This window comes from Schistocerca piceifrons, chromosome 8 (genome assembly GCF_021461385.2).
Source record: "Schistocerca piceifrons isolate TAMUIC-IGC-003096 chromosome 8, iqSchPice1.1, whole genome shotgun sequence".
In the NCBI taxonomy this organism is placed as follows: Eukaryota; Metazoa; Arthropoda; class Insecta; order Orthoptera; family Acrididae; genus Schistocerca; species Schistocerca piceifrons.
In genome coordinates this window covers 89,318,054-89,462,232 of record NC_060145.1, presented here as the reverse complement: position 1 = coordinate 89,462,232, position 144,179 = coordinate 89,318,054, and the positions used below count along the sequence as shown (strand labels likewise).

At 42.3% G+C, this 144,179-nt stretch overlaps 1 protein-coding gene across 1 annotated transcript; it reads right to left on the bottom strand.

The window, feature by feature from the left end:
• Positions 1-47,681: 47,681 nt before the first annotated feature.
• Positions 47,682-109,869, bottom strand: LOC124711909 (U-reduvitoxin-Pr21-like). The gene is made up of 4 exons (XM_047242162.1): positions 109,712-109,869; positions 92,200-92,310; positions 81,431-81,589; positions 47,682-47,959 (listed from the first exon to the last, which is right to left on the bottom strand). Exons 1-4 carry the CDS (start codon positions 109,779-109,781, stop codon positions 47,844-47,846), a joined length of 456 nt encoding a protein of 151 aa, XP_047098118.1. The 5' UTR covers positions 109,782-109,869; the 3' UTR covers positions 47,682-47,843.
• Between the last annotated feature and the right edge of the window lie 34,310 nt (positions 109,870-144,179).

Genomic DNA, 144,179 nt, shown 5'->3' with positions numbered 1-144,179 from the left:
CACAAAGTTTAGGACGGCACATGGCAAACCTACTTTAACAGGCGAGAGTATATGGTAAATTGTAACAAGTAATATGCTGAAGGAGTACTGTATTTTACAATGAAAGCTTTCACGACCGGATGAGTCTTCCTGGATGTATGGCTGCAGTCGAAGAGGCTTTTCGCTTCCTGGCGTTTTGTCCAGAGCTGCGCTGGACATCTTCAGAGGTGCTCCTGATAAAATGAGTCTTGCTGACTTAACAAATAGTACTTTATTTCTCGTTAAAGTAGGACACTGGCGAAATTTAAGACCAATTAAATTTCGACTTCACTGAAAAGTTCGCATTTCGACTAAATTTGTACTAAATGGAACAATGTTTCTTACTGAATCAGTGGCGAATAGTAGCCACACATCCTCAACCATCACTCAAACGGTCAGTTTGTGGACGTGTGTTTATTGGAAAGTTTCTGGTTCTTTTATCATGTACTTTCACTTGGGTCTATTTCGTTAATAATTACGATACTTCCTATAAAAGCTTCAGTAATCATCGTCAGCTCCCTTTACCTCATTGCAGTCTTCCCTACGCGAGATGTACGACGGCGGCAAGAGAACTGTCGACATATACGATAGTCCTTTAATAGCAGTTCTCTGAATTTATCGAACAAGGGACAGAGAGAAATATGACTCCTTTTTTTTAAAAAAGATTGGTTCAAATGGTTCAAATGGCTCTAAGCACTATGGGACTAAACGTCTGAGGTCATCAGCCCCCTAGACTTAGAACTACCTAAATCTTACTAAGGACATCACACACATCCATGTCCGAGGCAGAATTCGAACCTGCGACCGTAGTAGCAGCGCGGTTCCTAACTGAAGCACCTAGAACCGCTCGGTCACACCAGCCGGCTTCCAAAGATTTCCATTTCCATTCGCTGAACATCTCTGTTACGCTTTCGTTCAACTATGTCCACCGTGTACATGGATTACAAGCACGAAAAGTGTACTTGGACTTGGTATCATGGATGTCTTGTTTGTCGCTAACTGAAGGATTCACTGTATTTCCCCAGTATTGCCCCAACAAATATAAATCTATCACTTTATCAACAAATGTAAGTCTCTCATGGCTTGTCCCCAGTGGCTTGACGTGTTCTTTTCATTTCACCCTTATATACTGAAACAGTGTAGCAATTTCCAAATGTTTCTCTCAACTACTGTAATCTGATATAATTTCGTTTATTTCACTTGCATATTGGTGTTGTTCTGCAGCTGTTAATATTATGGAGAGCTATCACTCAGTGGACCAAATGGATGTTAAGTCTAATAATTTCTTTATTTGATCATAATAATCATGGAAATATTCTCTCCTGCAGATTATATCGTCGTCAATAAACAGCCTGATGATACTCTGGACCATCTGATATTTCGTCGATACAAACTGAGAACAGTTAAGGTACTACTACGCTTCCTTGGTGCACGCCCTATATTACTTTTCTTTTGACTGAACTTTCTCTGTCCAATATAACGTACACAGTTCTACTTGTCAAACATTCACCTAATTAATCGAATATCTGAGAAGTTATTACTTATGACCGTATGTTGTTTACTTTCCGGAATCTAGGAAGTGTTGGAATCTGCCTTTTTACTTTCGTTTTTTTCTTTCAAAGATGTCATGTGGGAATAAAGCGACCTCCGTGTCACATGAGTGGATTTTCCTGTATCAGTGCTGATTCTTTGAGTGGGGCGTGGCTACCGCCAGATTACAGCATTGGCTTCTAATTAGTTGAGAAAGATGACGTGCGCGGTTCTGTTCCTGGATCAAAGCTCTTCTCGGAACGTATCAACTACCTGCTGGCTTTTCCTCACTGAGCCGGTTAACTGCGCCTAAGTCGGTGCCAGCATTTGCTGTTGAGTGGAAGCACTGTACCTCGCGTAATTCAAAACACTTGTCACCAAAAAAAAAAAAAAAAAAAAAAAAAAACAAAAAGGATCAAGACATTTATTTCACACTCATAATTTAAAAGGATTGACAATAAAGATTCCAGACTGTAAAGAAGATTTAAAAATTTTATTTTTACTTTACTCTGTACAAGAAACGGTGAGAACTCAAATTTTAGCAGCTTGAAATTACATGAGCATCCTTTTAATTGTTCAAGTGAACAATGGACGGCCTAAAATTCATAACAACTCTAGATTACGTAAAACAATAACTGCGCCTAATGTAAAGAAGCAGTAAAGTAAATTAACAGTTTTAAATAATAAAAATAATTAAGATATAGAGAAAAGTAGCTTTTAAGAGTCAAACAAGTGAAAAACCAAAGAAAAAGTCATAAAATTACAAGAGTTTTAAAATTACAATAGCACTTTACTCTTCTTTGCTCGTGACAACAGGGGAGCCAAAGATTTTCAATATTCTCGCAGCCCAAACTGCCTGAAATTGTGGCTGACGCTTATCACACATTTGGTTCCTGTGCCCAAAGGTCAAGGTGCTGGTCTAAAAGAGGTGGTAATTCTGAACGCTGATTTAAAAAGCAAAATACAGTGGCGAAATAGGTGTAAACACAGCAATAATATAACCTTTATCAAGCCTCTAAATAACAAATGTATGCCCAGGGGCACATATAGTACAGACAAAAAACTATTAGTTAAGGCGTAATAATTATTCGGTACCAGATTCGATACGAAATATAGAGTAGAACGGGTAGGTTTAAAGAAATTAAAGCTAGCTACAAATAATGGAAATAAAGGAACTTTAAGATTTACTCCCTAGCCTTGGCAAAATTTTATTAATAGCTTTTTTGGTTGAATAAAGAGAAAATGTATCGATTGGGGGTGGCGTAAGTAAGGGCTGCATCTTGACTCATCTACTAATGACACATTTATTTATGAGTCATCAGTCTTCTGACCAGTTTGATGCGGCCTGCCACGAACTCTTCTCCTGCACCAAGCTCTTCATCTCGGAGTACGTCTTGCAACCTAAGTCTTAAATTATTTGCTGAATGTATTCCAATCTCTGTCTTCCTCTACAACTCTTACCCTCTACAACTTCACCTATTACCATGGAAGGTATACTCTGATGTTTTAATTGACGTCCTTTCATCCTGTCTCTTCTTCTTGTCAGTGTTTTCCACATACTCCTTTCCTCATCGATTCTGTGCAGAACCTCGTCATTCCTTACCTTATCACTCCACCTAATTTTCAACATTTTTCTACAGCACCACGTCTCAAATGCTTCTTTTCTCTTGTGTTACGGCTTTCCTACAGTCCTTGTGCTCCTAACGTACATTCTCAGATATGTCTTCCCAAGAGCAAGTTCTATTTTGATACTGGTAGATCACTCTTGTCCATGAATGCCCTTCTTGTCAGTGCTAGACCTCTTTTGATATCCTTCTTGCTCCATCTGTCATGGGTTATTTTGTTGCCTAGATAGCAGAATTCCTTATCTGCACGTATTTGGTGACCATCAAACCTGATATTAAGTTTCTCGCTGTTCTAATCTCTGCTACTTCTCATTACTTTCGTCTTTCTTCGATTTACTCTCAAGCCATATTCTGCCGTCATTAGACAGTTTATTCCACTCAGCAGATGCTGAGGATAGCAGTGTTATGAGCGAATCTTAACGTTGCCATTCTTTCACCTTGAATTTTAATTCCACTCTTGACCCTTCCTTTTTCCCGTCATTGCCTCTTCGATGTATAGATTGAACCGTAGCGACGAAAGACTACATCCGTGTCCTACACCCTTCTTAATCGGAGCACTTCTTACTTGGTATTCCACGCTTATCATTCCCTCTTGGTTCTTGTACGTATTGCACATTACCAGTCTTTCCCTGTAGCTTACCCGTATTTTTCTCATAATGGTGGACATCTTGCACCATTTTACACTGCCGAACGCTTGTTCCAGGTAGACCAATCCTTTGAATGTGACTTGATTTTACCGTAGGCTTGCTTACATAGTCAGTGGCGACATCCGAACTGCTTCTCTGATAACTCTGCCGTTCGTAAAGCCAAGTTGATTGTCAAATAACACATCCCCAGTTCTTTTTTTTTGTGATATGTTACAATACAGCATCACCGGTCTATTGCGATCTATCTGTGTTGGTGAGGCAGTAAATTTATCCACAGGGCTGTGACAGTATCACTGCAATTCACTTTGGAGGTGTGGCGGTGGGACTTATAGTCCCGTACCACCCTCTGACGGTGACAGAACTACTTGAGTCAGGCAGAAAAATGTAGCCTAACGTGGGCAGGTATGGTTGGAAAGTATTGGACGTAGAATGGGGGCTAGTCCCGCCAAAGGATGCGTCCGTGGTGGGCGTGCCAAGCCTATCGTTAGCCATGGTCGGAATCCGATTCCTCGAGGAAGGTTGGGGGAACCGGATGTCGATGCCAGCGGCGTGGAAGTGTGGTCCCAACGTGGCGTAACCTATGGACAGTGTCCCGCAAGGCATCCACTTTCTCATAGAGCCGCCGCGCGTTGTTGCGTATGGTCGTCTTTAGGGGGACGATATCCGCTTCCTCGTGGAGAGTGACAATTCTCGTGAGTTGCGGGGCGTGCAGGCTCCACCTGAGCACCTTGATCTGTAGGCGCTGCAATGTCCGCATCCTGGTGACACTAATCACGGCCCATGCAGCAGATCCATATGTGAGGGCAGGTAGGATAACTGTTCGGTAAATGCGGATTCCTCTAGGAAGGTTGGGGGAACCGGATGTCGATGCCAGCGGCGTGGAAGTGTGGTCCCAACGTGGTGTAACCTATGGACAGTGTCCCGCAAGGCATCCACTTTCTCATAGAGCCGCCGCGCGTTGTTGCGTATGGTCGTCTTTAGGGGGACGATATCCGCTTCCTCGTGGAGAGTGACAACTCTCGTGAGTTGCGGGGCGTGCAGGCTCCACCTGAGCACCTTGATCTGTAGGCGCTGCAATGTCCGCATCCTGGTGACACTAATCGCGGCCCATGCAGCAGATCCATACGTGAGGGCAGATAGGATAACTGTTCGGTAAATGCATAGCTTTCTTTTGTCCGCCACTCGTGGTCTCGCGGTAGCGTTCTCGCTTTACGAGCACGGAGTCTCGGGTTCGATTCCCGGCGGGGTCAGGGATTTTTTCCTGCCTCGAGATGACTGGGTGTTGTTGTGTCGTCTTCATCATCATCATTCATCCCCATTACGGTCGGAGGTAGGCAACGGCAAACCACCTCCATTAGGACCTTGCCTAGTAAGGCAGTGTGGGTCTCCCGCATTGTTCCCCTACGCCCTGTAAAGAAGCATGGGACTTTATTTCCATTTTACTTTTTCAAATGCGTAGCTTGGTATGCAGGTTAAGTTCCCTACTGCATGTACCCTGTTTAAGTTTGGACCCTTGCTGGTGACACACATACAGGGTGTTTCAAAAATGACCGGTATATTTGAAACGGCAATAAAAACTAAACGAGCAGCGATAGAAATACACCGTTTGTTGCAATATGCTTGGGACAACAGTACATTTTCAGGCGGACAAACTTTCGAAATTACAGTAGTTACAATTTTCAACAACAGATGGCGCTGCAAGTGATGTGAAAGATATAGAAGACAACGCAGTCTGTGGGTGCGCCATTCTGTACGTCGTCTTTCTGCTGTAAGCGTGTGCTGTTCACAACGTGCAAGTGTGCTGTAGACAACATGGTTTATTCCTTAGAACAGAGGATTTTTCTGGTGTTGGAATTCCACCGCCTAGAACACAGTGTTCTTGCAACAAGACGAAGTTTTCAACGGAGGTTTAATGTAACCAAAGGACCGAAAAGCGATACAATAAAGGATCTGTTTGAAAAATTTCAACGGACTGGGAACGTGACGGATCAACGTGCTGGAAAGGTAGGGCGACCGCATACGGCAACCACAGAGGGCAACGCGCAGCTAGTGCAGCAGGTGATCCAACAGCGGCCTCGGGTTTCCGTTCGCCGTGTTGCAGCTGCGGTCCGAATGACGCCAACGTCCACGTATCGTCTCATGCGCCAGAGTTTACACCTCTATCCATACAAAATTCAAACGCGGCAACCCCTCAGCGCCGCTACCATTGCTGCACGAGAGACATTCGCTAACGATATAGTGCACAGGATTGATGACGGCGATATGTATGTGGGCAGCATTTGGTTTACTGACGAAGCTTATTTTTACCTGGACGGCTTCGTCAATAAACAGAATTGGCGCATATGGGGAACCGAAAAGCCCCATGTTGCAGTCCCATCGTCCCTGCATCCTCAAAACGTACTGGTCTGGGCCGCCATTTCTTCCAAAGGAATCATTGGCCCATTTTTCAGATCCGAAACGATTACTGCATCAAGCTATCTGAACATTCTTCGTGAATTTGTGGCGGTACAAACTGCCTTAGACGACACTGCGAACACCTCGTGGTTTATGCAAGATGGTGCCCGGCCACATCGCACGGCCGACGTCTTTAATTTCCTGAATGAATATTTCGATGATCGTGTGATTGCTTTGGGCTATCCGAAACATACAGGAGGCGGCGTGGATTGGCCTCCCTATTCGCCAGACATGAACCCCTGTGACTTCTTTCTGTGGGGACACTTGAAAGACCAGGTGTACCGCCAGAATCCAGAAACAATTGAACAGCTGAAGCAGCACATCTCATCTGCATGTGAAGCCATTCCGCCAGACACGTTGTCAAAGGTTTCGGGTAATTTAATTCAGAGACTACGCCATATTATTGCTAGACATGGTGGATATGTGGAAAATGTCGTACTATAGAGTTTCCCAGACCGCAGCGCCATCTGTTGTTGAAAATTGTAACTACTGTAATTTCGAAAGTTTGTCTGCCTGAAAATGTACTGTTGTCCCAAACATATTGCAACAAACGGTGTATTTCTATCGCTGCTCGTTTAGTTATTACTCCCATTTCAAATACACCGGTCATATTTAAAACACCCTGTATGTTCCCCATTATTATATATTTTATTTCTGGCTGCAATTTGACTGCGAGAGCTGTTAAGCCAAATTAATCGTCATCTAACTTATCGTCAATTCTCTTTCCCATTCATCTATATCTTATTGATGTCTGCAACTTGTCTGGAAGAGCTATTAAGCTGACTGTGCAATAATTCTGCCAGTTGTTGGCTCTTGTAATCTTCGCAATTGTGTGGATCATATCTTTTCGAAACTCAGATGGTGTATTGCCAGACACATACAGTCTACACATCAACGTGAATAATCGTTTTGTAGCCAATTCCCTCAATGATTTCAGAAATTATGATGGAATGTCATCTATCCCTTTTGCCTTATTTGATTTAAGTCTTCTAAACCTCTTTAAATTCTGATTCTAATACTGGTTCCACTATCTCTTCTTTCTCGACTCATGTATCTTCTTCTATCACGTCATGAGACAAGTCAGCCCTCTCGTAGAGGACTTAATGTGTTATATACACCTATCCGCTCTCTCTTCTGCATTTTGCAGTGGAATTCCCAGTTCACTCTTAATATTAACCACCCATGCTTTTAATTTTACCGAAGGTTGTTTTGACTCTCCTGTATGCTGAGTCAGTCGTTTCGACAATACTTTCGTTTTCGATTTCTTCTCATTTTTCATGCAGCCATTAGTTTACTTCGGTGTACTTTCTACTTATTTCATCCCGAAGTGACTTGCATTTCTTTAGTCCTGAATTTCCTTGAACATTTGCGCACTTCCTTCTTTCATCGATCAACTGAAGTATTTTTTTCTGTTACCCATGGTTTCTTCACAGTTACCTTCTTTATACCTACGTTTTTCTTTGCAACTTCTAAGATTGCCCCTTTTACAGTTACCAATTCCTCTTCAATTGAACTATCTACTGAGCTATTCCTTATCAAAGTATCTACAGCCTCAGAGAACTTCAACCGTATCTCTTCATTCCTTAGTACTTCCGAACATTGCTTTTTCGTTACTAGTTTCTTAAACCTCCGCCTACTCTACATCACTACTATAGTGTGATCTGGGTCTATATCTGCTCCTGGGCACGCTTTACAATCCAGCATCAGATTTCGGAATCTCTGCCTGACCATGATGTAATCTAACTGAAATCTTCTCGTATCTTCCGACGTTTTCCAAGCTGAAATTTATTGCAGAACACAGATAATCTTCCTGCTCTCTCATTCCTAGTGCCAAGCCCATATTCTCCCGTAACCCTTTCTTCTAGTCCTTCATTACAACCGCATTCCAGTCCGCCATAGGTATGGTATTTTTATCTCCCTTTGCGTACTGCATTACCCGTTCAGTATCCTCACATACTTTATCTCTTCATCTTCGGCTTTCGACGTCATTTATGCCTGACCTATCGTTGTTGGTCTTGGTGTGCTGTCGATTCTGATGAGAACAACCCTATCACTGAACTTTTCACAGTAACTCACTCCCTGCGCTACTTTCCTATTCATAATGAACCCTACTCCCGTTATACAATTTTCTGCTGCTGTTGATATTACCCAGTACTCATCTGAGCATAAATCCATGTCTTCTTTCCGTTTCACTTCACTGAATCCCACTATATCTAGACTCAGCCTTAGCATTTCCCTTTTCTGATTTTCTCAGCTTCCCTACCACGTTCAAGCTTCTCACATTTCACGCCGCAATTCGTAGAACTGTATCTTTCCGTTGGTTATTCAACCCCCTTGGCAGTCCCGCCCCGGAGATCCGAGAGGGGAAATATCGCGGAATCTTTTGGCAATGGAGAGATCATCATCACGCTTTTCAATTACAGACCACATGTCCTGTGGATACACATTATGAGCCTTTAATGCAGAAATAGCTCAGTACGCAGTACAGTGGAAGAGGAATGGACATTTCTAAAGAGGGCCATCACAGAAGTTGGAAAGAAAAACAAAAGTACAAAGAAGGTAACTGCGAAGAAACCATGGGTGACAAAAGAAATACTTCATTTTCTCGAGGAATGGAGGAAGTACCATACTTCTATGCGAAACTCAGAAATACAGAAATACAAGTTGCTGTGGAATGAAATAAATAGGGAGTACAGGGAAGCTAAGGCGAAATGGCTCCAGAAAAAATGTGAAGAAATCGAAAAATAAATGATTGTCTCAAGGACAAATGCAGAGCAGAAAGCGGATAGCTGGAAAGAATACATTGAAAGCCTCTATGATGGCGAAGATTTGTTTGATGTGATAGAAGAGGAAACAGGTGTCGATTTAGAAGAGATAGCGGATCAGACTTTAAAAAAGCTCTGGAGGACTTAAGGTCAAATTAGGCAGAAGGGATAGATAACATTCCCTCGGGATTTCTAGAATCATTGGAGGAAGTGGCAACAAAGAGACTATTAACGTTGGTGTGTAGAATATATGAGTCTGGCGAAATACCACCTGACTTTCGGAAAAACATCATCCATAGGTTTCCGAAGATAGCAACAGCCGACTAGCGCGAGAATTATCGCACTGTCAGATTAACAGCTCATGCATTCATGATGCTGACAACAATAATATAAACAACAGAATGGAATAGAAAATTGCGGATGTGTTACATGACGATTGATTTGGCTATATTAAAGGTAAAGGCATCAAAGAGGCAATTCTAACGTTGCGGTTGATAATGGAAGCAAGACTAAACAAAAATCAAGACACGTTCTGAGGATTAGTCGACCTGCAAAAAGTGTTCGAGAATGTAAAATGGTGCAAGAAGTTAGAAATTCTGATAAAAATGGGAGTATGCTGTGGGGAGAGATGGGTAATATACAATGTAATATACAATATGTACCAGATGCAAGAGGGAATTATAAGAGTGGACGACCAAGAGCGAAGTGCTCGGATTAAAAGGCGTGTAAAACAGGGGTACAGAACTTCTCGCCTACTGTTCAATCTGTACATCGAAGAAGCAATGATGGAAATAAAAGAAAGGTTCAAGAGTGGAATTAAAATTCAATTAGAAAGACCATCAATGATACGATTCGCTGATATTGCTATCCTGAGTGAAAGTGAAGAAGAATTAAATGATGTGCTGAACGGAATCAACAGTCTAATGAGTAAACAGTATGGTTTCAGAGTAAATAGGAGAAAGACGAAGGTAATGAGAAGTAGTAGAAATGAGATCAGCGAGAAACTTAACATCAGGATTGATGGCCACGAAGTAGATGAAGTTAAGCAATTCAGCTTCCTGGTTGTAAAATAACCAATGACGGACGGAGCAAGGACATCAAAAGCAGGTAGATTATCAATGACAAAAAGGGCACTCCTGGCCACGAGAAGTCTTCTAATATCAAACATAGGCCTTAATTTGAGAAAGAAATTTCTGAGAGCGTACGTCTGGAGTACAGCATTGTATGATAGTGAAACATGGGCTGTGGGAAAACCGGAACAGAAGAGAATCGCAGCATTTGAGATGTGGTGCTACAGACGAATGCTGAAAATTAGGGGAACTGATAAGGTGAGGAATGAGGAGGTTCTGCGCAGAATCGGGGGGAAAGGAATATGTGGAAAACACTGATAAGAAGGGACAGGATGATAGGACATCTCTTAAGACATGAGGGAATGTCTTCCATGGTACTAGAGGGAACTGTAGAGTGCAAAAACTGTAGAGGAAGACAGAGATTGGAATATATCCAGCAAATAATTGAGGACGTAGGTTGCAACTGCTACTCTGAGCTAAGAAGAAGAGGTTGGGACGGGAGAGGAATTCGTGGTGGGCCGTATCAAACCAGTCAAAAGACTGATGAGACATATATATACAGTGGTTTACATTGCCATCTGAATCCTCATGTCGATGATCATTACTGATTCTTCTGGAGTTGGGGGTAGTTTTCCGCCCCAAGGGCAAGAGAGTGTCCTGAACCTGTGTCCGCTCCTCCGCCTTCTTCGACAAGCTCACTGGTAGAAACGAGGGTGACATCTCATGGCGGAAGTCTTCGGACGCCAGTGCTGATGATTTTTATTCGAAATTTATGCCATGGCAGGGGTTCGAACCCGGGATGTTTCCATTAGGAATCAAAGACGCTACTTTAGACAGCTATCAGCACATAATGTACATAACAGCAGTGTGATTTGAAAATTTATTGTTTTAGCGACACAGTAAACCAGTGAGAAACGATTTCATGTAACAAATAATTATGCAGCCTGTGAGGGCTTGCTAACTAAAAGCTGAACAGTTCGAAAAAGAGTCCGCTAATATTATTAGTTCTACGAACTAATATTAGCCTTTAGAGGGTCTCAGACATTGAAATTGGAAAAACGGCATTTAAATAACCAAAGGCACATGAAACCGTGCTACTTTTAATACGAAAATTGGTTACAGTTTCCAGCGTGCTTTACTCAATACAAACAAACACATCAGACGCCGCCATTGGACCGTGCCCCAGCACCCAACGACTACTAGCAGCGCTCGAAGGAAAACAATGGAAAGTGGAAACATACATTTACTCTCAGTATCACGGAAAGAGCTCATCTCTTATGAAGAGCAAGTTCACGCCAGCCCATCAGGAAGCTTAAATAACCCTCACAAGGATATAATCTGCAATACAAGATACAATATATCGAGGCTTGCATCTCATCTAGCAGCTTGAAAGCCACTTTCTAAATCACAAAACAGCGCCACAGTTAAAAGAAGAAGCAATTGCAGGGTATGGATTGTGAGATTACCTACATAATTCGCCAACTTCCCAATACTAAACACTTGACATTCCAGACAGCCAAGAAGTCAATCATTGACCTCGGGGAATGCGGAACAAAAGCACCTTCCACAACATGGCAACGCTGAAGAAGGCGCTGCTGTCGACAGTAGAATCGATACGAGTCCCCACGGCTCACTCACAACTGACTACAAAACTTCCGCATCTTTCTTTACGTCGACTTTCCATCCCTTTATTAGCCTACCAGAGGCCTTTTTGTTGTAGTGTGGGCAACGAGTGCTTCTTCAGGAAATCGGGTCCCTGAGGTAGGCATTACGTGACCTACCCATTGTAGTCATCTGATTTTGATGTTCTAGAACCTTGCGCTGGTTCATGATCTCATAGGCTTCATTAATCTTTCTTATTGTGCAAATATTTCCGCGACTCAACGTGCCACAGATCCTTCTAATTGCTTTAGTTAAAATATTAGCAGCTTTTGCATCTCACTTATAGGTAATGTCCAGCTTTCTGAACTGCAGAGGACAGCCGGCTGGAGTGGCCGTGCGGTTCTAGGCGCTACAGTCTGGAAGCGCGAGACCGCTACGGTCGCAGGTTCGAATCCTGCCTCGGGCATGGATGTGTGTGATGTCCTTAGGTTAGTTAGGTTTAAATAGTTCTAAGTTCTAGGGGACTGATGACCTCAGCAGTTGAATCCCATAGTGCTCAGAGCCATTTGAACCATTTGCAGAGGACAATCAGGCGTATAAAGGTATTGTAGTATTTCTTTTTTTTTGACAGAATGAGATATGTCTTTAGACTTACACGTATCTTTGAGGGCATATAGACATCTGGAGCCATCAGAAATACATTCATTTACATCTGGATTACTGGATTATAGCAATTGTACCGGTTTCCCAGGTACCTGAAGTGATCAGAAGACAAACTGCTCTTCATTAACTGCGAAGTGCTCTTCTACATATTTAGTTCTGACCATTTGCATATGTCCTGTTTTTGTTGGTTGATGAGTAATCCTTCTTTACTGACTGCTATGGTGACCCTGTTGCTCATTTCCCTAAGATCTTGTTCGCTCTTGGTCACTAACGCTATGTCGTCTGCGTTAGCAGACACCTTAAACCTGCCACCTTCTATTCGTAGGCCGTAACACTCCGCAATTTCTTTCTCTTACGACTTTATCCAGGATAAAAGTGCACAAAACTACAAAACTTTTCTACTTGTACTTGAAAAAACGATCACTGTAAAAGACGAATTATGCAATATAGTTGATGTTGCTAATAGAGAGGAGTTTAACATAATTCCTGGGTAAAGATGTCGTTTAAAGGCAACCAGAAACGCATGTGTCCAATTTCGTTCACAGAAATATTTCAAAACAAAACTAATGAAGTTTTACACGCTACATTCCTATAACTCAGAACAGATGAGAAGCATTTCTTGACGTTTTTTGGAGGACCAGACCCACTGATTTCTCCACGAGTGTAGAACTGAATGACACAACAGAATCGTAAAACTTGTTTCCTCTGATTAATCATCTTATCAAATGTAATGTATTTCATTCTGACTTTTTCTTATTATACTTTGGCTAGAGAAAGTTGTTCAAGTAATGGCCACTTGCTGAGTCGGGGGCTTTTCAGCCAAATACAGATGAACCGGAGCCGGATGCCATGTAATCAGTTTCAAAATATTCAAAATTCATCGATATAAATTTAAATGATAATTAATTGAAACCCTCAGCTGCCGATAGGTGTTGCTGATATACCTCGATGGGGACAGCTGAAAATGTGTGCCCCGACCGGGACCCGAACCCGGGATCTCCTGCTTAAATGGCAGACGCTCCATCCATCTTTCTTTTTTTTTAAATTTTTATCAGTGCTGGGATTCGAATCTGGGTCTCCTGCTTACTTTTTTTTCCTTTTCTTTATTTTGTTCGGTGTTGTTCGTTGCGTTTGGTCTAGGTGCACGTTACATGACATCCGTTCAAGTTGATCGTTGAGTCCTTTACTCAGTTTTTTTATTACAGAGGGCCACCGCCTCTCTGACCGAACACGCAGAGCTACGTGCCAGCGTACCATCAGGTTGCAGAAACATTAATTATGTAGATCGTGACGCCATAACAGATGACTTACCGTGAACACAATGGCATCAAACAATTAGAGCGGCGACGACTGATAAAAAAAATTGTGAACTCGGTGATAAACTCACAGATCTCTACGACAAACAATCAGACATACGTACAATCCTTGTGAGAAAAACTCTTGCTTCTTGGCTGATAACTGACTTACGTCAAATGATGTCGAAAGGGGATTGAGAAGAAAACTCTTGCTTCTTGACTGACAACTGACAAATGATGAACAACGGGGATACTGCTCCCAAATGTTTCAAAGCAAATCCGAAACCAGAACCTGTGAAGAATACAGGAACCTACGACACAGCATACAGCAATGAATTTGCAATGAGACAATCAGTGACAGCCGTGTATTTGTGTGCAGCAGCTCTAAAATCGCGTTTCTGTGGAAGTATCTACATTGTATGGGCATCGGAAAAGTTAAATCGGAAACTGTTATTGAGGTCAAGAGCTCTCAACGAACTGAATGAATTTTTTTCAGGACCAATCGAGTCCCATGCTGCGACGAACTGTTATTTATTTATTTATACGTCAAGTTCCGTAGAAACAAATTGAGGAGCAAATCTACAAGGTCATGGAACGCGTCAGTACATGAAATTACAACATGCAAATAATATGAGATAAAAATAAAATGTTTATGAACCCAGAAAGTTTAAGTAACGGAATCACCAATATAACATAAGAATCAGCTTAATTCCTCAAGGAACTCCTCAAAAGAATAGAAGGAGTGACCCATGAGGAAAATCTTCAGTTTAGATTTTAAGGCGCGTGGATTACTGCTAAGATTTTTGAATTCTTGTGGTAGCATATTGAAAATGGATGCAACAGTATACTGCACACCTTTCTGTCCGAGCCAAGTGCAGGTTGGATTTCTTCTGAGTATTAACTGAGTGAAAGATGCTTATTCTTGGGAATAAAGTGATGTTAACAAGAAACGACAGTAAATAGTATATGCACGCTGAGAGGCCAATGTCAGAATACCCAGGCTAGTGAACGGGGGTCGACAAGCGGTTCGCGAACTTACACCAATTATTGCTCGAACTGCCCGTTTCTGATCCAAAAATATCCTTTTAGAATGGGAAGAGTTACCCCAGCATATAATACCATACGCCATAAGCGAATTAAAATAAGCAAAGCAGACTAATTTTAGTGTCGAACGATCACTTACTTTAGATACCGTTCTAATAGTAAAAATGGCAGCGTTAAGTCTTTGAACGAGAACCTGAACGTGGGCTTTCCACGACAGTTTATAATGTACCTGAACACCTACAAATCTGAACTGTTCAGTTTCATTTATCATATGTCCATTCTGTGAAATTAAAACGTCAGGTTTTGTTGAATTGTTTGTCAGAAACTGTAAAAACTGAGTCTTACTGCGATTTAGCTTTATTTTATTTTCTACAAGCCATGAACGTCTGTCATGAACTGCACTATTTGAAAGCGAGCAATGTTACACACAACATCCTTTTCTAGCAAGCTAGTGTCATCAGCAAACAACACTGATCCCTGGGGAACTACTCATTTGACCGTAAGCCACTCAGACACGAAAATTACTCTACTTTCCTTATTCTCATTCGCTTATGTACACTACTAGCCATTAAAATTGCTACACCACGAAGATGACGTGCTACAATCGCGAAATTTAACCGACAGGAAGAAAATGCTGTGATATGCAAATGATTAGCTTTTCAAAGCATTCACACAAGGTTGGCGCCGATGGCGACACCTACAACGTGCTGACATTAGGAAAGTTTCCAACCGATTTCTCATACACAAACAGCAGTTGACCGGAGTTGCCTGGTGAAACATTGTTGTGATGCCTCGTGTAAGGAGGAGAAATGCGTACCATCACGTTTCCGACTTTGATAAAGGTCAGATTGTAGCCTATCGCGATTGCGGTTTATCGTACCGTGACATTGCTGCTCGCGTTGGTCGAGATCCAATGACTGTTAGCAGAATATGGAATCGGTGGGTGCAGGATGGTAATACGGAACGCCGTGCTGGATCCCAACTGCCTCGTATCACGAACAGTCGAGATCTACAACTACATCTACATTTATACTCCGCAAGCCACCCAACGGTGTGTGGCGGAGGGCACTTTACGTCCCACTGTCATTACCTCCCTTTCCTGTTCCAGTCGCGTATGGTTCTCGGGAAGAACGACTGTCTGAAAGACTCCGTGCGCGCTCTAATCTCTCTAATTTTACATTCGTGATCTCCTCGGGAGGTATAAGTAGGGGGAAGCAATATATTCGGTACCTCATCCAGAAACGCACCCTCTCGAAACCTGGCGAGCAAGGTACACCGCGATGCAGAGAGCCTCTCTTGCAGAGTCTGCCACTTGAGTTTATTAAACATCTCCGTAACGCTATCACGGTTACCAAATAACTCTGTGACGAAACGCGCCGCTCTTCTTTGGATCTTCTCTATATCCTCCGTCAACCCGATCTGGTACGGATCCCACACTGATGAGCAATACTCAAGTATAGGTCGAACGAGTGTTTTGTAAGCCACCTCCTTTGTTAATGGACTACATTTTCTAAGCACTCTCCCAATGAATCTCAACCTGGTACCCGCCTTACCAACAATTAATTTTATATGATCATTCCACTTCAAATCGTTCCGCACGCATACTCCCAGATATTTTACAGAAGTAACTGCTACCAGTGTTTGTTCCACTATCATATTATCATACAATAAAGGATCCTTCTTTCTATGTATTCGCAATACATTACATTTGTCTATGTTAAGAGTCAGTTGCCACTCCCTGCACCAAGTGCCTATCCGCTGCAGATCTTCCTACATTTCGCTACAATTTTCTATTGCTGCAACTTCTCTGTATACTACAGCATCCTCCGCGAAAAGCCGCATGGAGCTTCCGACACTATCTACTAGGTCATTTATATATATTGTGAAAAGCAATGGTCCCATAACACTCCCCTGTGGCACGCCAGAGGTTACTTTAACGTCTGTAGACGTATCTCCATTGAGAACAACATGCCGTGTTCTGTTCGCTAAAAACTCTTCAATCCAGCCACACAGCTGGTCTGATATTCCGTAGGCTCTTACTTTGTTTATCAGTCGACAGTGCGGAACTGTATCGAACGCCTTCCGGAAGTCAAGGAAAACAGCATCTACCTGGGAACCTGTGTCTAATATTTTCTGGGTCTCATGAACAAATAAAGCGAGTTGGGTCTCACACGATCGCTGTTTCCGGAATCCATGTTGATTCCTACAGAGTAGATTCTGGGTTTCCAAAAACGACATGATACTCGAGCAAAAAACATGTTCTAAAATTCTACAACAGATCGACGTCAGAGATATAGGTCTATAGTTTTGCGCATCTGCTCGACGACCCGTCTTGAAGACTGGGACTACCTGTGCTCTTTTCCAATCATTTGGAACCTTTCGTTCCTCTAGAGACTTGCGGTACATGGCTGTCAGAAGGGGGGCAAGTTCTTTCGCGTACTCTGTGTTGAAACGAATTGATATCCCGTCAGGTCCAGTGGACTTTCCTCTGTTGAGTGATTCCAGTTGCTTTTCTATTCCTTGGACACTTATTTCGATGTCAGCCATTTTTTCGTTCTTGCGAGGATTTAGAGAAGGAACTGCAGTGCGGTCCTCCTCTGTGAAACAGCTTTGGAAAAAGGTGTTTAGTATTTCAGCTTTACGCGTGTCATCCTCTGTTTCAATGCCATCATCATCCCGGAGTGTCTGGATATGCTGTTCCGAATCACTTACTGATTTAACGTAAGACCAGAACTTCCTAGGATATTCTGTCAAGTCGGTACATAGAATTTTACTTTCGAATTCACTGAACGCTTCACGCATAGCCCTCCTTACGCTAACTTTGACATCGTTTAGCTTCTGTTTGTCTGAGAGGTTTTGGCTGCGTTTAAACTTGGAGTGAAGCTCTCTTTGCTTTCGCACTAGTTTCCTAACTTTGTTGATGTACAACGGTGGGTTTTTCCCGTCCCTCACAGTTTTACTCGTAACGTACCTGTCTAAAACGCATTTTACGATTGCCTTGAACTTTTTCCATAAACACTCAACATTGTCTGTGTCGGAACAGAAATTTTCGTTTTGATATGTTAGGTAGTCTGAAATCTGCCATTACTCTTGCTAAACAGATAAACCTTCCTCCCTTTTTTTATTTTCCTATAAACTTCCATATTCAGGGATGCTGCAACGCCCTTGTGATCACTGATTCCCTGTTCTGCACATACAGAGTCGAAAAGTTCGGGTCTGTTTGTTATCAGTAGGTCCAAGATGTTATCTCCACGAGTCGGTTCTCTGTTTAATTGCTCGAGGTAATTTTCGGATAGTGCACTCAGTATAATGTCACTCGATACGCTGTCCCTATCACCCATCCTAAACATCTGAGTGTCCCAGTCTATATCTGGTAAATTGAAATCTCCACCTAAGACTATAACATGCTGAGAAAATTTATGTGAAATGTATTCCAAATTTTCTCTCAGTTGTTCTGCCACTAATGCTGCCGAGTCGGGAGGTCGGTAAAAGGAGCCAATTATTAACCTAGCTCGGTTGTTGAGTGTAACCTCCACCCATAATAATTCACAGGAACTATCCACTTCTACTTCACTACAGGATAAACTACTACTAACAGCGACGAACGCTCCACCACCGGTTGCATGCAATCTATCCTTTCTAAACTCTGTCTGTACCTTTGTAAAAATTTCGGCAGAATTTATCTCTGGCTTCAGCCAGCTTTCTGTACCTGTAACGATTTCAGCTTCGGTGCTTTCTATCAGCGCTTGAAGTTCCGGTACTTTACCAGCGCAGCTTCGACAGTTGACAATTACAATACCGATTGCTGCTTGGTCCCCGCATGTCCTGACTTTGCCCCGCACCCGTTGAGGCTGTTGCCCTTTCTGTACTTGCCCAAGGCCATCTAACCTAAAAAACCGCCCAGCCCACGCCACACAACCCCTGCTACCCGTGTAGCCGCTTGTTGCGTGTAGTGGACTCCTGACCTATCCAGCGGAACCCGAAACCCCACCACCCTATGGAGCAAGTCGAGGAATCTGCAGCCCACACGGTCGCAGAATCGTCTCAGCCTCTGATTCAGACCCTCCACTCGGCTCTGTACCAAAGGTCTGCAGTCAGTCCTGTCGACGATGCTGCAGATGGTGAGCTCTGCTTTCATCCCGCTAGCGAGACTGGCAGTCTTCACCAAATCAGATAGCCGCCGGAAGCCAGAGAGGATTTCCTCCGATCCATAGCGACACATATCATTGGTGCCGACATGAGCGACCACCTGCAGATGGGTGCACCCTGTACCTTTCATGGCATCCGGAAGGACCCTTTCCATATCTGGAATGACTCCTCCCGGTATGCACACGGAGTGCACATTGGTTTTCTTCCCCTCTCTTGCTGCCATTTCCCTAAGGGGCCCCATTACGCGCCTGACGTTGGAACTCCCAACTACCAGGAAGCCCACCCTCTGCGACCGCCCGGATCTTGCAGACTGAGGGGCAACCTCTGGAACAGGACAAGCAGCCATGTCAGGCCGAAGATCAGTATCAGCCTGAGACAGAGCCTGAAACCGGTTCGTCAGACAAACTGGAGAGGCCTTCCGTTCAGCCCTCCGGAATGTCTTTCGCCCCCTGCCACACCTTGAGACGACCTCCCACTCTACCACAGGTGAGGGATCAGCCTCAATGCGGGCAGTATCCCGGGCAACCACAATCGTAGTCCGATCTGGGGATGTGTGGGACAAGCTGGCCGTCCCCGACAAACCCCAATCCTGACCCCCACAGTGATGCCCATTGGCAACAGCCTCAAGCTGTGTGACCGAAGCCAACACTGCCTGAAGCTGGGAGCGAAGGGATGCCAACTCAGCCTGCATCCGAACACAGCAGTTGCTGTCCCTATACATGCTAAAAACTGTTGTGCAAATAACGTCTGAACTAATCTACAGAGAGCGCAAACAAATTGACAAAATTTAAACGGTTATTAAAATACAAGATTGCCTAGTAAATGCAACAATGCTGCTACTTGCGCACTGCTGACACACTGCTCGGCGGCGGAAGGAGACTAGGCGATTTTACACAATTCAGGTACTAAAATGCGATGCTACAACTCTCAAATACTATAATACGCCCGAAATTTATGAATTAAACAATGCAAGTACCAAAAACACACAAAGAAATTAAGAATTAAACTATGTAACAAATGAGTGAGCTAGGAGTATACGACTTGCTGCTGCAGCTGCTTATCCAACGGCGGCAGGGAGCACACTGACGCATCTTATCTGCATGGCTGTAACGGATCGTTCAGCCACGTCTCGATCCCTGAGTCAACAGATGGGGACGTTTGCAAGACAACAACCATCTGCACGAACAGTTCGATGACGTTTGCAGCAGCATGGACTATCAGCTCGGAGACCATGGCTGCGGTTACCCTTGACGCTGCATCACAGACAGTAGCCCCTGGTTGGTGTACTCAACGACGAACCTGGCTACACGAATGGCAAAACGTAATTTATTTTGGATGAATCAAGGTTCTGTTTACAGCATCATGATGGTCGCATCTGTGTTTGGCGACATCGCAGTGAACGCACATTGGAAGCGTGATTCGTCATCTCAATACTGGCGTATCAGCCGGCTTTCTGGTTTGGGGTGCCATTGGTTACACGTCTCGGTCACCTCTTGTTCGCATTGACGGCACTTTGAACAATGGACGTTACATTTAAGATGTGTTACGACCCGTGGCTCTACCCTTCATTCGATTCCTGCGAAACCTTACATTTCAGCAGGATAATGCACGACCACATGTTGCAGGTCCTGTACGGGCCTTTCTGGATACAGAAAATGTTCGACTGCTGCCCTGGTCAGCACATTCTCCAGATCTCTCACCAACTGAAAACGTCTGGTCCATGGTGGCTGAGCAACTGGCTCATCACAATACGCCAGTCACTGCTCTTGATGAACTGTGGTATCGTGTTGAAGCTGCATGGACAGCTGTACCTGTACACGCCATCCAAGTTCTGTTTGACTCAATGCCCAGGCGTATCATGGCCGTTATTATGGCCAGAGGTGGTTGTCTTGGGTACTGATTTCTCTGGATCTAAGCAACCAAATTGCGTGAAAATGTAATCACATTTCAGTTCTAGTATAATATATTTGTCCAATGAATACCCGTTTATCATCTGCATTTCTTCTTGGTGAAGCAATTGTAATGGCCAGTAGTGTAGTTTGGGGTAACTCTTCCCATTCTAGAAGGATATTTTCTTCTCAGAAATGGACAATTCGGGCAATAAGTGGTGTACGTTCGCGAGCCACTTGTCGACCCCTGTTCACTATTGTGGGTATTTTGCATAACTGGCCGTAAAACATATAGGAAAGGCGTTTTCTGATTTCACGGTTTTATGTATTGTCTCTTTACGATAAGGTGTCTGCTGGGTCTCCGCAATAAACGGTCATATACCATATTTGGTTCCGGTCTTGCTGGTCGTCTTAAATTCTCCTCAGCATTACGACGTAGTTCAACCATATCGAGCAGAACGCTGATTGAGAGTGTACCTCTAATTAGGCAAGCAGGTAGGTCGACAGAAATGCAGACTGAAAAATGACGGCCGACGGCAGTACTGTTAAGGTGTGTCGATGCTTGCCATATTTGGGCAATATGTAGTGTGCAATTGACTCAGGCATAAGCGGAACTTCCTGATTTGCCACACTTGTCTAGGACTCTGTGTTTTCCTGAGGACATACGAAAGGGTACCCCCCGCCCACCCCCGGCAAAAAAATAATAAAAAAAAGCCGGAGTAACAGTACCGTTGACGGAGCTTACGTAGTACGCATTTCTGCCGCTAGGAGTGTATAGCGCTACTTTTTGCCAGGTCAGTCGCGCCTATGTTGTCGACCAGGCTTGTTCTATTCGGAAGTGATTTTTTTCTTGTTAGCGCTGCTTTGTTCCTGTTTCGTTTCTTATGAGACAAGTTTAAGTGAACGAGGTGTAGCTGGGAATTATTTTTTCTACTCGATAAAAATACTTCTGAAGCCATTATGTTGAAACAGCTTACAAAGATAATGCTATGTCAGAAACTCAAGTGTACAAATGGTTTGCACGATTTAAAAATGGCAACCTATCAATTGATTACAAACTTCGTTCTGGTCGTCTGGCTCGAATCGACGAAAATATTAAAAAATTCTAGAGCTTGTGCTCACAGACCGTCGACATATAATTGATCAACTGCCTGAGACTAGTGGGTTATCTTGGAGCTCGGTTCAGCGAAATTGTGACAGAGAGGAGTCTCGTTCTTCCACCACGACAACGTACCTCCACACACAGCCATCTCTGTTTGGCAGTTGTTTGGCTAAAAATGGCTTGGTTCCGTTACCCCACGCACCTTACTCGCCTGACCTGGCTCTGTGCAACTTTTTCTTATTTCCACGCATGAAATGGAGAATAAAAGGACACAGATTTGACGACAATGAAGAAGTCAAGCAAAAAACCAGGAAGGAGCTGTGAGCCTTTTCTAAAGATGACTACAAAAAAATGTTCCGAACAATGGAAACACCGGTAGGACAAATGTATTAGTCGGAGTGGAGAGTATTTTGAAGGGGATAAAGTTGTCTTCCAAACAATTTGAAAATAACTGTTAAGACTTCCGTGGCCGTCAACACGAGTGGCTGGCATTGTCCAACCTTCACCCTCCATTGACGGTGGTGGACTGGAGCCGAGCTCGCTGCCGCAGACTATATGTACCTGGCACGCCGATGTCCAAGGTCTTCTCCACAATCAGTTCCGGTGCCGTTCTCTCGCTACCTGAGACGGTCGTTCGCTACAGCATGGGAAGCCAGGGGCCGTTTACCCTGAGGTTCTCTTCTTTCTTATTGAAGCTGTTCTCGTGTTTCGTGCGGTTCTAGTCAATATAGCCTGGAACCGAGCGACCGCTACGGTCGCAGGTTCGAATCCTGCCTCGGGCATGGATGTGTGTGATGTCCTTAGATTAGTTAGGTTTAATTAGTTTTAAGTTCTAGGCGACTGATGACCTCAGAAGTTAAGTCACATAGTGCTCAGAGCCATTAGAACCATTTTTTTGTTCTCGTGTTTGTGAACAAGCGGGTGTCATAATTCTTCTCTGCAGCTAGAACTTCCGTGTCAGCGAATTTTACTACGTGGTCGGTCTCAAACAGCGCAGGTGCTCTGCCACGGCCGATTTCTCCACCTGCAATGTCTCTTATGTTCTGTGATCCTGGTGTTGATTGATCGTCCAGTCATTCCAACATGAACATTTCCGCATGTGCATGGTATGGAGTATTTTCTCGACATTCCATGTGGGTTCCTTTCCTCCTTTGGTCTTCTTTGTCGGTTTGTAAATAGTCTTTACGTCATGTTTGTGCAATGTACGGATGTTTCTGTCTGTCACTCTAGGATGTATGGCAGGAAGGCCGTACCCAAAATTTCCTTTTTCCATTCGTCACTTCTCCGAGTGTCTGGCTCCGTTACACTTTTAGTATAACTTCTGGAGTACCCATTGCTCCACAGAAGACTCTCCGGGTGTTACATTTTGCGTCTGTCCGCCACCGGTAGCTGAGTGGTCAGCGCGACACACTGTCAATCTTAAGGGCCCGGGTTTCATTCCCGGCTGGGTCGGAGATTTTCTCCGCTCAGGGACTGTGTGGTGTGTTGTCCTAATCATCATCATTTCATCCCCATCGACGCGCAAGTCGCCGTAGTGGCGTCAATTCGAAAGACTTGCATCCGGCGAATGGTCTACCCAAAGGGAGGCCCTAGTCACACGACATTTATTTATTTTACGTCTGAGTTGGTGCGGCTTACATATTCGTCTCACTCGCCTTACGAGAGTATTGGAAATGGAAATGAGCGTTTGGCATTTTTGGCTGGGAGGCCCCACCCGGGAACGTCCGGCCGCCGTGTGCAAGTCTTATTTCAGTCGACGCCACACTGGGCGACTTGCGTGCCGCTGATGAGGATGAAATGATGATGACAATACAACACCCAGTCCACGAGCGGAGAAAATACCCAACCCGGCCGGGAATCGAACCCGGGCCTACTGTGTGTAGTCAAGCGCGTATCACCCAGATAAGCTGGCGGACTACGAGCGTATTAATCATGCCTCTTTTCTGGCTCGGGTGGTGATTTGACAATCTGTGCCGGTATCGCTCAGTGTTTGTCTGTTTTCGATACACATTGTGTCCCAGGTTTTGACCATCCCTTGTGATCAGTACATCCATAAATGATAGTTTTTGTCCTTTTCTACTTCCATGGTAAATTTATGTTGGCATAGATGCTGTTCAAGTGTCTTAGGAAGTCACCGAGTTGTTCTTCACCATGGCTCCACAAGGCGGAGGTATCAAAGATGTATCTATATGTTAGATTTACAAGGTTTACTTCATATCTGAAGCTTTCTTCACAAAAAATAAAACAAAGTTAATGAAATAAACTGGAATTCAAACTGGTGCAGCTAAAGGAATTAGATTAGAAAACGAGACATTAAAAGTGCTAGATCGGTTTGCTATTTGGGCAGTAAAATACTTGATGAGAGCTGAAGTAGGGAGGATATAGAATGCAGACAGCGAGTAGCGCGAAAAACCTTTCAGAAGAAAAGAAACTTATTAACAATGAACATAATTTTAAATGTCAGAAGTACTTCCTTAAAGGTATATCTTCTAGGGACTAGCGACGTATTGAAGTGTAATGCGTCGATAAATAGTTCATGCAAGAAGTCGTTAGAAGCTTTTGAATAATGGTGCGAAAGTAGTTTGCTGGAATTATGTAGGTAAACTGGGCAAGTAATAAAGAAGTTGTTAATTCAAAGGGAGAGAAAATTTATTTATGGTTCGCCTTAAGTGAAAAGAGGCCAACGGCCTTGTTGCAGTGGTAACACCGATTCCCGTCAGAGCACCGAAGTAGAGCGGTGTCCGGCTGTGCTAGCACTTGGACAGGTGACCATCCAGTCTGCCGAGCGCCGTTGTCTAGCGGGGTGCACTCGGCCCTTGTGAGGCAAACTGAGGAGCTACTTGATTGAGATGTGGACCAAGGATGACACGGTGGCCGGTCGGTGCCGTTGTTCCTTCTGGGCCGGTTCGGGCAGAGATTAGTTTAGTTTTTAATTGAAAGGAGAAATCGGTTGACAGGACACACAATCAGCCACCAAGGAGCCGACAACTTGGTAATGAATGGAAGTATGCGGGGTAAAAGCTGTAGAGATAGACCAACGGATGAATACAGTAAGCAGGTTCTACATCTACATCTACATTTATACTCCAGAAGCCACCCAACGGTGTGTGGCTGAGGGCACTTTACGTCCCACTGTCATTACCTCCCTTTCCTGTTCCAGTCGGGTATGGTTCGCAGGAAGAACGACTGCCGGAAAGCCTCCGTGCGCGCTCGAATCTCTCTAATTTTACATTCGTGATCTCCTCGGGAAGTATAAGTAGGGGGAAGCAATATATTCGGTACCTCATCCAGAAACGCACCCTCTCGAAACCTGTACAGCAAGCTACAAAGCGATGCAGAGCGCCTCTCTTGTAGAGTCTGCCACTTGAGTTTGCTAAATATCTCCGTAACGCTGTCACTCTTACCAAGTAACGCTGTGACGAAAAGCGCCGCTCTTCTTTGGATCTTCTCTATCTCCTCCGTCAACCCGACCTGGTTCGGATCCCACACTGATGAGCAATACTCAAGTATAGGTCGAACGAGTGTTTTGTAAGTCAGCTTCTTTGTTGATGGACTACATTTTCTAAGGACTCTCCCAATGAATCTCAATCTGGCACCCGCCTTACCAACAATTAATTTTATATGATCATTCCATTTCAAATCGTTCCGTACGCATACTCCCAGATATTTTACAGAAGTAAGTGCTACCAGTGTTTGTTCCGCTATCATATAGTCATACAATAAAGGATCCTTCTCTCTATGTATTCGCAATACATTACATCTGTCTATGTTAAGGGTCAGTTGCCACTCCCTGCACCAAGTGCCTATCCGCTGCAGATCTTCCTGCATTTCGCTACAATTTTCCAATGCTGCAACTTCTCTGTATACTACAGCATCATCCGCGAAAATCTGCATGGAATTTCCGACACTATCTACTAGGTCATTTATATATATTGTGAAAAGCAATGGTCCCATAACACTCCACTGTGGCACGCCAGATGTTACTTTAATGTCTGTAGACGTCTCTCCATTGAGAACAACATGCTGTGATCTGTTTGCTTAAAACTCTTCAATCCAGCCACACAGCTGGTCTGATATTCCGTAGGCTCTTACTTTGTTTATCAGGCTACAGTGCGGAACTGTATCGAACGCCATCCGGAAATCAAGGAAAATGGCGTCGACGTGGAAGCCTGTATGTAATATTTTCTGGGTCTCATGAACAAATAAAGCGAGTTGGGTCTCACACGATCGCTGTTTCCGGAATCGATGTTGATTCCTACAGAGCAGATTCTGGGTTTCTAGAAATTACATGTTACGCGAGCAAAAAACATGTTCTAAAATTCTACAACAGATCGCTGTCAGAGATATAGGCCTATAGTTTTGCGCACCTGATCGACGACCCTTCTTGAAAACTGGAACTACTTGTGCTCTTTTTTAATCATTTGGAACATTCCGTTCCTCTAGAGACTTGCGGTACACGGCTGTCAGAAGGGGGGCAAGTTCTTTCGCGTACTCTGTGTTGAAACGAATTATCCCGTCAGATCCAGTGGTCTTTCCTCTGTTGAGTGATTTCAGTTGGTTTTCTATTTCTTGGACATTTATTTCGATGTCAGCCATTTTTTTCGTTCTGCGAGGATTTAGAGAAGGAACTGCAGTGCGGTCTTCCTGTGTGAAACAGCTTTAGAAAAAGATGTTTAGTATTACAGCTTTACGCGTGTCATCCTCTGTTTCAATGCCATTATCATCCCAGAGTGTCTGGATATGCTGTTTCGATCCACTTACTGATTTAACGTAAGACCAGAACTTCCTAGGATTTTCTGTCAAGTCGGTACTTAGAATTTTACTTTCAGAAGGATGTAGGCTGCCGCAGTTATGCAGGGATCAACAGCCTCGCATTTGATAGGCGAGAACGGAGAGCTGGATCAAACCGCTGTACAGACAGGAGAGCAGAACAATATATAATAAAAAGTGTCTTACAGCCGGTCGTTGAATATTCGAGGCGTAGATAGCTGTGTATTCTGCAGAGTTGCAGTAGCTGACCAAGAGTCACATCGAGCTAAGCCAGGAAACTCTTAGTGTACGAGAGGCAGGTAGGCGGTCGGACTGCACAGTGGTACAACGAAACGCCATTTCCCGACCCGACGGACGTGGGGGACCTTGGATGCCTCATCGCTTTCCTGTCGCGATGGCCAGCTCTAGTGAGCACTGCCGTGATGACTCTTCTAGATAAGACACTGAGCGCATGTGATGGGGCAATGAGTGTCAGCACACAACAGGAGGCACTAAAGCTCCTCAGTTACACAACGTAAGAATAGAAGTGTAGGTCTGAGCTGATTTTAAAACGGAGAATTCCAAACTGAAAGGTCTTTCTTGAGCCTTCGTCATTTAGAGTGCAAGTAACAGAAATAAAAAGAATTCATTTTGATCTGTTTCACAAATTCCTCTCTCACATCCCATCAGATCTGCAGCTTCCTACTTGTCACTTTTGCTTCCCTCCGATCTTGTGTCACCCAGCAGTTTCTTTCTTTATTTTCTACAGGAAACGCTTGGAATTGTGTACGGGAATGTACTTTTATATCTTGCCTTTCATTTTCCGTCATTGCATTCTTCATTACCAGGACCCGCTGATTACTCTATTCACCCTTGCAGATAGCAATGTAAGTGAAAGAGCCCTACTGAAAACGGAAACCAAATTTTGTTCCATTGGTTTTTTGTTTCTCGTTAATTCCATTTCGCTCTTAGATGTTCAAGAATTTTATTGAACTGTTGTGCTCCTCTGCGTAAACTATAGAGGAAGAAAATCTGCTTTTGGAAATAAAATTTGAGGGAAAATAAAGTGATGAATATTCCTTGGTAGAAGTTGGCCATGGATAACCCGGTCATAGATTGGCTGAAAAGTTTAGTGTCAAAGGTGTTACTATCGAACTGAAAATAAACGTAATAATTCACGTTATTACAGAAGTTGTAGTTTTTTAGATGAACCAACATTAATAAAGGAGTCTGATGGAATGACCTTGGGAGAACAGAGTTGAGTAAATGATTCAGATACATACATAGTGAATAGATAAATTTCGAAAATAAGGCTACATGATATATTTAAAGGCATTCAGGTATGTGATAGGTAAGGAACTAGTGGATAATGGGGGTTCAAGAGAAACGATTAATTCTGGATGTGAAATAACTTTGAAAAAAATTGCGTAACTACATTTCTTTCGAATATCTGTGGAGGAAGATAATGATGGTAAACTGGGAAAATATTACACTCTTTTACCGTCACGTGAGAAGAACGACATAAGCTATATTCCAAACAGATTTCTGCATGCAATATAATAGACGTTCACCTATCACTAACTGCAAACGCTTCTGATTTCGACCAAGTAAAGGAAGAAGCACGTTGGATTTACAAGTGGATATAATACAGCGCACAATTCACCTAGAAAGGATGTTGTCGAATGGGGAAATGATTACCAATTACCAAAGGATTCTGAGAAAAATTGGTGTTCGGTATAAAAATACCTCTACTATTAGTCCACGAGGATAGCATAGCCACTTCCTCCTACGAAATAATACATCAGCTACTGTAAACTGAACTTAAAATCGCTAAACCTCACAGACAACATACCGCAGCTGTGTTAAGCAATGTAAACAGCTAATCGTTGAGTAGTGTCAGTGAGCGCAATGAACGCTTCAGTATTATCTACAGATTTTATTTAACGTTCCATAATGCGTCAAGCTCTTGTTGTCACAAAACTGCCCTCTATTTTTCGATAGCGTGCCACGGTTTGTGGCTATTGGACTTCGTTAACCAGCATTGCTGAGCTCCTTTGTCCTAATACCTGCATGTCCTGAATAACAAATTTCACCGGCAGAACACGACGCGTTAAAGAACAGGCAGGCGGCTCGCTGTCCCCACCGCGTGTGTGAGCCGTGCAACCAGCCCTCAGCAACCAGCCGTCCTTTACGTTGGCCACTTCCCTTTGCTGTAGCCGACCCTCCATCTCACGGCTACAGACTCGATCGCAAAGTATCCCACGAGGTGAAAATTATTTTGTTAAAACCACTACTTCACAGTGGCATGAGCTTTGAACACAATTATGGGGCAAAAAGGCTGAAAGCTGCTTCATGGTAGAAGCCGACACATCAAATACAAGAACGAAAAACGTAAATAATAAAAGTTACTAGTAACGTTAGTGACGAACTGCGTGCTGCTAATAAACTTCGTATTTCATGGCTCCGGAATGAAGCTACAAGAGTGACGAGACTGATTAAGCGGATCTTGATTATCCAGTGATTACTAAAACATATGTGCGAAAGCAATTTTTGCATGGTGTCTCGCTGCCAAGTAAGATAGTTGGATGACACTTGGGAGATACAAAGGGCGATTCAGCTGCTCGTATCACCAGGTTTTGTGCAGACCGCAACGTCTTCAAAATACCACGCGGAAGATTTTCATATTCTCTCGCTCACTATGAGCGAACTATTAGTCCTTCAGAAAAATACACTACTGGCCATTAAATATGCTACACCACGAAAATGACGTGCTACAGACGCGAAATTTAACTGACAGGAAGAAGATGCTGTAATACGCAAATGATTAGCTTTCCAGAGCATTCACACAACGTTGGCGCCGGTGGCAACACCTACAACGTGCTGACATGAGGAAAGTTTCCAACCGATTTCTATTACACAAACAGCAGTTGACCGGCGTTGCCTGGTGAAACGATGTTGTGGTGCCTCGTGTAAGGAGGAGAAATGCGTACCATCAGGTTTCCGACTTTCATAAAGATCGGATTGTAGCCTATCTTGATTGCGGTTTATCGTATCGCGACATTGCTGCTCGCGTTGGTCGAGATCCAATGACGGTTAGCAGAATGTGGAATCGGTGGGTTCAGGAGGGTAATACGGTACGCCGTGCTGGATATCAACGGCCTCGTATCACTAGCAGTCGAGATGACAGGCATCTTATCCGCATGGCTGTAACGGATTTCTCATACACAAACAATGGTTGACCGGCGTTGCCTGGTGAAACGTTGTTGTGATGCCTACTGTAAGGGGGAGAAATGCGTAACATCGCGTTTCCGACATTGATAAAGGTCGGATTGTAGCCTATCGCGATTGCGGTTTATCGTATCCCAACATTGCTGCTCGCGTTGGTCGAGATCCAATGACTGTTAGCAGTATGTGGAATCGGTGGGTTCAGAAGGGAAATACGGAACGCCGTGCTGGATCCCAACGACCTCGTATCACTAGCAGTCGAGATGACAGGCATCGTATCCGCATGGCCGTGGCGGATCGTGCAGCCACGTCTCGATCCCTGAGTCAACAGATGGGGACGTTTGCAAGACAACAACCATCTGCACGAACAGTTCGACGACATTTGCAGCAGCATGGACTATCAGCTCTGAGATCATGGCTGACGCTGCATCATAGACAGGAGCTCCTGCGATGGTGTACTCAACGACGAACCTGGGTGCACGAATGGCAGAACGTCATTTTTTCGGATGAATCGAGATTCTGTTTACAGCATAATGATGGACGCATCCTTGTTTGGTGACATCTCGGTGACGCACATTGGAAGCGTGTATTCGTCATCATCATACTGGCGAATCAACCGGCGTGATGGTCTGAGGTGCCATTGGTTACACGTCTCGGTCACCTCTTGTTCGCACTGATGTCACTTTGAACAGTAGACGTTACATTTCAGATGTGTTACGACCCGTGGCTCTACCCTTCATTCGATCCCTGTGAAACCCAACATTTCAGCAGGATAATGCACGACCGCTTTTTGCAGGTCCTGTACGGGCCTTTCTGGATACAGAAAATGTTCGACTGCTGCCCTGGCCAGCACATTGTCCAGATCTCTCAACAACTGAAAACGTCTGGTCAATGGTGGCCGAGCTACTGGCTCGTCACAATACGCCAGTCACTACTCTTGATGAATTGTGGTATCGTGTTGAAGCTGTATGAGCAGATGTACCTGTACACGCCATCCAAGCTCTGTTTGACTCAATGCCCAGGCGGATCAAGATCGTTATTACGGCCAGAGGTGGTCGTTCTGGGTACTGATTTCTCGGGATCTGTGCACCCAAATTGCGTGAAAATGTAATCACTGTCAGTTCTAGTATAATATATTTGTCCAATAAATATCCGTTTATCCCTGCATTTCTTCTTGGTGTAGCAATTATAAATGGCCAGTAGTGTAAATTCAATGTAGCTAAATTTTGCACTGGGATGCGTGTCCGCTAGAAGCTGTAGTTTTCGAATGATACAAGAGGAATAACTGGAATAACTCGTATACTGTGGTCTCCAGCGAAAAACATACCCCTGATCAATCAGATTAACTAAGAAAAATTTTGTATATAAATGTCCTCTTCCATTTTTTGTAGGACTAAATAGGTTGCATGTAGTGAGCTAGAGAATATGAAAACCGCCGTGCATGGTTTTTGAAGGCGTTGCTGGTTTCTTAAATCCAAGTGGTAGGGGCAGGTGAATCACCACGTATACAAAAAATTGCTGCTGTATAGTATAGAAGGTAACGGAAAGAAATAGGCAATTACACAAACAGAAATGACACTTTCATTCAAAGGTAATGATTATACAGAAGCCGTGATTCGAGATGGTTTAATCGACATTACAAAAGGCGGAACATAATTTTTCGGTTTCTTAGGGACCACCAATTGCTACTACGAGATCAAGCAGTTGGCACGGGAGGGGAATTCTTGGGGACGCCGTATCAAACCAGTCAGAAGACTGATGGCCCAAAAGAAGTGGACCACCACAGACGACAATGAACGCTCTGGAATGTGTTCCCATACTGGCCACAAAGTTGGTAAGGAATTGTTGTGGCAGGGCGTTCCTTTTCTCGACCAGAGCGGTTATTTATTGTTGGATGGGCGTTACTGCATGTGGACTTGTTGCAATACTTCTTCCTAAAGCATCCCACAACAGCTCGACACCACTTAAGTCGAGGGAAAGGGTGGGACAATCTATTCGCCGAATATCCTTTCTCTCCAAAGAGATCCTCTACCAACGCGTTCAAAGTGCTGACGAATTGTCATCCATAAGAATTAAGTCACGGCCGAATGCATCCCTAAAGATATGCCATGCCTATGGGGGAGGAGTACAGGCTCACAATAGCGCTGACCGTGAGTGTACCGTATTCAAAGATTTGGAGGTCAGTACGCACATCCAACACTATTGTTCCCACTCAATAACACTTCGAGTAACAAAGCGATCATATTCGACAGCGCTTGACGTGCAGTCGTATCACGAGAAACGGGAACATGTAATGAACGGGAAACGTTGTAGAAAATGATCGTTTTGATGGTCCGGCTGTTATGGTCATTCAAGGCATATTGTTGCATGGGCAACAAACCATTGAACACGGTACAGTAGATTCTCGATAGTTCGAGTTTCCAACAATCCGAGCCCCCCCCCCCCCCTTTTTTTAAAAAGTAAGTTGCAACGAACTACTTTTTTTTACTGTCATGATAAATAATGAAAACATCATTGCAAAAGATAGATAGGGGGAGTACAGCTCAGTGACAAAGAAGACAACAATGCAATCAACACCGACGATTAGCTCGCTGCCCTGTTGCACGAACATCTGTTGTTAGTGCGGCAAGAAATACCCCGACTGCTGCCGGCTGCTACCGATCAAAACTGGGGAGTTCATACGCTGCTGTAGTTCCCAGTACCTGTACTGTACAGTGTTGTGTGTCGTTTTGTTTGTTGTCTGTGTGTTCCTTTGTACACCTTACAAAGATGAGTGCTGTAACAAAAAAGAGGAAATTTTTACCTTTGCATCTAAAATTAGAAGCACTAAGACGACTTGACAAAGGAGAAACAATAAAAAAACTTGCTCTGGAATATGGTGTCGGTGAAGTTACTATTGGTGACTGGAGAGGAAACCGACTCAAATTGGAACAGTTTTCTTCACAGAAATGCTCACACGAATCTCTCAGTCGAAGAAGTATAAAGAAATCAGACTTCGAAAAAACAAGTGAGGCACTGTTCATGTTGTTTACCCAACAGAAACAGAAATGTTCTCCGATTTCTGGCCGAATCTTGCAAGCAAAAGCTTTGTTTTGAGGAACCAGATGCAGGAAGTAGATGACAATTTAGCCGCTAGTGTGGGCTGGCTCGACAAGTGGAAGAAGAGGTATGGAGTGCGTCAACTAGACGTATGTGGTGAAAAACTCTCTGGTGACGATCAGGCCGTTTCAAAATTTATCGTCGAGTTTAAAAAAAATCTTAAGTGGCGAAAATTTGTGTAATGAACAAATATCTAATTGTGACGAAACTGGGCTAAATTTTAAAATGTTACCAGCGAGAACACTTGCTTCTTGTGAAGAAAAAAGTGCTCCTGGGCACGAAAAAAGTGAAGAGAGGCTCTCAATTATGGCTGCTTCAAATGCAACTGGAAACCACAAACGAAAATCAGTTGTGATTGGGTAGTCTGCCAAGCCAAGAGCATTCAAGAATGTATCCATCTCAGCTCTTCCGGTTGTCTATATATATCAGAATAATGCCTGGATGAATCAGGAAATCTTTAAGAACTGGTTTTTTAACTTACAGGGTTGTTATAAATGATTGAAGTGATTTCACAGCTCTACAATAACTTTATTATTTGAGATATTTTCACAATGCTTTGCACACACATACAAAAACTCAAAAAGTTTTTTTAGGCATTCACAAATGTTCGATATGTGCCCCTTTAGTGATTCGGCAGACATCAAGCTGATAATCAAGTTCCTCCCACACTCGGCGCAGCATGTCCCCATCAATGAGTATGAAACCATTGTTGATGCGAGCTCGCAGTTCTGGCACATTGTGTCTGTTCACTTCACCATTGAGAAAAAATGTTGCTTCATCACTGAAAACAAGTTTCGCACTGAACGCATCCTCTTCCATGAGCTGTTGCAACCGCAGCGAAAATTCAAAGCGTTTGACTTTGTCATCGGGTGTCAGGGCTAGTAGCAATTGTAAACGGTAAGGCTTCTGCTTTAGCCTTTTCTGTAAGATTTTCCAAACCGTTGGCTGTGGTACTTTTACCTCCCTGCTTGCTTTATTCATCGACTTCCGCGGGCTACGCGTGAAACTTGCCCGCCCGCATTCAACCGTTTCTTCGCTCACTGCAGGCCGACCCGTTGATTTCCCCTTACAGAGGCATCCAGAAGCTTTAAACTGCGCATACCATCGCCAAATGGAGTTAGCAGTTGGTGGATCTTTGTTGAACTTCGTCCAGAAGTGTCGTTGCACTGTTATGACTGACTGATGTGAGTGCATTTCAAGCACGACATACGCTTTCTCGGCTCCTGTCGCCATTTTGTCTCACTGCGCTCTCGAGCGCTCTGGCGGCAGAAACCTGAAGTGCGGCTTCAGCCGAACAAAACTTTATGAGTTTTTCGACGTATCAGTAGTGTGTCGTGACCATATGTCAATGAATGGAGCTACAGTGAATTTATGAAATCGCTTCAATCATTTGTAATAGCCCTGTATTTGTACCTGACTGCCAGAACTTTTTAGAAGAAAAGGGACTGCCATGCAAAGCAATTTTGCTCATGGATAATGCGTCCTCACATCGAAGTGCAGGAGAACTGCAGTGCGACGGTGTCCGCGCCTTGTTTTTCCCACCAAACGTTACCTGTCTCATTCAGCCCATGGATCAGGGCGTTCTGGAATGTCTAAAAAAAGTATCGACGGCGATTGCTACAGTCAATCCTACATTTCGAAGACAACGAAAGCATTGTAGGAGCTTTGAAGAAAGTGACTTTGAAGGACATCGTGTACTGGATTAGCGAATCTTGGAGCGAAATATAGTCAGACACAATTTCTAAGTCATGGAGGAAAGTTCTACAGGAAAGTATGCCAGACACAGAAACTGAAGATTTAGCAGATGAGGACGATCAACCATTGTGTAATTTAATCAGAAGATTGCCAGGGTGTGAAGAGGCAGAAGAGGTGGAAGTAGACGAGTGGTTAAATTTGGACGAACAGTTGGACGTGACAGACTCTTCTATAATTGACATGGTTAACATTACATCGCAGTGTGAGAGTGACGAGGATGACGAGGCAGAGGCTGCACCGATGATGAGTCACACCGATGGCTACGCTGCTCTCGAGGCCGCCATATGCTACGTGGAACAGCAGCCTGAGGCGACACCAACTGACCTACTGCCCCTGAGACGGTGGCGTGACATTGCCACGCGAGGAAACGTTGCAGCTTCGCCAAACAAAAGACACGTCACTGTTACTTGCGTAAATTAATTATTATTGTTATTCTGCCAATGCAAATGCATGTGTAAATACTTTTATTTTAATAAATTGTGGTGTGCGTACTGTAAGACCTTCGGTACACACCCCATCAGATTATTTGACTTGTCGCTCTAACGAAGTAGGCGAGTGTGAGCAATATGTCTCGTGGTCTTATCGTGGCGTGTTTATCTTCTGCCGTTAGGTCACATGATAGAAATGCTACTAGCACGCTTAGATTAGCAGATTGACGGTGACCAACTTTAAACAGAACTTGATTAATTTTCACACACATTTATTAAAATAATAACAAGCATAAAAATAACTTAACTTGGTTCTGGATGCTATTTACAAGTGACAATCTGAAGTTCCTTTGGTCTTGGTACATTAATCTTATTCTCACATATCTCTGATACTCGACAAAGTGTCTATTCATTTATCTTCATGGCTATGTATAGGAATATGGTAATCTTATTAGGCGCAGACTGAAACTTGACTATAGACTGGTACAGACTAATGCAGACTGATACAGAGTAATGCTGACTGACTAATCGGAGGTCTGTACACTCGTTATAATACCTCGCGCGTTCAGGTATCACGAGTGTGATCTGCGAGGAGAAAAGGTTCTAGTTAACAGCAATCTCATTGGCTGCATTACATATTAATAAGCGGATCAGCGGAAGCAGAATTTGGTCCGTCTCTAAGACAGCGCCATCTCGTAGTGCAGAGATGGACGAGCGCTGCGCCTGCGCTGTTGTGCTTAGCGGGGCGCGCTCTAGTGGGAAAGTTGTGTACGCGCTGACTAAGCAGAACTATGTACACAACATAAAGTTCATATTTTGACCTGTTTTACTTACAATATCATAATATTTCTTTTTCCCATTTAAGTTTCAGTAGTCCGAGTTTTCGATAGTTCGAGGTGGTTCCGGTCCCGTTCACCTCGAACTATCGAGACTCTAGTGTACCAACACTGGTCAACATTACTGTGATACTGTACTCCTTGCCCATGAGCGTTCGACCCTTAATTCTTCGAACAGGCCAAGTGGAGGAGATCTTGGAATCAGAGGATATTGGGCAAATGGACTGGCCTGCCTGTTACCCCGACTGAACTCCCGTCGGTCACGTGTGGAATGCGCTGTGGGGACGTCTCCCAGCACACCCACGTGCACCAGTGACAGCCCAGCCATTGCCAACCGCGCTGGTGGAGGATCGCAACATCCTACCACAAGGACTCCTTACCAATGTTGCGGCCAGAGTGGGAGCACGTTACAGAAACCATTGCTGTCCGCGTTGATCACACATCCTACAAAGAACCCTGTTCCGCACGAAGAACCATCACAATTAGCGGTGACTTCAGTGCAATTCTTGTCTTCGTAATAAAGTCTCATTTCTGTTCGTCTCCTTGTGTACTTCTTTCAGTTATCTTGTGTACTATTTTGCAGATATTTTTATAACGAGCAGAGTGAGTAGCTTTCAAGGCTTCAGCGGCTGACAAAGAAATGATTCAATAAGTTTCATTCGAGAGTCCTATACCCAGCTAATATACAAAATGAGTCCTGGACCATCGTTACACAGTTAATGGCGGTTGATAAATAGTTCTTCAGTCAAGTCACTAATTTCGCACTTGGCTTACACACACTGTTGAGCTTCCATCGCAGGCATCCCTTTGCACGCTTCTGCGTTGCTATTGTGCCCCTTCCACCACTCCTACCCCACCAAGAAACGTTCCCACGGGTTCGTTCTCTACACACGTCTTTGTTAAAATTTTGTAACCTTAGGTGGTTCAGAACCTTCTGGAAATTTAGCAGGCACGTTTCTTATTTAAAACAGGACATTAAACTTTTATTTTATCATAAACTTAGGTTAGCGAGATTGTAAAAAATGCTGGTGTGCAACATTTAACGTCGGAAGTGACTCACGCAAGATGTGTCACTACCAACTAACATAGGTCGATGAAACGTCGTTCCGACGTGGAAAGAACTGCTACAGTGTGGTAGAGTAAAGAAGGAAATAGAGAGAAATGTAAACTGACACGAACGGAAATGACACTTTTATTTAGACAATAATAAATGGTTGCCACCACAATTCACTTATAATATCCGAGGCACTCTGTCACCTATTTCGCGATAATACAAAACGAGCTGCCCTTCTTTGAACTTTTTCGATGTCGTCCGTCAATTCTATCTGTTGCGGATCCCGCACCGCACAGCAATACTCCAGGAGAGTGCAAACAAGCGTAGTGAAAGCAGTCTCTTTAGTACACCTGTTCCGTTTTTAAGTCTTCTGCCAGTACGTTTCAGTCTTTGGTTCGCTTTTCCCACAACATTACCTATGGGTTCGTTCCATTTCATGTTATTCGTAACTGTAATCCCTAAGTATTTGGCTGAATTGACAGCCTTTAAATTTTTGTATTTTATGCTGTAACCGAAAGTTTGCAGATTCCTCGTAGTAGTCATGTGGATGACGTCACAATTTCCATTCTTTAGGTTCAAATGGCTCTCAGCACTATGGGACTCAACATCTGAGGTCATCAGTCCCCTAGAACTTAGAACAAACCTGACTAACCTAAGGACATCACACACATCCATGTTAGAGGCAGGATTCGAACCTGCGACCGTAGCGGTCGCGCGGTTCCAGACTGAAGCGCCTAGAACCGCTCGGCCACACCGGCCGGCCATTCTTTAGGGAACTGCCACTTATCGCACAATACACGTATCTCGTCTAAATCATTTTGCAGTTGGTTTTGATCATGTGATGACTTTACGTCACGGAAACTGACAGCATCATCTGTAAACAGTCTAAATGGGCTGCTCATATTGTCTTCTAAGCAGGGTGACACTTTGTAACCTTCCCGTATATAAACATTTCCGGTACAGAATTGACTGAGAATTGAAACTGATAGATTTTGGACGTAAGCAGCGCTACGTCATGGCCCTGTCAAATCAACCTGAATGAACGGAAAAATTCATACCTCATCATGGTGTCGCCTGAGAACGCTGTATATATATCTGCTCCAAAATGGCCCAGCTTAGTGCAATGCGACCTATCTACTACTACTGAACAACATTTGTCTGAGATTTGCGTTATTAAAAAAAAACCTGACTTTGCTTGTTGACACAGCTGCATAGCTGGTCCTCGGATTATTAAAAACTACATGACTATGATCTGGAGAATTTTGTAAAATATTTAAATTCAAGTAAATGACTCGTAAAAAATTATATCCTGAAAAAACATATTATTGAAAACATTTCTGCAGACCATTACATAAAAAATTGGACATTACAAGTCTGACTTAATTAGTGCTGACAAATAACAAAAGATTGAAACAAATTCCTATTAACATCTCAGACAACAAATTTAAGTATGCGCATGGCGATGAAGAATAAAAAAGTTTACCATACACTACATGGCAATGAACTGAGCTACACCAGCGGCGACTGCTATTGCTCTTACATTGCTAGCAACTACTGTAGCAGTGAGCTATTGCTACTGCTCCATAACAACGAACTATTGCGACTTCTCTGTAGGAGCGAGCGATTATTATAGCTGCCGACACTACTCTGTCCTGCGATTCTACTGCAGCAGAGATGTTTTATATCGCAGGCAGCGCGGGAGCAATACATCGAAATTACATTTGCTCCAGTAGGGCAGTGAACAGTAAACCTCTTACATAATGAACCCCTTACAACTTCCTTGGGGAACTTCTGTTTGACTCGATAACTTTCCGTCAATTACTAAAAACTGTGACCTTTCTGAGAGGAAATCACGAATCCAGTCGCACAACTGAGACGATACTCCATAGGTCCGCCTTTTGATTAGAAATCGGTAATGAGTAGCAATGTCAAAAGCGTTCCGAAAATCTAAAAATATGGGATCAGTGTGACATCCCCTATCGGCATGAAAATAAAGAGCTAGTTGTGTTTCACAAGAACGACAATTTCTAAATCGGTTTTGGCTGTTTGTCAACAACTTGTTTTCTGCAAGATGGCTCATAATGTTTTAACACAGTATATGTTCCAAAATCCTACTGAAAAACGACTTTTGCAGCGGATTAGTGGTTGTGTATGACTGCTAAGTATGGAGCTATTGTACCAGCTTAGTCTGAAAACAACCCGAGTGGTAAACAACTGGACTGGGGGCCTTGCCTTTATTAAGTGATTTAAGCTGCTTCGCTACACCGAGGATATCTACTTCTATGTTACTCATGTTTGTTCTTGATTTGAATTCTCGAATATTTACTTTGTCTTCTTACGGAATAATCTAGCTGTAGCGTAAAATAGATTTACCAGAGGAAAACTGATGAAAATTGTATATCACAGTCGGACTAATTCCACTGTGATTAGACATTAGGCAACAAAATTTTATTTCTTGTGAGTTATTGAAATAGATGTTAACGCTTTACTGAAAGTCTTGAATGTCTGACTTAAGCATTTTAGAACAAAGGCAATGTAGATGAGACTACAACAATTACAGAAAATTATATTCAAAAGATTTTCTCATACAATTTTGTGTGCCCTTGAGCGAATCGAACCCTCATAATTCCAAAAATGTATTGTGTAACACCGAAAATGCAGCTAAAATACACTACTGGCTATTAAAATTGCTACACCGCGTAGATGATGTGCTACAGACGCGACATTTAACCTGAAGTGTTGGCAGAAGAGCCAACACTGTGTTGCTAGAGGAGGCCGAAATGCACGCTTTTAATTACACGCTGACTGGCGTGAGGTCTGGAACAGTTTAGGGAATTAATAGTAGCAAATAAAGTACGTAGTTGATATAATACTTAACTTTAATCCACAATTGTAGAACATCTCTCGTTACGGTACATGCCTCACAATATTAAATATCAAATGCTATGGCGCCTTGCTAGGTCGTAGCAAATGACGTAGCTGAAGGCTATGCTAACTATCGTCTCGGCAAGTGAGAGCGTATTTGTCAGTGATCCATCTCAGGCTAAGTCGGCTGTACAACTGGGCGAGTGCTAGTAAGTCTCTCTAGACCTGCCGTGTGGTGGCGCTCGGTCTGCAATCACTGACAGTGCCGACACGCGGGTCCGACGTATACTAATGGACCGCGGCCGATTTAAAGGCTACCACCTAGCAATTGTGGTGTTTGGCGGTGACACCACATAACCGACAGGAAGAAGATGCTGTGATATGCAAACGGTTAGCTTTTCAAAGCATTCACACAAGGTTGGCGCCGGTGGCGACACCTACAACGTGCTGATAAGAGGGAAGTTTACAACCGAATTCTCATACACAAACAGCAGTCGACCGGCGTTGCCTGGTGAAACGTTGTTGTGATGCCTCGTGTAAGGAGGAAAAATGCGTACCATCACTTTTCCGACTTTGATAATTGTCGGATTGTAGCCTATCGCGATTGCGGTTTATCGTATCGCAACATTGCTGCTGGCGTTGGTCGAGTTCCAATGACTGTTAGCAGAATATGGAATCGGTGGGTTCAGAGTGTAATACGGAACGCCGTGCTGGATCCCAACGGCGTCGTATCACTAACAGTCGAGATGACAGGCATCGTATCCGCACGTCTGTAACGGATCGTGCAGCCACGTCTCGAGCCCTGAGTCAACGGATGGGGACGTTTGCAAGACAACAACCATCTGCACTCACAGTTCGACGACGTTCGCAGCAGCATGGACTATCAGCTCTGAGATCATGGCTGCGGTTACCCTTGACGCTGCATCATAGACAGGAGCTCCTGCGATGGTGTACTCAACGACGAACCTGGGTGCACGAATGGCAGAACGTCATTTTTTCGGATGAATCGAGATTCTTTTTACAACATCATGATGGTCACATCCGTGTTTGGCGACATCGCGGCGAATGCACATTGGAAGTATGTATTCGTCATCGCCATACTGGAATATCACCCGGCGTGATTGTGTGGGGTGCCATTGGTTACACGTCTCGGTCACCTCTTGTTCGCAATGACGGCACTTTGAACAGTGGACGCTACAATTCAGATGTGTTACGATCCGTAACTCTACCCTTCATTCGATCCCTGCGAAACCCTACATTTCAGCAGGATAATGCACGACCGAATGTTGCAGGTCCTGTACGGGCCTTTCTGGATACAGAAAATGTTCGACTGCTGCCCTGGCCAGCACAATCTCAGGATCTCTCACCAATTGAAAACGTCTGGTCAATGGTGGGCGAGCAACTGGCTTGTCACAATACGCCAGTCACTACTCCAGATGAACTGTGGTATCGTGTTGAAGCTGCATGGGCAGCTGTACCTGTACACGCCGTCCAAGCTCTGTTTGACTCAATGCCCAGGCGTATCAAGGCCGTTATTACGGCCAAGAGGTGGTTTTCCTGGATACTGATTTCTCAGGATCTATGCACCCAAATTGCGTGAAAATGTAATCACATATCAGTTATAGTATAATATATTTGTCCAGTGAATAGCCGTTTATCCTCTGCATTTCTTCTTGGTGTAGCAATTTTAATGGCCAGTAATGTACTTCTGCACGATCCAAAAATATTCTGCGTTTAATATCCGTTGATAACGTGTACTATAAATCTTATTCTGAAGCTGTAAGCTGTAATACAGAAGCTATATTTAATAAGTGAGCGATGTAGTAGTGTATTTATTTCTGACTGTATGTGACTGATTGTAATTATAATGAAAATATTGTAAATTGCTGGGTAATAGCCAGGGGAACTTTTTTAATGCATCTATAGGAAAGATGAAAAGGCAGTAGCTGTGCCGTTGTTTGCCGTTGTTTATCTTTGCGTATGGAGACTCTCTGTCGCGTTGCGAGCAGAGAGGAGCCAGAGTAGCTTGAGTGATGAAAGATCGTGGAAGTATTTGTTGGGCGTTCTCGCTGACGCGGTGTGCAGCTATGCTCGCGCCAGTGTAGGTGCTCCTGATTCGTTAACCCGCGAGTGTTGAGAGCACGGTAGGAGTGGACTGGCGGAGGAAGCTGCAAATCTAACTGTTGCCTGTCCCATGATTATCCGTGGCTCTCCAGGCGATTCGGGCTTATCAAACTGCAGCAGCAACAACAACGGCAGCTCAGTTTTGTCGTCGGCTACATTCTTGGTCTTCTGCACCGCTAAAACATCGTAAGACTGTTAACTGACAGATGTAGGAATGTAAAGGATTTACCCAGTTACAATTTTATCGCAAAATATGACTAACTTGCTATAGTTAAGACTTGTGGAGCACCTGTGTTGTCATTGTCATCAGACGTTAACCCTTTTCCTTTCCGTGCAATCACCGAGTGTCGTAAGAATGTGAAAACTGATTAACTATTTACTGCCAGTTTTGTATGTTTCCTAATGACCAGTTTACACTCTAAATTTTCTGCCTCAGTAACTGTACATTCTTGTATTGCATAACAGAGGCAAAACTAATATGCAAATTTTAGTATTAACTTCATTTACTTAATGTAACGTAAAATTTCGCTGGAAAAAGTAATAACTAGAGATACAGCACATATTAAGAGCGCGCAATATCATTAATTCTGTATTTAGTTTAGCGAGTGACTTCTGATGGCTTGGTATGTATCTCATTGCTGTTATTTTAAAAGTAAAATCAGTTGCTCACTTGCTTAAAGTTCACTCACTCTTTCAAAAATTGAAAGTAAATTGCTTGCCTTTTTCTAAACTTTGCATTACGTTACACTGAGGTTACTGAAAGTCGATTTTTACACGACAAAGTTTGGGTTAAGCCAGTCATTTATTTAACCAGTAACTCCATTTAACTTTACTATCAAAATCTAGTACGAGGGCAATCCCAAACGTAAGGTCTCCCATTTTTTACAAGTACAGAATTCTGTTTGTGTGGCAGTTGGTCACACTGTTATGAAGAGTCCTTCACGCGCTGTGTGCAAACGTGCGCACGTCGTGCTGAGGCGCTCAGTCTTGGCTTGGCAGCCGTTGAGAATGGAGCTCCCGTAGGATGAAACCGCCAAGTGCGAATTGCGCGCAGTTATTCAGTTTTTGAACGCAAAGGGCACTGCGCCGATTGAAATCCATCACCAATTGACGGAAGTGTATGGTGAGTCGTGCATGGATGTCGAAAATGTTCGTGAGTGGTGTAGAGAGTTTGCAGCTGGTCGGACCGAAATTCACGACGAACAAAGGAGCGGGAGACCGTCAATTTCTGAGGAGATAGTGTTGAAGGTTGAGAAAAGCATGCGTGAAGATCGGCGGATCAACCTGTATGATCTCTGCACGTTGGTTCCTGAGGTTCCCCGAAGCGCCGCTCACAGAATTTTGAGGGAAACATTGAACTACCGGAAGGTGTGCGCAAGATGGGTGCCACGCATGCTGACTGAGGACCACATGCATCAACGAGTTGATGCTTCCCGCGCATGTCTTCACCGCTCTTATTATACTTATTTGGTATGAATATCTTGAGTGCTGTTGATACTATTTCTTTGAACTTAAACCACATATGGTCTTCGTTTACATAGTTTGGAAGGATTGGAGAGTATCTCTTAGAAAGACGTCACCCGAATTTTTAGCTGCTTTTATAAATAGATATATTTCGCGTTTAGTTTTGGTGAATTTCTTTGTTACGGAAGTAAGCCTCGCTACGACTGCATGTTCACTAATCCCTGTGTCCATCGTGATGCTCAGAATTATTTGTGGCTAAGAGGTCAAGTCTGTTTTCGTAACCATTTACAATTTGAATGGCCTCGTCAACTAATTATTAAAAATAATTTAAAAAAAGCATTTAGAACAATTACAGAAGTTGTTTTCTATTTACAACAGGATATGAAAATGTATTTTTGTCAACATGCGGAAGGTAGATTGAATTAACTGCCAACTAGAATTGTATGAATAGGGTACCTATTTATGATGAGACTCGAGTTTTCTTTTCTTTGAACTGTTCAGCAACTGTTTCATCTGAGACAGGAAAAAGGAGCCAGTTATTAATTTATTCCGGTTGTCAAATATAGCCTCTGCCCATACTAAGTCACAGGAACTATCTGCTTCAAAGTCGATTATGAGCTTACATTATTTTTCCTTAAGTTGCCCTTCTTGTTTCTGTTGTAGTGCAGATGATTACAATTACGGCTTTTTCCTCCAGAACCTCAGATGCTTTCTCTGTGATTCTGTAAATACCAGAGCTAAACAATGTAGAACAACAATGTACGTTACAAGCATAGCATTCTGTATTACTTCATTTCCTTATTTCTAACATTTTAAAATAGTAAGTCGACTTTAGATGACATATCAATCATAGATGCTCTTATCTCTATTTAGTGAACGTATTTTCAGTTACGTATTGAACATTGTCCCACTACACTTTATTAAATAATGGTTTTAGAGAGTAAATAAATATGAAGTATGTCGTTCTTCTTTTCAAACATTCACACACCCATTTATTCTTTCCCTATTGTGTTTTGGGTATGCAGTTGTAGTAATTAAAGTAGGCACAAATGCAGTGATCAAAAAGAAATGATGAGCGTACATTCACATTCTCGTTTCATCGTTCCTTTCTTGTTGCTCCCATGCCGATGGATTGTTTCTATCGCAATCTTTAAGCGTTAAAGGAAGCTACCGTACAGACATAGGAATTTATGTTTATACTTGGGAACTAATTACATACTGACATAATCGTCGGTATTGCTTTCGTTTCCCAAAAGTTATAAATATATCGATTTCGGAAAAGAAGCTCTGTATTTGGCCAAGATGTCGAGGAAGAAGGTCCCTTACGTACTGGTTGTATCGAGTAAGATGTGGAGACGGGGGTTTGAAAGCGGACAGAGGTACTGCGGGGACGGGCGTCCCTTACCTGATTGATCGCTACCTGGCGAAGGGGCAAGTGTGGCAAATGTCCGGCGTGGCAAATGTCCGGCGTGGCAAATGTCCGGCATTCGAACTGGAGCCGAGCTCGCGGCCGCAGACTGTAAGTACCTGGCGCGCCAACGTCCGAGTGCTTCTCCTCGGTCACTTCCGGTGCGGTTCTCCTCTTGCCACCGGCGACGGTCGTTCGCTGCAGTACGGGAAGCCAGGATCCGTTTACCTTAAGGCTTTTCTCTTTCTTGTTGAAACTGTTCGCGCGTTTTTGTATTTCTACAGCATCTCAGTGACGCTCTGGAGCACATCGCTTGCATTTTCCCGCAAGACATCACAAAGGTCTTCCGTGCATGTCTCACCACGAGCTATTTCACGTGGAATGGCGATTTCTACGAACAGCTGGATGGCGTCGCCATGGGTAGTCCTCTTAGTCCAGTGGTGGCCAATTTCTTCATGGAACAATTCGAAGCACAGGCACTGGACTTGGCGACTTACAAACCTAGGGTGTGGTACAGGTATGTCGATGATACTTGCATTGTGTGGAGCCATGGTGAAGAACAGCTCGGTGACTTCTTAAGACACTTGAACAGCCTCCATGCCAACATAAAATTTACCATGAAAGTAGTAAAGGACAAAAACTGCCATTTCTAGAAGTGCTGGTCACAAGGAATGGTGAAAATCTGTGACAAAGCGTGTATCGAAATCCGATACACGCGGACCGATACCTGCACAAACTATCAAACCACCACCCGAGCCAGAAAAGGGGCATAATTAATACGCTCGTAACGCGAGCAGGAAGAATATGTGAGCCGCAGCACCTCGGACGTGAAATGCAACACCTGGAAAGTGTTCTGAGGAGCAGTGGGTACTCCACTAGTTATATTAGAAGTGTATCAGAGCCATACACTCGGCGAAGTAAGGAATCAGAAAAAGAAATGTCGGGTACGGCCTTTCTGCCATACATTCCCAGAATGACGGACAGAATCGGCCGTATATTGCACAAACACGGCGTAAAGACGATTTTCAAATCGACAAGGAAGATCAAAGAGTGCCTTAGATCGGTAAAGGAGAAAACGGACCCACTTGCAATGTCGGGTCTGCAGCTCATACAAAACAAAGTACCCAAAATCATAAGCAATGCTCCACGATACACACGCATCGCGGACCTTCACCGGGAATACCGACTTGAGACTCTCAAGGAGGTAATCCACAAACTCACCACAAGACTGTACAGAAACTCCAGACATTCGCAGAACTCGTTTATTCTGAATCTGGGGAACTACGACCACAACCATAGATGGAAACATAAAAGACCAAAAGACATACTTGTAAGGACCTAACATCTATGGCCTAGGGCACGCAAACACAACGGTACAGGTGAGCCCCTGTTAATCAGACGCCATTACTGGATATCCAGCTGGAATACACTGCCGAAAAACTGGCACCACGCAGGGAAGCCGTACCGGACACTGCATGCAGACAAGCTCCACACATCAAGGAGGCTGCAGCAACTGGGATACATCGTCATCGCTTGCCACGGTAATGATGCATGATACTCATACTAACAAATCTAACCTTGCATGAACTATCGCAGCTAGTAAGCCACTACTGCTCTTACTACCCATCCCACTGTCGCAGATGTTTTTTTCCCACGGCACGAGCCTTGGCACTTTTTTCCCTCTGCTCTTCAAATTGCTACCCTCACTCGCGTTTCGTCCACGATCTATCACCTGATGGACCGTGTTAGTGCGTAGTCTTACCCAGACGCACGCATAACAGCACAGCCCAGCATCCTGTGATCCATTTACTAGGTAAGTAACATGTTGACGGAGGTGACAGTAGAACTTTTGGTTTGGTCACCACGTTGGTACGGTCGTGGAGGGGCCCCATCTCTATTTTCTTTTAAAAAAAGCTCGGCTCCAGTTCACCATCGGCAATGGAGGGTGAAGCTTTGACAATGCCAGCCTCTCGTGCTTGGGAAACGCCAGTAAAATCATTAGATAAACGGCGGCCGAAGAACCCGAGACAGAAGTCAATAGGCAATTTGTCCATGTGGAATTATCTGAAAGGGAATATGATGAGTTCTCGTTTTTGGCTGAAGGTTGTCCTGCTGAGCTTGATGAAACTGACTGGTAAATAATAATACAGTTAATATGTCTTGCCAGTTTGGTGAAGAAGACGTTCGCGTACAGTGATTTCTTCTGATAGCGAAGTTGTAGATGATGAAGAATTTGTTAATAAAAAGCCATGAATAGCTCTGCTGCAGTCAGTTTCAGAAGTTTGGTTTACAAAGCTGACCGCAAAACAAAATTTGATGGAGAAAGAAATGCCTCAAAGTGAACGAAATATGGCTGCAATTCCAAGATGAGAGACATGTACGTCAAACGTGGAATGTAGTTATACAGTGTTTTCACACTGCATAAATACGGTCCACATTTGTCGCATAACTGTCTCTAAGTTTATCATAAACCAGTAAAGATTTATGTATCGGCAGTGGCAAATTACTACTTGCCAAAATTGTTGTATAATTATTATTTTCTTGTATATATGAATCTGCTTTAGAACTTGAACAGAAACTTGTGTTGGAAATCACATAGTTAAAAATGTTAACATTAAGAATCCTATTTTCTGTGTGCATTAACAAATACAGTTTACTGCTTCAAATAAAATATGTATAATGCTGAATAAAATGTTCTTGTTAAATAAAGGTGAAAGAAAATACAAAGCAAAGTCTAGTACGTTTTCACGGTAAGTAAGACCGGAGGTCACACACGTGGACCTCCATTTATGCCTTAGTGAATCATCATAAAATTATTTCATTTACATTTGTGTCACACTTATTTATTGGTTTGCTGGAAAATATGAAAAGAAACATTTGGTGCAACTTTTTTTTTATCTCAGGAGTGAAGAGGCTATAAATGAAATGTTATACATGTTTCTTGAAACTGTTATTACAAAATGTTGAATGTTGAGGGGTGTCCTCAGTTGGAGTCCACTTGGCAGGTCTTTCTTGTGCAGGCTCCGGACTTTCCATCTGACCGGCAGCGACAGATGTTACACCCCTCCTTGTACGTAGCACCGGGGGTGCAGGACACTTCTGGAAGACAAAACAGTTGCCATTACTGCTGTGTCCTTTGTTTAGCTCGTTCACAACTTGTTCAGTCAGTGATAATGCCACAGAACCTATTATACAATGTGTTTCAAATATACTATATTTCCAGAGGTGGTAGTATGGACCAAAACAACTAACAAATGCGTGTTCTAAAATGCGTACATTCAGAGCTGCGAGAACATGTTAATCGTCATTAGTGTGAAAAACGTCTCTTATACTTTAAGCTATTTTGTGTTACGAGCGAGCGACCAGTAGAATGCAGCAAGAAAATCAGTAAACAAATGTAAACATATCATTCTGTTAGTCTGAAACACCGCAGCTTGCTAGCATATGCCCAGGACTTAAGCAGAATCGTGAATACGGTTTACAATAACAATACTAACAGATGCTTACTACATTCTGTATCAACGGAAAATAAGAGAGGAATGAGTCCTGTCTGTTTACTGCATTCTGTAGGTCGTTTATAACAGCAAAGAACTTGTGGTAGAAGAGTAGTGTTTCACAGTAGCGGAATGAACAACTGCTCATATCCCGTAAGACCAGGTTCACAATCAAATGGGCAAAAAAAAGCAAAGATAGGAAATTTTTTTGAGAAAATGAAATTTTTATATTTTCAATAAAAAGAAGACCTGCGCCCTTGATTATGGTGTGACCGAGGGCCTGCGAGTCTGAAGTACGCAAACTGTGTGCAGTTTAGCCTCTCAGGAGTTATTTGAAATCAAAAATGGATAACATCGGTCAGTACTACATTAAATTTATGGGAGCTTATACCTAAGCACAATGAAACATCCTTAAATTTAATGATGTGGTGCTAACTCGAACTTTCAGTTCGGTTTTTTTTTCGCTCTTTATGGCTTTACAAAAAGAAATTAATACGAGGGTTAGAATTTTAATGGTGGCAACTATTTATTTACAGCTCGTACAAAATAGATACGTGTTTCAAAGTTTTACTGATCTTCAAAGAGATACTTTTAGCAGTGCCAGTTGTGTTGACAGTTCGAGCGGCGCGGTGTATTGCCCGTCGGATTTGTATCAGTTCTGAAGCGAATGCCGTGAAATGTTTCCTTCAGTATAGAAATCGAGTTGAACTCACGAGGGCTTAAGTCAGGGAAGTGCAGTAGGTGGTATAGCACGTACCAGCCCCATAAGTCAAACAAATCAGTAACAGCTTACACTGTACGTGCTTGAGCACTGTCCTGCAAAATGCTGGTCAGGTCCTGCAGAAAGTGTCGTCTCTTCTGTCTCTAAGTTGGTCGTAAGTTGTGTTCCAAAAATGAATAGCATAGAGACAGAATTGATGACACTTTCTGCAGGACAATACTCAAGCATGTACAGTGCAAGATGCTACTGATTTGTTTGACTGATGGGGCTGCTAAGTGCTATACCACCTACTGCACTCCCCTGACTTAAGCCCTCGTGAGTTCAACTCGATTTCTAAACAGAAGGAAATACTTCAAGACATTCGCTTCAGAACTGCTACAGATTCGACGGGCAATAGACCGCGCCGCTCGAACTGTCAACACAACTGGTAGTGCTAAGAGCATCCTACGACTTCCACATCGCTGGCAACGGGTTATACACAATACTGATGACCACTTTGAAGGTCAGTAAAAGTTTGAAACACGTGTCTATTTTGTACGAGCTGTAAATAAATAGTTGCCACTATTAAAGTTCCAACCCTCGTATTAACAAGTTTTATATATTATAGGTATAAATTCCCAAGAAAAGTTAACATGCTGCGGGCAGTTTCGTTAAATGGCTTCTCGAGAAAAAACGCATATGAAGTTTAGGGAAAACTTTCATACGTATTATTAGTTCAATTTGCATAAAAACTAAACGTTACTATGTATTTCTGATGTCGCTGAACACAGATCTGAAGTTAGAATTTGAAAATTCAAAACGGTTAGTCCAAAACTTACTTCTTGACGAGTTTTGCCCAAAATTTGACCCACGCTAGTTATGTTTAGTCTGTAATCCCAGGATCATATATCAACCCCTCATCTAACTCGAATTGTTGCTGTAGTGCTATTTTGTCGTTCTTTTTGGCGGAAAAAGCCGATCCGGCTGAGCTACATAAATTATTTTGTGAATGTGCGTCATGGCACGACAAGTTTTCTACCTGAGACGGACGACGTCTCAGGCTGAGAACGTTCCCCGGCCGGCCATTACACAGCTTCGAACAATTGGCTGTAGAAACATTTGTAAGACACGGATTATAAAACCGCCGCGTACTAACATTCTAGACACATATATCTTTCAAAAATACAATGAAATATCGAATTTTCGACCATTTTGAATGAGGACGTGGCCTTAAGGTATGCATTTTTTTTGAGTCATCAGTCTTCTGACTGGTTTGATGCGACCCGACACGAATTATTCTTCTGTGCCAACCTCTTCATCACAGAGTAGCACTTGCAACCTACGTCCTCAGTTACTTTCTGGATGTATTCCAATCTCTGTCTCCCTCTACTGTTTTTGCCCTCTACAGCTCCCTTTAGCACCATGGAAATTATTCCCTGATGTCTTAATAGGTGTCCTATTAACCTGTCCCTTCTCCTTGTCAGTGTTTTCTACGTATTCTTTTCCTCTCCGTATCTGCAGAGAACCTCCTCGTTCTTTACCTTATTAGTCCTCATAAATTCCAACATTCGTCTGTAGCATCACATCTCAAATGCTTCGATTCTCTTCTGTTCTGGTTTTCCAACAGTCCATGTTTCTCATTCATACAATTGTTAGAAATTTCTTCTTCATGTCAACGCCTATGTTTGATACTAGTAGACTTGTCTTAGCCAGGAATGTGCTTTTTGCCGGGGCTAGTCTGCTTCTGATGTTCTCCTTGCCCCGTCCGTCATTGGATATTTTACTTCCTAGGTAGAAGAATTCCATAACTTCATCTACTTCGGTGACCACCAATACTGATGTTAAGTTTCTCGCTGTGCTGATTTCTACTACTTCTCATTGTTTACGTCTTTCTTCGATTTACTCCCAATCCATATTCTGTACTCATTAGACTGTTCATTTCATTCAGCAGATCATGTAACTCTTCTTCACTTTCACTCAGGATAGCAATGTCATCAGCGAATCGTATCATTCGTATTGAGAGTTGGCAATAGTCTCTTAGGATTTAAAGGTTGGCTACAGCGCGCATACACAAGCTCTGGAATCTAAGATATTGTTGTCGCGCTTCGCAGCGCACGGATTAACTAGTGGCAGTAATGAGGCCAGTGTAGGGGCCCGCCTGCTATGGTGCGCACGTGTGTTGGGCGAGGGGTCGTCGCCGAGCTGCTGTACTGCCGTGTCCGCCAGCAGCGACACAGGATTTGGTATTTAGTTGATATTTTTTATAATTTGCAACACGCTTATTAATTTAAAGAAAAGGGTTTGCGTATGTGCGTAGCAGCAGACGGTAATTTTGATAATGATACGACTTGAATTCTTAAGGGAAACCATTGATAGGCAAATAGATTAAGTATTGATTTTTTTCATTGATTTCTTTTTTAATTGTCGGGAATTGTTTCACTATGTATTTAATTGAGAAGTATTTCAGTCTGTCTCAAGAGTTTGATTAATTTGTAATCTTGCTTTAATGCCACTGGAGCCAGATTTACATACAAAGCGATTGTTCAAAGAGCTTCTAGCGTTTTGTTAATTGAATGAGAAAGAATCGCTTTCAAAATAGAGTTTTTTTTTTAAAGGAATTACGTGTTTGGGTTATCATTTATCGAGTTTAGATTTGACCAAGCCCTTTCTCTTGAATTATATGTAGTTGTAGTAAGCAGCATCAGCCGCAGCAACAGCAGGAGCCGCCATAGAGAACATGCATTGCACTCAGCATGAATAACAGGTTTTTTTATATTTTTGTTAAATAATGGAATGCAGCAGATCAAGCAGTGTCAGCAGGAAGACCAAGTAAGTTATTTGTTGTGCACAGGAAAAAAAAGGAAAAAATAGTTAGACGATCTCTGTAATAGCAAAGTTAACAAGAGTACAAGCACGAGATTTTCCGTAGAAAACACGAGACAAGAAGATAGAGCTCGCGACTTTCACCTGTTGACATGCCTGCCAGGATACTTTTTTTTTTGGACGAGTCGTAGTTAGATATGCTTCGTCTTTCTACTGCCAACTGCAAGCTTACGCAACAGTAATCATTAGTGGAGGCACAGCATTTTGATCGCTTGCGCACTGGTTTGTACTAACAAAAAATTTTATTTCAGCAGTTTTGGCTTTGAATTTGTTGGTGCATTGTGTAATAGTTAATTGAACAGTGGAATTTTTAGGATAGCGGTGTATTTTAGTGACATATTTTCATTCGCATTGCGACCATGAGGGCGCGAGAGCACAAAAGAAAATGGAAAATAATGCAGATGCTACTGCAAACGCGAACGTAGATACGGCTGCGAACATGAATGTAGGAGCGGTTTCAAACGCAGTTTACGAAAATTCGGAACAGAGAGTAGAAAATTCTTTTGAGAATACTGAGATCCAGAATTTTCGAACAATACTGCGGAGAATCGGAATGTAGGCGAACATTGCCAACAATGCGTGATGAACAACTGTGTGCTACACGTAACTTTAGGACATGACAATACAGTGACGCAAACCGATCTCATTATGAGAAATTCCAGCGTTTCTTCCGCCTCAAAAGTGCAGAGTAATTTTGTTTTCCCCACTTTCGGTGGAAATTCAGGTCTGGTTGCCACTCCGATAGAGCGGAGTAATTTTGCCTTTCCTTCTGTTAGTGGAAATGCAGCTACTGCTTCTGCTTTAACAGAGAAGAGTAACGTTGCACTCCCTGCCCCCAGTATTGATGTTTTACAATTATTACTGAGTAAACTCACTGAATTTAATGACTGACAGGAGAGTAAACTCACTGAATTTAATGACAGACAGGAGAGTAAACTCATTGAATTTAATGACAGACAGGAAAGTAAATTCACTGAATTTAACAACAATAACGCAAAGAATTTCAAATCGCTTCAGAACGAAATTAACGAGAATCTCAAATTGTTTCGGGGTGAGGTGAATGACAATTTAAATAGTAAATTTGAAGAAATGACCAGTCAGTTGAAAAGTCAAGTACGTGAAGAATTCAAATCAGATATTAATAATCTTGTATCCCGACTTGATCACGTACAAAATGTTGATATTGCTGAAGTGAAACGACAGACGTCACAACAAGAATTGCAAGTAGAGGAATTAGCGAAAAATGTTGAGTACTGCAGTTACAGACCACCAATGAAGTTTCAAAGACAGAAACTCAATTAATGACAGTAACTAAACAGGTAGATGAATTATCCATGAAAGTGACAGAACTGAGCAGCGGGTTAGATACGAGGTCAGATGACACTCAGCCGGTACCGATAGCGGATACCGAAGAATTTCAGACTCTGCAACGCTTTAAACAAGGGCAGATGACAATCAGCAAAACAAACGTGACGTAAAAAATATACAGAAACACCTTGCCAGCTTCGAAGAAAAGATCGATCGCAGCAATGACACGGGTAGATCCGATAATTACCAAATTGGTAACGACAATGAGCGCGTTAATTATGGAAATGCCGACCACTTTTCTCGTAAATATGACACGTTTGCGGACGTAATGAAGGAAACGTGAATCATGCTGTAAAAGAAAACTCATGCGCTAAGAAAAATGACGAGTTTCACTATAAGCATTTTCTCACAGTTAGAAAATTTAAAATTTTTCGGAATGCTAGTCACGAAATCCACCATCGAGAGTGGTTGCAACAATTTGACTATTCTTTACCACCAACATGGCCAAATGGCCACAAACTGGAATTCATTTGCAGTTATCTTGAAGGACAGCCTGCAACAAGAATGCGCTCAATAGTACGTGAATGTCACACATATGGTGATTTTTATCACGCATTCTTATCTGCTTACTGGTCAGAGACTACACAAGATCGTGTAAAATATTACATCATTATGATGCAAAGTTATGAGCAGTCGAAATTTTCAACTCCAGTGCAATATTTTGAAAACATGATGTGCATGAACAGATATTTGACGAATCCGTACAGTCAGTCGGAATTAATTCGTATCTGTCTGACAAAACTGCCGATCAGATTACGCCACATAATTTTGGCAGATAGGTGCAAAGATGACTAGGAGGCATTCCAAGCTCTTTTGCAAGAATTAGAATTTGAGAACTATGAAAACACACAAAGAGATAATAGTAATCAGTATTGGAAAAATAATAATCCGCGTATGGAACCCGGACGAACCTCACGAGTACAGGGCGGAAGAAGATAGGCGCGATATGGGACATCAACCGTATAACACAGATCATAGACGCCAGAGAAATGATTTTTATGGTCATAGGAACTCTCAGTACAGTAATAGAGACCGCGGACCGCGAGAGCAAAGGCGTTGTGGAAATGAAAATTATTTTAGAAGGAATGGTCGCGGTAGAGACAACCGAAATTGGCGTGGACACGCAAATTACAATTCGGAACGCGGTGCTCATGCAGAATACAGAGCATCGAGCTCACGTGACAATTACGGTCATAACGATAATGAGAACCAAGACAGTTATGATGAGGGGACAAATCAAAATTGGCAGGATCACAGAAATTCCAATTTAGAGCGTGACGACAATGTAGAAATCAGACCACCCAAACAAAGCAATAATTCGCGGCAACACGAGCTGGCACAACAGTTACTAGCAACAAGGACTACAAAGGAACCGTTTGTTGCGGCGGAAAGCCGACACGCAAATTATGTTAACTTTGTTGGAGTGGAGGACATATTATTACAACAAAATGACAACAGCGAAATTATGTATAATCATCGAATTATAAAAATCTCGGTAGGAAATATTCTACTTTCAGCTGTACTTGATTCTGGCAACCCTGTGAATGTAATTAGCGAGACAATGTTTAAGAAGTGTGAACAGGCATCTGTTTGTCCAACCTTGCCATTATTAAAGACCAAATTAAAGGGAGTCATTCAAGGAAAGAGTGTAGACGTACGCAATCAGACTTCTTTAGTTTTCAGGTGTCAAGGACACGAGTTTTCTGCAAATTTTTTAGTAGTCCCTCTTTTATCAACAGAAATGATTTTGGGTGTGGAATTCCTACGTGAATATATGTTAAACTTTTGTAATGCTGAAGTCATGTTACGCGTTAATCAAATGCTAGTCACGCTTAAATTTCAAGGATGGCTAACAAAGGAGGATGAGGAAGTGAGTTATTTGCGTTTTCTCTTTCCGCTTGAGGCACAACAACCACTGAATTTGTCTAATAGTTGCACGGATAACATCACTACGTTGTACTGTGAAACAGAACAACCCATTAGTACAGAACAATTAATGGAAAGGAAAGTTTACCGAGACGAAGTAGATCCTAATGCAGACACTGATGAGTTATTTGAAATATTGCAAACAAATTGTGAAGTTTTTCTCACAAAACAGGAACAATATGTAACTTTCTTTATGAATTCAAGGTCAAAGAACATAATAAATTTTTTATACCACCATATGTCATCGCATTGACACACAGAGACAAAGTCAAACAGGAAATACAATCCATGTTAGAGCAGGGAATCATCGAACCTGCTGTGAGTTCATATAACAGCCCATTACACGTGGTAAAGAAAAGGGATAATCCCATTAGACTGGTTCTTGATTTCAGACAAATTAACAAAGTAATCCAACCTGAAACCGATAGACCACAGACTCTAAATGAACTATTGCAAAAACACCATGAAGTGGGAAGTATAGCATTACAGCACATCAAGAAAGCTGCAGACAGAAGAAAGAAACTGCATAATCCACGAGTCAACGTCAAGAATTTACAGGTAGGTCAAAAGGTATTGCTTAGATCACATCGACTATCTCATAAGGGAAAATATTTGAGTAGGAAGCTTTTCTTGGTGTATGAAGGACCCTTCCGTATACGACACATTGCACACTCAACCGCTGTGGAACTTTAGACAATACGATCACATAAATCGCGAGATCTTCATCACTTATCACACATTAAAATTTTCAAGGAATAAGGCCCTATGGGGTTTACTGATCTTTAGTAAATATATGTTTGGCGAGCATAGGTGCCCCAGCCGTTACAATATATTCTTCCGATTTTAGTTTTCAGTACTGTTTCATAATCTTTGACTAACCTGTTTATCTATTAATCTTTTACTATCAATCTATCCTGTATGAAAGACCAAGAATGAATGATTATGAATGATTTGTATTGTTTGAGAAAATGAGAACTTTGCAAAGGGACATTTCTGACGAGATGATTATACCAGCTGTTGACATCTTGCGACTGTTCACTGAAACAATGAAATTTTCGTGACTTATTTGAAGGAAAATGCAAGAAATAACTATGTACGTTTTTTAGGGAGAAATAACATGAAATAACAGAAACTGTTGACATTATCTTCAGCTAAAATATAGTGTATAAGTGGCTCTGAATTGAGAAGGTATATTTGATGGGCAATAGTGTAATTAGGAAACCTTCGAACTGACACTTGTTCTGATTTAGGAGGTAGTTTGAAGAGTGATGATTTATGTGGATTTTTCATGTTTATTAGTTTGCTAGGTAAGGCGTATGAGGATTTATGGACCACTCATGAATAGTGTGACACAATGAGGAAGCACTTTGCAGATATTTATAGAACAAGAGAAGGTAAGAAAGATACACATCTAAACGAAGAAACCCACAACGGTATTCTATGAAGGAAGATATAGCTTACACAAATTTGTGTAAAATTTAAGTCACAGTAATGTTAAGGTCGAGTACACACTTACTTAAAATCTAAGTCACAGTAAATTTAAGACATAATTATGAGTCACAAAAGGAGTTCTGATACAAATACACAGCAAAGTGTTATATTATGTGATGAATGAGTGCCAAGAATATTTTTTGCTCTGTGAAATTGTGTAATGGTAAGAATGATAGTTTCGCTTCTCTCCTTATTGTTGTTAAGGTTGAGTTTATTGCATTTCTTACAGGAAACATGACCGCAACAGAAGTTTTCTCCATTGCAGAAACGAAAGCACTTAACGTGACGTAATTTTGTGTAGTAGACGATATTTTCAGTTCGGAGCGTAGCATACTTACCGTTAAGGGTCGCGAGAAGAACGTTCCAGAAACAGTCGACCGTGACAAAAAAAAAAAAAAAAAAAAAGACACTGAGTTATGACCTAGATAATTATGTCATGCATTAAACGATTTATTTTCTCTTTCCAGAGTGAAATGACTCTTACGCCAAGAGGCGAGAGTATCTGCCATATTTTAGGAATGTGTAAATAGTAGTGTAAAATAAGTCAATTTAATATTTATCTAGTATTTTTCTATTTCATGATTGCCATTTATTGATGCAGTGCCGATTCCAGCACGAGGTTAATTGGAAAGTGATGATTTTTCTCTTGTCATGTCATAAATTTATTTATTGTCACCTTGATGAATAAACCATTTCTTTCAGTTTCTACTGGACAGATGGAGGAGTTTTGTGTGTTGTATTTTGTGAACAATCTATTTTTTTATTATTAGGTTTGTAGATTGTTTCTTTTTCTTGTTTTTTTGTGACCATCCAAGGTATGGCCACACAGATTCATACAAAAACTAGGGAGGCCTCCAAACAGAGACAATGAGGACTCCATATAAAAACGATTGAGACGCTATGCCACAGACATTGACGTTTGACATCAGAAATATTGACAGTCATTACAGACTGATAATTATAAATTTGGTATAACTTAGTAATGAGAGTGTAAAAATTCTGCCGCAAAGTCACGTTATTATTCACTAAATTTTGTACATATTCATGAATTGATTTGGCAAGCTGTTGGCTAGACTTTTTCTAAATGATTCTGTAACTTTTATTATACACTCCTGGAAATGGAAAAAAGAACACATTGACACCGGTGTGTCAGACCCACCATACTTGCTCCGGACACTGCGAGAGGGCTGTACAAGCAATGATCACACACACGGCACAGCGGACACACCAGGAACCGCGGTGTTGGTCGTCGAATGGCGCTAGCTGCGCAGCATTTGTGCACCGCCGCCGTCAGTGTCAGCCAGTTTGCCGTGGCATACGGAGCTCCATCGCAGTCTTTAACACTGGTAGCATGCCGCGACAGCGTGGACGTGAACCGTATGTGCAGTTGACGGACTTTGAGCGAGGGTGTATAGTGGGCATGCGGGAGGCCGGGTGGACGTACCGCCGAATTGCTCAACACGTGGGGCGTGAGGTCTCCACAGTACATCGATGTTGTCGCCAGTGGTCGGCGGAAGGTGCACGTGCCCGTCGAGCTGGGACCGGACCGCAGCGACGCACGGATGCACGCCAAGACCGTAGAATCGTACGCAGTACCGTAGGGGACCGCACCGCCACTTCCCAGCAAATTAGGGACACTGTTGCTCCTGGGGTATCGGCGAGGACCATTCGCAACCGTCTCCATGAAGCTGGGCTACGGTCCCGCACACCGTTAGGCCGTCTTCCGCTCACGCCCCAACATCGTGCAGCCCGCCTCCAGTGGTGTCGCGACAGGCGTGAATGGAGGGACGAATGGAGACGAGTCGTCTTCAGCGATGAGAGTCGCTTCTGCCTTGTTGCCAAAGATGGTCGTATGCGTGTTTGGCGCCGTGCAGGTGAGCGCCACAATTAGGACTGCATACGACCGAGGCACACAGGGCCAACACCAGGCATCATGGTGTGGGGAGCGATCTCCTACACTGGCCGTACACCACTGGTGATCGTCGAGGGGACACTGAATAGTGCACGGTACATCCAAACCGTCATCGAACCCATCGTTCTACCATTCCTAGACCGGCAAGGGAACTTGCTGTTCCAACAGGACAATGCACGTCCGCATGTATCCCGTGCCACCCAACGTGCTCTAGAAGGTGTAAGTCAACTACCCTGGCCAGCAAGATCTCCGGATCTGTCCCCCATTGAGCGTGTTTGGGACTGGATGAAGCGTCGCCTCACGCGGTCTGCACGTCCAGCACGAACGCTGGTCCAACTGAGGCGCCAGGTGGAAATGGCATGGCAAGCCGTTCCACAGGACTACATCCAGCATCTCTACGATCGTCTCCATGGGAGAACAGCAGCCTGCATTGCTGCGAAAGGTGGATATACACTGTACTAGTGCCGACATTGTGCATGCTCTGTTGCCTGTGTCTATGTGCCTGTGGTTCTGTCAGTGTGATCATGTGATGTATCTGACCCCAGGAATGTGTCAATAAAGTTTCCCCTTCCTGGGACAATGAATTCACGGTGTTCTTATTTCAATTTCGAGGAGTGTATATAATAGCATCACTATGGAATTACTTTTCTATTGTAGGATTATTTAAATATTTTATAACCAAAATGTGTATAACAATTATTGTAACGAATATTGTAACATTATTTTTCATCATCACTGGTAATGTAAAAATAGTAGTTAATTGGAGTTTGACGGCACAGGATTTATGCCTTGAAATTAAAATAATATTTTTTGTGTGGTGCCACATCTGTAATGATTCGTGGTCACAATCAAAACTTTGCCACTGTTATTGGGCAAACTAATCGTAAGAAAATTAGCTTGTCACCGTGTGGTGAGCCTTTTATTATGGCTGAATTGAAAAATACATGCCACAAATCTGTGATTGCTGTGGTGAGAAATTTAAAGAATATTGACTTTGCCACCGTGTGGTGAGCCTCACATTATTCATGACTTGAGATATATGCCAAAAATCTGTAATTGCTGTGGCAATAAAGAAAACATTTCACGTGCCTGTTTATATGATATAATATTATTCCTTGCTTAATTTCTGTAATTAGGTCAGAGATATCGTATTTTAAAGGGAGAATCTATTTTCTATAAAATATGACGTTTCCAGTATAGAGAAATACTCGACCGAGACTTGTACTACATAAGTTTGAGGAAGTACTTATGCAATAATGCATTGACGTGTGGTTGTCAGTGGACACGAGGTCCCTGAGTCTGCCAACACTGTCAAACTGTGTCATCCTGGGAGAATGGACGTTACGTATGGTTGTCACTGTACACAAGGTCCCTGAGTCTGCTTACGTTCTCAAACTATATCACCAGAGGAAAATTTGACTTCAGGTGTGTTTGTCAGTGGATATGAAGTCCCTGAGTCTGCCTACACCTGAAATTAACTGATCATGGAAAACAGGTGTGGTTGTCAGTGGATATGAAGTCCCTGAGTCTGCTGCACTTAAAACATGTAGACCTGGTTTCTTTTGACCAGAGGGAACTGCGAGCATAAAAACATAAAATATCGTGTAGTCAGGCCATTACTGACTAACGCCAAGGAAATGTAAGTGCCCACATGCACAAAATAAAATATTATTTTTACTGGTTATTAGGTTATGGTAGCTTATTGAAGACTATTCAATGCTTAAGTAGTTATTGTTACACATCTGTTAAAACTTATATGATCTTTTTTATCTACTTATGTAAGAAACTTGTTATATTTCCTTTGATGTTTTCTTATTACATACATACTAGGCTAGCAACATTTTCATATTTTTTTGTAAATGGAGCCATGTTTTCTCCTTTCCAATCAATTAGGCAAGCAACATTTCTACCATTTTGTATAAAATTTTAGCATTTTTCTCTTGCCTATATGCCATGCAAGAAAATTTTCGTCGTTTAAACAAAAATTTTTACTTAGATGCTAAGCAAGAAATACTTTTAGTCATTGGATAAATTGTAACATTTTTTCTCTTTGCCTAGTTTTTTCGTCGTTTTGTAAAAAAATTTACTGTTTGTTCCTTGCCAATATGTCAGGAAGAATAACCCCGCAAAATTTTCAAAAATGAGGTTGGGGTTTATGAGAGTTGGCAGTACTCTCTTAGGATTTAAAGGTTGGCTACAGCGCGCATACACAAGCTCTGAAATCTAAGATATTGTTGTCGCACTTCGCAGAGCACGGATCAACTAGTGGCAGTAATGAGGCCAGTGTAGGGGCCCGCCTGCTGTGGTGCGCACGTGCGTTGGGCGAGGGGTCGTCGCCGAGCTGTTGTGCTGCCGTGTCCGCCAGCAGCGACACAGGATTTGGTATTGAGCCGAAATTTTTTATAATTTGCAGCGCGCTTATCAACTTAAAGAAAAGGGTTTGTGTATGTGCGTAGCAGCAGACGGTAATTTAATAATGATACGAGTTGAATTCTTAAGGGAAACCATTGTCAGGCGAAAAGATTAAGTATTGATTTTTGTCATTGATTTCTTTTTTAATTGTCAGGAATAGTTTCACTATGTATTTAACTGAGAAGTATTTCAGTCTGTCTCAAGAGTTTGATTAATTTGTAACATTGCTTTAATGCCACTGGAGGCAGATTTACATACCATGCGATTGTTCAAAGAGCTTCTAGCGTTTTGTTAATTGAATGAGAAAGAATCGCTTTCAGAATATAGTTGTTTTTTTAAAAAAAGAATTACGTGTTTGGGTTATCATTTATCGAGTTTAGATTTGACCAAACCCTTTCTCTTGAATTATATGTAGTTGTAGTAAGCAGCAGCAACCGCCGCTTAACAGCAGGAGTCGCCATACAGAACATGCATTGCACTCAGCATGAATAATAGGTTTTTTATGTTTTTGTTAAATAATGGAATGCAGCAGATCAAGCAGTGGCAGCAGAAAGACCAAGTAAGTTATTTGTTGTGCACAGGACCAATAAAAAAATAAAAGTTAGACGATCTCCGTAATAGTAAAGTTAACAAGAGTATAAGCACGAGATTATCCGTAGAAAACACGAGATAAGAAGATAGTGCTCGCGACTACCAGTAACTTTTTACCTTGGGTTTTGATTCCACGCCTGAACCTTTCTTTTATTTTCACCATCGCTTCTTCGAAGTACAGATTAAACAGTAGGGGCGAAAGACTACATACCTGTCTTACACACTTTTTCATCCGATCACGTCGTTCTTGGTCGTCCGCTCTTGGCCATCTTGGCTCTTGTGCAGATTGTATAAAAACGCTCTCCTTATAGCTTATCAACTGCCTTGCCGCAGTGGGTACACCGGTTCCCGTCAGATCACCGAAGTGAAGCGTTGTCGGGTGTGGTCGGCACTTAGATGGGTGACCATCCGGGCCGACGTGCACTGTTGCCATTTTTCGGGGTGCACTCAGCCTCGTGATGTCGTTTGCGGAGACATTCCACCGAATGGTAGCGGCTCCGGTCAAAGAAAACCAACATAACGACTGGGAGAGCGGTGTGTTGACCACACGCCCCTCTTATCCGCATCGTCAGCTGAGGATGACAAGGCAGTCGGATGGTCCCTAAGGGCCACTTGCAGGCTGAAGACGGAGTGCCTATAGCCTACCACTATTTTTCTCAGAATTTCGAACATCTTGCACAATTTTAGATTGTCAGACGCTTTTTCCACGTCGACAGACTCTATGAACGTGTCTTCATTTTTCTTTAGTGGTGTTTCCATTATCAACCGCAATGTCAGACTTGCTAGCCGGCCGGGGTGGCCGAGCAGTTCTAAGCGCTACAGTTTGGAACCGGGCGACCGCTAAGGTCACAGGTTCGAATCCTGCCTCCGGCATTGATTGGTGTGATGTCCTTAGGTTAGTTAGGTTTAAGTAGTTCTAAGTTCTAGGGGACTGATGACCTCAGAAGTTAAGTCCCATAGTGCTCAGAGCCATTTGAACCATTTGAACCATTCAAAATTGCTCCTCTTGTGCCTTTACCTTTCCTGAAGCCTAACTGATTGTCATTTAACACACTCTGAATTTTCTTTTTCATTCATCTGTATGTTATTATTGTAAACAACTTGGATGCATGACCTGTTAAGATGAATGTGCGATAATTTTCGAATTTATCAGCTGTTGCAGTCTTCGGGATTATGTAGACTATTTTTTCCGAAAGTCCGATGGTATGTCGCCACATTCATACATTCTACATAACAACGTGAATGGTCATTTTAAAGCCACTTCCGCCAATGATTTTAGGGATTCTGATACAATGTTATCAATCGCTTCAACCTTATTTCATCTTAAATCTTCCAAAGCTCTTCTAAATTCTTATTCTATTGCTTGATCCATATCTTTTCTATATCGACTGCTGTTTCTTCTTCTGTCACGTCGTCAGACAAACCCTCCACCTCACAGAGGTCCTCACTGTACTCTCTCCTCCTATCCGCTATCTGCATATAACAATGGAATTCCAATTTATCTCCATTTCTTCACATTTTTCATGCAGCTATTTCACCTTAGCTTCCCTGCACTTCCTATTAATTCGTTCGTATGTGATTTGTATTTCGGTATTCCAGAATTTCCTTGAAAATTTTTTTACTTCTTTCTTTCGTCTATCAACTGAGTACACTGAAGTGTTAAAGAAACTGGTAAAGGCATGCGTATTCAAATACAGTAAACCGGCAGTATACGGCGCTGCGGTCTGCAACGCGTATGTAAGACAACAAGTGTCTGGCGCAGTCGTTAGATCGGTTACCGCTGCAACAACGGCAGGTTATCAAGCTTTAACTGAGTTTCAGCGTGGTGTTACAGTCGGCGCACGAACGAGAGAACAGAGCATCTCCGAGGTCGCGATGAAGTAGGGATTATCCCGTACGAATGTTTCCACGAGTGTACCGTGAATATTAGAAATCCGCTAAAACATCAAATCTCCGACATCGCTGCGGCTGAAAATATATCCTGCAAGAACGAGACCAACGACGACTGAAGAGAATCGTTCAACGTGATCGAAATGCAGCCCTTCCTCAAATTGCTGCAGATTTCAGTGCTGGGCCATCAACAGGAGTCAGGGTGCGAACAATTCAACGAAACATCATCGATATTGGCTTTCGGATCCGAAGGCCCACTCGTGTACCCTTGGTTCAAATGGCTCTGAGCACTATGGGACTTAACAGCTGTGGTCATCAGTCTCCTAGAACTTACAACTAATTAACTCTAACCAACCTAAGGACATCACACACACCCGTGCCCGAGGCAGGATTCGAACCTGCGACCGTAGCAGTCGCACGGTTCCGGACTGCGCGCCTAGAACCGCGAGACCACCGCGGCCGGCGTGTACCCTTGATGACTGCACGACACAAAGCTTTACCCCTCACCTGGGCCCGTCAACACCGACCTTGGACTGTTAATGACTGGAGACATGCTGCACGGTCGGACGAGTCTCTTTTCAAATTGTATAGATCGGATGGAGATATACAGGTATAGAGACAATTTCATGAATCAAAAGACCCCGCATGTCTGCAGGGGACTGTTCAAGCTGGTGGAGGCTCTGTAATGGAGTGGAGCGTGTGAAGTTGGGGTGATATGGAACCCCTGATACGTCTAGATACGATTCTGACAGGTAACACGTACGTAATCACCTGTCTGATTATCTGCACCCATTCATGTCCGCTGTGCATTCCGACGGACTTGTTCAATTCCAGCAGGACAATGCGACACCGTACACGTCCGGAATTGCTGCAGAGTGGCTCCAGGAACACACTTATGAGTTTAAACATTCCCGCTGGCCATTAAACTCCTCAAATATGAATGAGCATATCTGTGAAGCCTTGCTGAGTGCTGTTAAGAAGAGACCTCCACCCTCTTCGTACTTTTACGGATTTATTGACAGTCCTGGAGGATTCAGGTGTGAATTCTCTCCAGCACAACTTTAGACATTAGTCGAATCCATGCCACATCACGTTGCGGCACTTCTGTGTGCTCACGGGGGCCCTACACGATATTAGGCAACTGTACCAGTTTCTTTGGCTCTCTAGTGTATTTCTTCCGTTACCCATGGTTTCTTCGCGGTTACCTTCTTTGTACCTATGTTTTCCTTTCCAACTTCTGTGAGTGTCCTTTTTAGAGATGTCCATTCCTACTCAAGTGTACTGCATGAACCATTCCTCATTGCCATGTCTATTGCTTTAGAGAACTTCAAACGTATCTCGTCAATTCTTAGTACTTCTGTATCCCACTTCATTGCCCATTGAGTCTTGCTGACTGGTCCCTTAAACTTCAGCCTACTCTTCATCACTACTACATTGTTATCTGATGCTATATCCGCTCCTTGGTACGCCTTACAATCCAGTATCTGATTTCGGAATCTCTGCCTGACCATGATGTAATCTGAAATCTTCGGGTATGACACGACCTTTTCCAAGTATACCTCCTCCTCTTGTGCTGCTCGAACAGAATATTCACGATAACTAGCTGTAACTTACTACAGAACTCAATTAGCCTTTCTCCTCTTTCATTGATTGTTCCAAGTTTATATTATCCTGTAATCTGTTCCTTCCCCTACAACTGCGTTCCGGTACCCCATGACTATTAGATTTTCATCTCCCTTTACATACTGTATTATCCTTTCAATATCTTGCCTGCCGATGTGGCCGTACGGTTCTAGGCGCTTCATTCCGGAACCGCGCTGCTGCTACGGTCGCAGGTTCGAATCGTGCCTCGGGCATGGATGTGTGTGATGTCCTTAGGTTAGTTAGGTTTAAGTAGTTCTAAGTTCTAGGGGAGTGATGACCTCAGATGACAAGTCTCATAGTGCTCACAGCCATTTGAGCCATTTTTTTTTCAATATCTTCATATACTTTCTCTGTCTCCTCATCTTCAGCTTGCGACATCGGGATGTATAGCTAAACTACCGTTATCGTTGTTGGTTTGCTGTCGATTCTGATAAGAACAACGCTGTCTCTGAACTGTTTACTGTAACATACTTTCTGGCCTACCTCCCTACTCATAGCGAATCCCACTTCCGTTATACCACTTTCTGCTGCTGTTGATATTACACTCTACTCATCTCACTAGAAATTCTTGTCTTCTCTCCACCAGGTTTTCTAGCTTCCATACCACATTTACACTTCTGTCATTGCATGCCCCGACTCATAGAACGTTATCGTTGGGTCGGTTATTCAGTCTTTTTCTCAATGTCACGTCCTCCTTGGCGGTCCCCTCCGGGAGACCCGAATGGTTAACTACTCTGAAATCTTTTGCCAACGGAGAGATCATCATGACAGTTTGTAAGGTGTCAGGAAAACCCAACACCTTCCCTGAAAACCCTGACATGATAGCAAATCCGGCAATATGTCACATAGCTCTGAATAAATCCTGGCATTAAATTAACCAAAGTAATATGATCAACGAGTCAGCAAATGGAATACCACAGACTAACACATGAACCATGGACCTTGCCGTTGGTGGGGAGGCTTGCGTGCCTCAGCGATACAGATAGCCGTACCGTAGGTGCAACCACAACGGAGGGGTATCTGTTGAGAGGCCAGACAAACATGTGGTTCCTGAAGAGGGGCAGCAGCCTTTTCAGTAGTTGCAAGGGCAACAGTCTGGATGATTGACTGATCTGGCCTTGTAACAATAAACAAAACGGCCTTGCTGTGCTGGTACTGCGAACGGCTGAAAGCAAGGGGAAACTACAGCCGTAATTTTTCCCGAGGACATGCAGCTTTACTGTATGATTACATGATGATGGCGTCCTCTTGGGTAAAATATTCCGGAGGTAAAATAGTCCCCCATTCGAATCTCCGGGCGGGGACTACTCAAGAGGATGTCGTTATCAGGAGAAAGAAAACTGGCGTTCTACGGATCGGAGCGTGGAATGTCAGATCCCTTAATCGGGCAGGTAGGTTCGAAAATTTAAAAAGGGAAATGGATAGGTTGAAGTAAGATATAGTGGGAATTAGTGAAGTTCGGTGGGAGGAGGAACAAGACTTCTGGTCAGGTGACTACAGGGTTATAAACACAAAATCAAATAGGGGTAATGCAGGAGTCGGTTTAATAATGAATAGGAAAATAGGAATGCGGGTAAGCTACTACAAACAGCATAGTGAACGCATTATTGTGGCCAAGATAGATACGAAGCCCACACCTACTACAGTAGTACAAGTTTATATGCCAACTAGCTCTGCAGATGACGAAGAAATTGAAGAAATGTATGATGAAATAAAAGAAATTATTCAGATAGTGAAGGGAGACGAAAATTTAATAGTCATGGGTGACTGGAATTCGAGTGTAGGAAAAGGGAGAGAAGGAAACATAGTAGGTGAATATGGATTGGGGGACAGAAATGAAAGAGGAAGCCGCCCGGTAGAATTTTGCGCAGAGCACAACATAATCATAACTAACACTTGGTTTAAGAATCATGAAAGAAGGTTGTATACATGGAAGAACCCTGGAGATACTAAAAGGTATCAGATAGATTATATAATGGTAAGACAGAGATTTAGGAACCAGGTTTTAAATTGTAAGACATTTCCAGGGGCAGATGTGGACTCTGACCACAATCTATTGGTTATGACCTGTAGATTAAAACTGAAGAAACTGCAAAAAGGTGCGAATTTAAGGAGATGGGACCTGGATAAACTGAAAGAATCAGAGATTGTACAGAGATTCAGGGAGAGCATAAGGGAGCAATTAACAGGAATGGGGGAAATAAATACAGTAGAAGAAGAATGGGTAGCTTTGAGGGATGAAGTAGTGAAGGCAGCAGAGGATCAAGTAGGTAAAAAGACGAGGGCTAGTAGAAATCCTTGGGTAACAGATGAAATACTGAATTTAATTGATGAAAGGAGAAAATATAAAAATGCATTAAGTGAAACAGGCAAAAAGGAATACAAACGTCTCAAAAATGAGATCGACAGGAAGTGCAAAATGGCTAAGCAGGGATGGCTAGAGGACAAATGTAAGGATGTAGAGGCCTATCTCACTAGGGGTAAGATAGATACCGCCTACAGGAAAATTAAAGAGACCTATGGAGATAAGAGAACAACTTGTATGAATATCAAGAGCTCAGATGGAAACCCAGTTCTAAGCAAAGAAGGGAAAGCAGAAAGGTGGAAGGAGTATATAGAGGGTCTATACAAGGGCGATGTACTTGAGGACAATATTATGGAAATGGAAGAGGATGTAGATGAAGATGAAATGGGAGATTTGATACGGCGTGAAGAGTTTGACAGAGCACTGAAAGATTTGAGTCGAAACAAGGCCCCTGGAGTAGACAATATTCCATTGGAACTACTGACGGCCGTGGGAGAGCCAGTCCTGACAAAACTCTACCATCTGGTGAGCAAGATGTATGAAACAGGCGAAATACCCTCAGACTTCAAGAAGAATATAATAATTCCAATCCCAAAGAAAGCAGGTGTTGACAGATGGGAAAATTACCGAACTATCAGCTTAATAAGCCACAGCTGGAAAATACTAACACGAATTCTTTACAGACGAATGGAAAAACTGGTAGAAGCCAACCTCGGGGAAGATCAGTTTGGATTCCGTAGAAACACTGGAACACGTGAGGCAATACTGACCTTACGACTTATCTTAGAAGAAAGATTAAGGAAAGGCAAACCTACGTTTCTAGCATTTGTAGACTTAGAGAAAGCTTTTGACAATGTTGACTGGAATACTCTCTTTCAAATTCTAAAGGTGGCAGGGGTAAAATACAGGGAGCGAAAGGCTATTTACAATTTGTACAGAAACCAGATGGCAGTTATAAGAGTCGAGGGACATGAAAGGGAAGCAGTGGTTGGGAAGGGAGTAAGACAGGGTTGTAGCCTCTCCCCGATGTTGTTCAATCTGTATATTGAGCAAGCAGTAAAGGAAACAAAAGAAAAATTCGGAGTAGGTATTAAAATTCATGGAGAAGAAATAAAAACTTTGAGGTTCGCCGATGACATTGTAATTCTGTCAGAGACAGCAAAGGACTTGGAAGAGCAGTTGAATGTAATGGACAGTGTCTTGAAAGGAGGATATAAGATGAACATCAACAAAAGCAAAACAAAGATAATGGAATGTAGTCTAATTAAGTCGGGTGATGCTGAGGGAATTAGATTAGGAAATGAGGCACTTAAAGTAGTAAAGGAGTTTTGCTATTTGGGGAGCAAAATAACTGATGATGGTCGAAGTGGAGAGGATATAAAATGTAGGCTGGCAATGGCAAGGAAAGCGTTTCTGAAGGAGAGAAATTTGTTAACATCCAGTATTGATTTAAGTGTCAGGAAGTCATTTCTGAAAGTATTCGTATGGAGTGTAGCCATGTATGGAAGTGAAACATGGACGATAAATAGTTTGGACAAGAAGAGAATAGAAGCTTTCGAAATGTGGTGCTACAGAAGAATGCTGAAGATTAGATGGGTAGATCACATAACTAATGAGGAAGTATTGAATAGGATTGGGGAGAAGAGAAGTTTGTGGCACAACTTGACCAGAAGAAGGGATCGGTTGGTAGGACATATTCTGAGGCATCAAGGGATCACCAATTTAGTATTGGAGGGCAGCGTGGAGGGTAAAAATCGTAGAGGGAGACCAAGAGATGAATACACTAAGCAGATTCAGAAGGATGTAGGTTGCAGTAGGTACTGGGAGATGAAAAAGCTTGCACAGGATAGAGTAGCATGGAGAGCTGCATCAAACCAGTCTCAGGACTGAAGACCACAACAACAACAACAACACAAGAATGTCTAAATGCATGTCATACCTCTCCACCGTGAAACAGACGCAGTTCCAAGGGGAGAAACGAGAACAGAAGCCGAGAGCAGAGCTGTGTAGGCTAGATGGCCCTACAATAAAAGCCGGACAATGGGACACCTGCATAGCCGGCCGACCGCCAAGAGGCCCATCCCCCCAGCCCATGTTAAAAGATAGAGCCCTCCAGAAGAACAGTATAGATCTTATGATAACACTAAAAGGGCGACACCAGCTGCAACTTTTAGCGTGAGACTATACACGTCTCTGTTACATAGCAAACATTAAAAACATTGCCCCACCACAAAAAGTATAACGTTTCTCATTGGATAGACAGAATTGTTGTAGGTGGAGCTTAAGGTTAACACTGAGACGCTGATTGGTCAGTTGAAACCACAGTCACATACCTTTTCCTTCAACCAACTTCGGTAAACAGTAGTAAGGATAAGTTTGAGAGAGTGGCTACCGAGACGGCGAGGTGTGTGGAGCTGCGCCGCCAGCCGTCCCTGATGCCTCCTAATCACCGACAAGGTAATGAACACACGCGATGCCACATAAGAGCGCATAAGATTTCACTCAGAACTGCAGAAGTCTCATCTGTTACATCCCCTTTTTACGTAATACTAGTGTCGATCGTCAATTAAACTTCGTGGTATTCACATTTGCTACTTGAAGTTAAAATCTGAAACGCGATGATTTTTCTGTTATATAATTATTGAGAAGCCACATCAGCCACTGTAATTTACGACAAGTTGAATAAGTAATTAAAGTTAATTGAGGAGCACTGTAGACCATTTTTGATAGTTTTCTCTTTTATGAAACTTAATTTAAACCTAGATTATGGATGTGATATGGCATAGGTCATCCTTCGATCCATTATAGAACTCGAAAGCCCATTCGGGGAATATTCGTTCACATTTTTGTTGAACGCAGTTGGTTTTTATCATCCTGTATTAAAATATTTCCTTTTATCAATAGTACAATTTATAAACAATGTTTTGTGAGTAGAATAAAAATTAGAATTCGAGTAGAATAAAAATTTTCGAAGTTATTTTACCAGCTAACTAAGAATAGGAAAGCCTTGAACCCCTTCCACTAAATTTAGTTAGTATTAAGATTCTTTTACAGGGAGTGCAGTGGAGCTGACGCTGAGATCATTAAGTATTTGGTTATATCATCGCTAGTCTCAATGAACTCTTCTGAACTCTACATGTCATGTGTGGTCTGGCGTCTCCTTACCAGCAATAGGTCCCAGGTTCAAACTAGTCAATTCCCTAAAAAAACACGCTCAGAGCGTCGGTGCGCGAAAGTGGTTGGGAGACACGACTTAGAACAAACAGACACCACGCAGAATGTTAGAAGTTTTTTAGTTACAGGCCACATGTCCTGTGGATATGCGTTGTGTGTCTGTAACATGTTGGTTTCCCTTGCCTTCCACATCCTTATGCCATTGGCCATTGCTGATTCTGCCACCTTTAAGAGTAGTTTCCCACCGCAAGGACAAGGGAGTGCCTTGAACCTCTGTCCACTCTTCCACCCTCTCTAAAAAGAATGAAGGTGACTTCTTATGCCGGATGTCTTCGGCCGCCAAGCTGATTATTAGTCAAAATTTAAGTGGTGGTGGGTTTCGAACCTGAGACTGAGGACGTTTTGATTACTAACCAAAGAGATACCCCTAGTCCATTTCAGAGCCCACGTTTACGGGGCACCTTTGCCTTGTTTCAGTCTCCGCTATCACCTCTCAAAATGTGGAATACTTTTCTAACACGCTCTACACCACATTGTGACCTCCCTCCATAACCAAGGTCGCTAACCCACGCCTGTGCAGTGGCGCTCACTCGCAGGTAAGCTGGTTCGAATCCTGGTGTGGGAAGAAATTTTCGCTGTCAGTATTTGCCAGGCAGTATAGTAGTATAAAGTCTCTGACCACCAGTCCTTGCGCCAAAGTGCTGGATTAAATTCCAAACTTCTCCACAGTGTTTCACGAAGAGAGGGCACGTCGGATGGGGACGTTAAGCTAGGGAGGGCCCCTTGGTGCTCTCCAAGAGTAGCTGGCTATGTGGCGGCACCGGGCATGACCCTCCCCCTTCACTTCATCCATGACAACACAAACATAACACTACACGCACGAGCACTTATGCAAATCATCCACAAGACACCGTAACACATTTGATACTTCTTAACAGGTCGGAAGAAGGGAATGGCAAACCAGCTCCTCTAGGCCTGAGCAGCTGTGCAGGATTCCTGCATCTGTTCTCCTGCACTCATTGTCCGAGTATGGGACTATTTATTATTATAATCCACAACATTCAACAAGCAAGGACAAGCAAGAACAGGAAGCAAAAAGTCTCTTTATATGCTTCAAGTGATTGAAAGGAGTTTGCCACTTCATCTAACTGGGGTGAAATTACGTTAGGTGTGTCACAGGGTTCGATCATGGGTCCTCTCCCGTTCTTGATATATGTGAATGACCTCCCTTCTTATGTGAAACAAGAAGCTGAACTAACACTGTTTGCTGATGATACAAGCATAATTATTAATCCAGTAAAAGAAAGTCCGATAGAAAATGATACAAATAAGGTCTTTGGAAAAGTTATTAATTGGTTTTCTGCGAATGGGCTTCCGCTGAACTTTGAAAAAACACAGTACATCCAATTTTCTGCTGCAAAAAGTATAATTCCTTCAGTAAATATAACACACCAAAAGAAGTGAGTAGCCAGGGTAGAGCATACTAAGTCTTTGGGTGTACGTGTAGATGAGAATCTTAATTGGAAAATTCATATTTTGGATCTCCTAAAGCGACTGGGTTCAGCAACTTTTGCAATCAGAATAATTGCCAATTTTGAGGATGTAGAAAATAGTAAGCTAACATACTTTGCATACTTTCACTCTCTGATGTCATACAGAATAATATTCTCGGGCAACTCATCACTTAGGCAAAAGGTATTCACGGCTCAAAAGAAAGTAGTTAGAATAATGTGTGGGATTCATAGCCGCACATCTTGTAGGCATCTGCTTAAAAAGTTAGGAATTCTTACAACTGCTTCACAGTACATTTACTCAGTAATGAAATTTTTTCTCAACAACATGGACCAGTTTAAAATCAACAGTGACATTCAGGATTACAATACCAGAAAAAAGAAAGACCTACACTATCTTTTACTTAACCTATCCTTGTCAGAGAAAGGGGTAAAATATGCTGCTATAAAACATTTTGATAAATTACCAAATAAAATAAAATTTCTGACAGACAGCAGTAATAGTTTCAAAAACAAACTGAAATCATACCTCCTTGACAACTCCTTCTATACCATACATGAATTCTTAAATATGAGTAAATAAATCTGGGGATATAATATATGCATTTTGTGCCGTTTAAGGGAATGGGATAGATAATAGAAATATTTAGGTATAAGACTATAATGTAAATAAAACCCTTGTTTCCTGTGAGCATTTCTTGTGCATTTGACACGTTTCACATCATAACGGTCTTTCCGTGCTATTGATCAATGGAACACGTAACTAACTAACTAGCTTTGCATAGTAAATTACCCTGCGCAATAAAATTAAAAGATCACTGTTTCGAAACCCGTAATTGTCTCCCATTCTGACGCATAACTTCAAAATTTGGCTCAAAGGTGCCTACAAACTTCCTCTGTAAAGATGTAAAAGCGTGGCGCCTTGTGACGTCATCAGCTGGCTCGATGACGCTTCAAGCAGTAAGGTATCGACACGAGCTGAGTAAAGGCCAGGGTGCAGCAGTTCTCGTGACGTGTAAAGTTGGTTAACGACGTCACAGTGAGACCAAATGCCGCTACAAATCTACACAACGACACCGTTAATGTGTCTCACTATAGGAAGGTAATCACGGCCCCTTGTATCGACATTTCACCTCTTTTTTTTATGCCTGCCTGATGGACGTCAGGACCGTAAGGCCCAGCGGTGAATTCACGCGATTTTCTCGTGTGTGGTCCAGGTAAAGATTTCAGACACACCGCTGCTCAGAAATGAAACGAAAAGGCCTCAGCTAGTGACATAAAGGTCCTCAATGAAGCTGTCTCTTTCCTGGAACGTCGATTCTCGCACATTTCACTGTCGAAATCTGCATTTCGCAGTGCAACGAAGCAAAAGGTTGACTTTCTTGGCAACTTTTGGCACTGTTGAAACCTCTTGGGCTATTCAACCCTTCTCGGTGGACATCACGGGGCTACAGTCCCACTGAAAGTGATCTAACCCGTTTGGAGTGTATACGACCGCAATTTTGCTCTGTTTTACGGAGTTTAACCACTAGGGACCATTCAAATCCATTCGATGACATTTGAACGTGATCTGAAGCAGCAAAGAGTCCTTACGCTGTTTCAGTGCTCCTGTTTCACGCCGTCCTGTCGCGTGGTGAACGGCCGATGTGATACTAACACACGCACGAATAAAAGGCAAAGGGTTCGTCTGAGATACCTTGCTGCGTTAAATCCTGTGTGGCAACAGCCAACATTTATTGAGATTTTTAAAAATGTGCCTTTACAGAGAAAACCTACAGAATACTTGTAGGCGCCTTCAGGTAGGCAAGTGGTCTCAGAGGTTTTCAAATGGTTGCCTACCTGCAGGCACGTAGGGATACTTTTCCGGTTTTCTCTGTAAGGGTATATTTTTATAATTCTCAATAAATGTGGATGCGTGCCAACGAGGGATTTGACAAACTAGGGTGCCTTAGGGAGACCCACTGCGATTTTTCTTTTGTGTGAGTCAAAGTTGCACTCCTGCATGATCTCTCCTACAGCAAGGCGTGGAACAAGGGCTTTGAAAAAGCAGGAGAACCTTTTCCTGCTTTGGATCGTGTTCACAATTTGTTGAATGGTTCTGAACTTCCTGTAGTGGTTCCAACCTGTACTCCAGAGGAAAAATTGGGATCACGCTGGACTCCAAAGGGCTGCAATCACATGCAGTGGGGATGCTTCCCCGCAGTGTCCACAGAGAAGGGTATCACTAGTGTCAAAAGCTGTCAAGAACGTCTTCCCATTGCTCAATGCGTTGCTAATTGTCGTTTTCCGACTGCGAAATGTGTGGGAATCAGTATCCCAAGCAAAGAAGTCGTTTTACTGACGCCCTTTATGCCCCCCCCCCCCCCCCGTGAGGCCCTTTTGTTTCTTTTCTGAGCGGCGACGCTTCTGGAATGTTTTCCTCAGCCACCCATAAGAAAACAGCGTGATTCCAACGCTGGGTACAGCAGTTCTGATCTCCATCGCAGAGACATCAAAATAAGGGGTTAAATCTCGGTAAGAAGAGCTGTGACGAGCTTCTCATCGTTTAACACGTCCGCGGTGGCGTTGAAAGAGTTTGTGGTGTAATTTGGTGCCACTGTGACATCATTAACCCACTCTGCACGTCACATAAACTTCTGAGATCTAGTCTTTTTTTAGAACGTGTTCACACCTCGTCTTTTGTAGCATCGTCGAGTCCGAGGGTGCATCACATGTCGTCACGCTTTTGCATCATTACACTGGAAGGTTTTAGGCACCTTTGATCCAAAATTTCAAAATTATACGTCAGAATGGGAGACAATTATAGGGTACCGAAAAGTGATCCTTTAATTCTGCTGCGCTGTATACTTACTCGTAATATAGGTTACGTGAAAGCCTTCTGTTTTTTTTTCAATTACAGAAATACTTTGATTAATATAATACCTGGATGGCTGGAGATTAGATTAGATTAGATTGGATTAGTACTTGTTCCATAGATCATAAGTACGACACTTCGTAATGATGTGGAACGTGTCAGGTTAATAAAAGTGTCTATACAAAATATTACATTACACAAAATATTACATGACACTTAGTATTTACAATTTTCTTTTTTTTGTGGGGATTGGGGAAATTACCCACTTACTATATCCAAAAATTCATCTAATGAGTAGAAGGAGTTGCCATTAAGAAATTCTTTTAATTTCCTTTTAAATGTTATATGGCTATCTGTCAGACTTTTGATGCTATTAGGTAAGTGACCATAGACTTTTGTGGCAGCATAATTTACCCTCTTCTGAGCCAAAGTTAGATTTAACTTTGAGTAGTGAAGATCATCCTTTCTCCTAATGTTGTAGCCATGTACACTGCTATTACTTTTTGTAGTGTTGGCAGTTAGCCAACACTACGCACACTAATTGAGAGAGGAGGCCGAAATGCACGCGTTAAACTCACGCAGGCTGGCGTGAGGTCTGAAACATGATACGGAATGAATGCTATAAAGAAAAGTATGTAGCTGCTGGAATACTTAACTTTAATCCATCATTTGTATACATCGTTCTTGACGGTACTTATAAAGAATATAACTGTTAATGGCACCTTGCTAGGTCGTAGCCATTGACTTAGCTGAAGGCTATTCTAACTATCTTCTCTGCAAATAAGCGAGGCTTCGTCAGTGTTCCATCGCTAGCTAAGTCGTCCGTACAACTGGGGCGAGTGCTAGTACGTATCTCGAGACCTGCCGTGTGGTGGCGCTCGGTCTGCGATCACTGACAGTGGCGACACGCGGGTCTGACATGTACTAATGGACCGCGGTCGATTTAAAGCTACCACCTAGCAAGTGTGGTGTCTGGCGGTGACACCACACTTTTGAATTCGTTCGGATTGTTAATAACAAATTTCATAAGTGAATATATATATTGTGAGGCTACAGTGAAGATCTGTAGCTCTTTAAATAAGTGTCTGCAGGATAATCTTGGATGAGCTCGAGCAATTATTCTGATTACACGCTTTTGTGCAATGAACACTCTTTTACTCAATGATGAGTTAACACAAAATACGATGCCATACGAAAGCAGAGAATGAAAACAGGCATGGTAAGCTAATTTACTGAGATGTATATCGCCAAACTTTGCAATGACCCTAATAACATAAGCAGCTGAACTCAAACGTTTCAGCAGATCTTCAGTGTGTTTTTTCTAATTCAACTCCTCATCAATGCATACACCTAGAAATTTTGAATATTCTATCGTAGCTACCAGTTTCTGATCGAAGTCTATATTTATTAATGGTGTCATTCTATTTAATGTGTGGAACTGTATGTACTGTGTTTTGTGGGTTAATGTATGGTCCTAATTATTAATGTTGGCTCACTCTCGACCTTGGGCGTGGTTCACACACCGCTATCATTCACTGAAACACCAGCAACGCCAGCTGCAATTAAAAAAAATATTCATCTTACGGTAAGACCGCCATGTATGGCAGAACTGCGAATTTATATACATAAAATCATTATAAGAGAGTGAATGGTATAAATCCCAGATGATTAATGCAGTAGGCCAAACAAAAACATAAAAGTTCTAAATGACCTCAGTTCTATTTAAACAATCAGAAAACATGGTCTAAATGGTGTCGTGTTACGCTCTGAAGTGTGGCAAATAAAACCTAAACTGCAGTTCAGTTTTACCAAAATGTGCAAACAGTATAAGAAGTTTGCCCAAACTGACTAGATCGTGACGGACATACACAAAATTTATATCCTGGCTGGCACTATTTAAAGTTCAGATCTGTACCACCCTCCAAACCGATGTCTGCAGCTCGTGGTCTAGTGCCTAGCATCGCTGCCTCTGGATCACAGGGCCCCGGGTTCTATTCGTGGCCGGGTTGGGAATTTTCTCTGCCCGGGGGCTGGGTGTTTGTGTTGTCCTCATCATTTCCTCCTTGTCATCATCATTCGGAACAGTTTTTAGAGTGGACTGTGTAAAAATTGGAATGCGAAAAAATTGGGACTTTGTACGGGCGCTGATGACTGCATAGTTGATCCCCCACTAACCAAACATCCAAACCGACTACTGCAGCGAAAACTAAGTTCGAAGCTCCCTTCGTAAATGTTAGTCTTAACAGTCCCCGAACTCGCCGAAATTACTCTGAGTCCGACTGTAAGTTACAGTATTTCACGTGAGTGTCTGACTCGATGCAAAGAACCACTTGAACATTGCAGCTCCCGACTAACAAATGTTCCTCTCGAGCTAGCAGTCACAGGCATGTGACCCAGTGCGTTCAGCTTCCACAGTCTTTTGCCATGTATGCTTCCTTTTTCGCCCCCCTCTTCCACTTAAACTACCAATTTAATAAAATGGACCGCCATTCAAGTTTAATCATATTTAGAGCATAGTTACAGATTCTGAGAGAAGCGCCTCTCTTGTCTGGTTCTTCTGAGACCTTGCGACATCGTATGTTAAACAATATATGAATAACTAATTAAATTATGTAACGTGTAAGTGATGGTTAAATACTTACGAATATGATCTATTAAGACACATATATTTACTTGAATATTTTTCGGCACACTTGATGGTAGTGAGTTTATGTTTTAAACCTCAGGAGTGAAATTCCAATGATTTGCGTTTTATTACATGAATAATGACTAAATCTAACATAATTTTCAGCTAACATATTTTATACTGTTTGCTTAGATATCTCAACAAACTAAGCAGGTATCAGTTTTAAAATATTTGCCAGGAATATAACTCCTGTAATAAACACACCACACTGATAGGTTTGCAGCAATGAATTCCTCTCAGTGCCGCGATCAATTTGGTACTCCTGGTTATTGTGTATGACCTTTCGGAAGCGTAGCTCTGAATTTCTTGAATGTAATAGTTGGCCATATTTTGTTGCCTTCCTCCAGTACGACCTAATAAGCCGTGGTCATGGAATAAGAATGGTTCTGAAATATTTCCACATTCCCAGACTCAGACTTATTTTCTCCTATCTGCGGCATGCATCTGACTACCAGGGTGTCCACGTGCTCTCCTTTTGACAGGTCTGTATTTACCTTCTTCTTCAGTGTCCTGCTCTACTCTGATGTGTCCAAAGCGTGCGGTTGCGGCTGCCAATTACACATAGAGAAATGCGTGTAAGCTTGCGAATGTGGTACTAGAATCAGCAGCTTAAGTATAGAGGATTCATTTCTACTAAAAGGAATCACAGAAAGTAATACAACACAGGACAGTGTCACTGGTATAGGGAAAATAGATTGGCGCATGTCAATAAAACATCGAAAACTCTCAGGGACAGTAACCCAAATAAGGCTATGCAGAAAACTCGATTAACCAATACTCTTGTAGGAATCTAGCAACATACACAATCTTCTCACGAAAAAGGTGCTTCCGAAAATTTCGGTACTGAGCCGAAACAATTGCAGCTAGGTGGCTCTAGTTGTGATTTCAAATGCTTGTCTGCCAGGCGGCATCACCGTGTGTTCATCGGTGTAATGTTTGTTCCTAATTCCTTAACACTGTATCGTACCATGTCTGCGAATTTCGAACTGGCTGACTTGAAGGAACAAATGATGTGCATTAAGTTTCCTTTTAAGTCCCGCAGAGCTGAGCTGATACCCAGCGTGTGCTAAGAGAGGTTTTTGGTGATCAAGATTTCAGCTAAGCTAGTACATTTGAGTGGTTTAAGCGATTTGAAGATGGTCGGGAGCCTGTGGAGTATGACAACATCTAGGGTGAACCGTCATCATGTACAACTCGGCAAACAATCGTGAAAGTGCTTAAAGTGACTGACACAAAGGGACGAGTGCAGACAATCCGTAAGTAACATTTGTGAAATTGTTGGAATTGTAAACAGTACATGTCAACACATTCTGTCTAATGAATCAAACTGAAGAACTGCAATGACGTCTGTTTCTCCTCTTTTCAACGCTGAAGAATGAGACTCTTGGTTTTAGGTGTGAACTGCGAGCAAGTATTCGAGGTGGTCGAAATTTCAGGCACAGGGTCATAGCTGCCGATCAAACACAGACGTGTGGTTATGGCAATGAAGCAAATACACCATCCTCTCCATGGCCTAAAAATGCGTACCACATTCCTAGCAAAACGAAGTGGATGTTACGATTCTTTTTACATGCATGCACTTGGCATTAAGGAATTTCTTCCCTGTGGTCAGTCAGTCAGTCACAGCGAAGTTCTTCTGAAATGTTTTGAGGAGGCTTTTTGAAGCAAACGGCTTGTGAGATGGGAGAACAAAGACTGTTTGCTCATTGTGAGGGAATGAGCGAAAAAAGCCATGACAACTTTCTCATACCAACCCCTACCCGCCTGTTCTAGCCACTTTCGATTTCTGGTCTTCCTGGAAATGAAACTCAAGTTGAAAGTTGACTCCGTACAAGAGATTCAAGTGAAATCGTAACTAAATCTGAATACGATTCAACCAGACGATTTGTAACACTGCTTCCAAGAATGGGTAAATACACCACTGACAATTAAAATTGCTACACCACGAAGATGACGTACTACAGACGTGAAATTTAACCGACAGGAAGAAGATGCTGTCATATGCCAATGATTAGCTTTTCAGAGCATTCACACAAGGTTGGCGCCGGTGGCGACACCTACAACGTGCCGACATGAGGTAAGTTTCCAACCGATTCCTCATACACAAACGGCAGTTGACCGGCGTTGCCTGGTGAAACGTTGTTGTGATGCCTCGTGTAAGGAGGAGAAATGCGTACCATCAGGTTTCCGGCTTTGATAAAGGTCGGATTGTAACCTATCGCGATTGCGGTTGATCGTATCGCGACATTGCTGTTCGCGTTGGTCGAGGTAAAATAACTGTTAGCAGAATATGGAATCGGTGGGTTCAGGAGGGTAATACGGAACGCCGTGCTGGATCTCAACGACGTCGTATCACTAGCAGTCGAGATGACAGGCATCTTATCCGCATGGCTGTGGCGGATCGTGCAGCCACGTCTCGATCCCTGAGTCAACAGCTGGGGACGTATGCAAGACAACAACCATCTGAACGAACAGTTCGACGACGTTCGCAGCAGCATGGACTATCAGCTCGGAGACCATGGCTGTGGTTACTCTTGACGCTGCATCACAGACAGGAGCGCTTGCGATGAGTACTCAACGACGAACCTGGGTGCACGAATGGCAAAACGTCATTTTTTCGGATGAATCCAGGTTCTGTTTACAGTATCATGATGGTCGCATCCATGTTTGGCGACATCGCGGTGAACGCACATTGGAAGCGTGTATTCATCATAGCCATACTGGCGCATCACCCAGCGTGATGGCCGAGCGGTTAAAGGCGCTACAGTCTGGAACCGCACGACCGCTACGGTCGCAGGTTCGAATCCTGCCTCGGGCGTGGATGTGTGTGATGCCCTTAGGTTAGTTAGGTTTAAGTAGTTCTAAGTTCTAGGGGACTTATGACCACAGCAGTTGAGTCCCATAGTGCTCAGAGCCATTGGAACCATTTTGAACCCAGCGTGATGGTTTGGGGTGCCACTGGTTACACGTCTCGGTCACCTCTTGTTCGCACTGACGGCACTTTGAACAGTGTACGTTACATTTCAGATGTGTTACGACCCGTGGCTTTACCCTTCATTCGATCCCTGCGAAACCCTACATTTCAGCAGGATAATGCACGACCGCATGTTGCAGGTCCTGTACGGGCCTTTCTGGAAACAGAAAATGTTCTACTGCTGCCCTGGCCAGCACGTTCTCTAGTTCTCTCACCAACTGAAAACGTCTGGTCAATGGTGGGCGAGCAACTGGTTCGTCACAATACGCCAGTCACTACTCTTGATGAACTGTGTATCGTGTTGAAGCTGCATGGGCAGTTGTACCTGTACACGCCATCCAAGCTCTGTTTGACTCAATGTCTAGACGTATCAGGGCCATTATTGCGACCAGAGGTGGTTGTTCTGGGTACTGATTTCTCAGGATCTATGCACCCACATTGCGTGAAAATGTAATCACTTGTCAGATCTAGTATGATATATTTGTCCAATGAATACCCGTTTATCATATGCATTTCTTCTTGGTGTAGCAATTTTAAAGGCCAGTAGTGTAGCTGAAAGCGTTGCATACAACTCCTAAGAGACTGCTTTGAAGGGAACTGAACTAAAAATAATTTGAAAATGAGCAGTGGGCCTCTTCACGTTCATGGTGGTGGAAAAAATATTCTACATCCCCCTTGGTAACGTTTCGCAGAGTGTAGAGGTAAGACCTGCGGCAACCTCGTTAGCTGTCGAGACGCCCCTGTGAGACACTCACCTCTCTTGGAGCGCGAGAGGCAGGCCTTGAGCGTGCAGACGGCCGCTGTGCCGTCCCTGTTGCAGGAGCACGTGTTGCATTCCTTCTTGAACGTCGTGTTGGGCGTGCAGTGTCCCTCAGACCGTCTCACTCTGGTTGCCTCCTCGCCAGGTGTCGGAGCTAGATGAAGAAAACTTTCTGTTAGCTACAGGTCGACATATACAATATAATTACAGCCGAGAGCTGTTGATGAGACGTGAGCTGCAACATAGGACAGAAAAAAATGAACAAAATAAAGCTTACATCCATTTTTGATATGGTTATGGGGTATTTTTTACATTATCGGTACTTATTTACTAGTTATTTTATCTTCACGATTAGTCTGTTACATGGAATGCTAATATAGTCCAAAAAACTCACATTTTCCTGCAGAAAAAAATACAATCACTATTCCTATCTGGTGCTTACAATACTACAAAGATATAACATTCTGATTTTTCAACAATACTAGAAAAGAGAACTAGTACTACAACCAAAAAACAGGAAAATCGAAAAAAATCTACTTTCTAACACTACAAAACTATATCACCTTTACAAATTACGCAGCTTCTAGTATCAATGCTGGGAATTTCCGATTCTATAAGGGAAACTGATACCAATTTTTGCCCACTTCACAGGGAACATTCTGATATATCCATACTTCATCATGATGCCGCTGATGCCAGTGGCACTGAGGCGCTACTCCTATCTTCATATCAGTCACCTCCACATCACGCACGCCTTCCAGTAACATCGCTGCCGAAATGATTACATCACAGTGATCGAAAGACATATTTTATTACAAGAACGTAAAGGTACGGAAGTCCATAACAGCCCTGTCAGAGATGAAATGCAGTTTTACAGTAAATCTCTATCCTGTTGTAGACACTCTCGAAGAGTGTCTCGCTTCGGTCTGATGCTGGAGCTGTCGTGGTCGGCTGGTGAACCACTCGAAGACTCAGACTGAAACCTCACTCCGCTCCCGAACTCCAGGCCTTCATTCGCGAGCCGCTTTTCAGAAATGACTGCCAAATGAATCACGAGGGTCGAGCCTTACATGATAGCCTGTACTTGCGAGTGATGTGTAACGTAATCCCTTGACGTTGGTAACCTCTGCGAAGAGTCGCCCGATTCCTGTAGTCAGGGCTTCGCCTTGTGAATATGCAGTACCGATACTACCTGCTGCTAACGGGTAGACTATGCTTAAAGGGGCTGCGAGGTGGGTCACGGCAATTTGTTTCCGCCACTGGATCAGCCCACAACCTACCACAGGGAACAGCCATTATCGAATGGATTCGTTGGGTGTAGGACAACAGGTAAGCAGCATTTCCACAGTGACAATCTATTACACCATTCACTGTAACTTCTTTAAATACCCGTTTCCGTAAAAGCTTGCACATTCCTGAAAACCGTTTCATCCGGTTGTTGCCGACCTCAATTGCATTCTCTCCATGTGTAAAGAATGCTATCTTGTCTGGATGAAACCGCTCTGCCCTGTGAAGTCCTCGTTGACGTTTCTGGACACTGTAGCTGCAGATCTTCCTAGATTCGTCAGGTCGACCCATTCCACAGTGCTCTTTTGCGATGCAGTATCCTTAATGCCTGCCAACCATTACCCCACTGCACCTCTATAGTGTGCACAATCCTGCAACGTGTGCTCTGGAGTGCCCACACTACCGCAGGTGCAACTATCATTCATCTATGTTTTGAACAGATGTGTAGCATATCTACATCTACATCTACATCCATACTCCGCAAGCCACCCGACGGTGTGTGGCGGAGGGTACCATGAGTACCTCTATCGGTTCTCCCTTCTATTACAATCTCGTATTGTTCGTGGAAAGAAGGATTGTCGGTATGCTTCTGTGTGGGCTCTAATCTCTCTGATTTTATCCTCATGGTCTCTTCGCGAGATATACGTAGGAGGGAGCAATATACTGCTTGACTCCTCGGTGAAGGTATGTTCTCGAAACTTTAACAAAAGCCCGAACCGAGCTACTGAGCGTCTCTCCTGCAGAGTCTTCCACTGGAGTTTATCTATCATCTCCTTAACGCTTCCGCGATTACTAAATGATCCTGTAACGAAGCGCGCTGCTCTCCGTTGGATCTCCTCTATCTCTTCTATCAACCCTATCTGGTACAGATCCCACACTGCTGAGCAGTATTCAAGCAGTGAGCGAACAAGCGTACTGTAACCTATTTCCTTTGTTTTCGGATTGCATTTCCTTAGGATTCTTCCAATGAATCTTAGTCTAGCATCTGCTTTACCGACGATCAACTTTATATGATCATTCCATTTTAAATCACTCCTAATGCTTACTCCCAGATAATTTATGAAATTAACTGCTTCCAGTTGCTGACCTGCTATTTTGTAGCTAAATGATAATGGATCTATCTTTCTATGTATTCGCAGCACATTACACTTGTCTACATTGAGATTCAGTTGCCATTCCCTGCACCAAGCGTCAATTCGCTGCAGATCCTCCTGCATTTCAGCACAATTTTCCATTGTTACAACCTCTCAATACACCACAGCATCATCTGCAAAGAGCCTCAGTGAACTTCCGATGTCATCCACAAGGTCATGTATGTATGTTGTGAATAGCAACGGTCCTATGACACTCCCCTGCGTCACACCTGAAATCACTCTTACTTCGGAAGACTTCTCTCCATTGAGAATGACATGCTGCGTTCTGTAATCTAGGAACTCTTCAATCCAATCACACAATTGGTCTGATAGTCAATATGCTCTTACTTTGTTCATCAAACGACTGTGGGGAACTGTATCCAACGCCTTGCGGAAGTCAAGAAACACGGCATCTACCTGTGAACCCGTGTCTATGACCCTCTGAGTCTCGTGGACGAATAGCGCGAGCTGGATTTCACACGACCATCTTTTTCGAAACCCATGCTGATTCCTACAGAGTAGATTTATAGTCTCCAGAAAAGTCATTATACTCGAACATAATACGTGTTCCAAAATTCTACAACTGATCGACGTTAGAGATATAGGTCTATAGTTCTACACATCTGTTCGACGTCCCTTCTTGAAAACGGGGATTACCTGTGCCCTTTTCCAATCCTTTGGAACACTACGCTCTTCTAGAGACCTACGGTACAACGCTGCATACAGGCTATGACAGATCAGGTAACATATCAGTCTGTTCTATAGGCACATAAATCTTAGTTTTGGTCTATCCTTGATGTTAAAAAGAAATTGATAGTATTTCTTGACAGAATTTGATGTGTCCCATTCATTCTGTCAGAATTGTAAGACGCTATCCTATATTTACTTATTCGTTTTGGCTCAGTTCGAAATATTTTCTGTACTTACATTAAACTGTCTTTCACTAAACAATACAAGACTCATCTATTGCTGATTTCAGAGTCCAACGGATATACTTGTAGAGTCACCAATAATGCATCAATGGGATTTGTACACTATGCATCGTTTAGTCTCAATAAAAAACCTTCTTGAACTCTCCTAATGAAGTTGGCGCCTATGAACCCACATATTAGCATACCTTCCTACGACTGACACTAATATAAATTCGTGGTGTGCCTTGGTAGTTTTAAAGAAAGAGCTAAAGGAACACCTGTGTAATATCGTGTAGAGCCCCCGCGAGCACGCAGAAGTGCCGCAACACGACATGGCATGGACTCGACTAATGTTTGAAGTGGTGCTGGAGGGAACTGACACCATGAATCCTGCAGGGCTGTCCGTAAGTCCGTAAGAGTACAAGGGGGTGGAGATCTCTTCTGGACAGCATGTTGCAAGGATTTCCAGATATGCTCAATAATGGTCATGTCTGGGGAGTTTGGTGGCCAATGGGAGTGTTTAAACTCAGAGCCACTGTGTAGCAATTATGGGCGTGTGGGGTGTCGCATTGTCTTGCTGGAATTTCCCAATGCACAATGGATATGAATGGTTGTAGGTGACCAGACAGGATGGTTACCTACGTCTCATTTGTCAGAGTCGTATCTAGACATATCAGGGGTCCCATATCACTTCAATTGCACACGCTCCGCACCATTATAGAGCCTACCACCAGCTTGAACAGCCCTCGGCTGGCATCCAGGGTCCACGTCCATCTGCTCGATACTCTTCCGACCAGGCAACATGTTGCCAGTCACCAACAGTCCAATGTCGGTGCTGAGGGGCCCAGGCGAGGCGTAAAGCTTTGTGTCGTGCAGTCATCAAGGGCACACAAGTCAGCCTTCGGCTCCGAAAGCCCATATCGATGATGTTTCGTTGAACGGTTCGCATGCTGACACTTGTTGATGGCCCAGCATTGAAATCTGCAAAAATCCGCAACAATTTTTGGAAGGGCTACACTTCTGTCACGTTGAAAGATTCTCTTAAGTCGCCGTTTTTCCCGTTATTGCAGGATCTTTTTCCGGTCGCAGCGATGTCGCCGATTTGATGTTTTACCAGATTCCTGATATTCACGGTAGAATTGTGAAATGGTCGTAAGGGAAAATCTCCACTTCATCGCTACCTCGGAGATGCTGTGTCCTATCGCTCATGCTCCGACTGTAACAACACGTTCAAACTCACTTAAATCTTGATAACCTGTCATTGTAGCAGCAGTAACCGATGTAAAAAGCTGCGCCAGACACTTATTGTCTTATATAGGCGTTGTTGACTACGGCGCCGTATTCTGACTGTTTACATATCTCTGTATTTGAATACACATGCCAATACCAGTTTCTTTGGCGCTTCATAGTATATATGTATAATTCTTAAATCGTAATTCGTGGCATGTCCAGCATCCTTGTACGAGTGCTCGACTGAAGAATAAAACTACTCTTTCTCTACCTGTGTTTGATCCCTGCTACTTTCAGATTTTCAAATTCCAGCAATAGTGTCAAAAGCTTTATCTCCATCTTTAAGTGTAGGTTTGGCTTTCCATGGCCTGATTTTTAAGAAGGTTGTAGGATCAGTAATTCCCCACGTGTCTTTACATTTCCTCACAATTGCAACTGATCTGTCTCGAAGTCAAGTTCTATCAGTTTTTTCACGTCTTAACAATTTGGAGACATATTTTAAACTTCAAAAGATTTTCAGGGGTGGATGTGGTTTCTAATCACAATTTATTGGTTATGGACTTTTAATTAAAATGCGTAGGAAATTAAGTAGATGGGGACTGAATACATTGAGAATTACAGTTTACTCAAACTTCAAATGAAGCATTTGGCTGAGACTGACCGAAGCAAGGAAAGAAATATTATCAAAGACTGATTAGTATCTTAGAGAAAAGATACAGTGAAGACTATAGATCGTCGAATAGTGCTCTGAGTACTATGGGACTTAACATCAGAGATCATCGGTCCCCTAGATTTAGAACTACTTAAATCTAACTAACCTAAGGACATCACACACATCCATGCCCGAGGCAGGATTCGAACCTGCGACCGTAGCGGTCACGCGGTTCCAGACTGAAGCGCCTAGAACCGCTCGGCCACAAAGGTCAGCAAAAACCAAGGTCCATTAGAAATTCTTGGATAAGACACGAGGTATTGACTGTAGCTAATAATAGGAGAAAATGTAAAAAAAAAACTCAAAGAGGGCAAAACAGGATACAGAAGTCAAAAAAATTAAATTGAGATAAAGTAAAAAACCGCTAAGGAGATATGGCTAGACGACAAATCCGTGAGTGTAGGAGCACACCTGACGTAGATACCGCTAGTACAAAGGAAAGAGGAACATGGAGAGGAGGAGGGAGAGGAGGAGGAGGAGATTAGCGCTTAATGTCTCGTCGACAGCAAGGTCACCAGAGACGAAGCACAAGCTCAGATTAGGGAATGTGAAGGAGAAAAGCGGTCTAGCCCTTTTGTAGGAACTATCCCGGCATTTGCCTTAGGAGGTTTAGGGAACTGCCAGGAAACCTAAATCATGATGGCTGGACGCATGTTAGTATGAAGTAGGGGAAGAGAAACTGGGAAGAGGAAGGAATATAGAGAAGGACTGTACAAAGGAAATGAACTTGAAGAACTTTAACAGAAACTCGAGAGTAAGTAAATGAAGGTGAATTCGGACTTATGAAACAGAGAAAAGAGTATGGCGGAGACGATGCGGAAAAAGGCCCCCCGGGGTAGACGAGACATAACAACACAATTACAGCGATCCCTTGGTGAGCTAGCTGTGGCAAAACTATTCTGCTTGATGTGCAAGAATCTGATATAGGCGAAATATCCAGTGTTCAAATATAAACTATTCAATTCTAAGAAGACATGTGTCAATATTACCGAACTATCCGCTTCATAAGTAATGTTTGAAAAATACTGACAAAATTTTTTATAGGAGAATGAAAAAAAAAAGAAAAAACGTAGAGGACGACGTCGAGGAAAATCACTTAACCGCACGGTACTTTAGAATATAGATTCAAGACAGGAAAAACTGTAGTTGTAGAGAACCCTTTGAAATTCGGAAGGTAGCAGGAATAAAACACAGGGCGTGAATACTTACCTGTAAATTGTACAGAAACAAGACTGCAAGTAGTGGAAAGACGTGAAAGGTATACAGCTATTGAGAAGGGAGTGAGACATGATCGTAGCAAATCGCAGTCGTTATTCTATCTAAATTTGGAGCATGTTATGAAAGTAACGAAGGAGTTGGAAAGGTGACTGAAGTTCAGAGAATTACTAGAATTCACTATCTGAAGTGCAGAAGGCAGCAGGGATAAAGCAATTGGGCGGAAAATTACCTACAACTTGCACAGTGAACAGACGGCAGTTACAAGAGGAACAGTGCCCGAGAAGGGATTCAGGCAGGGTTGTAGCCTATCTGCGACGTTATTCAATCTGTGCATTGAGCAAGAAGTAAAGAAAACGGAGGAGAAATTGGAAAGAGAATTAAGGTAAGGGAGAAGAAATAAAGTTTCAATACTGCTGACGGCATTATAATTCTGTCAGAGAGGTCAGAAGGTTTGGAAAATCAGTCATAGGAACTGGGTAGTGTCTTGAAAAGAGGTTATTGGATGAATATCAACAAAATAAAAAATGAATGTAACCGAATCATATCAGGAGATACTGAGGCAATTAGATTAGAAAGTGAGACGCTATGAGTAGTAGATGAATTTTTCTGTTCGAGCACCGAAATAACTGATGACAGTTGAAATAGGGAAGTAATTTCAGGAAAAATGTTTCTGAAAAAGAGATGTATGAATTAAAATGCTAGGAAGCCTTTCCTGAAGTGTCAGGCAAGAAGACAATAGCTACAGAGAAATGCTGAAGATTTAATGGGTAAATCGAATAAGTAATGAGGAGGTACCGAAATTCACTGTGGAAAAAGGAATGGTTAATACAATCTGACTAAAATGAGAGTTCTGCAACACGTAGGCTACTGTGGTCTCAAGGAATCGTTATTTTACACTGGAGAGGAGCGATGGGTGTAAAAAATTGTACAGGTAGACCAAGGGTCGAATACGTTAGGCTGGTTCAAATGGATGTTGGCTACAGCAGTTATGCAGAGGTAGAGTGACTTCTACGGGACTGACTAGCGAAAAGAGCTGCGTGAAACTAGTGTTCGAGCAACATATGCACGATGCTTATTAAAATGAAGGTTCGATATCATTCATGCCCTTCAGTACCTGCCTTCCACATTTTCAGAGGTACCGGGCCTTAATGTTCATACATCTACTTATCTCTATGCAAAGGTCTCTTAAATGTTCCTATAGCCAGCATATACTCTTATGTTTCCTATGGACATGCAAGGTTCTACAAACTTCATAAATTTGCATTTTCTGTCGATATTACTTTTTAGTAATGTATTCGGTTTGAACGCCTTGTTTATAACGAATAAATTATCGTGAGTGTCCACATCTGCCACCGGAAACATTTCGCAGTTTAAAATCTGGTTGCGAAATTTCTGTCTTATCAGGATGTAATCTGTCTGAAACGATATGGTGTTTACAGGTATCTTGAATATGTTAAGTTACGTTGTGTGCGAAATTCAACTACGGGACTGCTTCTTTCATTGCTTTCCGTCAGTCCATGTTCGCCTACAATTTTTAATTCACTTCTTTCTTGTACTATCGATTTCCATCTTATATCAAAATTATATTTTTATCCCCTTTAATGAACTGAAGAATTTCTTTTAACTCATAATACATTTCCCAATATCTTCATCATCTGCGTAGTTAGTAGGTACATTACTACTATGGCAGATCGAGCCTATTCCTATTGGCTACGATAATGGGCTCCTATATTTTTCATTGTAACTCAGTCTTGATCACTATTTTCTTATTCATTAATCATCCACCGCGTTACCCATAGTTTTGTGTTGTTAACACATTCAGCTGATCAGAAGTCCTACTCTAACCGTCATCACACGTTGCTAATCCCTACCATATCTGGCTTCAGCCTTTCTGTTTCTCTTTTCAGGCTCTCTCACGTAGCTCTTCGACTGAATAATCCAACATTCCACCTTCCAACCTTCCAACCCGTAGAACGCCATATGAGGTAGTTCCTGATGGTAACATTGTCCTGAGTAGTTCCAACTTGGACGTTTGAATGCCAGACAATTTTACTGTCAAAAAATTTTACACAAGAGGATGCCCACGCCATTAAATCGTACTGTAGAGCTTAATGTCAACAACAAGAATAATGGCTGCAATTTACCCTTGTTTTTAGACATTCACTGTACCAACAAAATAGGACAGTATTGGCTATTGTTAAACAGGCAGTTCAATCTGTCAGCCAAAGTGTTGTCCCCGCTACTACTGGAAGGGCTGGTGCCCCTCTTCACATAGGTGGCTCCCTCCTCCTCTAGTGCGACTGCATCTCCGTCACCGACATCAACATGATAGAGGTAAGCAAGCCACCACATCGCCCTAAGATCATGGTTCGTACAGTTTGGGGAGAGGAAAACTGATCAGATATCACACACATCAAAAAAAGTTTTGCATCACCCCGGTTCCCAGAACTCCTGAAGATAGACATTGACTGTGGATATTGTATCACGAACCCAGACCCTTTGATTGTTGAGAGATGTCACTAAACCCACCCAAAGATGTAAACAACCATGCATGAGCAGCGCCTATTAGGCAGAGGGGGTCCGACAGCCGATCAGTTCGTCATTCCACCAGGAAGAGGGTATACGGCTCGTGTTGTCTGTAGTTCACTCATGCCTAGACGGTCAATACCGCGTTTCGATCGCGTCCGTATTGTTACTTGGTGCCAAGAAGGACTCTCAACAACCGAAGTGTCCAGTAGTCTCGGAGTGAATCAAAGCGATGTTGTTCGGACATGGAGGAAAAGCAGAGAGACAGGAACTGTCGATGACATGCCTCGCTCAGTCCGTCTAAGGGCTACTACTGCAGTGGATGACCGCTACCTACCGATTATGGCTCGGAGCTGACAGCAACGCCACCATGTTGAATAATGCTTTTCGTGCAGCCACAGGACGTCGTGTTAAGATTCAAACTGTGCGCAATAGGCTGCATGATGCGCAACTTCACTTTCGACGTCCATGGCGAGGTCCATCTTTGCAACCACGACACCATGCAGCGCTGTACAAATGGGCCCAACAACATGCCGAATGGACCGTTCAGGATTGACATCACGTTCCCTTCACCGATGAGTGGAGGCAACCCGGTCAGGCTGAACGCCTTAGACACACTGTCCAGCTAGTGCAGCAAGGTGGAAGATCCCTGCTGTTTTGGGGTGGCATTATGTGGGGCCGACGTACACCGCTGGTGGTCAGGGAAGGCGCCGTAACAGCTGTACGGTAGGTGAGTGCCATCCTCCGACCGATAGTGCAACCATATCGGCAGCATATTGGCGAGGCGTTCGTCTTCATGGACGACAATTCGCGCCCCTATCGTGGACATGAATAACTTCCTTCAGGATAACGACATCGCTAGACTCCAGTGGCCAGCATGTTCTCCAGACATAAACCCTATCGGACATATGTGGGGTACATTGAAAAGGGATATTTACGGACTACGTGACTCACCAAACGTTGTGAGAGATCTACGCCGAATCGCCGTTGAGGAGTGGGACAATCTGGACCAACGGTGCCTTGATGAACTTGTCTATAGTATGCCACGACGATTACAGGCAAGCATCAGTGCAAGGGAACGTGTTGCTGGGTATTAGAGATGCCGGTGTGTACAGCAATCCGGACAACTACCTCTGAAGGTCTCGCTGTGTCGACTACTTTGCAGAAACTTCTCTGGGAAGCTCTTACACATTGTCCATACAGTTCCTATCTCTCCCCTTGAGGTTTTTACGATTTTGGAGCCCTGAAGAAAAACTTTCGTCGCCGCTGATTTGCTTCAGACAAAGAGGTGCACGCTTGGGCGCAATCATGGTTCCGTAGACACCCCAAATATTGTTCCATTGAAGAAACTGGCCATCTTGTGTCACAGTGGGATAAATATATTGACAATTATGGCGATTGCTTTTGAAATAATAAATAGTTTCTTTACTTTTTTCCATGTGTCTCGTTTTCATTTCATTGCCCCATAGAGTTACATGCCCCTCTGTGTACTGTCATTGCCAGGAAACATCTTTTCGATATCTTGAACCATTTGAAAAACGAAGAGGATGTTAAACTTCGCGTCTAGTCGAAAAGCTTGAGTCAGTCGTTGGATTTTTGCCCTGTATTGTTTCACATATAAGTATAATGATACGAAAACACAGGACATTTCGAATCAGTTGATAGTATATTCTTGGTTTTTACCACAAAACTGCCACTTAAAGCTAAGTCGCTGAGCAACATGAGATGTAAAGCCACTGATACAGACCTGGCTGCAGAGTATAAGGGCGGCACGCCATGAGCGTGCATCCCCAGAAGCCGGAATCGGTGCAGAAGCATGTGTTGCAGTCCAGTTGCTTCGTCTCGCCAGGAGTGCATTCTGAAAAACAGCATCATTGTTAGGACTGTTCACATCGAGCAGGGTAGCGCAGTTGTTAGTACACTGGACGCGCATTCGCGAGGACGACAGTTCAAACCATGTCCGCCCATCTTCGAAAGGCGTGGCCGTTTTTCCTCTCCATCCTTCCCTAATCTGAGCTTGTGCTCCGGCTCTAATGACCTTGTCGTCGACGGGACGTTAAACACTAATCTCCTCCACCTTCGCGATTGTTCACCCTTTCAGTTGACTCCTAAACTGGCGCTGCTGCCAGAGGGCGCTGTGGGGTGTGTGCGATGTAAGCCCCCAGCCCCCCCCCCTCCTCCATATAGAGGGCCATGGGGTAGGAGGAGCTATGTAGGCTGGAAAACCCTATCAACCCACCTCCTTCTGTGCAGCCACCTTAACGTGTGCACAATCCTTCGCGAAGAAGGTAAAAATCTCTTAGACCTTTACGGAACGTTTTGAAGTGGAATGATCATATAAAATTAATTGTTGGTAAGGCGGGTGCCAGGTTGACATTCATTGCGAGAGCCCTTAGAAAATGTAGTCCATCAACAAAGGAGGTGGCTTACAAAACACTCGTTCGACCTATACTTGAGTATTGCTCATCAGTGTGGGATCCTTACCAGGTCGGGTTGACAGAGGAGATAGAGAAGATCCAAAGGAGAGCGGCGCGTTTCGTCACAGGATTATTTGGTAAGCGTGATAGCGTTACGGAGATGTTTAGCAAACTCAAGTGGCAGACTCACCAAGAGAGGAGCTCTTGCTGTCCAGGTTTCGAGAAGGTGCATTTCTGGATGAGGTATCGAACGTATTACTTACCCCTACTTATACCTCCAGAGGAAATCACGAATGTAAAATTAGAGAGATTCGAGAGCGCACGGAGGCTTTCCGGCAGTTGTACTTCCCGCGAACCATACGCGACTGGAACAGGAAAGGGAGGTAATGACAGTTGCACGTAAAGTGCCCCCCGCCACACACCGTTGGGTGGCTTGCGGAGTATCAATGTAGATGTAGATGTAGATTTACTGACGGAGCTTAGCAGTCCCAGCGCATTGTGAAAAAATGTAACGCACCAGCCCATTAGACCTGTAGGGACCGAAAGGTTGCATTCCATACAGTTTGTTCTTCCTATTCTGGATATCAGTATAGCCTGTACGCCATTCCAAATCCTATTCATCAGCCTGAAATGTGAACTGCTGCACTGCAAACGCCTGCTTAGTGTGTGGAACAAAGCAACTTTTACAGGGGGCGATCGAAACGTTTCCGTTCGAATGCCGTACGCTCCTGAATCGGTGCCAATCATATAAAATCGCCCTGAGCACTGAGGAAATCACCCCACAACCAGGTTGAAGATACACTCGTTTGGTAAAACACAATATCCTGCTGTATAAAGAAGTCCGCAACCGCCTGTTGCACATCATCGTGCGAGTGGAATCGTAAAAATTTAGAAAAAGTAATGTACAGGCAGCTTCTCAACCATCTGCCCACAAATAACATATTATCAAGAACACAGTTTGGATTTCTGAAGGGTTCTGCTATCGAGAAGGCTATTTACACCTACAGTGAAAATGTATTTAATTCATTAAATAACAAATTACAAGCAGCGGGTATTTTCTGTGATTTGTCAAAGGCATTTTATTGTGTGAACCACAACATCCCTTTAAATAAATTGGAATTCTATGGTGTCACGGGCAGTTCTGCAAAATGGTTCAAGTCATACCTCGCTAACAGGAAACAAAGGGTGTCAGTGCAAGGGACTAGTGAATTAAGTCATCAGTCATCATCAGAATGGGATGAAATTACATGTCATGTCCCACAAGGATCCATCTTAGGGCCATTGCTTCTTCTTGTGTACATTAATGATCTCTCATCACTTACACTGCCAGAAGCATAGTTCGGTTTGTTTGCAGATGACACAAGTATTGCAATAAATAGTATGTCGAGTGTAGTTCTAGATAGATCTGCTAATGATATTTTCATGGATATTAATAAATGGTTTAAAGTCAACTCACTGACATTAAACTTCGAAAAGACTCACTATATGCAATTCAGAACCTGTAAGAGGTTTCCACCCAGCATATGCATAAAGTATGAAGAAGAGCAGATAGAAGAGGTTGACAGTCTTAAATTCCTGGGATCACAACTTGATAATAAATTCAGTTGGCAGGAGCACACCACAGAACTGGAGAAACGCCTTAACAAATCTGTATTTGCAATTCGAGTGTTAGCTGACATAGGCGAAATAAAAAAGAAAAAGCTTGCATACTTTGCCTATTTTCATTCCATAATGTCATATGGTATAATATTTTGGGATAACTCTTAAAGTCAAACAAAAGTTTTCAGAGTCCAAATGCGTGTAATATGTACTATTTGTGTAGTAAATTCACGGACGTCCTGTGGAAACCTCTTCAAGGAACTGGGTATGCTAACTACTGCCTCTCAGTATATTTGCTCCTTAATGAAATTTGTCCTAAATAATATATCTCTTTTTCCAACAAACAGCTCAATTCATGCATACAATACTAGGAACAAAAATGATCTGCACAAGGACTTAAAAGCACTTACTTTAGTTCAAAAAGGGGTCCACTACTCAGGAACACTCATCTTCAATAATTTGCCAGCAAACATAAGAAATTTAGTTACAAATAAAGATCAGTTTAAAAGGAGCCTGAAAGACATACTAGTGGCTATCTCCTTCTACTCCATTGACGAAGTTTTTGATAGAAACAAATGATGTATTGTACATATTCATACTAATAGTATTGTTATTTCAGCTTAAAAAAAAGAAAACATTGACATTATCCACATCCACGAGGATCTCCTCAGGACGGATTTATGGAACGAAAAACTAATCTAATCTCTAGTTGACCCAAGAAGACCTTTTTTACAACTCCAATGATGTGATAATCGCATGGAGAAAATCGGGACTACAGGGTGGGTACTCAGGTGTCTCCGACGTGAGTTGTAATGGATGAGACTGCCTTATCAGATCGACTGGCGTCTTGTGTAGAATCACGACCAGTACAGAATGTGGCGCACAATGGAGGTTTTCATCAAACCTGCTGCTCCATACATATTCTTCTTTCTCTAATGGATGTCTGCTCGTGTTTGTTCTCTGGCAGCCAAGGAGCGAATAACAGCATATAGGTCCTATTTGGACAAATTTGGTAGTGACATCGCCATAGTTCACGTTTCTGCATTTACCGCACCGCAAGTCGGAACGTCTTAAATGCCACCCGAATCCCTCACCTACATGTTCGCGCTTATATACCCGCATAGGCGTATACGCTGTAGCAACGCCCTCAAATGGAAACTTTGTGATCACCCCTTTTAATATGCTAACCGAGATGAGTGGTAATTTCTGTGTAGTTACCTTTATACACACTAATGTTATTTTGCATAAAATATCAATGGAGTGGCCTTTTTTTTTTTTTTTTGGTCATCAGTCTGGTTTTATGCGGCCCGCCACGAATTCCTTTCCTGTGCTAACCTCTTCATCTCAGAGTAGCACTTGCAACCTACGTCCTCAATTACTTGCTTGACGTATTCCAATCTCTGTCTTCCTCTACAGTTTTTGCCCTCTACAGCTCCCTCTAGTACCATGGAAGTCATTCCCTCATGTCCTAGCAGATGTACTATCATCCTGTCCCTTCTCCGTATCAGTGTTTTCCACATATTCCTTTCCTCTCCGATTCTGCGTAGAACCTCCTCCTTCCTTACCTTATCAGTCCACCTAATTTTCAACATTCGTCTATAGCACAACATCTCAAATGCTTCGATTCTCTTCTGTTCAGGTTTTCCCACAGTCCATGTTTTACTACCATACAATGCTGTACTCCAGACGTACATCCTCAGAAATTTCTTCCTCAAATTAAGGCCGGTATTTGATATTAGTAGACTTCTCTTGGCCAGAAATGCCTTTTTTGCCATAGCGAGTCTGCTTTTGATGTCCTCTTTGCTCCGTCTGTCATTGGTTATTTTACTGCCTAGGTAGCAGAATTCCTTAACTTCAGTGACTTCGTGACCATCAATCCTGATGTTAAGTTTCTCGCTGTTCTCATTTCTACTACTTCTCATTACCTTCGTCTTTCTCCGATTTACTCTCAAACCATACTGTGTACTCATTAGACTGTTCATTCCGTTCAGCAGATCATTTAATTCTTCTTCACTTTCACTCAGGATAGCAATGTCATCAGCGAATCGTATCATTGACCTTGTATTTTAATTCCACTCCTGAACCTTTCTTTTATTTCCGTCATTGCTTCCTCGATGTTCAGATTGAAGAGTAGGGGCGAAAGGCTACAGCCTTGTCTTACACCCTTCTTAATACGAGCACTTCGTTCTTGATCGTCCACTCTTATTATTCCCTCTTGGTTGTTGTACATATTGTGTGTGACCCGTCTCTCCCTATAGCTTACCCCTATTTTTTTCAGAATCTCGAACAGCTTGCACCATTTTATATTGTCGTACGCTTTTTCCAGGTCGACAAATCCTATGAAGGTGTCTTGATTTTTCTTTAGCCTTGCTTCCATTATTAGCCGTAACGTCAGAATTGCCTCTCTCGTCTCTTTACTTTTCCTAAAGCCAAACTGATCGTCACCTAGCCCATTCTCAATTTTATTTACCTTTCTTCTGTGTATTGTTCTTGTAAGCAGCTTCGATGCATGAGCTGTTAAGCTGATTGAGCGATAATTCTCGCACTTTTCAGCTCTTGCCGTCTTCGGAATTGTGTGGATGATGCTTTTCCGAAAGTCAGATGGTATATCGCGAGACTCATATATTCTACACACCAACGTGAATAGTCGTTTTGTTGCCACTTCTCCCAATGATTTTAGAAATTCTGATGGAATGTTATCTAGTTAGTGGCCTTTTAATACTCAATTATAACGTAAAACATCATTGGGACTTGATGTGACTACGTAGGTTTTCCCGGCGTAATAAGTCTTGAAAGTCTCTTCGGGTTTTCTGCCGGATCCTAAAATCAACTTGGCTCGATATTTCGGCGATCCAACTGGTCACCATCTTCAGTAGAATGCTGCTTCTGCCGATGAGTCCCGCTGAGAACTGACGCCAGGGTGCAAATGGACGTCCTATATAGGCCACTGTTCAGTACACGACGCATGAGCCGCTCATGACGGTTGCCGCCCTCTAAGACAGGGAGGTGGCGCCGCCCTTAGTAGAACACTGCTGGCAACGATATATCGCACTCAGGGCCACACCGAAGAACGTTCAATTTTGTTACGAGATAATACAGGATTCCATGTCTTGCTAAGAGAAACCCATTGTCTCTGTTGGTTAAATTATCCGCCAACCTAATTTCAATCGCCTCTCTACAGACACTGTTCCAAAAACTGGAAATGCTGGCAACTACCACAGTTTCATCAAATTTCATACTATGTCCCTTATTTAAGCAGTGTTCTGCTACTGCCGATTTTCCCGGCTGTTATAGCCCTGTAAGACGGCGATGATCCACACGCCCGTCATGAACTGTGTGAATCGAACGGCCAATGTAAGCCTTCCCACATTGACACGGAATTTTGTATACGCCGGGTTTCCTAAGCCCCAAATCATCTTTCACAGAGCCGAGTAGCGCCCTGATCTTAGAAGGTGGACAGAGCACACTCTTAATATTAAAATTCCTTAAACCATGTGCCTCCAGCAAAAGGAAGAAAGGCCACCGATCTATGTTCCTCTTCATGCACCTCCAGGGATGATCCAAACTCCACAGCCCGACGAATCTGCTTCTCGGAGTATCCATTTTCCATAAAAACAGTCCTCAATGCCATATCCTCGAAGTCCTCCATAAATAAATTGGCGACCATGGGTGATAAAGGACTACCCATAGCCACTCCGTCATTCTGTTCAAAAAAGTTACCGTTAAATAAAAACGGAGAGCATATGCCATTTCTGACGCTGACAGTTTAACCCAAGAACATGCGCATTTGATGGCTGTTTTTAAGAAAAATGCATGTTCTGCTGCATCTCAAAAGTGTTGCATTGGGTTCGGGCTGTGATTATGGGCACAGTCGATTTCAGGAATTGCATTCACCACCAATCTTTGCCTCATATGCTGAAAAATCGTCCCCAAAATGGTTCGGTGCTTTACGCAGCACGCAATGTTATCAACTGTGTTCACAAACTTCCGTCTTTACCGTTTTATTAAGTGCAGTATGTACCCAAAACCTCCCACCGAACTGCCACTGAGTAAAGCGAGCGCGATTCGTTTCTCCGAATCAGTTTTATCCAGTGATTCTCTACACCACCTAAGAACGGCTTAGCACTGACTGTAGAAAAGTTGTCAAGCTGGACTGCTACACACATACACACAGTCATTCTGCTAGCGTGATTGCTGATAGCTCTTCACAACTCACGGATGACTCCTTCCGATCATTTCATGCGGTTGTTTTATAATCATCATGCTCGATGTTCCCTGTCCGTCACTGCATGACACCTATCTGATCTTCGTTTAGTTGTAGCAGAACTCTCGCGTTTCTACGAGTATTTCACTGGCACGTTGCCAACAGTCGACTGGGGCAGCTTTAGAAGGACTGAAATGTCCGTGATGGATCTATTACTCAAGTAACATCACATGACTGGTTCACGTTCAGAGTCACTGACCTCTCCTGGCCGATCCATTCTACTTCCACTGCTTCTCTGTTGACAGCAGATTACTCCTCTCCTACTCTCATACTGGTGGACCCACCTCTGGTAACATTTAATGGTCAGTTTTGCATTACTTAAGGCTGTTCGTGTACGTTTAATGAAGCAGTCTATAATTTTTATGTACAATATTAACCGTATCGGCCATTTATTAAGATAGTGTATAGTTTTTGTATGTACGTGTTATTAACGTTTGGAAAGTATTGTACCATACGACATATCAAAAATGTCATTTATTAATTTTCTTTCGGGCTTAATTCGTGCCCATACACTCTCATTTCCTCAGGATAGACTTGCTTCTACCTTTTGACGGTGTGGTTCCGGTCTTCTCGAGTTGATGTAGTGCCGCAATAAACAAATAGTGAATTTTCTGCGTAAACGTTTTTCCAACGAGCATTTCGCGTCTTTTTATACTGATATATTTAACATTATTTTGTTGATTTTAGGTTTGTTTCGAGTGTCGCCGAACTACTGAATTTCCTTTGCTGTTCTAGTCGGTTCGATGCTTTTAATATGTGCATAGCATTTATATTGTATTTTCTGCATCCGAATAAACACTGAAATTCCTCTGCATTTCCTTATTTATGTATTCCCATAATTTTTCATTATCAAGACAACTTCCCTATGTCAGATATATGTCCTACGACTTTTTTTCCCCTCGAATTTATTTTTAGGACAATTGCTAGTGTCTCAATACTGCTTTGCACTGTATTATGTCGTAGCCATCCTAGTGAACGGACAGAATAAAAGGTGGTGTCTCATGATGTTATTTTAAATAAGCTGACTTACACTAATATGATTATTTATTTATTTATTTATTTATTTGCATTATTTAATTTAGTCCTTGTCCTCATCTGCTGTGATGCAATGGACTGGCCGCCATTGTCGCAGTCTTGAGTGCTCACAGTGTCTTTCAGAAAATGAATCTATCTTCATTTCAGTTGCATGATAACGAAGTCCGACGCCGATATGTGGGCGTCATTTTGTTCCAAAGTTAATTCTAATGCACAGAACTACCTCATCATATTTCCACGGTCACGCGTCACCGAGTTAAAGAAAGCCCTACTACAGAGGCTTTGCCGATTTTCGCCCTTCACCTCATTGTTTTAATCGCACTTTCTCTCTTTTGCCTTTTGCATACGCTGCAATCAATGTTATCACCTTACTAAAGGAAAAGAGCGTTTACAAATGGCGAGCCTGCGGAAAGACTTGTCTACCATTGCTTGTTTTCTATGTTGCATCTACCACATCTCAACGTAGAATTTACGTTTAAAAAGGGAAAAACTGATAAACAGTAACAAAGAAGAAAAATCATGGTTACAAATAGCCAATTCCATTCATCAAATCCAGAAAACATGTTCAGAAAGTCAACGTAGCACTATTTGAGGTAAGGATAATCGCCAGTGCGTAATTTTAGCTACTCATGCTGAGTACGACGGGAGTCTCCTGCCCAGGTGGAGGTAACCATGACGAAAAGATTGAATAACCAACCAAAGGATAACGTTAAAAGAAGACAACGATTTGTGCGCAGATGAGTGTAAGGTAACATCAACAGCAGCAGAAAATAGTGTAACGGGAGTAGGGCTCATTATGAATATGAAAGTGGTAATTAAATATGTAAAGGGAGATGGAAATGTAAGTCACGGGGGATTGGAATGTAATTGTACGGTAAAGAGTAAAAGAAAGGGCTAAGGGAGGATATGGGCGTGGTACTAGGAATGGCAAAGGAAGCTGACTAATTGAGTTATGAAAGAAATTTCAGCTAGTAATAGCGAATAATCTGTTCCAGAAACACAAGAGGAAGAGGTACACGTGGGAAGAGATACTGGAAGATTTCAGTTACATTACATCATGGTCAGGCAAAGATCCGGTAATCATATGTTGGATTTTAAGGCTTACCCTGGAGCAGGTACAAATTCAGATTACAATTTAGTAGCGATGAAGAGTAGACTGAAGTTTAAGAGGTTAGCGAGGAAGAATAAATCCACAAAGAAGTGGAATACCGAAGTATTACGGAATGAAGATATATGCTCGAAGTCCTCTGAGATAATGCTGATGATGATGATGTTTGGATTGTGGGGCGCTCATCTGCGTGGTTATCAGCGCCCGTACAAATTCCCAACCTTTGCTCAGTCCAATCTTGATGATGAAATGATGAGGAGAACATAAACATCCAGTCATCTCGAGGCAGGTGAAAATCCCTGTCCCCGCCGGGAATCGAATCCGGGATCCCGTGCTCGGGAAGCGAAAACGCTACCGAGAGACCACGAGCTGCGGAGATAAGGAATAGCTCAGTAGGCAGTTCAGTTGAAGCGTAATGGATATTTCCAAAAAGGGCAACCACAGAATTTGAAAAGAAAGGTAAAAAGACAGTAACTGCAATGGGTAACAGAAGAAATATTTCAGTTGATCGACGTAAGAAGGAAGTACAAAAATGTTCAGTGGAATTCAGAACTACAGAAATACAATCGCTTAGGAATGAATTAATAGGAAGTGCAGGGAAGCTAAGACGAAATGGCTGTATGAAAAATGTGAATAAATCGAGAAAGAATGAAGTGTTGAAAGCACTGACTCAGCATACAGAAATGTCAAATCAACCTTCTGCGAAATTAAAAACAAGGGTGGTAGCATTAAAAGCGCAATGCGAATTCCAATGTTAAATGCAGACCAGATAGCGGATTGGTGGAGAGAGTACACTGAGGGCCCTGTGAGGGGGAGGACGTGACAGAAGATGAAACGGAAGTCGATATAGTAGAGATAGGGGATCCAGCATTAGATTCAAAATTTAAAAGAGCTTCGGAAGACTAATGTCGAATAATGCAGAAAGGACAGTTAACATTCCATCAGAATTTTTAAAATCCTAGAGGGAAGCTGAAACAAAACGACTATTCACGTTGTTGTGTAGACTGTATAAGACTAGCGATAAACCGTCTGACTTTCGGAGAAACATCATCCACAGAATTGTGAAGACAGCAACAGCTGACAAGTGTGAGAATTATCGCACAGTCAGAATAACAGCTGACGCATTCAAGTTACTGACAACAATAGTACAAACAGCAGAATGGAAAAGAAAACAGCGGATGTGTTACATGACGATTAATTTGGCTTTAGTAAAGGCAAAGGCATCAGCGAGGCAACTCTGACGTTGTGGTTGATAACAGAAGCAAGACCAAAGAAAATCAGGACACGTTCAGAGGATTTAGAGACCTGGAAAAAGCGTTCGACAATGTCAAATGGTGCAAGATGTTCAAAAATCTGAGTAACGTAGGGGTAAGGGGAAGGCGGGTAATATACAATACGTACAAGAGCCAAGAGGGAACAATAAGAGTGGAAGACCAAGAACGAAGTGCACGGATTGAAAAGATTGTAAGAGAGGGATCTAGTCTTTCACTTCTATTGTTCAATCTATAGATCGAAGAAGCAATGACGGAAACAAAAGCAAGTTTCAAGAGTGGAATTGACGTTCATTGTAGAAGAATAACAGTGATAAGGTTCGGTGACGATATTGCTATTCTCAGGATCTGCTAAATGGAATGAAAAGTCTAATGAGTGCAGGATATGAATTGAGAGTAAATCAAAGAAAGACGGAAGTAATGAGAAATAGCAGAAATGAGAAAAGCGAGAAACTTAACATCAGGATTTTTGATCACGTCGTAGGAGAAGTTAAGGGGTTCTGCTACCTAGGCAGCAAAACAGTCCACGACGGACAGAGAAAGGAGGACAAAAAAACCGACTATCAGTGACGAGAAGGGCATTCCTGACAGAGAGAAGTCTGCTGATCAAACATAGGTCTTAATTTGAAGAAGAAATTTCTGAGAACGTACGACTGTAGAACAGTGTTGTACGGTAAGGAAACATAGACTGAGGGAAAACCGGAAAAGAAGAGAAGCGAAGCATTTGAGATGTGGTGCTACAGAAGAATGTTGAAAATTGGGTGGACTGATAAGGTTAAGAAAGAGGAGGTTCTCCGGAAAAAGGAATGTATGGGAAACATTGTCAAGAAGAAGGGGCAGGATTTTAGGACACCTATTAACATATGACGCGTAGGGCGTAAAAACTCTGGAGGTAAACAAAGAGTGAAATACATGCAGCAAATAACTGAGGTCATAGGGTGTGAGTGGTACTCTGTAACGGAGGTAGGCGCTGGAGAGGAATTCGTGGCAGGCCGCATCAAACCAATCAGAAAAAAATTTAAAAACGTTATACTGAAATTTTCATCCAAGTCATTTAATAACGCTTGGCACTGTCAATGAGATTACGTGAATGTAAGTCACAAGATGACTGTCTACGTAACTTTTTATCTGTCATGGCATTCCTGAGCTGGATATTTTACCTAATAGATGTTTTTCAGATCGTATTCATTAAAAATTTTTGCAAAAAATATTTTTGATTTACATTAATGTTATGGTAAAATTGGGTAAGATTCCTAAAATGACTACATAGGAAGATATTAACTTTGAACAGAACTAGTCTGCTAACTCGGAAGTTGAACACACACGAGTTTCGGAACCCGAGTGTAAACGTGCTCTGAAACTAATCCTCATATTATGACAAATAATTCGTTGTGTGAAAATGATACTAGTTTAGGTGATCTTTCGCGTAGCGTAATTCATAAATCGGATGATAAGTTTCACCTGAAGTAAGTATTCATGTTGGGAATACTTCACGTGAAACGAAAATGCAAACAGCCGGTCAACCAAATGACCTCATTGCTCTATTGTTAGAAAATTTTGAGGCGACATAATCACCTAGTTAGAGAATCAATCGAAATGATTACAAAACCAATCCAAAGAATTACGAAACCAGTACAAAGAATTGCGACACAGTCAACTTATTTGAAAAAAAAAACAGTATAGTAGCAAAGAGTAACTGATTGCTAATTTCAACATATTGTCATTACAGTAAGATATTCTACCAAATGATGAATGCTTGCCAAGGCCTTCCGGAAGATCTACGGACATTATATAAAGATGAAAAACAATTAAAAATGCCCTTGTGCAGTTATAAAAAAAGTCGATACTTCCATTGAAGAATAAAGCGTGAAGGTTCAAAAACAATTCAGTGAACAGTGCAAACACATTGTGAATGATTTTCCTCAATCGTTTTTGCAAAAGTATGAGAGATAAATTCAGAACTATAGCGAGTCGTAGAAGAAACGGTCACAACCGCTATGTCCGAATTAGACAATACTGGAAAATCTATAAAATTCTAATCTCAACAAATAAAAGCGAGTTTGAACAAAGTTCTGCTAGAATGGCGTGACCAAGTAGTTGCTCAAATCACGACCGCATAACAGGAATTGTCTACAGTCAGCTGCGTGGTTCCATGTACACTACCGATAGTCTATAAAGTATGAGATTATTACACCGGTCCTACTGCAACAAATAGTACAACGTTCAATAAAGATACAAACTATAATAACCAGTCGGTAGTTCATGTACCATATGTGGTAATAACTGCATCATCAATCTCATCTGTTTTGCTTGAGGATAATCTGGTCATAGACAAGTCAAAGTCTTTATACCACAGAAAAATATTCCGCGTAGAATCGTGTTTATACTAGCTTCCAGAGGAGTGTTACCGCTGTCTTGGACTGAGCACCAAAACATCCGTTTAACCACAGACTACATAGAAGGCCGTGGAGCTCCTTGGGCTACAGACAATGCTAAACTCCAGGATATTCTTCACAGGTACTGTGATAAATATTTAAGCAAAACTTGTTAATGGGACGAACCGATTTCTCACAAAGATGTTTTAAGAATTCTGAAGCCAAAGTTCTCCTTCGATATTCGTGAGAAACTTTTACACGTACCAAAAGAGGATTTAGAACATTTTTATGTCTGTTCTAGATTCTACTGGTCTTATTGACGAGGATATGAAGGTCTATAACGGAAACCATATCGACCAGACTAGCACGCTGCATGAGGTCAGCCACGCGCGCCGGATATAACACGGGCAATCTTAAAGATCACTGTGGTGCTCCTATGAAGTCACCTTCTACGTCACCCAAGTGTGATGTATGCTGCACAGTGGCGCAGGTACGGTATTCGGATAATAGTTGCAGAGGAAGGTTTAAAAATAGCTTGCAAGACGCCGGGTACCAGGGGAACAGGCAGACAAAATTCCAGAAAGAACGATAGCAGTTTCTGGAATTCAATTATGAAGCCCAGAGACAAGGAAGTGAAGACAATACTTATCAGCAAAATAGCTGTATACAACAGGGTGCGCCTGATAGCAGTTGGCAAAATCAAAGTCATTTGCTAAAGACTGAGGAAGTCACCAATGAAGCACCTCCAGCTATCTCCACAGAAGCTTAATCAAACTAATTTCGACCTCATTAAGCCCTCTGATGGCAGATGTATCATAATGTACGGGCTCTCAAGGCAATGATGTTAGTCTCTTAAGGTATGATGACGGTACCGATATTAGAGGTAAGTTTACTTTGGATCAGCTTCTGCACAGTAAGAAATCATGGGGTATAATGCTAGCCTCGGTATCTGCCATAGTGGGAAAAATTCCTACAAAAATGTAGACACTTGTCCTCTATTGAGGTTTTACCACATAACTTGTTTAAAAAAAGATTAAAGTAGTAGACAAAGTACCAATCTAGCTGGTACAAAATTGTGAGAGTTCTAGGTGATAGGTTGCAACCTATCAAATCGCAGACAAAAGTAAATGTCGTCGTTGGAAATGGAGAGGTCTTATCCTGTTCCTGATTGCAAAAAGTCTTGTTGTCGACTGCATGCTGGGTATGGAGTTTTTCTGTAAAATTAGACTTTTATTTGGGTAAGATCTACAGTTCTACTTACGAATCGAGGGCAAGGTTATCAAAGCACATTTAATACAATCAGCAATGGTGCATGATATGTTCTACCAGGGGATTAAAGTAAAAGTTTTAAACGCCGAGAGTGTTCTACAAGATTGTTTCTCAGCTCACTATGGTAAAAATGAGAATAAAATAGCTTATTTACAAGATAGGACAATAGAATCTTCTTATCTGGATACACAACTGTAATTAGATTTAAGAAACATACTTTTGATGTACTTACATGTTGTTGAGGCGAAGCCTGGCGTAAGAAATAGATGTGGACATGATTCCATAGGACAAATTGTGCTATAAATCTTACTCCATTCCGTGAATGAAACGAGACGCTCCAGTTCGAGAAATATGGTCAACTGTTCAGTGAAAAATAATTGAATCATAACATTCACAATACTGCAGTCCATTATTAGCGGTAAATAAACATAACAGCCAAGTACATCTCATTCTGGATGTGCCTGGTATTAATGAAATAATTATAACAGTCTGCAAATAACCAGAAAATCTAGAAGAGCAATTACTGGAATTTCATGTAGTATATGACTTGACAAGGCTAGATCTCTCCTGCTCCTGTTGGCAGGTCTTATTGTTATATGAGTCTAGGAAATACACAGCTTTTGTCTATGCAGGTAGAAGTTATCAGTTTTGTGTTTTGCCATTTGGACTTAGCGTAATTTCTGGTTTATTAACTATGGCACTAGATACTGTTCTCAGACCAGATCTCCTAGTCAAAGTAACACTATATGTTGATTATCTCTTGATTTTAGCTGTTGTACAGGAACATTTCGTGAATTTTCACACGCTGGAGTCTCACTTAACTTGCAGAAGTCAAAGTTTGGCCGTGAGAAAATAAAATTTTTGGGACATGTGGTATCTCCTTAAGGAATAAGTCCTGAGCCTGATAAGTACAGTGATAAATTTTGCAGCTCCGTACACAAAACGGCATTTGGAAGCTTTTCTTGACCATAGTTCGTTTTTTCTTGGACAACCGCTAACAGTCCACCACTATTGAGACTATTAAAAAAGAATATCCGATGAAAATGGTCAGTAGAATATCAAATAGATTTCAACGCTGTAAAGAATGCTTTAGCTAATTCTGAAATCCTATGTCATGTTGACATGAACGTAGAATTTCGCGTTGTCACTGACGCATCGTTTTTGTGAATTGGTGCATGTCCATTTCAAACGTCTGAAAACGACAGTAAGTTAATACAATTAGTTTTGCTAGGAGAACCCTTTCAGAGCCCTACTCACTTACGAGCTCTGGCTGGCCATAATATGGGCGTTTAAGACGTTCAGTTATAACACGTTAGGTATTATGTGATTAGCACATTCTGAGCTTTTTGTTGACCTGTTGGCTACTACATCCTAAGATTACGAGGTGGACAGCTTTCATACAGGAATACAGTTTCGACAAAATGTGTATAAAATGTAAGACTAATGTTGTGGCTGACGCTTTGTCGTGTCTACCGCAATGACTGACTGATCTTTCGGATTTAACAGGACAGATAACTGACTACAGAATTTTACTAATGAAAGACACACAGCACAGACAATACTGTTTTGGTATGTGTAAAGAGCTGGCTACACTGCAAGATGCAGAGCCAAGGCGACATAAAATAGAAACTCTCCTTAATAAATTTTACAGCATCACAAAATTAAAAACGACGTTTTATTCCACAGATGTTGTGTTTCTGATGACAACTGGTGTGTATGCATTCGAGTTACTTGGAGAGAAACTTCAGTTTGGCATACTCATTATGTTTGGAGTCATTACGGTGCCACCAAACACTATTGCGGTGCAATATGTACTTCATGGACTTTAGAAAGTAAGTTACTCAAGTCGTTTCACCTCAGACCACTGAAACGGCGTGGCAACCGGAAGAGTTGAAGAACGCGGGACAGTACAGTTCTTGTGGGCAAAACGTCTAAATTGCACACAGATTCAGCGTGAAATTCTGGCCCTATATGGGTGAAATTCAGGCCCTGTATCTATAAAACGCAAACTAGCCTCCAGCCGTTGTGAAATGTTGCCAAGGCCGCGCAGACGTCTGTGTTGCTGATAGGGAATTCCACATTATTCATCAGGGGATTTCCATCCTTCCTGCAAGCTGAAAGAATAGGTGGTGGGAAGAGATTTTCCAACCATGAGGTCGCCCAAACAGCGGTTCTCGAGTGGCTCTGTTGACCAAGGATTTCTATCGTCGAGGAACTGAACGATTGGCAGAACTTTCCGCCCGTTATTTACAGAAGATTGATGGAAATGACGAAAAATAGTGTAATGTGTCTGTGTCACTTTGAAGTGTGGTGCAGAATTCAATAAAACATTGTCCGCCAGCTGTAATAATTTATATCTTACAATTTGAAGCGCCCTCGTAGATAAGTGGACACAAAGCAGTTGCTACTCATTGACTAACCACGTTTGGTCTCTGCTGAAGTAAAAAAAAGTAATATCGTACATAACTTCTCCAAAGTAGAAGAAGCCAGGAAATTACCACCACACAATAAAAATGTTATACGAACCAGCGTCGAAAAACAAGAACGTGCCAATACGTTTGTGTTTCAAAGTATTAATTTGTAGTTCAGGCCCACTAAATTGCTCGCATGTGTAAAATCCACTTTCTACTTATCTCCTTACACTGTCGAAGCTAGTTCGTGAAATGTGACGTGCTCTGTGATGTAGAAGAAAAACCTCCTTGACGTTAGATTACACTGGGAACCACGTGCTCAGCGACGGCAATATTAGTACTGTAAAGAAAATGTCAGCCTCCATCGTAAGAGGTCTGAAATCATTTGATACAGCAAACCGATTTCAGCCACTCTGTGACCATCTTCGGTGATATTATAAGACATGAAAGTAGACATGAAGACCGTATTATGTGACGTAGGCATACGTCACGTCGAATATATTACAATTATAACATACAGTACATACAAAAAATTAAGTCTTGAAGTTTCACGCAATAAAAACACATATTGCAACTTCAACAGGGCGTCAATACAGAAGAACATAGCAGCTAATAAACAAATTTTGAACTGAGCTAGCAGCTTACAATAGCGTGCAGCAAAGTTCCGTACAACTGAGAGCGTAATTTCTAGTATTGCTATATTTTTGGATTATTTATATTATTGATTTCTCGGATTACAGTGACTGCGTTTTTAATTGGTTCTTTTCTGTAAAATATTGGTACCCTTTTTAATGAAATATATCCAGTGTAATGGGTTGTTTGCAAAAATTGGGCACTGTGACATAATACGGTCTTCATATCTGATTTTATGGCCAATAGTTTTGTAGTACTGAAGATGGTCACTCAGTGACAAAAATCGATTTGCTGTAATGAATTCTTTCAGATCTCCTACGACCGAGGCTGTGACTTTTTTTGGTTTATTGTGGGTGGGTTAAACAGGATATGGTTGACAAGTAGTAAGTGGGGTAGCACTAAGGATGTTCACATCATGTTGCACTAGTAGACGCTGCAAGAGACTCCTGTCCATCACTGAAAGATTTATTGTTTAAATTCCGGGAGTATATGTTCCCAGAGGAGGCTGGCAACAAATTACTTCCGCCCCACATGCATGTGGCGAAATTATCACGACACGAAAATAACAGAAATTGAAGCTTATCTGGTGAGTTAGTCGTACGCGAGTAGCACAGTAAAATGAAAGTGGAAAGGGGGGGGGGGGAGGAGGGTGAGAAGGGGGTTGGGTTAGAATGATAGTGCTATACGAACTGCCCTTCTGCGACAGCCCTAAGGTGGCTTCCGGAGTACGAATGTAGATGTTGACTGAACTTTCTCCCCATGGAAGATTGTAATACGTTGTGAAGCAGTAGGAGGCAACATTCAGCGCAAGAGACAGTATGAAAGGTGTGTTGATGTATGCATTATCTACACACTACTTTAGCAATATCTACTGTACCTTTCTCAGCATCCACCAGAGACCCCAGCGCCAATAAAAGGAGGACTAATACGGAGGCTGTGGTGTTCATGGCTGCTGTACTGCTAGTGTTGAAGACGCCTGGACCTAACAGCTGCCGAGCCACGACCGATTATCTGACAGCTGTGTCGACCCAGCGATAATTCTGTGTTTACTGATGACCTCTGAATTCCGAAGCGAAGGGCACATGCACATTGGACGCTGTACAGTGCATTGCGTCTCAGAGGTTATTTCGTGCCAATATCATTTAGCATACTGACCGGGAGGAAAATGGCTACGCCTCCGTAAACCAATCTCTCTGTCTTAATCGCTTATTTTATTCGTTCAGTTTGTCTTGTAATATATACTTCTTTATTTCGTAAGTCTTCAAACTGGTTTGATGTGTCCCACCTCGCCCTGCTCTCCTGTGTCTGCCTCTTTATCTCAAGAGTAGTACTTAGACACGGCGTCCTCGGTTGTTTGTCCGAAGCATTCCAGTCTCTGTCTTCTCTTACAGTTTTTCCCCTCTAAAGCTCCCCATCATTGTAGATCTTCATCTAGTCAGTGATTTGGAAATATACCTTCACTCTGTGCAGGACTTTGTCATTTCTTCTGTAATTTTCGCAGTCCTTTTTTAACACCACACATCACACGCTTCACATCGTTTCTTTCCCTGATAATCTTGTGCTCCAGACTTACATCCTCAGGAATGTCTTGTTCACTTTCTTGCGAGGCGGAATGTCTGTACTTCGTCTACTGTGTGGTCCCCTAATTTCTATGTTAAAATTATTGCAAATTTTATTTCTGCTACTCTTCATCACTTAAAGTAGTAAAGGAGTTTTGCCATTTGTGGAGCAAAATAACTGATGATGGTCGAAGTAGAGAGGATGTGAAATGTAGACAAGTAATGGCAAAGAAAGCGTTTCTGAAGAAGAGAAATTTGTTAACATCGAGTATAGATTTAAGTGTCAGGAAGTCGTTTCTGAAAGTATTTATATGAAGTGTAGCCATGTGAAACATGGACGATAAATAGTTTGGACAAGAAAAGAATAGAAGCTTTCGAAATGTGGTGCTACAGAATAATGCTGAAGATTAGATGGGTAGATCACATAACTAATGAGGAGGTATTGAAGAGAATTGGGGAGAAGAGGAGTTCGTGGCACAACTTGACTAGAAGAAGGGATCGGTAGGTAGGACATGTTGTGAGTCATCAAGGGATCACCATTTTGGTATTGGAGCGCAGCGTGGAGGGTAAAAGTCGTAGAAGGAGACCAAGAGGTGAATACACTAAGCATATTCAGAAGGGCGTAGGTTGTAGCAGGTACTGGGAGATGAAGAAGCTTGCACAGGATAGAGTAGCATGGAGAGCTGCATCAAACCAGTCTCAGCACAGAAGACCACAACAAACAACAACAACAACTCTTCATCATTAATGTCCACCGTGTGTGCTCATTAGACAGTTTATTTCATTCTACAGGACTCTCAAATCGTTGTCACATTCACTGAGAACAACAATGCCATCAGCGAATCTTGATATCCCATCATTCTAAAATTTTAATCCAGTTCCTGGAGCTGTCTTTTATTTAGTCCAGGAGTTCCTTGACGTGTAGTTTGATCATCCATACCTTACAACACTTTTAATCCGAGCAATTCCGTGTAAGTGTTTCATCGTTTTTTATCCCTCTTGGTTATTGTAGATATTGTACGTTACTCGCATTTCCCTATAGTTTATATTACGCTGTCGAACAATTTTTCTAGTTCTCAAAAAATTCTAGGAGAGTGTCTATTTTTCTGTAGTTTTGCCTCCATTATCTGAAAATGGCATCACTTGGATTTTTTCTCCAAAACCAAACCAATCAGCATTAAAAAGATCTGGAATTTTCTTTTCCAATCATATGGATATTCTTTTTGTCAGCAGCTTGATTGCTTCAATTGAAGGTGTGACAATGGCTCCCGTGCTGACAGTCAGGGGTGGTGTGACGTCTCCTTTGAACGCCGCAAGCCGACGATCACTTTGTATATACATTATTCAGCAAAATGTTGTTAACTTCAAAGATAATAAACCAGAATGTAAATGCAGCAGTCGGTCAGTCATTTACTGTCTATAAGAACGTAATATTCGCTGTTGTAAGAATAATTGTTTCTTGTTATCTACTATCTTGTTATGCGATATTGTCGTAGACTCCGTAGTTTTTTGCTGTAAGTCGGTTCTAAAGTACTGAAACATGTGACAAAATATTGAAGGACGTGTTAGAAAGTCCATCAGATACACTAAAGCTGACATTATCAGAGTAAAGGAAATATTTCTAGTTCACAAAAGCTAGAATATTGGTCTTGTCGCACTTACCGGAGAAATGTCTCAAGGCTGTGGACAATTGCTGAAAATTTTATTAACTGCGGAAACGGATCCACGGATGAATCTCCCATTTCCCTCAGTCAAAACATCATCTTGAACTTTTCAATCTCTGTCACTCTTTGTGATCGCTGAGGTTCATTTCTTGCACTTCTTTCTTAAAATAGCTTAGAAAGGACAACTGATTGAATATCAATTGCCATGAGATACTTACCTGTCAGTTCAGATGTACTATTTGTTATTGCAGTAGTCAAGTTTGTTATAACAAATTTAGTTCTGAGTGTTTATCCCTTGATTAGTTTGTAATCCTATTTCTTTGTGTGTGTGTTCATTAATTTGCAAAAGTTAAAGATCCTGTTTAAAGTGAGAACAGACCATTACACTTCTACAACATTTACATAAAACTGGGCCCTTACTAAAAACATCGCAGTATTACCTTTGACTTTTATCTTGGGCTCTGTTTATCACGAAATGAATTTTACTTGTCCGGGATGATACTGGAGTACCCAATTTTCGTCAAACTCAGAGCTCGGTCATCATGATATTCACCAAATGGGTCAAGTTTAAGACCTAACAATTATTATTATTCACGCCGGTTTTGACACTGCCGTCCACGAGTATTATGCTAATAAACAGGTAGGGCAGAAACAGACTGACAAGTTAGTAAGCGTGTTGCAGGAGAGGTTGTGACGCGAAATAATTATTAAGAAAAATTTCGATACGTTGCGCCGTTTCTGAGTTAACTGCCTAAGCTTAGATTTAAATTAGATGTAAACAAATTCCTCTTTTACAGAAATGCCTTCCTTCTTATACGAGTAGTTAATCTTCATTTAAATCTTCGCTACCTTGACCAACATCGGATATTTTCCTGACAGTTTGCAAAACTCATTTACTGTTTTTATTATCTCATTTTCTAATCTAATTCCCTCAAAATTTCCTGATTTCATTCAACTACATTCCATTACCTTTTTTTCATTTTTGTAATTGTTCATTTTATTACCTCTTTTCAAGACAATGTCAATTCGATTCAACTTCTCTTCCAAGCCCTGTGCTGTAAAACACCTTTTGAAGATACTATTCATTCAGTTCTAAAGCTTTTCGTAGTCCTGTGCTGGTTCTAAAACAATTATAATATCATCACCCCAATCATTAATCTACTTTCTCAATTGTGGCTTTGTTGCCTTCGTTGGTTGCTCACTCTACAGACTGAATAGTATCGGCAGTAGGCTACAAACCCGTCCCACTCCCTTCTGAGCTAACAGCGCCCTTTCATGTCCTAGTCTTACAACTGGGTTCATCCCTGCTATCTCTAAAATTTCAAAGAGTGTATTATCAAAAGCTTTCTCTAAATCCAGTCTGTCTTGTAAGCTAAGCTCGCAGGGACAGTACTGTCTCGCGTTTTCTTACATTCAGTCAGAACCCAAACTAATCTTTCTCGAACTGTACCCAGCCAGTATTTCCATTCTTTCGTAAATATATATATATATATATATATATATATATATATACTCCTGGAAATTGAAATAAGAAAACCGTGAATTCATTGTCCCAGGAAGGGGAAACTTTATTGACACATTCCTGGGGTCAGATACATCACATGATCACACTGACAGAACCACAGGCACATAGACACAGGCAACAGAGCATGCACAATGTCGGCACTAGTACAGTGTATATCCACCTTTCGCAGCAATGCAGGCTGCTATTCTCCCATGGAGACGATCGTAGAGATGCTGGATGTAGTCCTGTGGAACGGCTTGCCATGCCATTTCCACCTGGCGCCTCAGTTGGACCAGCGTTCGTGCTGGACGTGCAGACCGCGTGAGACGACGCTTCGTCCAGTCCCAAACATGCTCAATGGGGGACAGATCCGGAGATCTTGCTGGCCAGGGTAGTTGACTTACACCTTCTAGAGCACGTTGGGTGGCACGGGATACATGCGGACGTGCATTGTCCTGTTGGAACAGCAAGTTCCCTTGCCGGTCTAGGAATGGTAGAACGATGGGTTCGATGACGGTTTGGATGTACCGTGCACTATTCAGTGTCCCCTCGACGATCACCAGTGGTGTACGGCCAGTGTAGGAGATCGCTCCCCACACCATGATGCCGGGTGTTGGCCCTGTGTGCCTCGGTCGTAAGCAGTCCTGATTGTGGCGCTCACCTGCACGGCGCCAAACACGCATACGACCATCATTGGCACCAAGGCAGAAGCGACTCTCATCGCTGAAGACGACACGTCTCCATTCGTCCCTCCATTCACGCCTGTCGCGACACCACTGGAGGCGGGCTGCACGATGTTGGGGCGTGAGCGGAAGACGGCCTAACGGTGTGCGGGACCGTAGCCCAGCTTCATGGAGACGGTTGCGAATGGTCCTCGCCGATACCCCAGGAGCAACAGTGTCCCTAATTTGCTGGGAAGTGGCGGTGCAGTCCCCTACGGCACTGCGTAGGATCCTACGGTCTTGGCGTGCATCCGTGCGTCGCTGCGGTCCGGTCCCAGGTCGACGGGCACGTGCACCTTCCGCCGACCACTGGCGACAACATCGATGTACTGTGGAGACCTCACGCCCCACGTGTTGAGCAATTCGGCGGTACGTCCTCCCGGCCTCCCGCATGCCCACTATACGCCCTCGCTCAAAGTCCGTCAACTGCACATACGGTTCACGTCCACGCTGTCGCGGCATGCTACCAGTGTTAAAGACTGCGATGGAGCTCCGTATGCCACGGCAAACTGGCTGACACTGACGGCGGCGGTGCACAAATGCTGCGCAGCTAGCGCCATTCGACGGCCACCACCGCGGTTCCTGGTGCGTCCGCTGTGCCGTGCGTGTGATCATTGCTTGTACAGCCCTCTCGCAGTGTCCGGAGCAAGTATGGTGGGTCTGACACACCGGTGTCAATGTGTTCTTTTTTCCATTTCCAGGAGTGTATATATATATATATATATATATATATATATATATATATATATATATATATATTTGCAAGCACGACGTATTAAACTGATAGTTCTGTAATAATCGCACCTGTCAGCACCTACTTTTTCTGCTATTGGACTTATTACATTCGCCTTGAAGTCTGCGAGCTATTTCGCCAGTCTCATACAGCTTGCGCAACAGATGGAAAAGTTTCATTATGGCTGACTCTTCTAGGCATTTCATTGTTTGTGAGGGAACTTCGCCTGTTCAAGGAGCCTTGCTTCGACTTAAGTCTTTCAGTCCTCTGTCAAATTCTCCTCGCTGTATTATATCTCCTATCTCATCTTCACCTACGTCCTATTTCCTTCCTGTAACATTCCCTTCAAATTCTTTTCTCTTTTGTAGCCTTTGTGTACACTCCTTCCACATTTCAGCTTCTCCTTCTTTGCTTAGCACTGGTTTTCTGTCTGAGCTCTTAACATTCATACAGCTGCTACGCTTTTCTCGAAACGTGCCTTTAATTTTCCTATAGGCGGTATCTAACTTTGCCACAGTGAAATACGCTTGTAAATCCTTAGATTTGTCATCTAGCAATTCTTGCTCAGTCATTTTGCAGTTCCTGTCAATCTCATTTTTTAAACGTTTGTATTCCCTTTCTCCAGCTTCATTTGCTGCATTTTTTATATTTTCTCCTTTCGTTAATTAAATTCAGTATCTTGGATGATATACGTCGATTTCTACTAAGCCTTGTCTTTTTGCGTATTTCATCCTCTACTGCCTTCGCTATTTCATCTCTCAAAGCTACCCATTCGTCTTCTTCTGTAATCCTTTCCTCTGTGCTGTAGTAAATCGTTGCCTAATGCTCCCTCTGAAACTCTCGATAACCTATGGTTCTCTTAACATTTCAAGGTGCTACCTCTTTAATTATCTACCCTTTTACAATTTAAGGTTTAAATCTTCAGTTCATAATCAATATATTGTGGTTAGAGTCCACATTCGCCCCTGGAAATGTCTTACCATTTGAAATCTGGTTCCGAAACCTCGGTCGTACCATTATATAATGAATATGAAGCTTGCGGAGTCTCCTAGTCACTTCACGTACACAACCCTCTTTCATTATTCTTAAACCAAGTGTTAGGCGATCGTTGGTGGGAAATACTTCACAGGCGGTTTCTTATTTAATTTCTTTCCCCCACCTACTGTTTTTCCTTTTCTTCCTTTTCCTGGTATCGGATTCCAATCTCCCATCATCACAGTGCTCTCCCTTAACTACCGGAATAATTTCTTTTATCCCATCACAAGTTTTTTCATGTTCTTCATCTTAAGCGGACCTAGTTATTATATAATCTTGTACTTCTGTAGTGCGTGTCTTCTTCATGTCTGTCATAGACACGATAATGCATTCACGATACTATCCGTAACAGTCTACCTGCCTTCGTATTTTTTATTCATTATTAGACCTCCTCCTGCATTACCCCTACCTGATTTTTTCTTTGTAGACCTGTACTCACCTGACTACTTATTCTTCTTGTCACTGAGCTCTATATTTAATTTCATTCTTTTTTTAAATTCTATAATCTACCTAACCGACTGAGGAATCCAACATTACACACTCCAATCCTTAGAATGCCAGCTTTGTTTATCCAAATGACGACATTCTCCTGAGTAGACCCTCCCTGCAAATCCGATTAAAGGACCATTTTACCTCTGTGATATTTACCCAAGAGGTTGCCATCATAATTTAACCACACAGTGCAGATGCATGTCCTCGGGAAAAATAACGGATGTTATTTCCTCTTTCTATTAGTCGTTTGCAGTACCAGCGCAGGAAGACCGTGTCAGATAATGTTACAAGGCCAGATCAGGCAATTCTCCAGACTGTTGTCTCCCATCTGCTGGAAAGGCTGCAGCTCCTCTCCAGGAACCATTTGTATGAGGGAGACATAAACTGTAGGAAATGGCAAGACACATAATTATAGCTCAAGAATAGGAATGCCCAGAAACGTAAAATTAAAATTCCGCTTCATATTGTCTCATTAAACTTTACAGGTGTAAAACTTACGTATTTTGTGTTTCTGTTTGCTGGAGAGATGGTGTGCTTTTACAAATACTTTCTGGCCTACTGAGAATGTTCTTTTAATTGCTGTTCTATCTCCTCTTTCTTTTCTTTTAATGGCTGCCTTTCTGATGTTGGAGAGTGCTGTTGCTATGACTTGTTTGTGCTGTCTACGTGGTACAATAGGAAATCTAACATTTTCTCTGGTTATGTTTGGGGGTGCAATATTTTTAAGTACAGTAACTGGAGGTAGTAGTGTAGTGCTATGTGGTATTTCATTTATTACTTCTTGAAAATCTTTAAGGTATATATCCCAAGTGTTGTGTCTTTTGCCTGCATATAATCGGCATAAAGTGCCTATGTCCTTCATAGATCGTTGTGCTGGATTTACACTAGGTTTGTACTTAGATATGTATATGGGTTTTATTTTGTGTTGTTTAAAAGTGTTCTGCCATTGCACTGATTTGTATTGTGGGCCATTATCCGAAATTATTCGTTCCACTCAACCTACTTGTCTGAGAAAATATTGTCTAAATGCTTTACATATAGTAAGACCTGTTGCCTGTTTTAATGGTGTCAAGGTAACATATTTAGAAGTAAGTTCCAAAACGACAAATATGAAAATATATCCATTTTTTGTGCGTGGGAGGGGCCCGATCAAATCTGTTGCAGCTATTTGTTTTAATCTTTTAGGGTTATTGGAAACATAGGTGGTTTGGTTTGGAAAGTGACGTGTTTAGCCCTCATACATTTTTTGCATTTGACTAATACTGTTCTAATTCGTCTTTCCATATTAGGAAAATGGCTTGTTTGTTTTATTTTTAAAAAGCATTTCTTTGGTCCAAAGTGGCCATTACTTAAATGTGTATACCATATGTACTTATTAATTAGTTCATCTGGGATATAAATTAACCATTCATTCGTTGCAACATTTTGTCTAAAAAATAAAACATTGTTTTTTACGAGATAATGCTGTCGAATGTCTGGAAAATCCTTACTCCTCCACTTGTGTTTGATTCCTAGTGTTTCGGGATCCTTGTCCTGTTCTTTGCCTATGTTTTTCAATGCTGTCGTAATGTAGTTTTCGAAAGGTACTTGTTTCATATAGTACATTGTAAACTGGTCTTCTGGTGCTTCCAAACCTATGTTATTGGATGCACCCTGTGGACATCGTGGTAAAGCATCGGCTAACACATTCGCTGGTCCTGATATGTGTGTAATAGTGAAGTCAAATTCTTGTAGTATTAACATCCATCTGGCTAACCTCCCATGAGTTAGTTTGGTGGATAACAGAAATTCTAATGCTTTGTGGTCAGTGTATACTTTTGTTTTTCTTCCGAATAGGAAGTATCGAAAGCGTTGGAAGTCCCATACAATGGCCAATGCTTCCAGCTCCGTGACTGAATAGTTTTTCTCGCTTTTTGTGAGTAAAAATGGTCCAAATGGCTCTGAGCACTATGGGACTTAACATCTATGGTCATCAGTCCCCTAGAACTTAGAACTACTGAAACCTAACTAACCTAGGGACATCACACAACACCCACTCATCACGAGGCAGAGAAAATCCCTGACCCCACCGGGAATCGAACCCGGGAACCCGGGCGTGGGAAGCGAGAACGCTACCGCACGACCACGAGCTCCGGACTTTTGTGAGTACCCGACTGGCAAATGCAATTGTTCTATATGATCTTAGCCCTGCCTGTTCGTATTCTTGGAATAAAACAACTCCTAAACCGCTTTTTGCTTTCGTTTTCACGTGCGCCTCGTCTTTTTCTTGCGTCATCTTCCGAAAATATGAACTCCTAGTTCCCTTAGAATACCTTTAAATGCTTCGACGTCATTGCCTCCGCGACCTACTAATGACTGCTGGTATTTCAATGGTAGCTTCATCGCGCATAATTTAATCAACTCTCCGTCACTGTATGGTACATCTAAGCATTGATTTTTCTTTGCCATTAATTCGAAAAATTTCACGGGACTCTTCTCTCCTGAATTTTCAAAATATGGGCTCTGTAATAATTGGTACTTCACTCTGTTCTGTGCTTCGCTGGACCAATATCGTGACAGAAAATTCTCTCTGAAATCTTCGTACGATCGGCATGTCGCTGCAACATTCTGCATGGTTTCTGCGACTGTTCCTGACATGTGTGCACATATAAAGTCTAATTTGTGTGCTAGCGTCCACTGTTCTGGTAATCCTACTCGGAAATGATCAATAAAAGTTCGTGGATGTAATGAGTTTCCTTCTCGAAAGTGTTGAAATTTTCTGACTGTGAGGAAATGATCGTTGTCGTACTTCGTCATAGTTCCATTTGAAATTCGCGATTCTTCGCCACTTTTGTTTCTGATCATTTCTCCCGTCGTTCTTTCCGGTTGTGGTAGATCCATTGGATATTGTTCACTGTAACTTTCGCCTACCCTTGCGTAGTATCGTTGGAGTGGTACGCAATAATTTTCTTCCATCGGTTGTGAACGTGTAGCTGAATGCATTGCACTGTACTCTTCGCGACCTGGTTTTCCATTGTCAGGTATTGGTTCGGTATCTTGTCTGGCTAACCTTACTGCTTCATTGCACGATCCAAACTTTCTTGAAACATACATTTGTGGTTCCGCATGTGTTTGTGATGACGTTTGTTCATCAAGAATTTCGAAACGTGTTTGTTGCTGTGCAGACTATCTGATTTCACGTATGTTACTTTCCGCCTGTGATTGGAATCGCAAATGCGTAATATCTTCGTTAATTGCTTGTTTTTCCGGTGCTGTTACAATACGGATGTGGTTGCAGACTCTGTGCTTGTTCGATCCTGTTCACTACGTTCTTCAATGGTTTACAACAACTCTGTTCGCAATTTCTGAAATTGTCGCTTCGTTTGCGCTTTTATTTCGACTATGCGGTTATCATATCTTTTCAGCGCTGTTTTTGTGATACGTTTGTGTAACACACTGTTTCCAACAATTTCACACGCTGTACCTGCTGCTTGTCTATTAGTTACGTTTATCTGTTTCTCTAGTTTCTTGACTTCTCCCTGGGTGTGTTACGTAATGTTTTGATCTCGTCCTGAATGTCATTACGCAATGTTTGTACGTCCGCTTGTACCTTGTCTATGTCTGTTCTCAATTGATTGTGACCTGTTATTAAGTTTCCTATCGCTTCTCGAGATTCTTTTGCCTCGTCTTCAATATGACTTAGGTGCAACTGAATTTTTTTGTTTTGTTCTTTAATCGCACGCGTTTGTCTCGTGGTTTCTGCATTCTGAATTTGAATTTGGTTCGCTGTGTCTTTATCTTGCCTTGTCATGGTTTCCGTAATTTGTTGTAATAATTCTGCCAGATTGGTGGGTCCTATTGCGTTTTCTTCCGACGCCCTACGCTCTGTGTTTTCGCCCAAGTGTTGGTTCACAACCGATTGCATTGAACTGTGCTGTGACACGTTTCTGCTCGCATTCCATGTACTCTGTGGTGAGGGAGCTCTGATTACTTGTACTATGGGTCCTATGTATTCAAGACGCAAGTTAGAATCCTCATCGACTGTCTCTCTACTTTCCTGCTCCTCTGTCGTATGCTAACTTACGTTTTCGATGCCTTGACGTACATTATCCTAGTTATGGTGCGTCATATGTCCTTTTTCTCGCGATACTGCATCGTCTGTTGTACTGTCCTCTATTCTCTGTCCATTTTCATGCTGGGTCTCTACCTCAATTCGGTCAAGGTCTCGATTTGCCATTCCTAATCTTTCCGAATCCCTTATTTTCTGTTTTAAAAGCAATTCACGCGCCCTGCTTCGAGTCAACATGCGCTCATACGATCTCACGCGTTTCATAAACTTTTTGTTCACACAACTTGACACTTATTATACCCAAGACTGACAATCCATTCACTTACTTGTTGGGTCAGAACCAACTTGTCAACGATGTATCCGCCACCTGTGCGCTTGCATTGAGGAGAAAACTTACTTCTAACAATTTTTAAAATTCATAACTTAATTATACTATTGTCTCTGCTAGAATGTCTCACTATCTATCGCTGCAGCTACAGTTATCAACTATTTATGCCTTTCAAAAAAATTTTTCTTTTATTACGAAAATTTTTTAACAGGATATTTTTCTGACCTAGCTAGGCATGTGGTCGACCTTCAATAATGGTATTTTACCATCCTGGCAGGGTCACCATTTTCTAACATTCTGCGTGGTGTCTGTTTGTTCTATATCGTGTCTCCCTACCACTTTCACGCAACGACGCTCTGAGCGTGTTTTTTAGGGAATTGACTAGTTTGAACCTGGGACCTGTTGCTGGTAAGGAGACGCCAGACCACACATGACATGTAGAGTTCAGAAGAGTTCAGTGAGACTAGCGATGATATAACCAAATACGTAATGATTTCAGCGTCAGCTCCACTGCACTCCCTGTAAAAGAATCTGAATACTAACTAAATTTAGTGGAAGGGGTTCAGGGCTTTCCTATTTTTAGTTAGCTGGTAAAGTAACGTCGAAAAAGCAGTTAAGTTTACCATTGGAAATTTTATTCTAGTCTCGAAACATTGTTTATAAATTGCACTATTGATAAAAGGAAATGTTTTAATACAGGATGGTAAAAACCAACTGCGTTCAACAAAAATGTGAACGAATATTCCCTGAATGGGTTTCCAAGTTCTACAATGGATCGAAGGATGACCTATGCCATATCACATCTATAATCTAGGTTTAAATTAAGTTTCACAAAAGAGAAAACTATCAAAATGGTCTACAGTGACCCTCAATTATCTTTAATTACTTATCTAACTTGTCGTAAATTACAGTGGCTGATGTGGCTTCTCAATAACTATATAACAGAAAAATGATCGTGTTTCAGAATTTTACTTCAAGTGGCAAATGTGAACACCATGAGCTTTTCAATTGACGATCGACACTAGTATTACGCAAAAAGGGGGTGTAACAGATGAGACTTCTGCAGTTCTGAGAGAAGCTTTATGCGCTGTTATGCGGCATCGCATGCGTTCATTACCTTGTCGGTGTTCCTCAGGGGGCAGCGGACAGCACAGCTCCTCTCACCTCGCCGTCTCGGAAGCAACTCTTTCCTAACTTCTCCTTACTACAATTTACCGAAGTTGGTTTAAAAAAAAACTATCTGACTGTGTTTTCATCTGACCAATCAGGGTCTCAATGTTAACCTTAAGCTCCGCCTACAAAAATTCTGTCTATCCAATGAGAAACGTTATACTTTTCGTGGTGGGGCAATGTTTTTAAAGTTTGCAACGTAACAGAGACGCGAAAAAGTCTCACGCAAAAACTTGCATCTGGTGTGGTCCTTTTAGTGTTATTGTAAGATCTATACTGTTCTTCTGGAGGGCTCTATCTTTTAACATGGGCTGGGGGGTGGTCCTAGCAGTTAGCTGGCGACGTGAGTGTCCGTCCCTTATCGTAGGGCCTTCTAGGTTAACACGGTTCTGCTCTCAGCTTCTGTTCTCGTTTCTCCCCTCGGAATTGCATGTGTATCACGGTGGGAAGGTATGACATGCATTTAGGCATTCTTGTGTTAGTCTGTGGTATTCCATTTGCTCAATCGTTACTCATATTACTTTGGTAAATTTAATGTCACGATTTATTCGGAGCTATGTGACATACTGCTGGATTTGCTTATCATGTCAGGGTTTTCATGGAAGGTGTTGGATTTGCCTGACACTTTACAAAATGACAATTCCAAATTGATCACGCCACCGTAAGGGTCGCACATTTGAAGTGTGCAGGGCTTTTGTAATGACCTCCGTAGCTTGCATCATAGCGTACTGGTAATATATCGTACTTTTCAAATATGTTTAATCACACTGCCTCATATCTGTGCCATTGACGTCAATCTATCGACCATGTTGATATCTCTATTAAACTGTCCACGACTAACACCAGCGGTCGTGAGGCTCACTGCTGTGAAATCTGTTGGCACCAGACAGATGCAACGACGACAGCGCATCTAGCTGCAAGAAAGACCGCCGTTTATTAAAGTCATATTTGCCGTAAGAATTAAGTTAGCCTCTAATTCTTTTTCTACATAAAATACCGAATAGTTAGCACATTTTTGCGTCCCAAGCTGCAGGATAACATCAAGTGTCATGAATGATAGTAAAATTGATGTAGTTAGTACGGAAAACTAGTGAATTGCATGCGCCTTACCCAGTAAAGAAAGAGAATATAAACAAAAGTGTATCGCTCATAAGAGGTGATATATTCGCTTCCACGTGTAGGAGGGGTTGACGTACGATTTGATGTTTTGTTGTGTTCTGTAATCATTAAGACGCCCGTTGCCAGAAATAGAAATTACGTCTTATTATTAAGTATAGAAATATGACGCAAAACTTTTTTTATGATAAAAAACTTACGTTATAATTAACGTAAATGTACATATTATGTTAATATTTCTCACTCATTGAATAATGACCTGCAAAAAAGGGGCGAGCATCTTGTGTTAAGGAAGAAAATAAGTCGGCAACAGAAACAAATTAAATATGCACCTAATAAATTAGTCGCCCACACGGGCCAGCTTCATCTTTTTCAAGGCCTGGATTTAATTTTTTTTAAAGTACGTATGCCATTTTTCACTTTGTTTCTGTTACATTTCTTGCTTTCTTTTATTATTACTATGATTGTCACGCAAAGATGTTGCATGGAGTTTAATGATTTACACATTCTTATAATTCATTTGATTCTCCAACAAACGAATAATTTTATTTAATAATTTTAACAATTTTATTTAAAAATTTTATTAAATCTGGCCTCGACGGCCTGAGACAGTGATCAAGTGTGTGTTAGTTGTTGGTTCAAATGGCTCTGAGCACTATGGGACTTAGCTTTTGGGTCATCAGTCCCCTAGAACTTAGAACTACTTAAACCTAACTAACCTAAGGACATCACACACTTCCATGCTCGGAGCAGGATTCGAACCTGCGACCGTAGCGGATGCGCGGTTCTAGACTGTAGCACCTAGAACCGTTCCGCCACTCCGGCCGGCGTGTTAGTTGTGTTTGCGTATGTGTGTATGTTATCTAACTCAGAAGAATACCTATTGGCCGAACGCTTATTTGTTTGGCAATCTTTCTGTTGTGCCTGCCTCAGCATCTCCACTTTACGGTGAGTAGCAATCTATCATTTTCATAATGTCGTCTTTATTTAATCTAAGTTCTTCATATTGAAAGACGTCTGCGTTGAAGGCTCTGAAGTTTGTGGATGTGATGTAACAAAAATTGTGGAACTGATAGTTTCTGCGTCGGGAAATAGTTTAACGGTTTTTTCGTTTTGTTGTCACACATGTGTGGCAGTTTTGTCTTCAGCAACAGTTGCGGCGGCTTATTTGCTACATTCAATAATGTGCGTATTGCGTTTCAGTAAAAAAAAATTTTTTTGTTATCTCATTCATTCTTTAGGGCAAAATGTAGCGACGAAAACACGTTACTGCTTAGTTACACGTCATTATTCTGAGAAATATTCTACTGTATAGTAACTATTTCTTATTTCTAAAAAAAATCTTCACTAAATGTCTGTACATGTGTGTTACACCTCCTTATCTGAATAGTCAGCACTTATGACTTCCACGTAGCGGGTCCGTGTTCAGTTCCCAGACCGGTCGGAGAGTTTCTCCACTCGGGCAGTGGGTGTTATGTTGTCCTCATCATCACCCATTATTTCATCATCATGGACACGCAAGTAGCCCAATGTGGCGTCAACTGCAAAGACTTGTAACGCTGCTGCAGAACTTCCCCAAGTGAGGTTTCAATGCCATTCGACTACACACACACACACACACACACACACACACACACACACACACAAACGCACACTGAGGTGACCAAAGTCACACGACAGCGATATGCACATGTACGAGGGCGAGTCAAATGAAAACCTTAAATTTGTAATAACAAATCGAAATTTCACGCCGTTATCCTATAAGTTGGTAAGCGTGCTAGTAACAGCGTGCACAATGGCCTGTAGGTGGCAGCATAGTGCAGATGCACACATATCGTCGCAGTATCAGTAAAGATGGCCGCCCCACTTGCGACTTGCACCAGGGAAAAACAGCGTTATGTTATTCGGTTTTTGAGTAGTGAAGGTGTGGAACCTATTGAAATTCATCGACGAATGAAGGTTCAGTACGCTGATGAATGTTTGTCACAGCAGCAAGTCTACGAATGGAGTAGGAAGTTCGCAAATAGTATGACTTCAGTGGAAGATGCTCCTCGTCCAGGTCAGGCTCAACGAGTTTGCACAGAACATTGCAGCAGTTGAAGCCATAGTGAAGGAAAACCGCCGAGTGACACCGAATGACATTGTAGCATGTTTACAGATTAGTCATGGGTCAGCACACCACACTGTGCATGATGTGCTCCAGCTTCACAAAGTGTCTGCAAGATGGGTGCCACGGCAGCTAACTGCTGAAATGAGAGAACAACATGTTGATGCTTGTGAAGAACTTCTTCGGCCCTTTGAACGAGAAGGTGATAGCTTCCTTGCAAGAATCGTTACTGGGGACGAAACCTGGGTTCACTTCCACAAACCGGAAATGAAGAGAGAAAGCAAGGTATGGCGCCATTCCTTATCACCAAAACGAAAGAAATTTCGAACAGAACCATCAGCAGGGAAGGTTATGCTGACACTCTTTTGGGACGAAAAAGGCGTCATTTTGGAGCGTTAGATGCCTTGAGGGACCACTGTCATCAATGCTTCATATACAGATCCCCTAAAAAGTCATCTGTGGCCTGCAATCAAATCAAAGCGACGTGAATTGCTGTCAGCAGGTGTCCTTTTACAACATGACAATGCAAGGCCCCACACTGCCCGTACAACAGTTGCAACAATCACAGACACGCATTTTGAGTGCCTTCCTCACCCACAATAGTCACCAGACATTGCCCCAAGTGATTTCCATGTGTTTAGGCCACTCAAAGACGCAATGACAGGAAAGAAGTTCCGTTCTGATGGAGAGGTACGCCACGCGGTGCGTGAGTGGCTGCGCAGACTACCAAAAGATTTTTTTTCTAAAAGAATTTGTGCACTTTGTAAGCGCTGGAGGACTTGCATTGAGCTTGACGGAGATTATGTTGAAAAGTGATACAGCTTTGTGCCACTTGTGCACAATAAATAATATTTAAAAAAAATATTTAAAGTTTTCATTTGACTCATCCTCGTACACGGGGCGGTACTATCACATATTGAAGGTATGAAGGGCAGTGCACTCGCGGAGCTGTTATTTGTACTCAGGTGAATCATGTAAAAAGGTTTCCGACATGATAATGGCTGCACGACGGGGATTACCAGATATTGAACGCATAATGATAGTTGTAGCTTAACCCACGGGACTTTCCATTTCGGAAATAGTTAAGGAATTCTGTATTCCGAGATCCACTGTGTCAAGAGTGAGGTGAGAATACCAAATTTTAGGCATCACCTCTCACCATAGGCAACGCAGTGGCCGACGGTCTTCACTTGATGACCGAGAGCAGCGGCGTTTGCGTAAAGTTGTCAGTGCTAACAGACAAGCAGTATTGCGTGAAATAACAGCATAAATCAATCATGCGACAAACGTATCGGTTATCACATTGCGGCGCAATTTGGTGTTAATGGGCTACCGACGCGAATGCCTTTGCTAACAGAACGACATCGCTTTCGGCCTTTGCTAACTGCACGACACCGCCTTCAGCGTCCATCCTGGGCTCGTGACCAAATCAGTTGGTCCCTAGACCTCTGGAAAACGACATCCTGGTCAGGTGAGTCTCGATTTCAGTTAGCAAGAGCTGATAGTACGGTTCGAGTGTGGCGCTGACCCCAAGAGGGTATGGACACAAGTTGTCGACAAGGCACTGTGCAAGCTGGTGGTAGCTCCATACAGGTGTGGGCTGTGTTTACATGGAATGGACTGGGTCCTCTGGTCCAACTGAACCGATCATTGATTGGAATTTGTTTTGTTCAGCTACTTGGAGACCTTCTGCAACCAGGTTCCCAAACAACAATGAAATTTTTATGGATGACACTGCGCCCTGCCACCGGGCCACGGTTGTCCGTGACTGGTCTAAACAATATTCTGGACAGTTCAAGAGAAAGATTTCGCAACCCTCATCGCCCAACATGAATACCATCGATCATTTATGAGACATAATCGAGAGGCCAGTTTGTCCACAAATTCAGCATTGCCGACACTTTCGCAATTAGGGACGCTATAGGGGCAGCATGGCTCCGTATTTCTGCGGGGGACATCCTATGACGTGTTGAGTGCATGCCAGGTCGAGCTGCAGGCAAAAGGGAGTCCTACACGATGTTAGGGATGATCCCATGAATTTAGTCGCCACAGTGTATAAGACATGCGTATAACTAAACAATCAGGTAATGTAACGTTTCATATCTTTGGAAACCTAAATAATAACTGATATTTTTGGTGTAATTTATTGCACTACATACCCTCACTTTTTTAAAAAAAAAATCAATCTAGATCTCAGTATAAACGATAAGCTTTAGACGTATCATATATCATATTCAGCAGTGTGGATTATTAGCCGCTCGTCGCGCTACCATCGCACTGCATAACACAGAAGTGTCGCAACTGTATAATTATGTTAAATTACGACCTGGCTCTGGCGCCTAACGTGCTTTGAAGCATCTCCCTGTGGTGTCAGTTCATCACAAAACACATAACGATAATGTGATACTAGTCTGTTCCGTATTTAGGTCCAGCTGGTGAACCACTGTACATTTTAGAAGAAAAAGATAATGACTGTCCACATCCCGTTTATCTCGTTCCAAAATTCATGATAGTGCTGAAATAACTCGCAATGCCGCGTTAATAGTATCGGCAATATATTTCACTCTATACGACAATTATAATTTCAGAAATAAGTGGCGCAATTTCATTGTAGGTACACGGGAAACACATTTATTCTATTGAATTAGCTTGAATTTATTCCAAATTTCTAGATTTATTCTAGATTTCGAATGTTTGTCATTTTAAAATTATTTTTCGCTGTAGGGCCGGCAACATTCAAATAGCAATTAATATTTCGTCCAGTAAATGCTGTGCGGCCTTCTAATATTGAACAAAATGTTATAAAACCATCATTGGCAAGAAGAAACAAAATATTTGTAAAATATGTCGTGGGTTTCGTGGTTGATAGGTATTTTAAAACATATCCAATGATTCTTCTGATACTTCACCTACTAAAGGGACGGTAAGGAAATTGGGTGTGTAGCACAAGAAAAAGCACCATCTGCCAAGCAATTTTAGGCGGTTTTCATGATGCACACATAGCAGGATGCCTCTTGTTCTAGAGGAGAATGCCTTTGACGACGGACAGCTGTGTAAAGTGTGGTGTCACCACCAGACACCACACTTGCTAGGTGGTAGCCTTTAAATCTGCCGCGGTCCGTTAGTATACGTCGGACCCGCCTGTCGCCACTATCAGTAATTGGAGACCGAGCGCCGCCACACGGCAGGTTTAGAGACACTTCCTAGCACTCGCCCCAGTTGTACAGCCGACTTTACTAGCGATGGTTCACTGACAAATTACGCTCTCATTTGCCGAGACGATAGTTAGCATAGCCTTCAGCTACGTCTTTTGCTACGACCTAGCAAGGCGCCATTACGTTACTATTGATGCTCTAAAGCATGTACCGTCAAGAGCGATGTTCACCAATTATGGATTAAAGCTAAGTATTCCAGAAGCTACGTACGTTTTTTACTGGTCTCATTTCCGTGTCCTGTTCCAGACCTCACGCCAGACTGCGTGAGCTTAAACGCGTGCCTTTCGGCTTCCTCCTAGTGGATTGGCTGGCTTGCCAGTCCACAACATAAAGTATCTCCAGCACTGTTTCAGCAACTGTTTCTCAATACTCGTTGATCTGATAAACTGTCGTGAACGATGGCTAACTCACACAGACAGTGGACTGACTGAATAAAGTAAATGCAAAGACCATGCGAAAGATAAACATACAGGAACATATCACAAACAAAGACAACACAGACTAAAAAAAAAAAATAGATCGTGCTACATAAATTCCATATTCAAACGATTCAAAATCCAGAAGAGATTAATTCCAAGCAGCAAGCTTACATCAAGTTGTAGCCATGGTGGATTTTATTTGGAAATACTAGTAGACATTTTAAGTTCAAATATTCTAGTAGCTTGTCTCGTCATTCCCATGGCGTCAGACAAGCCGTACGTCGCAATTACGATGCGTCTTATAAGTAAAAGTAACTACTGTGTAAATTATACCATTCTTTTACTAACACATCAAATGTGGTATGTATGACAGAAATCAGTCAGTTTTTGGAAATCGTTTGAGACGACGTATTCATCACCCAATAACTACAGACCAAGACACGGAAGTTATCAGAACAATCAGTATCTCCACCAGTGCAATAGAATTACCTCGTCCAGAACGTCATACCAACGAGTAATCGATGTATCAAACACACACACACACACACACACACACACACACACACACATACGTACACACACACACACACACACACACACTCTACACCTGTAACATGGACCATAGGCACCAATGAAGTATAGACTAAAACTGGCAACACTACAGGCGGTACAAAACATATAACACGAAAAAAAGCGACAATATGGGTAGTGCCCTGTGCTGACAAGTAATTGTTGCTCTGTAGATAAATGAATAGTTTCTCAAGCGTAAAAGCAAACGACAGAAACTGTAGGTAATACAAATATTGAGCGAGAAACTGCCTGAAGCAGGACGATGCATAACCTACAAGTAAAATGTTAAAATACTGCAAGAGTGCTGCAATAGCTGAGTTGAAAATGTGTATGCACGATAAAAAAAGTGTAGCTTGGAAACGTGTAGCTATACTTAACGTACATTTATTTACTTACTCATAGACATTGTCTGAAAAGTCGAAATATAATCTTTCTCCTACTAAGTTTTGACTTATAATCTGTAAACAACTTACTATCAAGTACATGGCTTTTGTCTGTAGTTTTTTTCCGCCGTCCTCGATTTCGTGCTCTTCTTCTATCATTAACACCTCCTAGTAGACCGTAAAATTGTTTATGGCACACGTGCGCCTTCACTGTCCACTGTTCTTCTCCACAGCGCTACTTAAACAGCGTCTCTGAGCTGCCATTATTCTACTGACTAAAGTAACGCTCGAAAGTAAAACGTTGCACACTGCGTTCACAGCCGCTAATAAAGACGAAATTGTACATCCGTCCAAGAGCTTTGGGGATGTCGTCACTTGCCGGTTTTAGCCGCAGGCACGCGTTACCAGTTTACTGTGCCTCGGTTGACGTCAGAATCTACAATTAATTGCTCACGGACAAAACAAGGACTTCGAGATTCCGACCTCATTACCATCAGTTATCCTTTCCTGCATCTTTAATGTAAGAACGATCTACTTTTTTTTTCGTAAACTAGTGAACCCGTCAGTGACACGACACTGGTAAACATGTATGGCAGTTAGATATACGTCCCAATCTCCCCCCCCCCCCCCCACACGTCTCTGTCCATCGTCTCCTCTCCCCCACCCTCTCTCTACACCTTCTCTTCCTCCTCCTTCTGCCTTCTGTCGTTCTACTTCTTCCCCGCCTCTATGCCACTTCCCCCCTCCCTTGAACCTAGTTTATTGTTATTGATATCGTAACCTGGATTTGTTACTGAATTCCTTTAAAATAAAGGAGTAAATCAGTTGCGATCAGTGGAACTCTGGATATGAGGGACTTCAGCTGCTGCTGGATCTACGAGGGTATTAGCTTCAGTGACAGTATTTCGCATAGTCTTATCTGCGAACGGGAAGGATTACAAAGTTTTGGACAAGATTCAGATTCCGTAGTGCTATTTTAATTGTAAACCGTAAATACAAGCTTCCTGTTTTCTGTTAATTGTAAACCTGACTTCGAGGAACATATTTCAGAAGCTAAACATAAGTTGCTGTCACAGTATTATCAGCTATCAGTCGTAAAATTCCTACATTATTTTGACCATGAACCAGTTACAAACAACATACTTTACCCTGATAGGTCGAATTCGGACAACCCGCACGAATGTCATGAAACGCACTTAAAAATCTCTAACAACATTTCTGAAGACATATATGCCGTAGCAGATTTCGGGTCAATACATTTAAAATCACCCAATACAAACAAAATTTGTTATTTAACATTTTTCTGTTCCCTGATATTTTTATCATGAGTTCCCCATAGGTAGACAGTCACAAAAATTTGTTTGAAAAAAATTTATAAGCCATAGTCTTTATTCTGGCAGTCATATTTAAAATGGCGGCTTCGCACATTTTAATGGAAAGCGTGGTCTGCGGAAAGTTTTCTAAGTTATTTTAAAAGATATCAGAATAATTAAAAAACAGTGCGTTCAGCATGAAATGAACTTCAGTCATACATTTTTTTAAATTTTTCTATCATCCAAGAGAATCAGTCAAGCTCTTTCTGTAAAGTCTGAAAAAATTTATCAATCGTTACTTTTGAAGACCATAATTTTTTATCAAGAAAGAGAGAGACTCACAAATAATATGTGTTTTCTGTGTCGAGTACTTATATAACTATCTGCAGCATAAGTTTTAGTCCTGAGAATGCAAATAAATAATTACTAAAGTTCTACTAAAGTATTTATGAGGCTGTATCTATGACAACTGGTATTTGACTTCTCAGAAATAAAAAGATACTTGTTCCAGTGTTTCTGGAAATTCGATCACTAAGGGAGTGCAATAGGGAATGAAAATTTATTTAGAAAGTATTTTGCTACATTAAAAAAATTTTAAAGCTAAATTTACGAAAATTCGTATTTTACTTCTCGGTTGGAATTTTTGGAATTTGTTTGATTTCCTAAGGGACCAAACTGCTGAGCTCATCGGTCCCTAGACTTGTACACTACTTAAACTAACTTAATCTAACTCAAGCTAAGAACAACACACACCCATACTCGAGGAAGAACTCGAACCTCCTGCGGGAGGGTCCGCACAATCCGCGACATGGTGCCTCTAACCGCGCGGACACTCCGCGCGGCTATCGGTTAGATATGTGGAAATAATTGTTTGGGGGATGAAAGTTGCTATAAGAATATCTCCACAAGAACGCAAAAGGCGTCATTAACAAAAACTTTGGACTGTAGCTGCTAGGATAGTTCTTCGGTCAGAGGTACATTCGGAAAAGACAATGCTTATTTGGATTTAATTAGCGAAGAAAGCTTAGAAGGTGTTGCAATTTGTGAAAAAACATAACAGGTAGGATCAAATAAAACAAAAAAAAAAAAAAATCTCTGCAGGCCCCCGTCTATACGAGTGAAGGAGCATGCGCTAGGCTAGTGTTTCTATATTTGGTTTTGCTCCATACAAAACGGAAGCTGGTCTCGTCCACTGGCGATCTCTAGGCTTCTATGTGTTATTGCTTACTAACCTGTGCGGGAACTGCTCGATTTAAATCCATTTAAGTATACCGCTATCATTCTACTTCATATTTCTATGCGCCCGTTTAACTCACTTTCTCACTGTAAGTGCAGAACTTGATATTAGCAGATTTTGACAGTACTGGTATTCAGCTTCATTATATCTTGCCAACTGAGAAAATATGTAATTCTGGTTTCAGTAATGTTGTCCTAGCCACTGAGTGCAATGCATTTGACAGTCGGTTGCAGAGTGTCAATGAGGATGTAGATGAGTACGCTTTGTAGTCTTTGTGACTAGATCTTTATTGAAACTACCTGGCAGATAAAAACTGTGTGCCGGACCGAGACCCGAACTCAGGACCTTTTCCTATCGCGGGGCGTGAGTCGGTCTTGCGTAGCTCAGTTAGTAGAGCACTTGCCCGTGGAAGGCAAAGCTCCCGACTTCGAGTCTCGGTCCGGCACTCAGTTTTAATCGGCCAGGAAGTTTCATATCAGTGCACACTCCACGGTGGAATGAAAATTTCATTCTAGATACATCTTTATTCGTTGCAAATGCTAAAAATGCGACTGTAGTTACGCGCACGTTTACACACATTATTAACAGTTACTACAATGTGAGTATGTTAGCAGAAATCAATGAAAATTTCGGTCGCCGCCATTAAATGCGAGATTACGAAAAATGGGTGGGAACAAAAGTATAGGAGCAATACATTTAAAGATAGCAGTTCACTCATAGATCTGTGAACAGTAAGTATATACATGGGTCCACAGAATACCATGCGACGAAACTAGTTTCCGATTAAGGTGAAACAAAAATATGAAGTCACTTACGCCACTCAATATCACGGATGAGAGCAAAAACTAAACAGGATACGAGTGACATACACTCCTGGAAATTGAAATAAGAACACCGTGAATTCATTGTCCCAGGAAGGGGAAACTTTATTGACACATTCCTGGGGTCAGATACATTACATGATCACACTGACAGAACCACAGGCACATAGACACAGGCAACAGAGCATGCACAATGTCGGCACTAGTACAGTGTATATCCACCTTTCGCAGCAATGCAGGCTGCTATTCTCCCATGGAGACGATCATAGAGATGCTGGATGTAGTCCTGTGGAACGGCTTGCCATGCCATTTCCACCTGGCGCCTCAGTTGGACCAGCGTTCGTGCTGGACGTGCAGACCGCGTGAGACGACGCTTCATCCAGTCCCAAACATGCTCAATGGGGGACAGATCCGGAGATCTTGCTGGCCAGGGTAGTTGACTTACACCTTCTAGAGCACGTTGGGTGGCACGGGATACATACGGACGTGCATTGTCCTGTTGGAACAGCAAGTTCCCTTGCCGGTCTAGGAATGGTAGAACGATGGGTTCGATGACGGTTTGGATGTACCGTGCACTATTCAGTGTCCCCTCGACGATCACCAGTGGTGTACGGCCAGTGTAGGAGATCGCTCCCCACACCATGATGCCGGGTGTTGGCCCTGTGTGCCTCGGTCGTATGCAGTCCTGATTGTGGCGCTCACCTGCACGGCGCCAAACACGCATACGACCATCATTGGCACCAAGGCAGAAGCGACTCTCATCGCTGAAGACGACACGTCTCCATTCGTCCCTCCATTCACGCCTGTCGCGACACCACTGGAGGCGGGCTGCACGATGTTGGGGCGTGAGCGGAAGACGGCCTAACGGTGTGCGGGACCGTAGCCCAGCTTCATGGAGACGGTTGCGAATGGTCCTCGCCGATACCCCAGGAGCAACAGTGTCCCTAATTTGCTGGGAAGTGGCGGTGCGGTCCCCTACGACACTGCGTAGGATCCTACGGTCTTGGCGTGCATCCGTGCGTCGCTGCGGTCCGGTCCCAGGTCGACGGGCACGTGCACCTTCCGCCGACCACTGGCGACAATATCGATGTACTGTGGAGACCTCACGCCCCACGTGTTGAGCAATTCGGCGGTACGTCCACCCGGCCTCCCGCATGCCCACTAAACGCCCTCGCTCAAAGTCCGTCAACTGCAAATACGGTTCACGTCCACGCTGTCGCGGCATGCTACCAGTGTTAAAGACTGCGATGGAGCTCCGTATGCCACGGCAAACTGGCTCACACTGACGGCGGCGGTGCACAAATGCTGCGCAGCTAGCGCCATTCGACGGCCAACACCGCGGTTCCTGGTGTGTCCGCTGTGCCGTGCGTGTGATCATTGCTTGTACAGCCCTCTCGCAGTGTCCGGAGCAAGTATGGTGGGTCTGACACACCGGTGTCAATGTGTTCTTATTTCCATTTCCAGGAGTGAATTATAATGCAAGTCAAAGGGTGCAATACACACAAGAAGGTCACTTGGTAACAGTCACACTGTCGGAATTGCAATATTGGGTTTTACAAATAAATACGCTTTACCACCAGGCTACTAGACACCTCCCCCATGAAGCACAAATAAGAAATGTTGACATCTAGTATTCTTATTTCGCTAAGCAGGAACATGAATTATCGGACCTATTTTCCCAAATTTTAAGTTCACTTCTGGGCCACTCAGAGCGCTGCTGACGGTCTGTGTTTCTGTATCGTAACGTGGGCCTTGCCGTTTTGATATTTCGGTGTTCTGTGACCTAAGTTCGTCGTATTAAAAGTTGCTTCTAGCGTAACAACAAAAGACACACTCAATCGCTAAACAAAAATATTTTAAATTAGCTTTCCATTGCCAAATCTATGTTCTACCCATACGAGGGTTGTCCAGAAAATAAGTCCCGATCGGTTGCGAAATGGAAACCACTGGGAAAATCGGGTAAAGCTTCGCACAGATGTGTTGTGCAGTGTCTCTAATATGCCCATCGATCGTATCGCGTCGCTGTTTTCAGTTTTGAGTGAACGTAAAAATGCGTAGGGAATAGCGTCTCCGGCCAACTATGAGGGCGTGGTTAGAGATTTCGCCTATGTCATGCAGCCCACATAACACAACTGTCGAGCAGTTCCTTCTTCATGCCAATTCTCTGCCGCACACTGCAGGGGCAATGAAGAAGCTCCTGCAGCGTTTCCGATACAGTCCGTAATTGGCTCCCCCTGAGTCTCATCTCTGCTCACAAGAACCGCTGGCTATGAAGACAAAATTTTTCCACAGACAACGAGCTGCAGACCTGTGCAGATAACTGGCCGAAAGTACAGGAGCCTGCTTTCCTGCTTTCTATGACGAGGATATTGTGTGTAAACGCGTGCGTAACTACAGTCGCATTTTTAGCATTTGCAAGGAATAAAGATCTAGTCACAAAGACTACAAAGCGTACTCAACTACATCCTCATCATTCCTCCGCAAGCGACTGTGAAATGTATGATAGTAAGTGGCAAGAAGCAACATCTTTGAAAGCAGAGTTACATATTCTCTCCGTGGCAAGATATAATGAAGCTGAAGAACAGTACTGTGAAAATCTGCTAATAACAAGTTCGGCGTTAAATGCGAGAAAGCGTAATACGTGTCCAAAGAAAAGTAAAGTAGAATGAAAGCCTTATACTTAAATTCATTTAAATCGTGCAGTTCCCCCACAGGTTAGTAAGCAATAACACATTGCCATTAGACGAGACCAGCTTCCGTTTTGTACGAAGCAAAAGCAAATATAGAAACACTAGCCTAGCGCATGCTGCTTCACTCGTATAGACTGGGGCCTGCAGAGATTTTTCTTTTTTTGCTTTCATTAAGTGCTATTTCTATGTTTTTCGCAAACTGCAACACCTTCTAAGTTTTTCTCGCTAATTAATGATCTTTTTCGAATGTACTTCGACCAAAAAGCTATCCTGGTAGCTTCTCTTGGATGATAGAAAAATTTTAAAAAAATGTCTGCTTGAAGTTCATTTCATGCTGAATGCCCTGGTTTTTAATTATTCTGATATCTTTTAAAATAACTTGGTAAACTTTCCGCAAAGCACGTTTTTCATTAAAATGTGCTAGCCGCCATTTTAAAAATGATATCAGAAAGAAACTATGGCTTATAAATTTTTTTCAAATAGATTTTTGTGACTATCTATCGGGAACTCATGATAAAAATATCAGAAAACGAATAAATGTCAAGCAACAAATTTTGTTTGTATTGGGTGATTTGAAATGTATTGACCGGAAATCAGCTACGGCATTTATGTATTCAGAAATGTTGTTACAGATTTTTCGTGCGTTTCATGACATTCGTACGGGTTGTCGATTTCGACCAATCAGAGTAAAGTATGTTGTTGGAAATGGTCCAAATAATGTACGAATTTTACGACTGATAGCTGATGATACTGTGACTGCAACTTATGTTTAGTTTCTGAAATATGTCATATTTTGACATTCCCGATGTTGTGAGCCAGTGTGCTAACTGTTTTAAGTAGCTGTGGTCTGTATCGCGACTCCTATAAATTGTTTTACAGAAGTATTTATAGTATTTTGGTAATTTATATTTTTTGTGTTTGTTTTGTTTACTGACTGCGAACGGTGACTTTTACAGTAATTTTTTTATGTATTTCATTTACTCGTCAAGTTCCGTAGGACCAAATTGAGGAGCAAATCTGCAAGGTCATGGAACCTGTCAGTACATGAAATTACAACATAAACGTAATAACAGATAAAAATAAATGTTCATGAACCTTAAAATGTCAGTCCATAAGTTTAAGTAAACGCTATCACCAATACAATAAAAATCAGCTTTATTTTTCAAGGAACTCCTCGACAGAATAGAAGGAGTGACCTTTGAGGAAACTCTTAAGTTTTGATTTGAAAGCGTGTGGATTACTGCTAAGCTTTTGAATTCAAGCGGTAGGTTACTGAAAATGGATGCAGTGGTATACTGCATACCTTCCTGCACAAGAGTTAAGTCAGTCCGATCCAAATGCAGGTTTGATTTCTGCCGAGTATTAACCGAGTGAAAGCTGCTTGTTCTTGGGGATAAACTAATCTTGGTAACAAAAAAATGGTTCAAATGGCTCTGAGCACTATGGGACTCAACATCTGACGTTATCAGTCCCCTATAACTTAGAACTACTTAAACCTAACTAACCTAAGGACATCACACACATCCATGCCGGAGGCAGGATTCGAACCTGCGAGCGTAACGGACGCGCAGTTCCAGACTGAAGCACCTAAAACCGCTCGGCCACACCGGCCGGCAATATTGATAACAAGAAACGACAATAAGTAATATACGTATTCAGAGGCCAATGGCAAAATACCCAGACTCGAGAACAGAGGTTCACAAGAGGTTCGTGAACTAACACCACTTATTGCCCGAACCACTCGTTTCTGAGCGAAAAATAATCTTTTAGAATGAGAAGAGTTACCCTAAAATATAATACTGTACGACAATAGCGAATGAAGATAGACTAATTTTCGTGTCGAACTATCACTCACTTCTGATACCGTTTGAATAGTAAAAATGCCAGTATTAAATCTTTGAATAAGATCCTGATCGTGGACTTTCCACGACACCTTACTATCTATCTGAACACCTAGAAATTTGAACTGTTGAGCTTCACTAATCATTTGCCCGTTATGTGAAATTAAAACGTCAGGTTTTGTTGAATTGTGTGTTAGAAACTGTAAAAATTGAGTCTTACTGTGATTTAGCGTTAATTTATTTTCTACAAGCCATGAACTTAGGTCACGTACTGCACTATTTGAAACCGAGCCAATGTTGCACACAGCATCCTTTAGTACCAGGCTAGTAGTGTCATCAGCAAACATAAATATTTTAGAGTTACCAGTAATACTAGAGGGCATATAACGTCGCAGGACGGCACCGTTGTCCACCACTACAAAGGAACGTTGTACGCATCTACGAGCCAAATTTCACCCTTATGTTTATTGTCGCAAATGAGATAAATGTATTAACAATTATGGCGATCACTTTACAAAGAATAAACAGTTAGTTACTATTTTTCTCTCTGTCTCCTCTTTCATTTACATGCCCATTATACGTAGACTAGTGAGTAAGTGGTTGCTTGAGTATGTATTTTTTCAGTGTTCTATTAGTCCATCTCCTTTTTCTCCCTCACTCTGTCCATCTCCCCATCTTCTCCACCCCGTCTTTTGGTCCATCTCCTCCTCTCCCCTTCTCTCTCCACGTTGCCACGCTTACCTGTTCCAGATTGTAACTAATGTCGGTACCAAATTTCGCTCAAATCGTTCCAGGGGTTTAGGATGAGCTTTTCAAGCATGGCCGCGCCTGTGTATGCTCTGAAGAGCCGAAGAAATTGGTACACCCGTCTAATATCGAACAAGGCTCCTCGCGAGCACGCGGAAATGCCGCAACACGACGTGGCATAGACTCGATTAATGTCTGAAGCACTTCTGGGGGAATCCTGCAGGGCTGTCCTTATATCCGTAAAAGTACGAGGGGTGGAGATCTCTTCTGAACAGCACGTTGCAAGGCATCCCAGATATGTTCAATAATTTTCATATCTGGGGAGTTTCGTGGCCAGCGGAAGTGCTTAAACTCTGGGTAGTGTCCCTGGGGCTACTATGTAGCAATTGTGGACGTGGGGCGTCGCATTGTCCTGCTGAATCTGCCCACGTCCGTCGGAATACGCAATAGACATGAATAGAGGCAGGTGGTCCGACTGGATGCTTACGTACGTATCACTTGTCAGAGTCCTATCTGGACGAATTAGGAGTCCCATATCACGCCAGCTTCACACGCCCTACATCATTACAAAGCCTCCACCAGCTTGAACAGTCCGCTGCTGACATGCAGGTCCGTGGATTCATGAGGCTGTTTCCATACCCATACAAGTCCATCTGCTCGATACAATTGGAAACGAGACTCCTCCGGCCAGGCAACATGTTTCCAGTGATTAACAGTCCAATGTCAGCGTTGACGGGCCGAGACGTACATTCATCAAGCGTACACGAGTGGGCCTTCGTTTTCGAAAGCTCATATCGATGATGGCTTGCACGCTGACACTTGTTGATTACCAAACACTGAAATCTGCAACAATTTGCGGAAGGGATGCACTTCTGTCACGTTGAACGATTCCTTTCAGTTGTCGTCGGTCCCGTTCTTGCTAGAGCTTTTTCCGGCAGCAGCGATGTCGGAGATTTAATGTTTTACAGCATTCCTGATATTCACGGTACACTTGTGAAATGGTCGTAGGGGAAAATCCCTACATTGTCGCTACCTCGGAGATGCCGTGTCCCATCGCTCGTGCTCCAACTATCACACCATGTTCAAACTGGCTTCAATCTTGATAACCTGCCATTGTAGCAGCAGTAACCGACCTAGCAACTGCGCCGTATATAAGCGTTGCCAACAGCAGTGCCGTATTCTACCTGTTTACGTACTTCTGTATTTGAATACGCATGCCTATACCGTTTTTTGTTGTTGTCTTGCAAACGTCCCCATCTGTTGACTCAGGGATCGAGACGTGGCTGCTCGATATGTTACAGCCATGCGGATGAGATGCCTGTCATCTCGACTGCTATTGATACGAGGCCGTTGGGATCCAGCACGGGGTTTCGTATTACCCTCCTGAACCCACCGATTCCATATTCTGCTAACAGTCATTGGATCTCGGCCAACGCGAGCAGCAGTGTCGCGATACGATAAACCGCAATGGCGATAGGCTACAATCCGACATTTATCAAAGTCGGAAACGTGATGGTACGCATTTCTCCTCCTTACACTAGGCATCACAACAACGTTTCACCCGACAACGCCGGTCAACTGTTGTTTGTATATGAGAAAACGGTTGGAAACTTTCCTCATGTCAGCACGTTGTAGATGTCGCCACCAGCGCCAACCTTGTGTGAATGCTGTGAAAAGCTAATCTTTCCTCTCGGTTAAATTTCGCATCTGTAGCACGTCATCTTCATGATGCAGCAATTTTAATGGCCAGTAGTGTACATTTTCGTAATACGTATGGATTCACAACCAATTCGTCTAAATGGAATGCCTTCTATAACTTAAGTGGAGTCGGTGGCAGAAAGAATGAAAAATTTACAAATTATTTTAATTTGCTTATCTGATAGTAAATATAATTGAGATTATTATCCCAAATTTTTTCCTTGAAATTCGAACTATAAATGACATAAAAAAATTAAAACCTAAGTAGTCTAATGCTCCAAGCCCGCTTTTCAATGTGTCAAATGGAGGAAAAATTGTATTGCAGAATTTGGCCTGTGAACTTAGAAAATATAGCTTTAGAAGGCTGTGATTTTTTTGTTTGATTGGTTTGCACATTGCACATAACAGCAGTGTTGTAAAGAAGGCTGTGGAGCTATTTTCTGGTTGAATCAGTGTGGTATACAAGGCTGTGGAGTGTTGTAAACAATTTTCACGCTGTTCAGTGGAATTCGAGTGGCGCTTGATTTATTGTGCCATTCTTTGTGCAAGGTTGAATCTGTTGATCCTTTTTTACAATGCCTAGGCCTGGTAAAGTATTTAAAAATATCGTAAGTCACATGTTTCCAATATAAGCGAAAAACTGACATTGAGGTTAGGGTCAGGCCTGCAGATAGAAATATTAGCTTGTCTCCAAGTGCATCTAAAATAAAACTTGTCACACGGATTGTGTCAGAAGAAACAAATCATGATAGAAATATAGGTTTCAGATTTGTGGATCTGGAAATGGTGGCAGAAGAACTTAGAAAAGCCTGCAAGTGCTCTGTTTGTGGAGGAAATGTGGATTTGGTTGATGATGGAAAGAGAGAAGGTTTGGTTTGCACATTGCACATTTTGTGTCAAAACTGTGATGCTGACAGACCATTCAAGACATCAAAGGTCAGTAATAGGATCTATGAAGCCAATATGAGATTTGCTTATGGACTAACAAGGGGAGGCCGCCAATTGTGAAATTCAGATTCGATTCATACTGCGCATAATAAAAGGTCATGGCCAGAGGTGTCATGTGGCAAAGCACCAAGATGCACTTCTCAGCCGTTGTCGAGAAAATCGACAGATAAAAGGAACCTTTGCAGTGAAATACTCTCTACGATTTACAATTTCCTACAGCGTCGTGGCGCAGCGGTAAGCGCTCGGGTTCGTAACCAAAAGGTCGCCAGATCGAATATTGCACCATGGAACTTTTTTTTTAGTATTTGTTTTTTGTAATTCATATATATATATATATATATATATATATATATATATATATATATATATATATATATTTGAATTACAAAAACAAATACTAAAAAAAGTTATATATATATATATATATATATATATATACATTATTATATATATATAAAATTCCCGGCAATCAGTTGCAACAATTGTGCATATAATAAGTTGTTGAAAGTCATTTGTCGTGGAAAAACTGGCGACTTCGAACATGATTATGTTTTCCACAAACAAAGTTGTATTTCACAAATGTTATTAATTGTCTTGGTAATGTTTACACGTGTAGTTAACAGAAGACGTAGAAACGATATTCCGAAACGAATTCGTATATTCGTATAGTGTAAGTCAAACGATCGAATTAGAGTAGAGACCCGACGATATATATACATACATACATACATACATATATATATATATATATATATATATATATATATATATATATATATATATATATATATATATATTAATTACAAAAAACAAATACTAAAAAAAAAGGTTGCATGGCGCGAGATTCGATCCGGCGACCGTCGGATTACGAACCCGAGCTACCGCTGCCCCACGACACTGTAGGAAGTTGTAAATCGTAGAGAGTATTTCATCGCAACGGTTTCTTTTAACTGTCGATTTTCTCGACAACGGCTGAGAAGTGCATCTTGGTGCTTTGCCACATTACATCTCTGGCCATGAGCTTTTATTGTGCGCAGTATGAATCGAATCTGAATTTCACAATTGGCGGCCTTCCCTTGTAAGATGTATAGGGATTGGAAGATATGGTGGAAACCTTTTATGTGGCATTATGAACATGCCTTGGTCATCCCCTAAAATTTTCTGCAATGAATACTGCTCTCCTCAATGCAGTTGCAGAAGTAAGTGAAGAGAGCATGAAAATGGCAGTCCTTGGGGGCAATTCAAGAAAATTGTGAAGCAGTTTATAGCAACGATATAGCAGTTTCCTGTGACAGTTCCTGGATGAAGTGGGGGCATACTTCACTGCAGGGTGCTTCAACAAGCATTAGTGTCGACACTGGAAAATATTAAATTTAGAGGTGATGTCTAAATATTGTTCTGCATGCTCCTTGCACAAGAAATTTATTGATGCAGGTAAAGAAACAGAATGGCAAGAAGCCCATAAAACTGTTTGTAGCAGAAATTATGCAGGCTCCAGTGGTGGGATGGAAGCTGCAGCTATGAAATTCATTTTCCATAGATATTTGCAAAAGTATGGTGTAAGATACGTACAGTATTTAGGAGATGGGGACTCTAGTGCTTTCAAGAATGTAGTTGAAAGTCAGCCCCATGGAAAAGATTGCACTATTGAGAAACTGAGTGCTTAGACCGTATTCAGAAGAGGATGGGTGGACAACTCCGAAGACTTACTGCAGACAATAAAGGCAAGGTACTAGAGGATGGGACGCCACTGGGAGGTAAAAACAGATTAACAAAGAATAGAAATGACAACCTACAAGTCTATTCTGGTGCTGCAATTAGAAGTAACCTCACAAGCTAGGACAGTATGAGGAAAGCAGTATGGGCCATTTGGTTTCATTACTTGTCGATAGACACTACATCTCAACATGGCCTCTGTTCTAATGAATGGTGCAAAGTAAGGTGAAAGTAAGGAAAGTGGGGAAGCTTATACCCATAAAAATAACCTTCCTTATGAGGTTTCAATGGCTATTAAACCAACTTTTAGAGCACTGGCTTCACCAGAACTGCTAGAAAAATGTCTGCATGGGAAAACACAGAACCCAAATGAAAGTTTCAATGCTCTTATTTGGAAGAGATGTCCAAAGACTGTGTTTTTTTCCAATTTGGTGGTGAAGATTTCTGCTTTAGAAGCTGCAGCAGTGTTTAATGGTGGGACTGTGGCAAGACTTCACATCGTCAACAAGTTGGACTTTACACCTGGAGTCTTCACTGAGCAGATACTGCAGATCATCGATAAGCAAAGAATCGCGAAGGTGGAGACTTCAGTCCAGAACATACAAAAAATTGCTACGCAAAAGAGCAGAGAAGCTAAAAGGGCTGTAGAGGATGACGAGGAAGAAATGGAATATGGCTATGGGCAGTTTTAGCTAAGGTATGATAGATTTTTTTTTTTTACATTTCATCCAAACTTTAACATGATTTTTGTGCAACTTAGGGTTTTCTGCTTTCAGGAACACATATATCAGAAACTACTGGAAGGATTGCAATGAAATTTGGCACACCTATTCTTTTACTTTGAAGCAATATGTAAGTGGAACAAAATTTTAATCGAGATATTATACACAGTTTTGTGGTTGATAATATATTGAAAAGTTTGCTTGTAAAAAATGTTCGAATCCAAAATATCAAAGAAAATAATAGCATTAATTTACCAAAAAGTTACTGCACTTAATTGTACACCTATTAGTGTACATTATTTTACCATTAAAAAAATTTGACAAAGTTGCCTCGAAATTATGAAAAAGTGTATCTTAAAATAATAATGCAATAAAAATTCACAATTATCTCACTGCATTAGATTTTTATTAAAAATTATGATTTTTTTAAAATCATTTTAGATCTCTATACATAAGTACGCAAAATTTCAATGAGACTGAACAAAAAATGGCAAAGATATGGATTTACAAAAATATCAGTGCAAGACTGCCGCCGTCTCCCCTTAAA

What these genes read in the sequence shown, in the direction of transcription:
- LOC124711909 (XM_047242162.1), bottom strand. Translation starts at nt 109,781, where the DNA reads ATGAACACCACAGCCTCCGTATTAGTCCTCCTTTTATTGGCGCTGGGG. An exon ending in CCCTTATACTCTGCAGCCAG is followed by an intron (nt 81,590 to 92,199) that starts GTCTGTATCAGT and finishes TTCTTCATCTAG; the next exon opens with CTCCGACACCTGGCGAGGAG. An exon ending in CCTCTCGCGCTCCAAGAGAG is followed by an intron (nt 47,960 to 81,430) that starts GTGAGTGTCTCA and finishes TTTGTCTTCCAG; the next exon opens with AAGTGTCCTGCACCCCCGGT.